Source organism: Musca autumnalis, unplaced genomic scaffold (genome assembly GCF_047663935.1).
Source record: "Musca autumnalis isolate F117 unplaced genomic scaffold, ASM4766393v1 scaffold_1, whole genome shotgun sequence".
NCBI classification, from domain to species: Eukaryota; Metazoa; Arthropoda; class Insecta; order Diptera; family Muscidae; genus Musca; species Musca autumnalis.
The window spans coordinates 330,307,637-330,451,815 of record NW_027411644.1 but is presented as its reverse complement, the minus strand read 5'-3'; the positions used below and the strand labels follow the sequence as shown (position 1 = coordinate 330,451,815).

The 144,179-nt window shown below is 34.3% G+C and overlaps 8 protein-coding genes across 12 annotated transcripts; 4 read left to right on the top strand and 4 right to left on the bottom strand.

Annotated features, from left to right (window-relative positions):
• The first annotated feature begins 7,179 nt into the window (after positions 1–7,179).
• Positions 7,180–53,931, top strand: Ets96B. The gene is made up of 7 exons (XM_073964409.1): positions 7,180–7,324; positions 32,533–33,037; positions 33,175–33,348; positions 39,453–39,534; positions 39,742–39,788; positions 52,614–53,229; positions 53,289–53,931. The coding sequence occupies exons 1-7, from the start codon at positions 7,322–7,324 to the stop codon at positions 53,782–53,784; spliced, it is 1,923 nt and encodes a 640-aa protein (XP_073820510.1). The 5' UTR covers positions 7,180–7,321; the 3' UTR covers positions 53,785–53,931.
• On the bottom strand, positions 7,319–16,493 carry LOC141391536 (uncharacterized). The gene is made up of 3 exons (XM_073964410.1): positions 16,254–16,493; positions 8,147–8,845; positions 7,319–8,052 (listed from the first exon to the last, which is right to left on the bottom strand). Exons 1-3 carry the CDS (start codon positions 16,360–16,362, stop codon positions 7,454–7,456), a joined length of 1,407 nt encoding a protein of 468 aa, XP_073820511.1. The 5' UTR covers positions 16,363–16,493; the 3' UTR covers positions 7,319–7,453.
• Positions 53,932–61,231: 7,300 nt separating the features above from the next.
• Ude (Uracil-DNA degrading factor) lies at positions 61,232–66,019 on the bottom strand. Its single transcript, XM_073962865.1, has 4 exons — positions 65,744–66,019; positions 65,419–65,625; positions 65,152–65,332; positions 61,232–62,076 (listed from the first exon to the last, which is right to left on the bottom strand). The coding sequence occupies exons 2-4, from the start codon at positions 65,561–65,563 to the stop codon at positions 61,401–61,403; spliced, it is 1,002 nt and encodes a 333-aa protein (XP_073818966.1). The 5' UTR covers positions 65,564–65,625; positions 65,744–66,019; the 3' UTR covers positions 61,232–61,400.
• A 7,152-nt stretch (positions 66,020–73,171) lies between these two features.
• On the top strand, positions 73,172–77,519 carry LOC141390169 (colorectal mutant cancer protein). 2 transcript variants are annotated; one of them, XM_073962862.1, is made up of 8 exons: positions 73,172–73,808; positions 74,398–74,668; positions 74,725–74,909; positions 74,965–75,336; positions 75,403–75,713; positions 75,771–75,908; positions 75,971–76,615; positions 76,687–77,519. In XM_073962862.1, the coding sequence occupies exons 1-8, from the start codon at positions 73,500–73,502 to the stop codon at positions 76,949–76,951; spliced, it is 2,496 nt and encodes an 831-aa protein (XP_073818963.1). In that variant the 5' UTR covers positions 73,172–73,499; the 3' UTR covers positions 76,952–77,519. The 2 variants fall into 2 exon arrangements, with proteins under 2 accessions (XP_073818963.1, XP_073818964.1); XM_073962863.1 differs by having other exon boundaries at positions 73,790–74,337.
• Positions 77,429–79,975, bottom strand: BCAS2 (BCAS2 pre-mRNA processing factor). The gene is made up of 2 exons (XM_073962864.1): positions 79,817–79,975; positions 77,429–78,876 (listed from the first exon to the last, which is right to left on the bottom strand). Exons 1-2 carry the CDS (start codon positions 79,889–79,891, stop codon positions 78,136–78,138), a joined length of 816 nt encoding a protein of 271 aa, XP_073818965.1. The 5' UTR covers positions 79,892–79,975; the 3' UTR covers positions 77,429–78,135.
• A 10,102-nt stretch (positions 79,976–90,077) lies between these two features.
• On the top strand, positions 90,078–92,218 carry RpL4 (ribosomal protein L4). Its single transcript, XM_073962861.1, has 4 exons — positions 90,078–90,226; positions 90,452–90,632; positions 90,702–91,072; positions 91,443–92,218. Exons 1-4 carry the CDS (start codon positions 90,224–90,226, stop codon positions 92,097–92,099), a joined length of 1,212 nt encoding a protein of 403 aa, XP_073818962.1. The 5' UTR covers positions 90,078–90,223; the 3' UTR covers positions 92,100–92,218.
• A 3,651-nt stretch (positions 92,219–95,869) lies between these two features.
• Positions 95,870–133,345, top strand: mino (glycerol-3-phosphate acyltransferase mino). Of its 4 annotated transcripts, XM_073962858.1 has the most exons (7): positions 95,870–97,267; positions 116,415–116,541; positions 130,321–130,485; positions 130,550–131,401; positions 131,473–132,255; positions 132,313–132,646; positions 132,716–133,345. In XM_073962858.1, exons 1-7 carry the CDS (start codon positions 97,155–97,157, stop codon positions 132,910–132,912), a joined length of 2,571 nt encoding a protein of 856 aa, XP_073818959.1. In that variant the 5' UTR covers positions 95,870–97,154; the 3' UTR covers positions 132,913–133,345. The 4 variants fall into 4 exon arrangements, with proteins under 4 accessions (XP_073818959.1, XP_073818957.1, XP_073818961.1 ...); XM_073962856.1 differs by having other exon boundaries at positions 95,886–97,267; positions 131,473–132,646; XM_073962860.1 differs by lacking the exons at positions 95,870–97,267; positions 116,415–116,541 and adding an exon at positions 129,819–130,147.
• A 1,112-nt stretch (positions 133,346–134,457) lies between these two features.
• NSD (Nuclear receptor binding SET domain protein) lies at positions 134,458–140,649 on the bottom strand. The gene is made up of 6 exons (XM_073962855.1): positions 140,178–140,649; positions 138,486–140,115; positions 136,548–138,406; positions 135,825–136,486; positions 135,633–135,758; positions 134,458–135,569 (listed from the first exon to the last, which is right to left on the bottom strand). Exons 1-6 carry the CDS (start codon positions 140,407–140,409, stop codon positions 135,255–135,257), a joined length of 4,824 nt encoding a protein of 1,607 aa, XP_073818956.1. The 5' UTR covers positions 140,410–140,649; the 3' UTR covers positions 134,458–135,254.
• Positions 140,650–144,179: the final 3,530 nt, after the last annotated feature.

Below are 144,179 nucleotides of genomic sequence, written 5' to 3'. Positions count from 1 at the left end.
TGAGTTTAAGATCAAAATTGTCTATATTTTAGTTGACAGTAGTGAATTCAATAGATTTTATGAGATTTGATGGCTGTTTGAAAACAAAAGTTCTCTTGGAGGTAGCCTAAAAACAGGTGATTGTCCTTGCAGCGATTTTTTCATAAATTGAGCACTTATTGGGTAACTCAATGGATTTTGTAGACAGAACATTAGTGATTAGAGTTTTTTGATGCTCTACCTGTTATCTCGAACAATATATAGTGATCGGTATCCCGGAAATTCGTGTATTTTGATCCTTGAGCCAAGTTAAAGCTGGTTTCCATAAACTCTTTACGTAAGGATCGGTTAAAAAAGCGTATGTATAAGGCATTAATTTCTCGATCATGTGATGTTTTGAGGTCCTTAGCATCTTAACTGCACGCAGAATTCATTATATGGTTATTTTTTGAATAATTGGATGATTGACACATATGAGACATTTTTCAAAACGCTTTGTTGAGAAGGAAACTTTAAAGACAAACTTTTGAAGTTTGCCTAAGATTATATTTATTAGATTTCGCATCGTATAATAAACAGTTTTCTAATGAAACTAACCTAAATGAAGTATTTTTGAGTGAAAAACGTAAGTTTATGTTGAAAAATATATTACGGCGTATACCAACCATAGTGCAATCCCAGCCTGCCTATTACTAAATGGTTCAAAGTACATTTCAACCGTTCACGTTTTAAACATTTTTTGAATAGAAGCGAAATTGATTGCATACACAAGGTTAGCATCCTAAGGACTTCCAAATATTATTTGGTTGGGGAATAAATTCCTTATAGATACGCTTTTTTGGCCGATCCTTACCTTAAGGCCTAATGTAAACTGTCTTAAACTTGAATCAAGGATCAAAATACACAAATGTATGGGATACCAATCATTATATATTGTTAGATATAACATCCATAGCATCAAACAAATCTAATCGTTAAAGCTTTTGTCTACAAAATCCACTGAGTTGCCCAATAAGTGCTCAATTTATGGAAAAAATTTCTGCAAGGACAATCGCCGGTTTTTGGCTACCTCCAAAGGACTTTTGTTTTCAAACAACAATCAAATCTCATAAAATATATTGGATTTATTACTGTTAACTAAAATATTGACAATTGTGATCCTGAACTCAACTAAAACTATTTTTATCGTCCTTTTTCTTCCACACTCCTATTTTTTTGAACAAAAACTTTAAACAAGATTTATAATGTTGGTATAAACAGTAAATAATTTAAAGCGTATTGCCACATTTTTGTTGATGAATTAAATGTTGGGATGTCAACAATGTTAAACAAATTTAAAATAAACCAAAATGGGTAAGTTTAACCATATTTTTTGACAATTTTCTTTTTTTGTATGGGCGCTCCTATTATTTTGAACGCAACTGTAAGTTCACGTTTTGGTATCGCCCCATACAAAGTGACGATTGACGCGACGACGTTTTAAGGAATTTCGAAGGTATTAATTAGTCTACCGAATTCGTTGTAATTTGGTGTTTTGTATTTCCAGATGATAAAAAACACTTCTACAAAAAATTGTTTATATGGAACGGCACGTCGCGATTTCCGGTATTTTGAGGGTTTCAGCTAAATTTTTGTCACCATGGGTCAACGTTTTGGTATGGTCCCATAAAACGGTAGAACCGATTTCAAGATTCTTAGTTTCTTTCTACATTTGCGGGCTAGATTGGATATCCTTTGGCATTTATGGTTCCTCGTGATTAAAAATTTTCCATCAAAAATTGTGGACAGTTGCCCACATTGTGGTGTAGCACCCACATAACGGTACCGCCTGTTTTTAGCTGACCGAATTATCTAAAATTGGGTATTGGGGTTCCCAGTGCATAAAAACTCCATAAAATTGTACAATTTTCCATATAACTTTAGAAATTTCCAAAAATTTAACATCGGAATTAAGTGTGAATTTTGCATTTTTTTAGTTTCACAAAAAATTTTCCACGTGTGGGACTGGACTATGTGAAATGGTACTGAATTGGTCGCGGGGGTACTTCGGTAATTTTTATAGTGAAATGGTACTGAAAAAAGTACTATTGTACTGAATTTTCCATCCCTGGTGCGAGTGCCAAAAATCTGTCGCTGATATTTTTCTGAGAGCGCAATTTATAAGGGGAATACGCAGTAGCCACATAAGAGAACAGTTACTCCAAAATCCAACGGCATCTTTTTCAGAAATTGTACAAAAATCAACAGCCTTGGAAGCAGCCAAACTTGACAACACCGCAATCTCTCATAATACCAGTACTTCATCTAACGTGAATCAAATACAAAAGGCAAAGTCAAAGAACGAAAACTTCGAGCAGAGCAGAGGCAGAGCAAGCAGCCGCAGTTACAAAAACAGAGCAACAAAAACTAAAGTAAATTACAGAGAGTTAGGTCTGGATGGGTTATGTCTTCGATGCGGCAAATCAAATCATATTGCGAAGGAGTGTAAAATAAATAAAAGAAAATTGAAATGTTTTGCCTGTGGGAAGATTGGCCATGTAAAATCAGTATGCATTAAAGAAAAGATGAATCAAAACAAAAACGAAAATTCTGCCAATACCTTGGACAATTTTGAAACAAGTGGTTACGGCATAAATAAAATTTTTAATGTTTACAATTCGTCTGCATCAAATGCAGATGCACAAAAATTTTATTTTTCAGTTTTGATTGAAGGTGAAACACAACAATTTGAAGTGGATTCAGGTGCAGGCATGGTTTAATAAGAAAGGTTAGCCAAAGCTTTATGTCAATTTAATTTTTTTCATTCGAGTATGCCTGAAACTTCAAAGCAATATAACCAAACTGTGTATGTGTGTGTGGTGTTTGAATAATATGCCAAACAATTTTAAAAACAATCGAATTCAATGATTTTTAAAATTGTTTTTAGACCATTTGTATGGAAGAAATTGGTGAGATTTGCATTGAAACAATCAGTTTATCATATTCACAACTCGATTATGTGGAGAAAACTTAACTCTTCTTTCATTTTTCGCGTTTTTTATAAAATGCTCAAAAAATGGATTGTAAACAAACCCACTTGTTGCTTTTATTTTGAAGTTTTAGGAATTCAAGAACAACAAGGGTTCTATAGATTTTTTTCATTTAAATCTACCTCTTTACTTATACCATGGGTGCAGGGTTCACGTTAATTCCCAAATGCGACTTCGATAAATTGAAAATACAATCAAGATTAAAATCAACAAACATCGCTTTTCGAACGTACACAGGAGATGTATTCAAGCCATTAGGTGTTGTGGATGTCGAAGTTCAATTCAACAAAAAGTCAAGAGAACAAATGTACGTAGTATCATCTAACCATTCAGCATTACTAGGACGCGTATGGATACGTCATCTAGGAATAAATCTAAACGACCTTGACAACACGGTAAGCGAATTGGATCAAGGTAAGGTGTGTGCAATAAATTCAATCCAGCAAATAATGCAGAAGTACCCTAAGATTTTCGAAGAAAAAATAGGATGTATTCCAGGTTTCATGTGCAATCTCAAATTAAAAGACGGTGCCAAACCAGTATTTGTTAGGGAAAGACAAGTGCCATTTTCCTTGCGTGGTAAAGTAGAAGAAGAGCTTAATCACTTAGAAAGAGATGGAGTCATTACGAAGATCAATACCAGCGATTGGGGTTCTCCTCTTGTGGTAGTACAAAAACCAGATGGTAACGTGAGACTTTGCGTAGATTATAAAATTGGTGTAAACCAGCAACTTCAATCAGCTCACTACCCAATTCGACGTATAGATGAAATTTTTAATAGCTTAAAGAACGCAAAGTATTTTTGCAAAATCGATTTATATAAAGCATATCTCCACGTTCAAGTCGACGATTGCAGTAAAGAAATACAAACGATTTCTACTCATCGTGGTACATATAGAATGAACCGTTTATCTTTTGGAATCAAAACAGCACCCAGTGAGTTCAACAGAATTTTAGACCAAATACTCCAAGGTCTCGAAGGTACCATATCGTACTTTGACGATATTGTGGTATGTGGTGTCTCGAAGGATGAATGTTTACAAAGGTTAGATAAATGCTTTGAAAGATTGAACCAGTACAATCTTCATGTGAACAAGCGCAAGTGCGAATATTTTAAAGAGCAAATTACTTACCTAGGCTACGTTATAAGCCATAATAAAATTTCAAAGTGCCACAGGAAAACAAAAGCCATTGCAGAGCTTCCACAACCAAAAGATGCGGAAAGTGTCAAACGTTTTCTAGGAATGATTACGTATTACTCTAAATTCATTCCAAACGTGTCAACTCTAACTTATCCATTACGTGAGCTATTACAAAAGCACAAAAAATTTGTATGGTCAACTGAATGTCAACGCGCATTTACAAAATTGAAAAACGAAATTCTGTCTGATCGAGTTCTCAGGCCCTATGACGAAACACTGCCAATAACTGTCGCTTGCGATGCTAGCCCTACTGGCATTGCTGCAGTCCTGTCAAATGTGGAAAACGGAGAGGAAAGGCCAGTAGCATTCATATCTCGTGCACTAACTAAAGCAGAACAAAACTACAGCCAATTAGACAGAGAGGCATTGGCCATTATTTTTGCAGTTGACAAACTTTTCATGTATTTGTACGGAAGAAAGTTCACTTTAATAACAGATAACAGACCGTTATCAAGGATTCTACATCAATCATCAAAAATACCAGCCATGACCTCAGCAAGATTATTAAGATATGCATCATTTTTACAGGGGTTCGATTACAATGTCAAACATCGCAGTGCAGAAGACAACGTTAACGCCGATTGTTTATCAAGAGCACCAATATCGGAAACATCGGATTGCCCACATTTTCTCGAAGATGAAATACACATAGTTCAAGAGCAGATTGTCAACGAAATATCAATAAATTCAAATACAGCAACAAACGGTCTCGCCGAAAGATATGTTCAAATATTAAAACACAAACTCAAGGCCATGGAAAACGATTCAACACCTTTATGGGAAAAAGTACAAGAGATTTTATGGCGTTATCGAGCAACTCCATTAGCCAGGGGAGACACACCGGCAAAATTATATTTAAATCGAGAGATTAGAACGAAATTAGATGCCATTCGACCAAGTAAGCCAGAGAAGACGTCACCACCTTCATTAATAGTTCGTCAAATTAACATTGGTGATAGAGTACAAGTGCATTGGTGCGAGAGAGGTAAAACTATTTGGAAGTTTGGTGTCATCACTGCAAAGTGGGGTAATCTACATTACGAAGTATTACTTGATACTGGTTACAAGCTGAAGAGACATATCAATCAAATTCGAAGATCTGATGTTCCAAAACCTGATCGAGACAATAATCCAAAACATGAACCGCAAAAAGTCCGTAAACCACTCCGTCAAGAAATTTGGATCGAAACATCAATCAATGAACCACCAGAGCAAATGCGACCATCTACACCACCAGTTCAATGTCAACCAACCAACAACAGCAGCACAACTATAAGAAGATCTAGTAGAGCTAGAAAACCGCCTGCATATTTTTCGGATCATGTTCGTTATTAAGCCTGGGAGAGTGTAGTGTCGTCACAATTCTTTATTGTCATCACTATTAATAAATTCAAATATGGCAACATTGTACAACATTATCTATTGTTTATCCATCATTATCCATTAATGCTTTTTCCATATTCATCACTTTTGTACGTATGTAGTTCACTTTAAGAATTCAATAAAGAGTTATCGTTTGTCTATTGAAGTAAAGACATAACAAAATGGGATTTCGGATTCAACGTATTTGGGTGATACGGACTCAGAGAGCGTTGTTGTGTTAGGTAGGTGAATATTTTTTGTACGTCACGACTTAAATTAGGTATAGCTGTTAATGACAAATACTGCTTCTGCTTCTATTTGGTGTATTAAAGACATGTAAAATGCTAATCAAGAAGACCAGCAAAGCTTTCAATCAGCTTTGTCGGTAACTCAAAAAATGATTTAGAGAATCGCACTACAGATATATCTATGTAACTTAAGAAAGGTATGATGTTGTTGTTTTTTTTTTCAATACACAGTCATTTGTCCGAAAGTATATATATATAGGAGCATATGTTCCTTATATCCACCGTGGCGCAATCGTATGCACACCCGCCTTGCACGCTGAATGCCCTTTTTCGATTGCCTGGCCAGGCAATAACAAATTTTCATTAAAATCTTGACAACATTTTCTGAGTATTTCAGACATGTAAAACTTGTAGAGAAGTGCTGTGCCGTTCGGACGTTCAGCGATAAACAGTAGGTCCCCATATCATTGAGGTAATTTGAATCGGAATCATTCTGGTATGTTTGTGGAACAGTTGTTATTTGGTCTGTTCCAAAACTGAAAGAATCTACCAATTTTTACTATTTTTCTCGATAACATGAAGGAGAAATTGTTATCGTAGTAAAAATTAGTAGCTTCTTGCAGGTTTTGGAACAAAGCAATTATTATACTTGTACTTTACACAACAATTTTTGTTATCGTTCAAAATATTTATGCAATATTTACTTTTTAAATTCCTATTATTTATTTGGCAATGGCACAGAGTCAATCACTTTGAATAGAGACAAAAAAACTGTTAACTAACCTATTTTTTAACGGAAACGGATATCCGTAGACTTTGCACCGAACAAAATATAATTGACCTTGAATAAGAGGCAATACATCAGACTTTAAATATTTCCGTTTAGCCAATGCAAGAAGCAACACCAATCACAGTTTGCATTTATTGTTAGTCACACATACACACACAGTCCTCCATACATAGCTTGCTTCCAATATTTATTTCCATTCCATCAACTGTGTAAATTAAATTAGATTTTGGGTAAATAAATTCTATGGGATTTGGAATTGTGGTAGACATGACTGAAACTCAAGATATGCATCATAATAACAACAATATACATATATACAACATACCGTGTATGTACATACGTATGTTCGCTGTTTGTATATAAACATTCTAAAGCATCCTTAACTCTATATGTTTGAATTGGCATCCTTGCCCCCGCACACCCAAACAATTTACTTTGTAAACCAGCCAATCAGGAAATCGGATTGTCGCATCTCTATCCCGTACATGCGCAATTGGTACTTGCCACATAAAAACGGAAACGCCCCTTAAGGTATGCAATAAATCTTATCAATCTTCATTTTTGAATTCAGTTGCGGCGCGCATTTTCGACACTTCGGTTTCCAGTACATATCGGCAATTAATGTGTTTTTGAATTAAACATAAAGAAAATCATAATTAAGTTCATAATTGAAAATTAATGTGAAAAGCAAAAAACAAATATTGAATAAAAATGGTACGGTGTAAAGAGTTTATTTCGCTTCAATAAATAATTATTTCTTATATTTGGTTTTAATAATTTACTTATATCTCGAGAAAAAATATACAAAACGAATATTTATAATAACAGAAATAGCAACCTAATTTAACCATAACTTATCGTATAACCCATGTTTTCCATAAGAGTCTCTTTAATGGCCGGTTGTAGCGCCCTTTGCATATAAGTGGTCAATAGACTGCGAACTCCCATCGAGAATAACTTTTCCAATTCATCTCGCAACGCATCATTGACATCTTCACGATCACCATATAGATTGGTGCCACCATTACCATTATTGCTGTTGGAAAATATATCGGCAAATGCTCTGGCATCCGGTTGGAGCAAATCTTGAACATTGTCGTCTGATAACCTTAAAATGTCATCGTCAAAATTGATTTCATCGTTTAGGCGATCGGAAGACATGTAACGGCCTTGACGGCGTCTATTGTAGGTGCTGCGCTTTCTACGAAATTGCTTGCGATAAAAATTATCACCATTGGGGTCGAGAAGTTCCTGCGAATTGGCATCAGTCCACTCCAAGTCTTCATCGCGCATATTTGGTGGTATATAACCCTCACTTCTAATATCGAAAATAACATCGGGTGTCAACTGTGATGTCTGTGGTCGATGGCCCTGAGTTGGTTCTTCATTTACAAAACTGTAGCGGCGTTTTGAATTTTGCCGTAATTTTATACCTGTTGGTCCTGTAATTTAGAATTATGTAATTTTAGATAATTTGAGGATATAAACATAGGTGTTGTCATAGGTTTTGAATAGGGATAGCAGAAAACAACATACCTTGACAACCATGTGCAAATACAGATATAAATCCTGGTTCTGCAAAATGTGAATCTGTTCTCACCGAGGCTGCCCCAATACGGCGCGATTCTTCACCACTAACCTTTTCAAATCCAATCGGCACAGTATGAAATTCAATGCCAGCGTGTCTTAGACGCAATATCATATTGCATTTTCCACCTGTTGGCTGCAGTACAATTCGTCCGCTCAGAGTCAAATCGGGAAATATCAAACGTGTATCCAAGGTTGAGTTTTCCGAAATAAATTTACACTTATCGATTTCTACCCATCTTGCACTTGTATCCGGAGGCAATCGAACGCGCAAATCCTCAACCTCTACTCGCGACACTTGCAATTTATGAGGCTGTCGTTGAGTTTGATATTTTTGATATACCTGGGATGGTGGTGAATTCTGGTACGTTGATAGGGCAGCATCAAAATCTAATCTTGAATTTGGTCCGTAATTTCGATTAATATTTTTGGCATAGTAGCCACGGTCCGGTGATGGATGGTAGAAATCGTCATCGATATTTTCATCAGCCTGGCCATAAAGGGAATGATACAAAGCATACGGCGATTGCAATGGAGTGTATGAACGAGCAGACTTTGTTTGGAAACTTCGACGTCTCATGTGCTCTAAAGCGTTTTCCAACCGATTTGAACATCTTTGAGTGTTTCGATACGGCTGTGACAAAACCACTGCAAATATTAAGGAAATCTTTAAAAGTTAATATTTTTGAAAATACATATAAATCATAATATGTATATGTTTGATACATATGCAGGTGTAATCTTTTTGAGATATACTCTCGAAATGTGAAAGATTCGTCTGGCCAAGACGGCGAAAGAAATTTTAGGGTCAATTATGTGCAGGAGGAAAGTAAGTTAATCGTCTGCATTATCGTTATAATGCGATATCTACTAGTTTCCAATACATGTGTTCTTGTTTTAAATCTGTCAAACCAACTACGTCTAGATTCGATGCCTTGTAAAGGTTCATTTCATGCTGATTGACTTTCATTAAAACATCATTAAATCTTTTAACACCTATGTTGGGACTATTATGGAACAATCGTCAAGAAGTATGGAATTCGGTTTTCGAACACAGTTATGTGTATACTCTGTTCGAAACCCGAAATGCACACTTCTTGAGGATTGTTCCACAATAGCCCCAATAAAACTCAAATAAATGTTGGCAAAAAAGATATGGACTATATAGTTGTTCCGAGATGTGGCTTTGAACTAAATTTAATTGTAATACTGGTGAAATTTAGTTTAGAAGGCGACGGAATGAATGACTGATATATTCCATCTTCCAACTTGATATAAGTTCTGAGAAATGGATCTATAGCAAGTTATCCAGAAAATAAGTTATTTTAGTTGGTCGTAGTAGAATTTTTTAGAGCTTTCGGGAAGTACATACGAAACAAAAACTATCCTCAAACAGTGCTTAATCTGGGCTTAAAGGAAAATTTTATGGAGTATTCAAAGAATATTACGATGTGTTAAGTATGCACTAGAGTTGTGTAGTTCCGAAACGATCTAGTTTCAAGGAACTATTTCGAATAAGGAACTATTAGAACTATATTCTAGAGCTGGCAAAAAATCGATGACATTATCGATAATATCGATTATTATTTAAAAATTCAATATCGATAGATAGTTTTTCCTATCGATATTATCGGAATAAAAACCCCTAACCTGAAATCCATTGAAATAAATAGAAATTTCGCTGCTTTTCGGTTATGTGTGTGTAAGAAAGTAAGTCCGTAGTCACACGTACACACTTTTCGGTAAAATAAAATGTATTTTTTTTTTACATTTTTTATAAAATAAAAAGAGTTGCTTATTCTCCTTATTCTCCATTTTCATCCCCAAATTAATGGCGATGACAACTTAACTATAATATCGATAGCAATCGATATTTTAAAACATTTTATCGAAAATATCTAATGTTGGGAATATCGATGGTTTGCCAGCTCTACTATATTCAGCTCTTGCTTTTAAATAGTTCCTTTAGTTTTTATAGTTATCTTTGTTCATCTCGTTCCTTTAATTTATCACCTACGTCGATCTTTTTTCGTTGCATTAATTTTTTTATGGTACAACTTGGATTTGGGTGAACGGATAGACCTGGAAACCTGAAACTTGGAATTAAGGTTACTGTTGGAGTGTATGATTAATGAAGTTTTGGATATTTGTACTTATGTGTACGAAAAGTGCCAAATGGTACTAAATTTAGTTCAGTTTGGATTATTAAATCTGAAATTTGGAATTAATATTACTATCGAAGTGTAAGATTAAGATAGTTTTGGAAAATCTTGCTTATGGGCACGTAAAGTACTAAATGGTACTAAATTCGGATTTGGCTGATATCCTGAAATTCGTACTTGTGGGTACGAAAAGTACTAAATTTCGTACAATATGGATTTGGGTGAACGAATAGAGCTGGAATCTTGAAATTTGGAATTAAGATTACTGTGGGAGTGTAGGATTAAATGAGTTGTGAAAATTCGTACTTATGATTACGGAAAGTACTAAATATGGTACAATTTGGATGTGGGTGAATGGATTGAGCTGGAATCCTGAAATTTGGAATTAAGATTACTGTTGGAGTGTAGGATTGAGGTGGTTTTGGAAAATCGTACTTATGGGTACGAAGAGTACTAAATGGTACTAAGTTTGGTACAATTTGGTATTTGATGAACGGATACAGCTGGAATCCTGAGATTTGGAATAACGATTACTGTTATTGTTTTGTATTAATGTCAGTGTAGGGTTGAGATATATGGTTGTCGAAATACGTACCATAAGTATACGAAAATTACTAAATGGTACATAATTTGTTGTTGGGTTTAGGGACAGAGCTGGAATCTGTATTTTTTGTGTCTGTATTGGTTTGTAACGTTGGTACATGGACGTGTTTTAAGAAATACGTACCATAAATTTACAGTACAAAAGAGTTTAAAGTACAAAAGCTGTCTAAATATTGTATCGGGTGTAGGTGAGCTGGAATTCTAAAATATGTTCTTAGAGCCACTGTTGGTATGTGGGGTTACTAAATGGTACAGAATTTGGTATAATTTGTTATTGTGTAAAGGGTTAGAAGGAATTTTTTGAAATTTTAGGATTAGGTTTCGGAAATTCGAATTTTTGTATTCATATGTATATTTGGGTTTGAGGGAACTTCTAGAGCAGGAAATGAGAATCGCGTTTGGTATAAATGGTTGATATAAGAATGTAATTTTTTAAGGTTTTACACAGGTTTACGAAAAGTACTAAATTTGGTATCATTTTGTTATTGCATAAATGAAAATATAGGGATTTCTTTTACTATTTGTTGTAGTCAAGCTTAATCTCATATTTGTTGTTTTCAAATTTAAAAAACAACAAGGATTTTTTTTTTTTTTTTTTGAAATGCGTACAAATTCTGAAATTTGTTATGGGGGTCGTCAAGGCGTTCAGAAATAAGGCCCCATGAAATAACACCCTAAATTGAAAATGAGATAGGTCCTAAACAGGTATATGGAATCATTTAGCTGTTGGGGTCAATTTGTCTTCACAACAAGTAAATCGAAAATTTGAAAATCAAATTGGGGTCTTATTGCATTTTTCATTGAGGCCTTTTTGGACATGTTTAGGGCCCAAATGCTATCCAGTGTTTAACAGAAAAAATAAATTGTGGTGAATATTCGAAAGTTATTATGGAGAAAACGAACAAAAACAAGTAAAAAAGTATCAGTCGGCTTTGTCGACAGAGATATACCCTCAGCCTTTGTGGTGTGAAACACTTTTTCCAAAAAAAAACATATCTACATATTTGGAGGGTTTTCAGAATTGTGGGCGTATGAAATTGCCGACAAAAATATGGATTTGTCTAAAGTTTTGCGGGGAGATACCTGAAGGAATGGACCGACATAGTCCATTTTAGAATGGATCTTATTTTGGGAGTCATCCCTCTTGATAGATATCTCGCCCAATGGTTATTTCAGTAGGTCGCCATATTATTTAGAACTTTTGGAACATTATATCTGGAAACATGTACATACATGTCTTCGACAAACATAACATCGCTGTAAACTGGGCCACTAAAAAAACCTTACAAATTTCCAAAGGATCCTCGAACAGACTCTTAACCACATAAAAATGTTGAACAATGTTTGTGTTGCACACAATGCAATAATATCTGAATTTGTCAGTAGCAGTTCGGAGAAAATTTACCGGACTACGGTATTCGACAAAGACATTTCGTATATGGAGTATATTAATTATTTAAATTGAAAAAAAAATCGGGAAATTTCTATTTGTTTGCATTTTATAGCATAAATATTTTTGTAAAAAATCGAGCAATTTTTTATTCAAAATTATTGTAGCCTGCGGCGTTTTTCGGTATTATAAAATTATTTGCTATTTTTTAGAAAAAACCTTGTATTTAGTAAAACTGTAAAAATATTTTTGTAAAAAATCGCGCGATTCGGTTTTATAAAAGAATTTGCATTTTTTTTAGAAAATCTTTGTATTTTATAAAATTGTGAAAATATTTTTATACCCTCAGCCTTTAGGCTAAGGAGGGTATTTACACTTTGATACGACCAAAAATGTGCCTCATCGAAATAACGGTTTTAGACCCCAAGTATGTTTGTACGATATCCGTTTCAGACAATGTTGAGTAGATCTAGCAATGTCCGTCCGTCTGTCTGTCTGGCTGGCTGGTGCGCACGATAACTCTCGAACGGATCAATCGATTCGGTTCAAATTTTGGGTATCGAAATATTTTGTCCAGATTCGATTTAAGTTCGAAGATGGGCCATATAGGTCCACTCCTTCAGGTACCTCCCCCACAAATGTTCAAAAATTGTCGCAAAACTTGTGCGCACGATAACTCTTGTAGGGAATAACCGATTTGGTCCATACTTTGCACATCGTGTAATTTCTACCAAACTTAGATGAGGTTCCAATATGGACTCAATCGGTCCACTCCTTCGGGTACCTCCCACACAAAATTTCGGAAAAGTTCAGTTTAGGACCTGGTCTCGAATCGCTTTGATTTTTGTTTACGCAAGTTGTACTCGCTGTCCTCTATACGACGCTGTAAGTTTCATTAGGGGCAAGTCCATACTTCCTGAGAAAATGGGCCTGAAAGTTACAAAAAACACTATGACTCTCTATACCCTATAACTCTCGAACGGATCTCGAAAATTTGGCTTTCGTAATATTTTGTCCAAACTTAGTTCAAGTTCAAAGATGGATTATATCGGTCCACTCCTTCCGGTACCTCCCCCACAAAAGTTCGAAAATGTTCGGAATATTTGTGAGTACGATAACCCTTGAAGGGAGTAACCGATTTGGTCCATACTTTGCATATTATGAAATTTCTACCAGACTTAGATGAGGTTCCAATATGACTTAATCGGTAAACTCCTTTGAGTACCACCCACACAAAATTTCGGAAAAGTTCAGTTTAGGACCTGCTCTCGAATCGCTTTGATTTTTGTTTTAGCAACTTGTATTCACGGGCCCTCATACAGCGGTACAAGTTTTATCGGGGGCAAGTCCATACTTCCTGAGAAAGTAGCATGAAAGATGCAAAAAGCCCCTATAACACCGTGTGTAGTGGATGGAGCGCAAGATAACTCTCGAAGGGATCTGCCGATTCGGTCCAAAATTTGTCCTTCGTAATATTTTGTCCAAATATTGTTTAAATTCGAAGATAAGCCATATCGGTCCACTCCTTCAGGTACCTCCCCCACAAAACTTCAAAAATGTTCGGAAAAATTGTGCGCACGATAAATCTTGAAGGGAGTGACCGATGTAATCCATACTTTACACATCCTAATATATATACCAGATCAGATCGAATATGTACTATATTTGTCTACTCCTTCTCCAAAATTTCGGATAAGTTCACTTTAAGACCTGCTCTCGAATCACTTTGATTTTTGTTGAAGCGATTTGCATTCGCTACCTCCATTACGACGGTACAAGTTTTTTCAGGGGCAAGTCCATATTTCTTAGGAAAACAGCCCGAAAGGTGTAAAAAATTCCTATGTCACCATATGTGGCGGTCGGAGAGCACGAAACCTCTCGAACTGTTCAACAAATTTGGTCTAACATTTGGTTTTCGTCATATTATATGCAAACATAGTTACTTTAACTTACCGGTCCACTACTTCCTGTACTTCTCCCCAATATTTAAAAAATGTCACTAAAATGCTAGGACGATATCACATGAATGGTGCAACCAATTTGGTCCAAACTTTGGATCTCCTAATATTTTGTCAAAATTTAGTTTAACTTCTAAAATGGCCGATATCGGTCCTCCCTAGGGGTAACTTCCCCACAAACGTTCAACATTTGTGTCTTAGTGCAGTTAATTCCTAATCCACATTTTTGTCGGCAAGTTCAAATCTCCAAAAAGGGTCAAAACATTCTGAAGAGACCTTAAATTCATTTGCTCTGTCCGTAGGTGAGAGTTTCACTTCACATTGGCTGAGGGTATATATCTGTCGGCAAAGCCGACTGACACTTTTTTACTTGTTTTTGTTGATTTATTAAAGTATTTGCAATTTTTTAGAAAAACTTTGTATTTACTAAAACTTTGAACATATTTTTGTAAGAAATCTCGCCATCTTTGATTGTAAATGTGTATGTATTGAGCAATAATTCCAGACCAGACACTAGGTTGACTTCAAAAATACTATCTGAAAATTTGTAATAATGGTTGTATAAATAGAAGTTATCAAAATCAGCCTTTGTCTTCTAGCCATTCACATCCGATATGTCTGATGAGCTGAGTTAAATCACCAGCGAAATGATCGTAGCATATTGGTTGGGTGTGTGCGACTTCGCTAGAATTCACTTTTTCAATACAAACTCCTTAGGTTATGTTAGCTCGATTAAAATTCAATTAATTAAAAACTTTCATAAATAATGACCTTCATCCTAATAAGACAACAATAAATACAAAATATTTCCCCCTACGGCGCTTTTCGGTTTTATAAAATTATTTGCAATTTTTTAGAAAAACCTTTAAAAAAACTGAAGTTGTGAAAATAATTTCGCCTGCGACGCTTTCGATTTAAAAAAAAAAATATTTGCATATTTTTACAAAAACTTTGTATTTTCCACAATTTTGTAATATATATTTTTCTTCTGGTACTCTCCAAATCAATTCAAACAGAATTAGAAAGGAGAGTAGAAGTAGTTTCAATATGTTAAAATTATAAAAAATATATCCATCAATTAGATACACCCCAAATTTGTTGCTTCATTTACACCCCAAATTTAAGTGAATAAATATTTTGGGGGGTTAATAGATAGTTTGCGGCCTAATTGTATTTTCGGTGTTTGGGTGATATTGCATTTTCCAAATGCACCCCGATTTCAAAAATGCATTTTGGCCCCAATGACATTTTGGGGCATAAATGTAATATTTTTTGGGGCCAAATGTCTTAGTTTGGGGCCTTTTTGTATTGGGTCAATTTTTAAAATTAAACAAAAAACACCCCATTTTCATTTCCGTTTGGGGGTGTTATTCCATGGGACTGAAATGGTATTGGAAATACCCACTATAAGGCTACGAAAAGTAATAAATGTCCACATAATTTGATTAAAATTGGTTAGGAATTGGTTGTACTTTCATTAATGTGTAGAGTATAATATAGTCGGCGCGGCCGAATTTGAGTCTTTCTTCACTAGTTTTCATTGTTATATGCGGGAGATTATAATTTTTGCAGTAAATGTTGTGATTTTTTTATGAGGTATAAACTATGATTGCTTTAATCTTCTTTCAAAAACACCTTAACATCAGTTATTAGAAGCCAATTTTTGGGCATAGAAATAAACCCGGATTTAGGATAATTCACAAACACATGGGACAGTTTTTTTGTGATTAATATTAATACGTAGTTTGTAGTTTTAAATTGGAACACAACATCTTTTTGAAGATTTTTTTCACGAAAACATTTATATTATTTAGCACAAATCAATATTAATAATTGGTTTATCCTCGTTTGTTAAATTTTCTCGAAGATTCCATTAGGTTAGATGGTATTCACAAGTATTTTTTTCGATTTTAATATTTTGCATCAATTTATGTATTTATTACCTTCAAACAAAACAAAGATTAAAATAACAAGTTTCGATTTGGATTTAAAATAGGAAGTGTGGAATTTTATTCGCCGAAATAGCCTCAATTCTTTTATTGGAATAAACATTTTCTAAACCACAACTTTAAAAATGAATTCAGGTCGTTTTGGCAAAAATACAGTTATAAAATGTTCACAACGGTAACGGCGAGAGCAAAGATTCGAAGTGAACTAACTTCGACAGCAACTGCAATGAAAATGTTGGGTGAGATGGTCGGTACAACACATAACGCTCACCACCGACACCAAATAAAAAAAGAAGAAGCCCAACACCACAAAAGTGGATCATCACCCAGCGATCATCAGTTTCAGTCATTCGCATAGACGCTCAGTTCGCACAACATGAACGATTTCTTTTCTTTGAATTGGTTGGTGGTTTTGGAGGGTGCCCATTTGTCTGCCACATAGCATGTAGATGTTGCTACTAAGATCGCTCACACATACATACATGCCGGGGAACTATAAAAATTTACAATGCAAACATGTGGAGCGGTATTACTTGCGGCTTTTCCGAAAGCAGGTGAACCCTACCATTCAGTGTCAATTTAACATAGATTTGTCGTCATCTCGACATCAGTGAAAGTGTTTTCCATACATGAACGGCATACAGGTACATATCGTCAGCATAAATGCCAAAAGTCGTAACTAATAAAATAATAATTGTACAGAAGAAGCAAAAACGTTATAAAATGAAGAACTGTTTTATGGATTATTAATCTTATGAAGGAGAGTATATAGGATACTATCATTCATATACGAATGGGAGTAAATAATGAAACGAAAATCGCGGAAACGCTTGTTTTTGTGATCCGTCATTACAACAAAATCTGCAATGTTATTCCATTTTCCGAAATGCCTTTTCTTGAATAGGATCGTTATTTTTTAACGTAAAAGATTGATATTTTGCAAGAGCATGTATTTTAGTCTTATGTATTTGATTCAATCAAAAAACTAATTTTGAATAGTTTTGGAGATACGACTTCGGGCATTTATGATGACGCTGTGTTTCTGTGTAAAACAAAACATTGTTGTTTTTCTTTATTTTGGAGTAATTATTCCTCCATCCTCTGTGTGAAAATTAAGAAGACACATTCGTAACTTACCTACCCAACAATTCATCCAACCATTCATTCATCCATCCATCCATCCACCTATCGCAGCTATAAACAACATTTATAATTAGTTTTATGTACTCTCTCATTTTGTGAAAGAAGTGATGAATTTTGTAATCCATGCGAATATGGAAATAAAATACAAGTTTACAAACTGTTCATACTTTATAAGTCATTTAGTTAGTCGTGCACTCTACAGCGAGTATACAATGGTTTAGCGATTTCAGAATTAAAGGACAAATCTATTTACTTAGCAAGTAAATTATTATTATTATTGCGGTTTCCAAGCAAAATTGTGAAAACCTAAAAACCCTAAAAATATGGACTTTAATCGCGATTTATTAAAAATGCCCTCCGCATAGCGGTTCAGGAATCTTTTTCCCTTGCCAAAACCCCAATTTTTTGTCGTCACCGATTGTTAATTTCTATATGGGATTCGATAGTAAACATATTGAAACTAAGGAAACCAAAAAATTAGGTCAAAATATTGGAAGGTGTGGGCGTGGCGTGCTCCTAAAGACGACCATTTTTTCGTAATTTTTGGAAAATTCGTCATTTTTGCAAATTTCTGGAGATAGAAATTTCTCGTAAACTATAACAGATATTGTGTTCATTGTTTTTTTGTTAGGTAGGTAGGATTGGTGTCTTTAAGAACAATTTCAATAAATTACCGTAGCGTTTACATGAGGTGAGCTATTTTATTTTTCCTCAGGTGCTAAATTTTAGTGACATTTAATTTAGTGAAATGATGCCCGAGAGTGTTCTCTTTAAGCCCATCTATACATTTATACGCGTCCAGTTCCGTCCGTTTAACACATTTTTAAATTTTTTGAAATTACATGGGTAAAAATGTCACGGTGTGCCTTAACCAAATTTAAATGGAAGGTGCTTACACCTGGGAAGTTTTTGCAGATTCTGAAACTACAATGCTCATAGATGAGAAATATCAAGAAAGGAAAAAAATCGCCGCAAGGACTTTCAAATAAATCGCAATTTAAGTGCACATTTTTAGGGGTTCTTTAGGTTTTCAAGATTTTTCTTGGAAACCGCTAGTCCTATGTAAATGGGCTTCAAGAAAATTTTGTACCTGTGAACATTTTTCACAAGATTGACCTTTATATTTTCGTAGGTTTTACCGTTTTTGAGATATAGAAGTTCACATTGAGACAATGCATCGCTTACTTATAAAACAATATCATGCTCAGTGCACCTTAACTAACTTTTGATGAAAATCGCTTACACACGGGAAGATTTCGCGGATTCTGAAAAAGCAATGTTCATAGATAAGTAATTAAAAAAAAAAAACAGAAAAAATCGCCGGAGGGCTTTTAAATAAATCGCGATCAAAATTCACAATTTTTGGGTTTTTTTAGTTTTTCACGATTTTGCTTGGAAACCGCAAGTCGTATCGAAATGGGTCTAAAGAAAATGTTGTAGCTGTGAAAATTCTCGACAAGACAGACTTTTAGGTTTTTTCGTAGGTTTTACCATTTTTGAGATATAGAGGTTCAGTTCAAATTTTTAGGTTTTTATCTTAAGTCTTCAAGATTTTGCTTGAAACCCGCAAGTCATATCAAAATGGGACTAAAGAAAATGTTGAAGCTGTGAAAATTCTCTACAAAATTGGATGATTTATTTTTTCCTAAGTTGTACCATTTTCAAAATATATAAGTTTAATTTGGGAAATTGCAGTAATGACATTGTTTTATAGGGAGGCGATACAGTCAGTGCATTGTCTCAATTTGAACTTCCATATCTCAAAAACGGTAAGACCTACAAAAATATCATAAAGGCCATTTTTGTGGAAAATTTTCACAGCTACAACATTTGCTTTAGGCCCTTTTATATAGGACTCGCAGTTTCCAAGCAAAATGGTGAAAACCTAAAGAACCCCTAAAAATGTGAACTTAAATCGCGATTTATTTGAAAATCCTCCGTCGATTTTTTTGTTTCTTGATATTTCTCATCTATGAGCATTGTAGTTTCACAATCTGTAAAAACTTCCCAGCACCTTCCATTTAAAATACATAAGTTAAGGCGCACCGTGATGTGTGTTTTTTCCATACCGTTTCCCACACAAATTATAGCAAATTGACATTTTTTTAATATATGAGGTTTTATAAGAGTTATATATAGTTTTATAGTTTTATGAAAACCCATGGAGTAATTTTGATAGCCTCCACCATAATATGGAGGGTATATTAAAATTGCCGTTCCGTTTGTAACTCATTGAAATAATCATTTGCGACCGCAACAGAAAGAACACTAATAATTCAATATTAGCTCAGAGTATTAAATGGTGGACGGTATAAAAAGTTTGGTCCGGCCGAACTTAAAACTTTTACAATTTTTTTTGAAAAAAATATTAAACAAAATTTTATTGGTGGTTGACTTTTTATTAAATAGTTGAAACATATCGACACCTCCAAATAATAGTATGCTAAGTCTGAAAAGTGAGTTTTGCAGGAGAAGCTCTCAAAGTTTATAGTTTTCTTTGACCTTCACTACAATTCTCAGTAAACATTTGTTTATAACTTCTGTTTGGATTGACCGATCATTACCAAAATTTGACAGAATTTAAGTTAAAGGACGTAAAATGTAAAAATGTAAAGAACTTGAAAACATGCTAAGTCGACTTAGCATACTATTGTTTGGAGGCGTCGATATGAAAAACTCAAAAACACTCATATTTTTAAGCAAAATATAAAAAAACTAACATTTTTAACTTTTAGACCGAATTCAAATGTTTGTTTAATGTTTTAATGCATCGGAAAGCCGATTGTGTTATCTGTCGAACAAAAAAAAAAAAAAAAAATATGAAAAAGTTACAGAGTTTTGACCAGGTAAAAACGATTCTGAACCATATGCGATTTTGTTTTTTATACCCTCAGCATTTATGCTAACGAGGGTATATAAACTTTCATACGGGCAAAATGTGCCTCATCGAAATAATGGTTTTTGACCCCAAGTATAGTTGGACGAAATGTGTTGCAAACTGTTTGGAGTCGATTTAGCCATGTCCGTCTTTCTGTCTAGCTGCACCAGCACACCGCACGATAACTGTCGAACGAAGCAACCGAACCATTCGTAATATTTTGTCCAAACTTAGTTTAAGTTCGAAGATGGGCCGATATGGCCACTCCTCCCCAACAAAAGTTCAAAATTTGTCGCTGAAATTGTGCGCACAATAACTCTCGAAGGACATAACTTCGGGAATCGTAATATTTCTACAAGACATAGATCAAGTTCGAATATGGATCGGTCCACCCCCACACAAAATTTCGGAAAAAAAATTCAGTTTAAGACCTCCTCTCGAATAATTTTGATTTTTGTTGTAACAACTTGTATTCGCTGTTCCCATTACGATGGTGCAAGTTTTTTTACGGGCAAGTCCTTGCTTCCTGAGAAATGGTCTGAAAACTGTCAAAACCCGCTATGGCACCATGTGTTGTAGATGCAGCGCGCGATATCTCTCGAACATCGAATCGGTTTATTTGTTCGTGCCATAGCGAGTTTTGACAGTTTTCAGACCATTTCTCAGGAAGCAAGGACTTGCCCGTAAAAAACTTGCACCATCGTAATGGGAACAGCGAATACAAGTTGTTACAACAAAAATCGTAATATTTTGCCCAAAGTTAAATCAACCTTTAAGATGGGCCTTATCAATCCGCTCCATTGGGTACCTCCCCCACATAGTTCAAAATGTTTCGATAACTCTCGAAGGCAGTAACCGATTTGGTCCATACTTTGGACATCGTAATATTTCTACGAGACATAGAACAGGTTAGAATATGGACTATATGTAAACTCCATCGGATAGAAGAACTCCATGGTGTAAGAAAGAAGGTGATACAATAATAGCAACCTATGTCTTCATTTGCTGTCAAAACATATTTTTAATCAAAAATAAATAACAAATATTTCGCTTCTATAAAAAATATATGTGTAAAACATCTTTGTTTAAGCTTCGCGAATAATATTTTAACGTTTTCTTCTAACGTTTGTGGATATTTCGCGCAAAAAAAAAAATTGACAGCAAATGAAGACTACAACCTAACGTCAACTATTGGATCACCTTGTTAAATTCGCCTTGGAAGAACTCGATGAGGAGGGTTGTCATATCTACTAAAAGAGTACCAGGCCATATTAACAATGAACGAGAACACTTAGGTTCATAACAGGGGACTAAAATTGGTTTATTTAACTGAAATTGGATTAAGGAATAAGGACATTCCCTTTAACAAACCATAATATGACCAAAAGTACAAACTCGCTTAGAAATCAATATGTAAGGTATTGTCAGTTTATACTGATATTGTAATAGACCTCAAATTTTAACTATTTACAGCTACTTCTCTACGTTTTTTTTAACTACGTAACTTAGAAAAATATGCCACAGTATTACTTCAGAGTACACGAAATTTCTCCAAAAGGTCGTAATAAGCATTTCTGAAAATTTTCGAAATCTGTACCTCACGCTTTCCCAAGGAATATTAGTCTCCAAATATGATTTTTTCTACAGTCCCATAAAACATTCTTATCTTTTAATCAATTTTAGGCACTGGTTAGGTACCTAGGTGGTCTCGTTTACTGTAATATGGCCTGCTACTTTTTAGACGATATGGCAACCCTCTTTATATTTTTTGTAATTGATGGCATCACGTGTGAACTAAAAAACTCATAAAAACGTCTTAGTTTTCAGATATTCTCGGCTTGAGACCTATAGGACATTGTTTACATGCAATATGATCTGGTACCTCCTTGGTCCACATGGTAACCCCCTTAGTGGGGCTATTCTATGCCTAATATTGGTTATATTTGTTAGTAGTTTATCCTTATTAAGAATAAAATACATAAATGTCATGATTTTTAGGCATTTACCGAAAACATGCGGAATTTGGAGCCTTCTCTACATTTTGAAAATATTTACTTGACACCTTGCATTACATGTTAATTATAAGCTAATGTTATTATTATTTAATTTTTTGTATATACACTCAAACTGGTCTTAAACAAGTCAACCAACTAATTTTTGCAAAAAACCCGCATTTTGTTACTTTTCACTAATTCATGCATGAAAAGTGTTCGTTTTATGAGTTTGAAAACAATTACTTGACTAACTGTATATTGTTGCTTCAACCATATATTTTGTGTCAGATACAAAGTATATTGTTGAATCAAAAATAAGTATTTTAAATATTTAAAACAACATATATTGTATGATTGGTCCTACAATATCTCTTCTCTGTGTGTGCCAAAATCATGACGAACTGAAAATACCTTCCCGCTTGGTAGTGAGATTTCATCTTAGTATGTTATTTGCTTTTAATTAAAAACTGATTGCGTACTTTTGGCAAAGACTTTGAAAAATCCAATGCATTACATCTTTTCTTCTTTTTTCCTTCCCGATTCCACATTGCCTCTGCTAAGCTACAAAACCCGTGCCATTACTTCACGCTCTGCTGCCCAACTGTCTGAAGATAGTGCGTTTCGTTTCGTGCGAGGCATACAACACCGATTTATATATACAACAATTCTTCGTATATGTAAGTGTGTGCGAAAATTACTAAATATGGTTAAAAAATTTAACATTTTGGAAAACAATTTGTTGCAAATTGACATTCTGCAATTGTGATGTGTCTCAGTTGTGTCATTGCAATTCAACCACCAACCAACCACCCAGCCACTCCATCTCCTCCCAGCGACAAAATAAAATTTTCGCTTGATAATGACGACGTTTAGATAATTTGTTTAACCCAAATGAATGAGGCAATTTTCCCCAAGTTACAACATCTAAACGTTGGAAAATTGCTATTACACCACAAAACAAACTTAGCAGTTCACCGTATCCCAAATGTGAAAAAGGTTAGAGTTTTCTCACAACAAGAAATTCTTCTAAATTTGTTTCAATTCATGAATTTCTCGAATTTTCTTTACCAGCCTCTACAACAATAACTGATGGCGGAATGACTTTAAAAAAACGTTGCCTTTCTTTTGCAAGCAAACTTCAATTAAGGGCATGTGTGCGCCTCTGCAAAGCGATTAAGAGCGCCAAGAGTGCCAAAAACCCAGAAATGTGGTACCTTGTTTTTCACTAATAAAATGAATGCATATGTATATATATACATATATACATTTGTATATTTTTATGTAGTTATACATCACTATAAATTTGTATAAGAAACATGCATGACAAGTGTAACTTAGACAAAAGTGGATCTTCCGACGCTTGGCTTACTACAGTCATTTCTTTACATTTAATTTATTTAGGCGATTTTCTTTTCGGCATTTTGGGGGAAATTTCACATTTTACCTAAACTTGTAAAAGGGGTTATTAAAAATTTTAACACATGTCGTATAGTCGGTTTCTAATATCTATAGAATATACACACGGAGTAGTTGATGTTACTTTTGGTCCCAGCGATATTATTATAAGGACATTTTTCGTTTACTATTTGGATTAAGTGAATTTTGATATAGTTAAAGAAATAATTCTACATAGTCATAATTAGTTTAGAAAAATAGTGTTACAAAGACTGAAATTGATAATTTTTCTCCATTGTACATTGATAATGTTACTCCATTACCGTATTAATACAATATTCCATTACAGTTTGGAATCCAGGATTTCGTGGGCGTGCTCTATTTTATTTTCTTACTTCGATTCAGATTTTTTTGTTTTTATGGCAAACAGCATGGTATCTGTTTTCTCGTCAAGCCAGAATTAAAAAAAAAAACAGTAAGGAAAGGATCAAAGTCGGGCGGGCCGACTATATGATACCCCACACCACAATAAATATGTAAAATATACTCGTATGTATATGGGAGCAATATCCAAATGTATACCGAGTTCACTATATTTTGGCACCCGTCAGACATTCCGAATTATATTGAAATCGAAAAGATATAGCGTTTTGATTCTAAAAATAACCACATTTGTTGATACCCAAGTAAAGATTTTGCGACAGTTTGAAGAGATTGGGCTATTCTTTGCCACTGCGCTTCCACATTATAGGGACAAGGAGTGCCGACTTCCAACATGTGGGCCAGTTGAGCGGAGAAAGCTTATGCTATGCGTTGTGTTTGCAACTTTTCGACATCCAGCTTCTGTCTTGTGTTAAGGTAGAATTAGACGTGACATCAAGGGTAGGCATTGTGACTCACAAAAGAGCCCATGTGCTCTAAGTGAGCGTAAATTTGTTATCGCTCACAGCCTGTGTAGATGCTAACACGTTGTGAACAACAACAAATTTGCGCTCATTGAGAGCACAAGAGAGACCCAAAAATTTTCTCTGCCTCACTCTGCGTGACATAGCCATAATGCCATAACCATAGAAAACCAAAACCCAATTGGTTTCTTATGGTTATGGCTATGGCTTTATGCTATGTCACTACTAATCGAATACATTGTTTTCCATAGGTTTAGTTCAATCAGCTGATTGATATGGCGTTATGGTTATCTCATGTCTAATTCTACCTTTAGATCCCACTTTTGACTCAACATTAATGCGGGTGCGTACCTGTGCTGCTACAAATAAATGGTCGCAGTATTTAATACGATAAATACGTGACTCATTGAAATAATGGTTTTATACCACACATATTTTTGCGAGGAAATCAGTGTCAAATAATTTGGTACTGACAATAACTCTCGACCAAATAAACTGATTTGTGTCTCATAATATTTCTTCCATACATAGATAATGTTTGAACATGGACTATATAGGTCTCATTCGGGTACCTCCCACACAAAATGTAACCTTTTTCGCACAAGTTCAGTTTAAGGACACATCTCGAATCATTTTGAAATTTTTTACCTCAGGTTGCCCTCGCAACCGCTGTTAAAAGCGCATACTTTTTTCCGGGCAAAAGCTCTAAAAACCGTGCCGTCGCCTACTAAAATCACTGATGAATACGATTACTTAGAATTTGAGTATCCGATTTGGCAGCAAAAATGTCTACCAAGCGTATATCAATTTCCAGGAAGGTCCATATCGGACAACATCTTCGGATACGTTCCTCACAGAAGTTCAGAATTTTTGCTTAGGTACAGTTGTGGTTTCGTTTACAGTGACATAATGTGTTTCATGGGCAAGTCCCAGATATCAGACGGAACGGTCAAATATCTCTAAAAAATAATACGGTGACAAACTTAATGAGCTGCTGGTCACGATAACCCAAAGAAGTCCAAACTTTGCACATCGTAATACTTCTCTCAAATGAACATCAAGTTCCAAGAAGGTCTACATATATCGGACAACACCTTCGGGTACCTCCCTAACAAAAGTTCAAAACTTTTTTTTTGCTTGGGGAACACAATATTTCCTGAGATATGAGTGTCCAAATTGGGTGCCACCGTGGTTGTTGTACGCACAGTGTGTACATGATTAGACAGAAACTCGTTTTATCACAAAATAAAACGAATTAGGCCCAGAAAATTTTGCATATTTAGCATATCGTGCATATTTTTACATATTTTACATATTTGCATAAAATGAGCATATGCAAAACCATATGCAAAAATATATACAAGGATTTGTGGTCTAAAAATCCCACCGAAATGGCGCCCATAGAACGGTTCCTCCGGATTTCTGGTAGTTTGAAGGTTGTGGCCTCAATATCCCTCCGAAATGGCTGAAATTTGGTTTTAAGTCTTCCTTGGGGGTATAAAACTTTCCACCTGGAATGTTTCGGTGTAGATCCACGTCTTCATATAGCCCCCATAGTACAGTACCTCCCGATTTCCGGTATTTTGAAGGTTGTGGCCTCAATATCCCACCAAAATGACTACAATTTGCATACATTTTGCAAAATGTTTGCATATGCAAACATTTATGCATTTTGCATAATTTTGCATATGTCATATGTTTTGATTGCAATTGAACTAGAAGCCAAAAATAGGTCCAGTCCCAAAATTTGACATGAATCGGACCAAAAATAGGGGTTGCATAAAATTCCGCTGTCTACTCATTACCAAATAAAGGGTTTTATATTATTTTTGGTAGTCGTAATTACTTACACACCCATTAAAGTTTAAATGTTTATATATTCAAGTATTCTGCTCTTATTATAGGAACATATTTAATTATTTTATCTTCACCAACAATTCTGGTGTTTTAAGGGAATATCGCAGAGCAATTCTATCGATGTTGCAAGCAATAATTCCTCATTGTAGTTCTGCCGACACAATAGCAAAATATCCTTTCAGGCGATTTATGTGTTTGTATTGACTACAATCAACCACACAATTAAATTGACATAATTAAAAGTATATGTGACACTTGCAGCTACTTAGCCCAATGTATCTTATATTTCGAAGTAAAAGACCACCAACCCTTGCAATTGAAACCCAATTGTTTCCAAACTCCATTACTTAATTGTCAACTTATACTTCGCACACACTTATAAGTAAATGTACACACATATGTATGTATGTACTACCAAGTAGAACACATGCAGCGACATAGCTATTGAAAAAGAAAGTGTGAATGAGCCAATGGACAACTTATTTCAAACGCTTTACTAGTTCCAAGTGTAACATATCTGTTGACCTCTTCGCTGTGTGCCTTTAGCAGGTATTGTATTGTTTTTGTATCGCTTCAAAAGAAAAACAAATAACAATGGGAAAAGCTGTTAAACTAATTACACCTTACTTGCTTGCCAAACTAACAGAATTTTCCAGTTTATCCAGCTGAGGCGAAACTTTAAGTACAATGAAACTATATCCAAGCATTGTCATTATTGTTGAGTTCAAGTGAAGCTCACTCACAGATTTTGCACACCAGGCAATCTCCTCAACCTGTTACAGTAATGATCGGGTGTGGAGTGTTCGCATTAATTAGCCACAGACTAATATAGTGACCAAAAATATCCGTCCACTGATGAAATGGAAACATTTCAGAAACACACATCCAAATTAATTTGAAAACAACGTGTTAAAATATTATGGCCAAATCTGGAGCAGAAATGCTGTTTAAATTGTTTTGTGTAGATTACTACCTTGTTGTATTTTTGATTTCTAAAAGATTCAAATCGTCTTTTACAAATAGACATTAAATTTTGTGCCGTACAAGGGTTGTTTTATTCTAAAAGGTAGCTATTCCGCAACTTCCTCATTACAAAGTTATTACGAAGACATCCTGTTATGAATTGATTTGTTTCCTTTCAAATATTTTTCAAATGCGTTACCGTAAACTGAATTGCGGGTTTTGTCTTTGATGGCGTATCGACTGGAATGGTAATATCTGTGTATGCTAGACTAGACTAATCGGAATTAGAAAAAAAATACAAATGCGAAGTAAATAAAAAATATATTAAGGAAAACGACCTTGTTTTAAACAAATGCCTATTTTTAACCCGAATTCAAGTCGCAATTAAAACAAGAAAAAAGAGAAAAGCGCTTCTCGAGCACTTTGCATTCACATTATATTTCATGCAATTACACCAATATATAAAAATTATTAATTTAGTTTAATAATTGAATGTATTTAGATATTTATAGAAGGAAATATAACACCTTTGAAATATTTCTTTGGAAATAAAATAGGTTAAAAAACTCAACAAGTAAAAAATATCAGTAAGCTTTGCCGAAACATACGAGTATATAATAAAAAGCATAAATTTTGAAGACAGTTGCGGGTAGGAACGTGGACAGAGGGTCTAAGACCTTATTAACTCAGTCTACACCTTCAATCGGAATCCCCTTTTCTCACGAGCAAGCAAAAATAGTTTATCTCTCCAATCACACAATTTAACTCATTGAAAAACCATGCACTCACACAATGACACCAGTGTTTGCTGAAATGTTTGTTGTTGTTGTATAAAACAACAAAACCAATGTTAACAAATGTTTTTTTATTTTTTGGTAAAATAACATATGTTTCACACTATTCCATTTTCACATGTAATTCGAAGAATTTCAGTTATAAATCGAAACATTTCACTTGTAATTTGAGAATTCTAATTGAAATTCGAATTTTTTCATTTGTAATCTGAATTTTTTCATTTGTAATTTGAATTATTTAATTTGTAATTCAAATTTTTTCCATTTGTAATTTTTTTCCTTCGAAAATCGATTTATTACATTTGTAATTTGAATTATTGTATTTGAAATTCGAAATATTCCATTTGTAATTCGAAAACCCAAATATAGAACCAATGCAACCAAAAATTGTGTATTTTTTGTTTCGAATTCCAAATGGAATAATTCGAATTGCAAATGTAGTAATTCGAATTTCAAATGTATCAAATGGAAAAATTCGAATTAAAGATGAAAAAATTTAAATTACAAATGGGATTCTCAAATTACAAATGAAATAATTCGAAATTCAATTGTAATTCTCAAATTACAAGTGAAATGTTTCGAATTTCAAATGAAATATTCAAATTACAAGTGAAATTGTTCGAATTACATGTGAACATGTTGTAGTATAAAGGAAAAACTGTATTGACAAAATTTAAAAAATTAAGAAGAAATAGTACTTATTCGAATCCCACTACCAAATAGGACTTAAAATAGTTGTAATTAATCGTAGTTTAATACAAAAAAAAACAACAACAAATAAGAAAATCGAAGAGTACAAACAAACATTGATAAAATTTGATTTTAAATAATACATCGCAAAAATTGCATACAAGCCCACTGTGTAAAAATTTTTAGATAGCTGAGAAAAAAATACAAAAAATATTTGTTATATTTGGACCAATATTAAAGAAGTTATGATTTTTTTTTCAGGGCGAGATATCTCTGGAACCATTAGTCAAAAAAAAAATCTGAAAATATACTGAAATGTTTTGCTGAAGAGCAACATCAGCACAGCAAAAAAAAATTAAAATCAAAAACCACTTTTTGGAAAATTTTCCGATTTCACTCAGAAATCCCCAAATATATTTTTGATCATTCTGGTGTCGATCAAGGCGGACATGTTGTAATCACTCTAGCTTTCACAATAATTTAGCCAGAACTATAGACAAATGAAAGAATAGACAGAGAAATTGTAGTGTGCTTGTTTTTTGTAGGGGTAGTCCTTACACTCAATATACTCTGTGTTCACTCAATTGCATTTTGCTTTAAGGTAAATTGCAAGATTTTTTTATTTGAGGATGTAGGTCCGGCCAATATTACCCACATATTGTGTTCTACCATCATAAATAGTTTCAAAATGCATAGTTATTGTCATTTTAAAAATTGAGTATCTCGTCAACTGACTCAATGAGAGAATTTGACTGAGAGGATTTCTCTGCCTATAAATTCATTAGTCTATGCCCAGAACGCTATATTTTTGCATCTGAGTATCTTTTCCCATAGGCAGTTCAAGTTCGAAGATGGGCTATATCGGACCAATATCAGTATTTTGAAGATTTTGCAAATTTTTGACCTAACTACATTTGACGTTGAAGGTTCCCAAATAAAGTTTACTCCAGATTTTCGATATTTTGAGAACGAAATTTTTGACCAAACTACCTGCAATTTAACGTTTTTAAGATTCCGAGTGATCACAAAACATATCCACCAAAAATTCCCAACGTGGATCCATTGTTTGTTATAGCCCCCATACCTCCTGATTTTCTGAATTTTGAAGATTTAAGCTACAATTTTTGACCGAACTACTTTAACCAGGCACTTGAGGTTCCCAGTGATCATAACACATCTCCATAAAAAATTTTCATCATAGTTCCATATAACGGTACCTATATGGGGGCTGTAACGATTTTCGATTTTGGTAACATTTTATTACGAACTACTTGTAATTTGACCAAAAATTGTCAACATAGGTGCATACTTGGGTGCCACCGTGGTGCAATGGTATGCACACCCGCCTTGCACACTGAAGGACGTAGGTTCGATTCCCCGGCCAGGCAACATCTAAACACTTTTCAACGGTGGCAAAATACCCCTCAGTAATGTTGGCCACATTTCCTGAGTATTTCAGCCATGTAAAACTTCTCTACAAAAGTGGTGTCTTAGACACGCCGTTCGGACTCGGCGATAAACTGTAAGGGGTGCACTCATTGATATGAGAGAAGTCTCCCTTGTCTCGCCTTGGATGTATGTATGTGAAACAATTATATTATATGTATATACATAGGTGTATACTTTGGTATAACCCCATATAACGGAACCTCCTGATTTTCGGTATTTTGAGGTTTTTAGCTGCATTTTTGTCCAAAGTAGCTGTAATTTAGCATTGGAGGTTCCCAGTGGTCACAAAACTTCTCCAACAAAAATTGTCAATGCAGGTCCACGTTTTGGTATCCCCCATTCTATTTTAGGTTTTTTTATTTTTTTATCTACATCTTCGGGCAAGATTGGCATTAGAAATTGTGGAAATTTACATTGTGGTATATCCCCAACTATACTTACTTTTTTTCCTTTTTTTAAGTTTATAGCTGATCGAATTAACAAAATTTAGGGGTTCCCAGTGGGAAAAAATCTTCACCTAAAATTGTGGATATTGGTACTTTCGTAACAGATCCTCAAACAGCGCTCAGGCAAATTTTCAAACTTTTGTAAGGGATGTACGCGAAGGTGTTGGACGACATAGACCTACTTGGAACTTGATGTACGTTTGAGTTGACCCCTTGATGTAATTGCAAGGTAACCGCCTAAGCCCACAAAAACTTCTCACTGAAGAGAAGACCAATGTTAGTCACTCCTTTCGATTATCGTGGTCACCACAATATTTTTAAAGCTTTTGGACCATTATGTCTGGAAGCATGGACTTGCTCACAAAACACAATTATGTTGGAGTACAATTATTGTGGTGTACCTTCAAAACGATTATTGAGCAACACAATCAATGGAACATTTTGAACTTTTGAACATACGTTTGGAAGAACTTTTACAGCGTGCAAAGTTTCGGTCATTTTAGTTGGAGCCGGCAGGTGGTGTTAGCATTTTTGGGACATTATCTCAGGAAGTATGCACTTGCTCCCGAGAAAAATGGAATTGCAAAAAATTTCAAAACATTACAGGACATAAATAAGTAAATAAATTCACTTTGGCAGTTTTGTTGAGATGTGTGTTTACTTTTTATTTTTAAAGTAAGCCCAGCTTAATCACAGATTTGTTGTTTTCAAATTTTAAAAGCAACAAGTTTTTTAAAGTGTGTGTAGTTAAAATTGATTTACTTTAGGGAAGGACAGAGAATACTAATTTCGTTAAATGCCACTTGGACTCATCAGTTCTCTTAGTTCTTCACATTGAAGCAAAGAACTCTGCCCCAATTTTATGACGACTCGAGCTCAAGAATAAATGTGACCGACGAATTCGTTTAAATCCGAATTCACCAGAAACATTCAAAAACTCTCGTAACCGCATATGTAAACCAAATTAACTACTCCCACTGTTATGCGTCTCCACAATGCAGAGAATCATCATAACTATGTTGATGCTTTGTCGAAAATAACAACAAACAAATCGTCCACCGTGCTGTTTTATATTTGGTTTGCATATGCGGCTACGAGAGTTTTTGAATGTTTCTGTTTTTAGACCAATTTCGTTGATCTGTTGAAGAATTATTGTGCGTTACAGGCGGACAAACGGACATGGCTAAATCGACTCAAAATTGTCTGATGAACTAGATCAAATTAGCTGTTAAACTCGCAAGTAAACCTCCCTTAAACAATTTTCAATTTAGTAATTTTTTTTGGTATAACCCAACATATCTTCTGATTTCATGTCTTCAGATTACTATGTCTTGTGAGCGTTGAAAAGTAGACTCCAACTAAAAAAGTATTTTCTTGTCAACAAAAAGGTGCATTATTTCATATGTGTATATTTTATTAAGTTCGTCTGGAAACTATGTGGTACTCAAAAAATAGTAAAACCCTTAATATTTATATTCTTCAAGGTTCTTTTTTATAAGTATTTCTATGTTTTGTTCGACCTTTTGAATTGTAATAAAAACCAAGATAATTGAGCTTGAGGTCAATGTTTATATTTTTATTTATTTCCAATATTTCGAGATTCCTTGAGGAATCCCTGAAGATGAGATTCAAGGAATCTCGAAATATTGGAAATAAATAAAAATATAAACATTGACCTCAAGCTCAATTATCTTGGTTTTTATTGGTTCTTTTTTATATTAAATTAAATTCATTTTTCATTTTTTTATAACCACATTAGACCGATTACGTCAATACGTCTAGTGCCAGTGGTAGCAACGGCAGTAATACCAGCCACAACAACAACAATAATCATTTGGTTTTGGAAAGTCTGCACATCAACCGGCATCACATTGACAATATTAACCCCATCGACAGCAACAACAACAACAATTCCTATTCATCTTCTCCACCGACTAACCATCATTCCACGGCTAATGTCACAACGCAAAGTGATGTCTCCACAGCATCCGCCGCAGCAACAACAATTCATAAAACATCTCATTGCATCGGTAGTCATGGTCGTGGTGGTGGCAACAGTCCCACAATCCTTGAAAAAAAGAAATGCATTGAACTACAATCCGCCGCCAGTGGCAGTAGCAGCAATCACAACAACAATAACAACAATTTATTGGATACAAGCGCCGACATAGATAAAGGTCACTGTTGTATGACAACACCCCTGACCAGCAGCATATCATCAACTGTGTCTTCGTCAGCCATCGTTACAGCATTACCAAGTGCAGGTATAGTGACGTATTTTTAAATATATGTATTTAGGTGTATTTAGGTTAATATGTATATGTATTTGATTTGACTGCCTTTTCTAAGCTCGTTGTTTTTGTTGTTGTTTTGTTCTCACTTTTAAATGCAACTATTTTAGATATTACCCGAGAGCAATGGTATGTTCATCATACACCGGCACATCCCCAACACCAACTGCCGGAAGAGTTTGTTATGTATGCCCCAACATTGCCCACCAGTAGTTCCGCCTCGTCCATTGGTAAATTTGGCATTGAAAGTTCAACGGAAACATATTTGAATTCACGATATAACGGTAAGTTATTTGGGAATTTTATTAGAAGTTGATGCAATAATGGAATAAATGCAACAATGCAATACATCATATTTAGTAAACCTGCATTTTGTTTTAAAATAATACTATTGTTGTGATATATCCAATATTATGCCTGTTCCAGAACTACAAGAATCTACTATTTTTCACTATTTTTTCGATGTCATAATGGGCAAAATGTTATCGTAGTTAAAATTAATAGCTTTATGCGGCTTCTGAAATAGACATAAATTCTATAACAAGAAAACCAAAAAGCCCCACATTTGTATTACAAACTAGCAGACCCCGGTCCGAGTTGTTGGCCCGTCGTAGTGAGTTTTAATATCAACTTTTTATGGATGCTTGGCAATTCAAAAATAGGTATTTTCTATCTCACTTCTTCGGTCCACTGTCAAACCGAGGATGATTTTAAATTTATCAACTGATTTTGTCTGAAACCTATCTTCGGCAATTGATGCTCTTTAGGATTTATTATCGCCCAAGTCCCCTGCATTTATCCTAACGCGATCTAATTTTAAAACTTAAAAAGGGTTAAATACGGTTATGTTTTAGTTTTTCATGGCTGATGGACTGTTGAACCTTACCATTTAAGGAAATTTGAAAATATTTCGTTTTTCTTGATCGGGGGCTCAACCAGCGTTGTCTCGAAAATTAATTTTCCAGCCGATCACTCATAAGTTTAGCAAATATAACGATTATAAAACAATAGGCCCCCGAAATTTGGCATTTGGACATTCCTAAGCATTTTCTAAAAATTGCATGAAATTAGGTTCAGTAGCTTTGGAAAAATAATGTGTTGAAAAGAGTGGGCGTGGTCATTGGTTTTCAAGATATAACATATTTAAAAAAGTGGACGTGGTCCGGTATTTTGCCTCCAAATATGTACCTAGGGTACACACAACCCCATTACCTCCCAAAATTTATGCTGAATCCGATATAATTATAAGTTTGGATTGTAAAAGAAAGGCGTCCGAAATTCATATAATATACATAATATTGAACTTTTGCTGCAAATTTGATGGAAATCGGTTCAGTAGTATTGGATATATAAAGTCATGTTCATATTAAAGCCTTTTGCAAGGTTAACCTTCTCACACAAGTACTTTGAGGGCACATGAATGAAAAATATCAACTTTGGTTCATATCGGTTCAGGTTTGACTATAGCTTCCATATATAATTTCGCCAATGTCACTCAATTACGAGTAATTACGTCACATTCTCCTAATTTAATCAATATTTCGCATACATTGCGTGTTTAGTGCATCGAATGCATGAAATCGGCCGGAAATTTATATCCAAATCTAAACCGCTTTTTTGTCAAAATCGGTGAAACTGAAAAAGTGCTTAAGAAAACATCCCACGTTAAATTTGAAGACTATTTTTCAAAAAATTATAGCAAAATTGGTGGAAGATATACAGTTAGTCAACTTAATTATTGCAAAACCAAAATTATTACAAAATTTTAAATAAAACATCATTTTATTGGTATAAATAAATATCATTATTAATATTTTTGTTAAACATACAATTCTTACACATGTTTATTAATATAATAAAATAAAAAATAGCTAAATTTCACTAAACATTTTCTTAAAATTAACAAAAGTGAGCACTGTCAACTAAAGAATTGCAAAATTCACAACTTTTCAGTCTTTCACGGTATTTTTCGAAAAGTTGGTTCTAATATTTCGTATGCCCATATTTGGCATATAAAACGGTTTGTAAACATATCTGAATTTAATAAATAAATTTCGGAATGTTAGTGGGCGACCAATTCATATTAGCTTGATGTTGTCATTTACAGATAAATCAACATATGTATATTTACAAAAAGCCCAACATTATTGAAAGAATTTCTTGTAGTAATTCCTAATTAAACTTAACTAAATTTTTAAAAATTCATCGTTTGCAATTATATAGTTGACTAACTGTATATGGAGGCTATATTCAAATCTGTACCGATTTTTTTTTTCAGAAATCAAATCAAAATCGGTAAAACTGAACAGAGTTGTGAGGAAACATCCCGTGTTAAGTTTGAAGTGTACTCATGAAAAATTGAGCGATTTATAGCAAAATCGGGGAAAGATATATATGGGGGATATATCCAAATAAATATGGCAAAGGGGAGTATCCCGCCACCTTCGAAATTCAAGAAAATATGCATCATATTTTAGCAAAATCGGTTTAGTAGTTTTGTAGATATAACATATTTTAAAAAGAGGGGTGGTCAAGTCTTTGGGTCCTAAAAACGTAGGTAAGGTCGGTGACACAACAACAATTTTCTCGCAAATTAATTTCCAAAACCGATACACTCGTAGTTATTGTAAATATGGCATTTTTAAAAAATAGTGCATAGGGGAAGTACACCGCCCCCTCCGGAATTAAATTGTCGCCGGGGGCCATCCCTGTACGTTCCCTGACAATTTCATGATAATCAGTTCAGTAGTTTTTGTAGAAAATATTAAAATTGAAAAAAGTGGGCGTGGTCAAATTTTTTTTCCATAAAAAATTAGGTTCAGTTATGACGAACATTTCAAGAAAAGAAAAAGTAAAAAAGTATCAATCGGCTTTGCCGACAGAGATATACCCTCAGTCTGTGTATACTGAAACATTTTTTTCCCAAAAAACTTATGTATTTAGGGGGTTTTTAAAATTTTGGGCGATGAACCGACAAAAATGTTGCTTAGGATTAAAAATCAAAAGTTTTGCAGAGGTGATACTTAAAGGAATGGATTATGGAAGTGGATCTCCAGCCACTACATATGGTGCCATAAGAGGTTTTTACACCTTTCGGGCTGTTCTCTCATTAAGTATGGACTTGCCTCTGAAACAAATTTTACCATCTTAATTGAGGCAGCGAATGCAAGTTGTTTCAATAAAAATCAAAGTGATTCGATAGCAGGTCTTAAAGTGAACTTATCCGAAATTTTGTGTGAGAGGTACCGGATGGAGTGGACAAATATAGTCCATATATGAACCTGATATATATCTGGTACATATATTAGGATGTGAAAAGTATGAACCAAATCGGCCACTCCCTTCAAGAGATTTTTCCGAACATTTTTAAACTTTTGTGGGGGAGGTACCAGAAGGAGTGGACCGATATGTCTTATCTTCGAACTTAAACTAAGTTTGGACGAAATATTACTAAGGCCAAATTTTGGACCGAATCGGCAGATCAGTTTGAGAGTTATCTTGGTCTTCAACCACTACACACGGTGTCATAGGGGTTTTTTTGCAACTTTCAGGCTATTTTCTCATGAAGTATGGACTTGCCCCTGATGAAACTTGTATCGTCGTATGGGGGGGCAGTGAATACAAGTTGCTACAACAAAATTCAAAGCGATTCGAGCTTATCCGAAAATTTGTGTGGGAGGTACCCGAAGGAGTGGACCAATTGAGTCCATATTGGAACCTCATCTATCTCTGGTAGAGGTTTCACGATATGCAACGTATGGACCAAATCGGTTATTCCCTTCAAGAGTTATCGTACGTAAAAATTTTCAGAACATTTTCAAACTTTTGTGGGGGAGGTACCGGATGGAGTGGACCGATATAACCCATCTTCGAACTTAACTAAGTTTGGACAAAATATTACGAAAGCCAAATTTTGAACCGAATCGGTTGCTCCGTTCGAGAGTTATCGTGTCCACCAGCCAGACAGACGGACGGACATGGCTAAATCAACTCCAAATTGTCTGAACTACATTGTCCTTGCATCTACGAAGCGTGTCATTGTTGTTGTCAGTGTTGGTTGAGGTAACACTGGGTTTTTGGAAATTCGTTCTGAAATAGTACGAAAAGAACTATAAGGTACTAAATGTTGTATCATGCTATATAACCAATGGGTAAAGCTAGATATCCGCAAATGGGAAAACAAGAAACCAGATTAATCATGTTGTGATAGACGGAAGAAACTCGTCCTAGATCGATTCGAGAAGTGAACATAGATTCAAACCATTTTTTTTCATCCAATGTACGCCCTCGTCTTAATATTGCGGCGAACGTAAGATCTAACATAGGACGGAAGCTGGATTCGAGATGCTGGAAACACAACAGATAGCAGAAGCCTACTGCGCTCAACTGACCTACATGCCGGAAGACGGCACTTGCCCCGATAATGTGGAGGCGCAGTGGTAAAAAATAGCCCACTCACTTCAAACTGCCGCAAAATCTATACTTGGGTACCAAAATCCACAACCTAAAAATCTTTGGTACGATCTGGAGTGTTGTAAGGCTGCATTCATGCTTTCAGTAGCAACACGAAGAGCGAAGGGAAATTATCTGGAGAAAAGGTGAAGCGTATATTTAAGACAAAAAAGGAAAAATCAAGACAAACGGAATGAAGTCCGAACATTTCCTAGAGTGTACCACACCAGACTGAAGGGTATGGTGCAGGCACATTCTACTGCAAAGATGCTGAATGGAATCTAGTAACTGATACAGATAGCGTACTGAGTATCTGTAAGGAGCATTTCATGAATCTCTTAGTAGCGACTATTTGCGGCGATGATGATACCCTAAAACCAATCGCATACGAATGAATGTCTACCACTTAGCCAAAGCGAGGTTATTACCGTAATTAATCGGCTGAAAAACAATATAGCAGCAGGAACTGATGGGCTGCCCGCCGAACTGTTCAAGACGTGGCGAAATGCTGATAAGGTATCAGTTAATTAGCAAAATTTGGCACGAAGAAAGCATACCCAACGATTGCACCTCAGCTATTTTTGCAACTATGCCCCGTACACAAGAAAGGAGACAAGACGGTGACAATAACAGAGACATAAGTCTCCTACCCTTCGGATACAAAGTGCTGTACTGTGTGAACGTCTAAAACATATGGTCAATAAAATAATTGGGTCATACCAATACGGTTTTAAACCTGGAAAATCAACAATTGCCCAAATCTTCACACTGCACCGGATACTAGAATACGACAGACAGATCGACACATATCACCTGTTCGTTGGCTATAAGGCTGCCTTTGATAGTCCAATTAGAGCAAAGGTGTTCCAAGCCTTGCAGGATGGCATTGGCTGCCACAAGATCAGCAGTTAAAATAGAAAACGAACTTCTCCGAGCCTTTTAACACAAAACGAGGTTTCATACGAGGTGATAGCGTATTGTGTAACCTGTTTATATACGGCCAGAGATAAAAATAATACTTTTATACAATAAAGATATGACATAGACATATGTAATATGTAGGTCGATCAACGCAAGCCGTAGCAGCCACATTTTCAAAAATTGAAAAGGATTCTACCAAAGTGGGTCTGGCAGTCAACAACGTTAAGACGAAGTTTATGGACTGTGGATGTTGATAACTACAATTTTGAGTTAGTAAATTATTTTATTTACCTTGGCACTGTCATTAATAAAATCAACAACATCAGTTTTGAAATAATTTTTGTATAATTTGTTCAAAAAAAATAATTTTTATATAATTTTTTTTCAAATAAACTCTTCACCTCCACATTGATGCGTGTATCTGCTTCCCAAAAACAACAAAAAAAATTAAAATAAAATAAATATGTACTTGATCTGTTTGTCTGTCTTATAATTTCATTACAACACGAACACGTGCAGATGATACGCACCCCATTGTTCGCAGACCGACGACCATGCCTTGCGGGCTTATTGACTTTTTCCATAAACTGACTTTGAAGACTTTTTTATGTTTTGAATTCATACAAATATTTACATTGATTGTTATTGCTCTTGTTTAGCAATCCTTAATATGGGAAACTCCTTCCAAAACATTCCAACCCTGTAAGGACAATGAAAAATGTTCTTCAAATTTGTGGAGAAAAAATTTTCTACAACAATAAAAAACATCTATGGATGGTTTAGGAAATCGTGTCTCCTGCCGAGTGTTAATATGAGTTCTATTTTTTCGTTTCTTTGATATTTAACGTATTATTATTATTATTTTGTTGATAACAATCAACAACCGCACAACAACAATTATGCAGAGTATGTTTAAGAAAAGTCAACTTCTTTTAGTTGTTGTGTTTTTTTCTTTTCGTACATTGAGAAGCACAAAACATGAAACGCAACTTCATTTATTTCCTTTCTATTGCAGTGAATGTCAAAGGAGTGCGACATGAAAGAACCTCATCTTTTTTCGACATTCCAGCTGTGACGCACCCATACCCATGTTACAGGTAAGTTAATGGAAACTCCTGCAAAACGATTTTATTTATTATGAAACAACAGACAGACATCAGTCTCATTGATACAAACATTGATTCGACTAACATCGAAGATATGATACAATTTTCTACCAACTGAAAGTTAAAGTTTAAAGCCATATTTTGTTTTCCTTCTTCTTGTACGTCTTTTTCCACACGACCTCCACTGTTTGGTTATAGATTTCCATCATCACCACCTGCGGGGATTTTAAAGAAAAGCGATGAAGGTAAGATTTTAAGTCGATTAAACTAAGAGGAATTCCCACAAAAGATTTTCAGGTCACGAGCTATGCCAACAACAGCTGAACAATATAAGCCAAATGAACAATTATTATTGCTGAAATTCATTTGTTTTAATTTATTCAAAATGTATAGTGGGATATGGATGGAGAACAAACAAACAGAAAAAACTCGCGGCATTACGCGTTTCACTTTACCATCGACGGGTGCCCGCCAATTGTAAAAACATTATGCGGTTCATCAACGACAAACCAATAACTCAATTTGTTTTTATTACATTTTCTCAATATAAACAAATTGGGAGTAAGAAAATGTATTCAGCTTCAAAAATATTACAAGCAGCTTCATTTCAGCTTCGCAGCTAATCCAATTGACAGTCAGGTTACAGTATTGCTATTGGGTGGAGTAAAATTGTTTAGCGTTACCTTTTTTCTGTAATAATCAAAAGCTAAAATAATTTGTACTTCTTTTGAAATGACTGATATCAAAATTCCGGAGCAATATCATGTTGTTAGCTATCTGATTGTCAAATCAAATGATATCAATGCCTGAATCAACAAATGATAATATTCAAGAAAAATTAAATTTTCATGAACTGTCTTTGATTTTAAAATAACAATTGAGGATTTTTGCATACATTCCATGCACATTTTAATATTTCTTCGAAAGTAAAAAATCAAAATGAAGCATTATCTAGTAATGGAACTCAAGTTAATATTTTAATTATGCTTGTGCTATACCGGATCACTAGGTTATACTACCTGCTAAACCAGTGCAATATGGAGTCTTTTAGTATTTATTTCAAAAGGTTATAGTTTTGGGTTGTTTTGGCGCTGCACGCCTCAATTATAATTATTCATTGTAGCAATAAATATAACAGGAAGTCCTAGGTTGACTTAAATGACATCGATAGTTCAAAAGTTGAAAATTATCTATACACAATAATATTTCGTTATTTTATAAACCTTTCTGGGCTTTTCTCCTTACTCTTCTGCAGATACAGTGTCGACCAAGACTTAAACACACCCTCAGTACATTTTTTTAAAATGATAAGTTGTATTTTAGTTGTATCTTTATTATTAAAAAAACACAAACTTATGGATTTCAGAATTTTATAAAAAAGAAAACTAAAATTCAAAAAACATTTTAAGTGACAAATATAAGTGAACAAAACTAAAGCACCCCCCAATTTAAGGTACAGACAACTAGTGAAGTCAATATTTTCATCTATGGACAGTTCGATTGCAGGCTACACGTGCAAGTACCTATGCTTCAGATCCATACATAAGTATGGGTAGTATCAGTGTCAGCCAAAAAGGCTTTGCTTTCAAACTGTTTACTTAGATCAAAGTAGCATCTATTGGCCAATACCCAGCAAAATTTATTTGAAGTTGTTCCTTGTGAAGTAGTGATTGAATAGCTTTTTTTGAAGCAGTCCACGCAGAGTCATGAAAAATGCAGTCCGTTCTTCACATTTTGACAATGTCCGATTTGAATCCATTTCATAAATTTTTCACATTTTAGAAATTTCAAAATTTTGCAAAAAAAAACTTAAAAAGACAAAGAACTTAATTAGTTTCTTGTTAATTATAATAACAGCAATATGTTTGCATCCATAAAAAGTAATTTGTATACAAAAAATAATAAAAGTGATTTCGAACTACATCTTTGTTTGTAGCCAAGGAAGTAGTTGAATCATATGTTGTTGTGATTTATTCACTACAAAGAACTAATGCAAAATGTGTGCTTAAGAAGTAAATTAGACAGTATCCTCACTGCACCATGCCCTTGTAACAATCATGACTTCTTTCACGAAAAAAGATGTAGTCCGGAATCACTTGCACTCATGATTTAACTACTTCTTTGGCTACAAACATTTTGCTGGGTAGTATTCTTCTCTTTATTTCAAAACTGATGTTGTTGATTTCATTTTTGGCGGTGCCGATTCATTTTCAATTTTCCCAAAGGTCGCTGTTACGGCTCGCGTTGATCGACCTATTATGTGTATGTCATCTGCACATCTGAAAGTAACATTATTTTTTATTGTATATAGTGCTACTTTTATCTCGGATCGTATATACATTCGCGTATCGTATGACCTTTCTCAGTAGGATACACGATAGACTTTCACCATGTCTGAAACCTCGTTTTGTGTTAAAAGGCTCGGAGAGGTAATAAACTATTTTAAATGCTGAACTTTTGCCATCCAATGTCCTCCTGCATAATCGTATTAGTTTTGGGAGGATGTCACCCCCAGACCATTGGTATAATGGGCTGTCGAACGAAAAACGGATCTTCTCTAGTGAATACTTGGTCAATTGTTAATTTACCAAGTCTACAACCGCATTGGTATGACCTGATTATTTTATTGACTATAGGTTTTACTTTAACATGTCTCTATATTTGGCACAAACAAATATCTTATGTACGAGACATATTAAGCTGAGGTTACAGTCGTTCCAAATTTCTTGAACAGTTCGGCGGGCAACCCATCAGCTCCTGCTGTTCTATTGTTTTTTTAGCCGATTAATTGCTGTCATGAGCTCGCTTTGGCTAGGTGGTAGAAATTCAACGTCTTCATCGCGCCTCATATTCAATGCTAAGAGCGTAGTGAAATGCTCCTTCCATATCCGCAGTACCCTGCACACTGGTCGAAACCATTGATCTAGCGGCGCGAAAGTCAAAAAATCAAAGTACAAAACTGCGAAATGTTTTCCATTGTATCGATTACAGACACTCTGCTGACTAAAATTTTGTTTTTACTTTTTTGTTGTTGTAAATATTCACTCGGTTATTCACTGTCAAGTGCAAGAAATTTCGATGCATCAGCTTATAACAAAATTGTTGCTAAAAACCTAATTTCATATTTGTTTAATTGTTAAATAAATTCGTAATAAAACTAAACAAAGTTTATTTTTTATTGATAGGGGAGGGTGTAAGCTAAATTAAAAAAAAGGTTTGGGGCCTGAAGTTTCATATCAATTTTCAAAATTTATTATTTTTTTATGTTTTTAGTGCAACATACTTTTGTTGAATGGAGCGTAACTATACAAGGGTTCTCTAAGGTCCAGTCCAATTTATTTTTTACTAGTTCATTTGGACTTCCTAGATTCCGAATAACCACAATTTAGATGCAAATCTTGCTGATAAATGGTCTTGAAAAATAGCTTAAATCCTCAAAATATCATAACGTGGACCTATGTTCACAATTTTTGGTGGAGAAGATGTATAACCAACGAGAACCTCCTATGCCAAAATTCAGCTTATTTGGTCTGAAAATGTAGACAAAATCCTAACAATACCGAATATTGGGAGGTACAGTTATATGGGGACAATATCGACAATATCACTGGGAACCCCAAATACCAAATTACACCTAATTTGGCCGGAAAATGTAGCTTTAAACCCCCAAAATACTGCAAATCGGGAGGTACCTTAAAAGGGGTCTATACTCAAACGTGAACCTATGTCCACAATTTTTGGTGGAAAGATTTAGTGATCACTAGAAACCTTAAGTACCAAATTACAACTAATTTTGAAGGAAAGGTTGGCTTAAATCCTGGAAATACCGGATATCAGGAGGTACCGTTATATGGGGGATATACCAAAATATTAGCCGATTTGGTTCATATTTAGCCCATTATTACCCACGGACACAGACTGAGTTTGTGCAAAATTTGAGAAAGATATCTCCATTCGTTTCCAAGTTATTAATTTCGCGCCGCTAGACCAGTGATTTCGACCACAGTGCGCTGTCTGTATCAGTTACGAGATTCTCTTCATCATCTTTGCAGGAGAATATACACTCTGGAAAAATGTACGTACTTCATTCTGAACATCTCGGATTTCTCACGCTCACGTTTTTCTTGCTCTTACTTCTTTCTCATGAAAATATGCTTCTATCTCTCCTCTTCTCTCCTCTTCCTTGACGCCTTACGACACTCCTGACTGTACCAGGGAGTTTTTACGTGTTAGTTTTTGGCACACAAATATAGTTTTTGCGGCAGTTTGAAGAGAGTGGTCTATTCTTTGCCGCTGTGCTTCCACATTATCAGGACAAGGAGTGCTCTCTTCCAGCATGTTGTGTTTGCAACTTCTCGACATCCAGCTTACGTCTTGTGTTAGAGCACACTTTTTGAGACGACTTCTACAAGGAAATGAAGCGATAAGATGTTCGCTCCTCGAATCGATTGGACAACTATTACACAAGATTATCAATCTGTTTTTTTTTTGTTTTTTTTTTTTTTTTTTTTTTTGTAAAATAACAATTATGTATATCACACTGGTAAAGGCAAAATGTTATTGACAAATTTAAAAAAAATAGAAAAAATTGTAATTATTCGAATCCCATTACCAAATATGACTTAACATTTTTGTAATTAATTGCAGTTTTATGCCGGGCATACACTATGGGCATGCAGGACAGCATTTGTAATAGTATTAGTAAATTTTGAAGTTTTTGTCAATGTATTTGGGAGTAGTTTTGGCAGGATTGAAATCAAAATAGTTTTGAGTTTGTAAATGAACCCCTTTCAATCCGATGAATTTTGTTTATTTTCCAAGTAACCAACAAATAATTTTTGAAAACATTTAATATTATTTGTGAGGAAATTAAAAATTTGGAAAACTTCAACCCAAAATCGAGTTCTGGAGGAAAATTCATCATTTTTGCAATATGGATTGAAGGAATGCCACACACTATTCAATCACACACTTACACAAGGGTTCATCGGTTGCTGTCCTGCATGCCCATAGTGTATGCCCCCTACTACACAAAACATATTAATATTAACTTGCGAAAATTTCACCCAAGCCCATTTTTTCTATTTTTTCTTTTTGGGTCAATATTATTAAAGAAGTTATAAGTATAATTCCACATTTTCAACCGCGACATCTCTGGAATCTTTAGTCGAAAAAAATCTGAAAATATACTAAAATGTTATGTTGAGGAGCAGCATCAAAACAGCAAAAAAAAAATAAAGGAAATCAAAAAACCACTTTTTGCAAACGTGTCCGACTTCACTCTGAAATACCCAAATATACCTTTTTGAAATCATCCATCCATTCGCAAACAACAACCCTTTCGTTGCAAACTAAATTTCAACAGACGTTTATCAAACTGATACACAATAATTTGTTTTTATTTTTCACACAATCTGTAATAATCTGCTTAATATTAAAAACAACAATAACAATCCACATACATGGAGAGGGAGAGAGTCCTTAAAGCTAAATGGCCATCATCAGATTCATGTGCACCCTTCCCCCTTTTGCCAAATAAAGCCATTTAACAACAATGAGGATTAATTAAATATAAATGTATTTCGTATTCCCACTACAACAACAGCAACAACAAAGCCTTTTAAATACACTTGTTTATTGTTGTTGTTCACTCTGTAACATTTAACATTGCGTTTTGTATGGGTATATGGAACGAACGTTTAAGGACTCCGCGAAGCGATGTTACTGCAAACTGTGCTAGTAAAATCGGGCAAAGTCGCAACAAAATATCCTCGTTCTTCATGATTGCATCTTGAAAATGATATGTAGAGAATGTTGGTATGTGCGCTTCCACCAGTAGTGGCAAATAACGTTTTTGATACTCCTTCTTTCGATTCACTCGCTTCTATTTAAATATTCAACAGATACCTGCATAATCTATGAGCAAGTGTCGGCGTAGCATGGGTAAATGCACGATAGCACAGTGAAGATATTTGATATTCAGTGCTTTTGAGTGTGTGTGTGTGTGAAGCAGGACTTGTGCTTTTATAAACCCCAAAAAAGGGAAAGGGACAACAACAACAAAACACTAATAATAACAACATCAAATATCAAGATAGCAGAACGAATCCATCATCCATTCTGGTTGGTGTGAGTTTTAAGCAAAACATCTTTGTGCAGGGAGGGGTGGCAAGCCAAACCTATAACCTAATGGAGTTGAAAATAAGGTTAAAATGTTGCGTAAACATTCCCATAGGATCATCAAATATTTGCTACAAGAAGGAAAAAAATCATTCCCAAAAGTAGAATGAGTAAAAGTAATAAAAGAAGAAGATGATATTTTTGGGAAAACATTGCTGTACTACAAACAAAAGTAGAAAATCCAGATAGTATAAAGTGGGAAGTACAAAATTGATCTGACTTCAGTGAAAGGACTATGTCCACAATACTTTATTAAATACCAATATTTTTCAATTTACAGAACTATAGCGGGCTAAGGCCCGTCCTTGCATCTTGTCGTTAAAGTTCATTTTTACTTACTCTAAGAAAAGTAAAAAAACTAACTGTAAAGGTAAGGTCACATTAGGCAAGTATTTACTCCAGCGACCGGCATTGTGCGCTTACTGAGATCAAGTGAGTGTTAATAATACATTGAATTTATGCTAACTTGCTCTCATTATGCGCACATTGCCGGTCGCTGGAGCAAATATTTGCCTAATGTAACTCTACCTTTATATTTTGTAAAAATCGGGCAATATCAAGCAAAAACCAGTAAGGAAAGGGTCATAGTCCGGCGGGGCGGACTATATGATACCCTACACCACTGTGAAAATGTAAAATATATATAGGAGATATATATATATCAATTTGAACTTATTTCTATATAATATGGTACGATTATTACTAGATAAAATATATTCATACATTCCAAATTTCATCAAAATTGGACAGATATAGGGTGTTTGGTACAGCAAATACGTGAAATCGGGCGAAAATATATATGGGAGCTATATCCAAATCTGAACCGATTTCGATATTATTTGGCACACTTATTTCTAGGTCGAGTTCAGTCACACATTCCAAATTTCATCAAAATCGGACGTATATGCGTGTTTGGTGCAGAAAATACGTCAAATCACCCGAATATATATATATAGGGGAGCTATATCCAAATCTGAACCGATTTCGATGTAATTTGGCACATTTATTTTTAGACCGAATTCCGCCAGACATTCCATATCTCATCGAAATCAAACATATATAGCGTGTTTGGTGCAGCATATACCTGGAATCGGGAGAAAATATATATGGGAGCTATATCCAAATCTGAACCGATGTTGATAAAATTTGGCATACTTATTTCTAGATCGAATTCAGTCACTCATCCCAAAGTTCATCAAAATCGGACCTATATAGCGTGTTTGGTTCAGTAAATAATCCAAATCTGAATCGATTTCGATATTATTTGGCACACTTATTTCTAGACCGAGTTCTGTCACAAATTCCAAACTTCATAAAAATCGGACGTATATAGCGTGTTTGGTGACGCAAATATGTACGTCAAATCGGTCAAAAATATATATGGGAGCTATATCCAAATCTTAACCGATTTCGATGTAATTTGGCACATTTATTTTCAGACCGAATTCAATCACATATTCCAAATTTCATCAAAATCGGACGTATCGTTTCATTCTCACAACCAAAACAAAACCACAAACTTTCAATGTAAAAAGATGAAAACTGTACGATTGCTGAAATGTACTTCGGCTATGCTTTGCCGAGTTGTTTCATTCACCACCGAAAAGAATTTTTGGCAAACATTTACTGTGCGAAATGATCAACGACACACTCAGATACACACACATTTGATTGCTTAACAACCCAGCAAACCAATCGTACCGACATCGTAACGAAATCGGAACAAAATTCGTACGCTACGTCCGATGTCGGATCCGAAATCGCAACGATATCTTAACAATAGTTGTATGAAGTGGTTCACATAATTTCGGAACGAAATGTCGGAGCGACATCGGATCGATTTCGGTCCGATTTCGTAACGAAAACTGAAGAAAATCCTGGGGAAATTCGGAAAGGAAATTTCTTTCCGACATTCGCTCCGAAATCGGAACGAAATCGATACAAAATCTGAACTATTTCCACTCCGAAAAATCGTTTAGAAATCAGAACGAAATATGAACGATGTTCAGACATCCGACATTTGGTTTGCTGGGAACCCTCCTATCACTAACATCAACATACTGAACATATTACGGTTGATGTGGTTGATGTTTTAAACCACCAAACGAATCATTCATTCATTGAATCATTCATGTGTTTTGAACTTTTTCGTTTTCTATCTGTTGTTGTGGAATTGAGAACTTTTCGCTATTCGTTTTGTTCGCACTCACGAATGTAAACAAAACAAAACTAAACACCGAGTTCGGTCAACATGGGTTATGTTTCGTTTGGTATTGTTTCTATGGAAAACACGAAACGAAACGATTGGAAATGTTATTTAAAGTTTTTTATGTACGCTGTCCAAATCTGAACCGATTTGCACCAAAAGCAGCGTTCATTTCAGCTGAATCTGACAAAAAATGCGACCTGAACGTTGCGAAAAAAATACATGGACATACGCTGTGGTGATGCTGTTATGTTTCTGACCTAATCCTAAATGGGTTTTTCATAAAAAATTTAATGGAGTCAGTTGCCAAGCCGTCTAATTTGGAAAAACATACCCGCTAGTTAGATGAACTAATCCAGTATCGAAAACTAGTCGATTCTCAAAGGTACAGAAACTAGATCGACTTTAGGACCCTCACAGTGCAATCAACTCTAAATTTGTATATGGGGATGTCCTCAGAAGTAACCAATTAACTCTCTATATGCATTAACCGTAGGTAGATGCCAATGAACTAGTTCCAAATTGGCAATTAAGCTGAAAACACATTCAACATTTGTTTAAAGTTTTGTGTTAGGCGTTGAGAAAAAAAAACAACAACAGGGCGACGCCGACACCAAAGTCAAGCGTTGCACAGAGGGGAAACATAGGCCTAAAGTTGCTCAAAACTCAAAATATGAAAATCGTTTATTATGAAAAAAATTTTGATAAACGGCAACCAGACTCTTTTCTACATTTGCTATAACCATCCTCGACTTTGTAAGATTAACCAATTCAATGCAGCAGTCGATTGAACTCAGCAATACTGAAAACAAAAAGTAAATTTTCGAAAACTAAGAAATTAGGTGAACATTAAAATGACATTATTTTCGCGAAAATTTATATTTTTCAAGATTTATTGTTTTGTACAGTCTCCGAACAAGATTAGCATTTAAAATTTTCAGATTGATTTTACATCTTTGCTCTTTAATAATGGTGATACATATCCTCTTTATGAACATTTTTTTATGATAATTTTTAAGATTACTACAATTTCAATAGTGAAAAAGTCTATTTCCCCGTCGTTTCCCGACCATAGTTTCTTCTAATGTTTTATGCGCTTGAGTCTCAAATATCAGATTCAATCATAAAAAATTGCGCATATTTGTGCCATTCCGAAAAAATCTAATTTTTCTCAACTAAATTATGAAATATTTTTATATGGAATTGCAAGGTTTACTCACACTAAATTTTGTTCCGCCTTATAACCGGAACTCTTATTTATCATACTAAACCAACACCTATCAAATATGTGTGCATTATTCAGAAACATTCACGGCTTTTCTCATGTGAATTGAGAAAAATTTAATTTAAGCATGGTATAAATAGAAAGGTATAACAGAGCTCACATCTGATTTCAATTTTTTTTCTGAGTGTGACCGACTTTTGTCAATGTGAAGTTTATATTTTGTGTGTGTATGTGTTTGTTTTGAAAAATATTAAAAATGTTTTCAAAATAGATTCAAAATGAATTGCAATGAAATCGTTAATTACAGAGCCGTAGTAAAATATATTTATCAAACTTAATTTAAAAATAAGTTTTTGGCCGTGTTTCGATGTATATGTGAAAACAAATATTTATGATTCATTCATTTTCGCGCTGTTTTAACGAATTGGATAAAATGACAAAAAATATCAAACAAACAAAGGCAACCTGTTGCATATGCCAGTATAACAATTCTGACAGGAAGCGGGCATACGTGTAGGGTTGAATTTCTATCGTTTTTTCGAACCTGTTCTACCTTCCTTATTGTACCATGAATTTAAGTAAGTTTCAAAAAATAAAATTTGGAATGAAATATGTATGTATATGGTAAATTTCAAATTTCCTTTACAATTACATAGAAAAAAAATTAAAAACTTTTTTGGCGAGCACATCCGCCATTTTTGGTACATGGGTTACGAAAAAAATCGTGGTTTCAAATCTGTTCGCGTTCACAAAATTTGATGCTGCACTCAAAAGTTATATGCGGCTTTACTCTCTTGTAAAGAAAAAATATTTAAAAATTCCTATTGTGCTGTAATAAGAACATCTATATATGAATCGTTAGCAGCATTTGATATCTATCCGTAGATGCTAAAATATTTGCTAAATTTATTTTTATTTTCGCGGAAAATCAAAAAATATTGAAGAAATCTTGGAATAAATTTTATTTATTCTAAATCAGAGGCCAAAAAATCTCTAAAAAAGGAATTTAAAAATACGTAAAGAATCTAGACAACGCGTAAAAAAATGTGAGACCAAAATTATAAAGATCGCGCTTATAACTTGCATATTACAGCAACAACAAAGAACGGAAACTTATTGTTGGAAATTATTTCAAAAATATATTTTTGGTTAAATACGAAAAATTTGAAAAATAAATGTTGGTAGTTATTCCATTATTTCGCTAAATTTTCATCCAAATCCTGAAGTATTTTGCTTAAACTTCTACGAAAAAAGTAATTAGTCATCGTGAAAGTATATTTGCTTTCTGTGATAAGCAATAGAAATAAGAAGTAGAGAGTAATATTGAAATTACAATCAAAGAAAAAACACAAAAGTTAAGAAGCGTGTAATTCGCGAATCCGTTTAAATCATTTGAGGTGCATGTGCTTTTCGGATACAGGGAGTCCATGTCTATCAATATGCATGGATTTTCCCATGTTTCATTCAGCGGCCAAAGTGTGCCATCAGTTGCATCTTACTATTCAAAAAACATTCAAGTGGGCAAAAATTGCGCGATGTGCATATGATTATAAGGTGCATCCGATTTCAATGGCCGCCTATTAAAAATACGTCAATATAAATGATTTTAGACAGATTCGTCAAGAACTGCGGATGTGCCACCACATTCTATTTTGGGATAAATAGGGATATTACTCCCGAATCTTTGCAATTTGTGACACCTCTTTTTGGCAAATATTATAATCGCGTATAAAGGATTACATTTATGTAAAAATAATCAAAGAAAATCGCGGTTCAATTCGCGGAATTGTCAAAATATATTTTTGCAGAATTTCCTACTTTCAAGGTATATATATCCGGCGTTTTAGTGGATGGATTCGAACGCGAAAGGTCTTATTAGATCCGGCACGTAAAAAAACTAAAATCACGCGGGGTTCAGGGGTACCTGTACGGCAGTTGTAAATTTTAAAGCAAAAAAATAGGTTTTTTCAGAAAATTTACGCACCAAATTTTGGCCTTTGGGCTCCTATTTCTAGGAAGCTGTAGGGAGCACACTCATGAGATATACATCGAACGACGTGGAATCGCGAGTTCAACAATCCTGTAACTAGTTTGAAAATATTATCCAGTTGCACCATATAATTATAAGAAAAATTCGAAAAACACTGAAATCAAAACTTCAAAATGTCAGCATCGATTTTAGTGGGATGTAGTGTATATATCGAAAAGTCATGCACTAGAACCATGTTTCCCAATGGGTATTCTTTAGTTCCTTCTTTGAGCATAGGTTTGAATTTTGCGTGGATTGGCCAGAAATCAAGAAAGAACACAAAAAAACTTGATTACTTCAACACATTTTTCCCATTTTTTTATATTACCACCAACGCAGCTTCCACGAAAATTAATTGTTATGGTCCATGTTATGAGATCTTGGCTAAAACACTTCAATTAATATAAATGTATCCATATTTTATAAAATATATCAACAGTTCGCGACTTATTAAATTGTGAACATCAACTTCAACGATTGTAAAACTTTTTTGAATATTACCATATGTATATGGGACTATATACATCTGAACCGATTTGTTTGAAAATTGTCTCAATGTTTTTTTAGGCTAGTTCAGGTTGCATATGTCAAATTTCAGTGATTTTGGTGCATTTTTATCTCATATCAGATGCGAATATATATGGAAGCTGCATCCAAATCTGGACCGATTTTCATTATTTTCTATAGGATTAATCCTTGTACAGAAGATATGCTTTGTGCAAAATTGTATATCAATCCGACTATAAATGAGCTTTCTAGGGCTTTTGATCAACTTTTAACACAAATTTCCCCTCTGTGCGTTGATCTGTTTGCCGGCATATATTTTAAATGAATTTGTTCATGCCGAACAGTGTAAAAACGGCCAAAACGACACAAAACATTACCCAAACGTTGGATGTGTTTTCAGCTTTATATACCACTATGTTCTATCACTGATCTCTTCTGTTGTTGTTTGCAACAATTTTTGTTTTTATTTTAGATCTAATATTTGCAACTGATAGTGTTTTTACATATTACCGGATTCAATAAACCCAGCTTATACGTCAAATAAATCCTCATGAAGAAGTTTAACCCGGCAAAAAGCTATGATGCAAACGGCGTTCAACGCCCTTTTGTTTACTTGGGGATAAAAAAATTTCAAAAGATCTCCTTTGCATTACTTAAGGTCTCTGTACAACTCCTCCGTTGTGTGTTCAGAAGAAAATTTGACATCACTTACACTTTTTCATGTGGCGCGGCACGCAACTGAACCATTGTTCCAAGGTCTTTAGGGATTGCAACAATTGGAATTCATTGCTAGCGAGTTAATTCCGTTAATTAGCATATCCAAAATTAAAATAAACATGTATTAATTAGTGTACCTGTAAATTTCGTAAATTATCCGAACCAAAATTAAATTAACTTAAAAATATTCTTCTATCTTATTGCAGAAAATTCATATTGTAATAATTCTGTCGTTTCGTCATCCCTACAATTTGGTCAACACTTTCACAATTCTTCTAAAGCAGAACATCCTGATTCAACGACTACCTCGCATCTAAGCAATCATCACACTCCCAATCCACATCATCATCCTCACCATCACACTTTTAATCCACACCATCATCCTCATCATTTGAGTCCCCATCATTCGTCTGCATTCAAATTTAGCCATTCCGGTGTATTGAGTTCGACATCACCGCCTAGTGTATATCACCACCACCATCATCATCACCAGTACAATGGACAGAATTCATCGTCGACGTACGGTTTGAGGACATCATCGGATATCACATCTCTGACATTGACTCCGGTGTCTACGACATCGGAGGTGGATATTAAATATGAGAATCCCTATAATACGGCAATATCCTCCACCTACACACTGAGATCGGGAAATTGTGTAGATTCATCTACAGGGGTTTCATCGACGGACTCTGATTTCAAATTGGAAAGTTTATATGCGGCCAATAATGGCATAACCACCAGTCACACCGTAAGCCAACGAAGAGGTTCTCTGCAGCTGTGGCAATTTCTGGTTGCTCTTCTGGATGAGCCCACCACCAAGTAAGTTTGAATCACCTTCTTGCAAATCACTTTTTATATAAATTATACTAACCTATTAGCTCCAGTTGTATTGCTTGGACGGGGCGTGGCATGGAATTTAAACTGATCGAACCGGAAGAGGTTGCCCGTCGCTGGGGCATACAGAAGAATCGTCCGGCCATGAACTATGACAAATTGTCACGGAGCCTACGTTACTACTATGAGAAGGGCATCATGCAAAAGGTCAATGGTGAGCGCTATGTTTACCGGTTCGTATGTGATCCTGAAGCTTTATTCAACATGGCATATGGGCATTTAAGTGCCGGTTCCAATGCAACAGGCGGTGCAGGAACCAAAATGGATTCACACCAGCAACAACATCTCCATCAGACTCATGGTCATTTGTTGCCACCGCTAGGAAAAAACAACTTAGAGACGGGATTATTGTTGAGAGGAGATTCCAATGGACAAAATGCATTAGATGATGACACGACAAATCGCGAAAGGGCTTCCATTAACCATGTGTCCATGACTCCAAATAAACACCATGAACAAATGTATTATGGTAAATTTTAAATAAATAACAAGTATACACACACGTGCAAACGTATTTATATACATATGTATGTATACCTTTAAATAATTAACGCAGTGTTAAGGATATGTGGAAAATGAGAAAAACTACTACATTGTTAAATTCTTAATAAAATAAACAAAGAAAACATTTTTATGTGTATTTTTGCTTACCTGGGAATTCAATGTGGTTAAGAATATTGCTATGAAAACTTTCGGCTAATACTAATACTAATGTAATATGTCAACCACATAATAATAATGTTTTCCACAACGGGATTTCTATTATTTTTGGGGACCACAGTGAGTATGATTGTTATTAAAATCCTTCTAATCAATAACACTGTGTGTAATTTTTTGAGTCATGTTTTATTAACCATATTCTGATTCCACAGTGTGATAGAACGCCAAAAATGAGAAGACACGTGTCTCGCCGTTTTTCCCTATCTCATCAACTTTCGCTGTTATAGGCCTCCAAAGGTTTGAGGCTTTGATGTAAAAAGGGTCATTTAGTCATGACTATATCTTCCAAACCGTTAGGAAATTTGAATTTATCTCAGAGGCAAAGTTGTAGCTCTTGTCTTAAAGAACAAAAATTGTGAACACATATAACCCATCAAACTTCATCTGCAAGGTCAAAATCGCCTTGGTCAAATTTCTTTTAAAATTTTTCTTAAGTTTTGTTAACAGCTATCAAACCGATCAAATTTGAAGCAACAACCAGCTACAAAAATGTACCCCAGATCTCAATAAACATCTTTCTAGAACATACGAACTCTGTAGAAACGGATCTTAATGGTCAAAATAGCAAAACAATTTAGATTTTTATCCTCTTTTCTCGGCTTCTGCTCCATAGATACTAAACCGTTCAAAATTCAAAAAAACAATCAACCACAATATTGTAGCAAAGGTATCAATAAACAACTTTCTGGAACATAGGAAATGTCTATGATCGGTTCTTAATGGTAAAAATAGAAAAAATCGTATGAAAATGTCAAATTTGTATACTTTTTTCTCCGACTCTGGTCCAAAGATACGCAACCGCCCAAAAATTAAGGATACCGTCAACTACAAAAATGTACCTTAGATTTCAGTAAACAACTTTCTAGAACATATGAAGATTCTAGGAACAATTATTCAAGCTCAAAATTCAATTATTTTAGATCATTCTTTCCTGTTCGGGTCCGTAAATAACAAACCTTTCAAATTTCCTTGAGTTTTTAACAGTTTGTTATTTCCAAACCTGAGCAGGGGGAATGTTAACAAAATTTAATTGTTCGTGAATTTCAGCCCTAAGAATCATTCCAAGAATCTGCATATGTTCTAAAAAGTTGTTTATTGGAATCTTAGGTACATTTTTGTGGTTGACGGTGTACTTAATTTTTGGGCGGTTGTGTATTTTTGGACCAGAGTCGGAGAAAAAGTATAAAAATTGGATATTTTCAAAAGATTTTTGCTATTTTTACCATTAAGAACCGTTCATAGACATTTTGCATATTCCAGAAAATTGTTTATTGATGCCTTTGCTACGTTATTGTGGTTGATTGTTGTCTTGAATTTTGAATGGTTTAATATCTACGGAGCAGAATCCTAGAAAAGAGGATAAAAATCGCAATTGTTTTGCTATTTTGATAATTAAGATCCATTTCTACAGAGTTCCTATATTCTAGAAAGATGTTTATTGAGATCTGAGGTACATTTTTGTAGTTGGTTGTTTGCTTCAAATTTGATCGATTTGAAAGCTGTATAACAAAATTTGAGAAAAAATTTTAATAAAAAATTGACCATGGCGATTTTGACCTTGCAGATGAAGCTTGATGGATTATATGTGTTCACAATATTTGTTCTTTAAGACAAGAGCTACAACTTTGCCTCCGAGATAAATTCAAATTTCCTAACGGATTGGAAGATATAGTCCTGACTAAATGACCCTTTCTACATCAAAGCCTTAAATCTTTGGAGGCATATAACCGCGAAAGTTGATGAGATAGGGAAAAACGGCGAGACACGTGTCTTCTCATTTTTGATGTTCTATCACACTGCGGTGTCAGAATATGGTTAATAATTTTCGTGTTGCACAGTGTAACAATCATACGAACTGGAGATGCACTGTTAACAAATAAACAAGTGAAAAAGCTTTACGTTCGGCCGGGCCGAATTTTTTATACCCTCTACCATGTCAAATTATAGCTAATTTGGTCTGAAAATGTAGCTAAAACGTTAAAATACATCTTTGAACTTGATCTAAGTTCAGACCAATGACAGATGTGTAAAAAATTTCAGCGCTCGTTAATTTTGAAAATTGCAAAATTAAAAAATGTGCTGAAAACACCAAAATTGTGAGCAAAAATAGAAAACATGAATAAAAAAATATAATTGGGAACTCCAAATGCCAAGTTACAGCCAATTCGGAATAAAAATGATGACAAAATCCTCACAACACCTGAAATCGGGTGGAAACGCCGCTATATGGGGGCTATACCAAAACCTGGACCTATGTCCACACTTTTTGGTGGGGAAATGTCTGCACCATTGGGAATACCAAATGCCAAATTATAGCTAATTCGGGCTAAAAATGAAGATAAAATTCTCAAAATACCTGAAATCGGGTGCAACCGCTATATGGGGGCTATAGGAAAAAATGGACCCATATTGGTTTTGGTTTCATATTCATGTATTGTCATCCAAATCTGAAGGGATAAAAATATTACAGAAAACCAACAATTTAAACATAGAAAATTGCATAAAATTAGACAAAAATGTTCACAGTGGGCTTGGATGCAATAAATTAAAATAAATTTTTATCAAAGATTGCGCTCTGCGATTTTCTTGATGTTTTGTTGTATTAAACTACTATTAATTACAAAAAATTTAACAGCCAGTTTGTAACGTGACAATACTATCACGTACATACATAGTACAACAACACAATACCGGCTACCACCCAATACACTGAAGACATACTGAACAGCCATTCAATAGGCAGCAGCCACTACATTACATCTGTCTGCCTGTTGGGTATTAACATGTAACGCAACGGAGAATTCAATACCAGTGCAATCTCGCCGTTACCATTTTGACGCGCACTGCGAATAATTGTCATTCACTCTGCACTTCAGCCCACTAAAGTATTCCAGAATTGCTTGAGACGGGCGAGCTTACTACTGCAGGGAGTTTGCTACACGGGCTGGAACAAAAGGTTGCTCTAAGTCCGCCAACTTACGCCTCGGTGCCCAGTGTTGGGAATTATTTTGGAAGCTACCACATTAAGTTGTGGTGGTTGATGCATTTCACAGGGCCTTCGGGTCAGCAGTTCCACAGGGCTTTCGGGTCAACTGTTCCGTAGTTAGAAACCAGTAGCGCATGGTAGAAATTAGACTAACTAGACTAATACCCGAAGCCGTCGTGTCCCCGGGCATCAGCAACCGAACCCATCGTGTCCCCGAGCAATCTGCAGCCGAACACCGAGTTCAGCGTCTTCCCGATCATCTACAGTCGAACACCCAATACATCGTCATCCCGATCATCTGTAGCCGAACACCGAATTCATCTTCTTTCCGATCATCTCTAGCCGAACACCGAATTCATCTTCTTTCCGATCATCTGTAGCCGAACACCGAATTCATCGTCTTCCCGATCATCTGTAGCCGAACACCGAATTCATCGTCTTCCCGATCATCTACAGCCGAACACCGAATACATCGTCATCCCGATAATCTACAGCCGAACACCCAATACATCGTCATCCCGATCATCCGTAGCCGAACACCGAATTCATCTTCTTCCCGATCATCTGTAGCCGAACACCGAATTCATCGTCTTCCCGATCATCTGTAGCCGAACACCGAATTCATCGTCTTCCCGATCATCTACAGCCGAACACCGAATACATCGTCATCCCGATCATCTACAGCCGAACACCGAATACATCGTCTTCCCGATCATCTGTAGCCGAACACCGAATTCATCGTCTTCCCGATCATCTACAGCCGAACACCGAATACATCGTCATCCCGATCATCTGTAGCCGAACAACGAATTCATCGTCTTCCCGATCATCTATAGCCGAACACCGAATTCATCGTCTTCCCGATCATCTATAGCCGAACACCGAATTCATCGTCTTCCCGATCATCTATAGCCGAACACCGAATTCATCGTCTTCTCGATCATCTGTAGCCGAACACCGAATTCATCGTCTTCCCGATCATCTGTAGCCGAACACCGAATTCATCGTCTTCCCGATCATCTGTAGCCGAACACCGAATTCATCGTCTTCCCGATCATCTGTAGCCGAACACCGAATTCATCGTCTTCCCGATCATCTACAGCCGAACACCGAATACATCGTCATCCCGATCATCTGTAGCCGAACACTGAATTCATCATCTTCCCGATCATCTGTAGCCGAACACCGAATTCATCGTCTTCCCGATCATCTACAGCCGAACACCAAACACAAACAACACCGTTTCCCTCGTAGAAGAAGCCGGTAACTCAACACGAGCTCCTCAGCTGCCAAATCCCAGCGAGTCTGCATAATCCAACGCCAACTATTAATTTAAATATATACCCATTGAATTCATTCTTATCGCATTTGAACACAAGTAGATTGTAAATTAGTATTTATTCAATAAATCCCCGATTTAGCCCCCAGGAAAGGGAGAATACTAGTCTTCTCATTTCGTAAGGTTTAGTGGGCCCTTATGGAGACCCTGGACGCGACTGAGCTTACCCCAGCCGACGACAAAACCACGTTACAAGTTTTTGTAAAAAAATATTTTTCAATATTTCGTACTCAATCGAATCCGTTTAAAATTTGGTTTTTATAAAAAACTGAAGAGCATTCGTTTGATTCCGCTTTGTATATCAGTGTTTCCATTATGATAATTTTTAAAAATTTTTGAATTGTTCTCATTGAAAAATACGTTCCTTGTGATAATCCCCAACCAATATTAAATACATGGTCTGTTCCAGTACTGCAAGAATCTACTAATTTTTACTATTTCTTTCGATATCATAAAGGAAAAATTGTTATCGTAGTAAAAATTAGTAGCTTCTTGCAGGTTCTGGAACAGGCATACAGTATATCGAAATGTCCGGATTACCGAGTAGTTATGAAAAACACACAATTATGAGTTTAAATTATAAATAATTCAAAATGTAATCTATATAAATATTTTATTTAACATAAACGAAGTCGTATATAAATACAAATTTGAAAAAAAATAGACTGTAATAGCTTAGACAGACGGCAGCGTTTATTTGCATTAACTGCCTTAATTCAAATTAATTCGTGCATTATCCACATTCTTAATACACAAAATCAAACTGAATTTAAAGGCATTTAGGTATTTCAATATGGCAATACCGTAGAAGAAAGCCCATATTCATGTAGGAGAGAGAGCATAGTCATCATGCTCTGAGACACGAGGAAAACAAAAAAATACAGTGCAAACAACAACAAAACAGCAATCAGCTGTTTCGTAAATGCATAAACTGTCGTCTGTCAGGCTAAAATTAAATGCACATCTTAATGCAAATTAACGCTGCCGTCTGTCTAGGGTATATGTTAAGATTTTGATTAGTTTTAGTCTGATAACTGACTTCTATGCACCTTTACCCAATGACATCATCAGAATCAATTATTTCTATTTCTCAATAAGGTGTAAGTCTTCCTTTTGATGGATAATTGTGGCGTAATTTGCAGGAACAATTTAACACCGTGTGACCGTGGTATAATGGTAAGTTCTGCCTCCTTGCACACTTTATACCTGGGTTCGATTTATTTAAAATTCCCTTTGCGCGTTTTCTGTTTGTTTTTGTTGTTGTTTTGTTCTTTTTTATTTTTGCCTTATTAAGCCGAAGGTCATTTTATAGTGATATTTGAATTTATTCTCTTTCGAGTTAAGCTGTTATAAGATACTTTGAGAAATTAGGAGTTCACCGAAGTCCCTCACATCCACGGATGATTAAGTCCGATCATCATTTTGATTTTAGCTTTTTAAGCCAAATCATATTCAGCATTTTATGTTTTCAAAAACCACACTTCGCTCGCAGCTTCAAAAATAAGGTTAATTTTGGGCCACCACGAATAAATTTTGCATAAAATTATTTTTTTATCAATAAAAAACCAAATTACCATTTGTAGAAATAACTCAATATTGAGGAAAATGTATGAGTGTCCGGATTATTGAGGTAAACGAATTGCCGTGTGTCCGGATTACCGAGTCTACAGTGTAATATTTGTAGTGTTTGGATTACCGCGTTATGCGTATTAACGAGTATCCGGGTTATCGAGAATATACAGTATACAGAAAAATATTGAAAACAATTTTCAAATAATGTCAAAATACATTTAGGAAAAATGATGATATTTGGCCCGTATGGCGTATTAATTCCTAAATAAAATATCAAAACAAATGTTAATATTTTTTGTAAAGTTACATATGATTCACACTGATATAAAGGAAAAACATTCTTGACTAATTTTAAAAAAAATTGGAAAAAATTTGTAATTATTCGAATCCCACTACCAAATATGACTTAAATTTTTTTAAGTAATCTTAAACTACGATTAATAATACAAAAAAAAAAACAAGAAAATCGAAGATTACAATTACTGATAAAAATCTATTTATAATATTAAATAGCGATTATTGCGTCTAAGCTCACTGTGCAAAATGTTTTTTAAAAGCCAATAAACGTTATGGATCAATATTAAAAAAGTAATGAGTATTTCTTATAATATAGTTTTTTAGAATTCGTCTTTTTTAAGGTGCGATATAACTTTTGGTCAAACAAAATCTCATTGCCCACTGTTAAACATTTTGTTTCTTCAAATATTGAAGCAACAAAATATGGACTTTAGCTGAAATAAATACACAACAAAATCTGAAAATATACTGAAATGTATTACTGAGGAGCAGCAGAATTCAACACAGCAAAAAATAAATTAAATCAAAAATCACGTTTTGCTAAAGAATCCGTTTTCACTCAGAAATAGCCGTATGTATTTTTAAACCTTAACAAAAAGCAATCGACTTCCACTTTAATCCTCTCAATGATATATGCAAACAGTAAAGATTAACCCACTGGGTTTAATAGATCCAGCGGGATAATCTTCATAAGTGCAAATAAGCTATTACTGGTCTCAACTGGAGTTGGGCAATTGAATTCAATGGACACCGATCGTTTGTATGAACAAACTGTGTATACTTAATATCACACGTTAGTTTGTATGTCGTTCCTCATACGTTTTTGAACTAGGACAGGGAACTAGATCGTTCAATTGCCCAACTCTAGTTTTAACTCTTTTGCTTTTTGTATCCAATTTATCTCACAAAACTTTGGATTTTGGAAAAATACATCATTTGATAGATATTAAATCGAATTGTCAGCTTAAATGGCGCGTTTTACTAAACCCCGCTTAATAAAAACTTCCCGAAAATTGTGCCACAAAATATAACACATTTATTATATAGGATTACAAAAAATAAAAGTAATAGTTAAGAAACTGAAAAAAACACACTTAAATCTACATATTTTTGATAGGACACACATCCTTATGATTAAGTACTATATATGTATGTATAATTATCTAGAATGACACGACTACTTTATGAGGTCTTGGCTTTTTTGGCTGGAGATTCGCCATTTTCTTCCTTGTCTTCTTTCATATGTTCATCTTTTCCGCTTTCGGTTTCATCATCGGTATTGCTACCACTGCTGCTACTGCTTGCTGACTCATCTTCGCATTTGCGTTTTTCGGCCTTCTTGGGACTGTCGGTTTTCAATGTGGCTACATAACTTTTTACCTTGTCCGGTTGAGGACTATATGCCCAATGGATCAACTGCATATGGAGATCACTTGGTTTGCCATTATCATCGAACAGTTTAGCTTCTTCTTCCTTAATTTTAGCCAACAGTTTGGCAATATTTCTGTTACGTATAATATCCCACGAAGTACTGCCGTCTTCCTCGGGGAACATGGTACGTAAATGTTTGTAATTGCCTTTGGCTTTGGGACCACCATAGGCCTTGAGAAATTCAGCTTGCAACTTATCATCTGGTTGGGGTAATTTCGCAATCACATCATAGGCGAAATAGGCGCGATTGTTTTTAATGAGATTTTCGGTTTCGAATTTTTCGAGGAAATCTTCCAAAATTTTAACACCCTCTTTGATCGATTGAATTTTCTCTTCATTTTTGGTACCAGAAAGAACACGTTTGGAGCTACCAATGAGACCTTTAACGGCAAGCTTTTGATATTCAGGATCACGATCTTCCAAAATTCTACAAATAAAAAGAAGAAAAAGGTTACATGTACATATATTTAAAGTTTATGTATTAAACAATAGGTATGTTCGTTTACTCAATAATGTGTACAAATGTGTACAAGTCCAGTAACTTCTTGTAATCGACTAATGTCTTTTGCATGGTACTGTAGAGTAAACGAACAACATTCAGTAACAATTTGTACAAATTGTAAGTAAACGAACGCACCAAATGTCTTAACAATGAATATGCTACCACGTATGCGTATGAGTTATAAATACTTTAATAAATTAATATAAATCATACTATAAAGGTTAAATAGACTTAAAATTTGAAAGTTTTTGAAGAAGGCAAAATACGCTAGATAAGCAAATATTCCAAAAAGCATACTTTATCGAAGCTTTTCATACCCCCATTATCACAAGTCTTCATTTGTTATTGATTGGATTCGAACTGATTTATAGCGTTCCGGTTAACTTAAGGTATTTACCTAATTAACTGCGTATTGTGTCAGCGTTAAAAAAAAACACACAAAAACAAAATGCATGTACACACAATTAATTAGGTAAAGACATAAAGTAGTGATAAATTTCAAGGAGGAAGATCATCTTAGCATTAGCTTGAACATTATATCTTAAATTCCTCCGTATTGGTTTATTTTGCGATTTCAAACCCATCAAATAGTGAAAGAAATTATATACTAATGGACCATAGAGTAATTTTGTATACATACATATGTACATAGAAATATGTAATTATTTTAGAAGTTTTATTTTATTTTAGTGAAAACAAAAAACATTGAAGACAGCAAATTGTGAAATATGTATATAACTAATCATTCATCGTAATAAGCATATGTACAATGTACATACATACATACGTATTTCACAAAAGTTGTTCATTGTAGGAAGTGATTAAGATATGTATTAAATATTACATTCGTATAGATTTTAGATGAACACTCCACTCCGTTGACATCATCGACATGCATAACTCTAACTTTGAACATGTTTTCATTCACTTTCAATTTATAATCACATTGTTTCCAAAACTAAATGGAATTAGTAATAATAGGCACACACACACGCACTAAGTATAATATTCAAATGGCCAAGATAAATGAGCCGTTTTTTGTGTAAAAAATATTCAAATATTAAATGTAAAACATTTAGGTACGGCATTTAAGGCAATTAATATTCTATGAGAGTAATATTTCAGTCACTGGCTTATTTCAAATCTCACTGATGACGTATAACAACCATAAAGGTATTTGGATGTTTTGAACATTCGGATATTATTTGGTATACATACGGAATATACATACATGCCTATACACATATATGTATGAAAATTCAATAAAATGTGCTATTTATTAGTTCATAAATGTGTTTGACTCAATGTTTATTTATATTGACACAGTCAGTGTACATATGTGTAATGAGTGTTTGTAAGGGGGGAACATAAGAAAAACCGGCAAATTTTGTTGATGATAGTGTGTTCGATTTTTTGTTTTGTATATAACAATACCACACTTGTATACATACGTACATACATATGTACATCGTTTATTATTATTACACTGTACGGATATATTAGAATTTATCTCGGAATCTTTGGAATTCATATAACAGGCAATTTATAGGTCAAATTGCTCCAATACCAATGATTTGAAATTTAATTAATTAATTTGAAATAAAAATTCACAAAGAATATATAGGTAGATATTCATAGGTAAATACAAACAAAATTCGTGTGAAATTTTCAAAAGACAAATTCAAAACAATGGCTAGAGCGGCTTTTACATCTAACATGTTTTATAAAACGTACGTCATTTGAAATGTCAATTCAATTGAATATCCGTCAAATAATCGAAACCCCTGTTTTAAACGCAAGTGTAAAATGCGTTTAACTAAATGTTATCGTTTTTAAAACTCCGTTGTTTGTAAATTTAGTGGAACAACTAATGGGTACATGCTTTGTTTTTATTTCAAAACAATATGTATGCATGTGCACATGTATCTAGAAAATAAAATAAATTACCAAGTGACATCATTTCAAACATCGACCTTCGCGCTGTTAAATCTTTTTTTCTTTTGCTTTATAGGTACATATTTGAATCGAAATAGAAATGGAAACGCATAACAAAAGGAATCAGATAGGTAAATTGAATGCGATACATGCTTGGAAACCATATGCTTGACAAAGTGGAAAATTATTGTACATATCTACGAGTAGTATGTGCGTATATTGACACCCCACTAGCCACACGCAGAGAAAAAAATATGTTTGATCCAACAATATTCCAAGAGCAAAATATGTATTGTTAACATATTGTTGGATTCCTCATGTAGTATTTTAAATCCAAAAATAGTTTGTGTCAACTGAACAATATTTCTCTCTTTTCTTCGAAAATTTGTTTCTCTTCTCTCGCTATTCGATGTCGTGTTGAAAAAACAATTTTGGTGAGTTGTGGTGTGTTTGTATGACATGCTGCCTTTACCTTTGTTTTTGTGTGTATGTACTTGTGAGACTCTTGTTTTTATTTGTTTCTGTTTTGTTTCATTCTTCTTTCCTTTTCATGTTTGTTATGGTGTTTAATTATTCCTTATGTTGTGGTGGGTTCTTGTGGCCTTTTGTTTGTCTTTGTTGTCAGCCAATGCAGCAAACCATGTATTGTGTTCATCAATGATTGCAATATTATACGCGACATTTATATCCAAGTTATGCGAAAAGTGTATATGAGAAGTATATGCACTCAAATCAAAAATTTCTGGGCTGGTTTTCTGTATTGACAATACTTTTTGTAAACAAAATTAGATTATGATAGTTCCTACAATCGGTATTGTTAACGATTTTAACAATATTGCGGAAATTTGAAAGTTGTTTTTGTTTTCTATGTTTGGAACAAAAGATGGTATTTTTGGATTTGGATTACAATGTTTGAACAAAACAAATACATTTTTGGAACCAAAACATATATTTTTGTTCCAACAAAAGCGAAAAATATTTTTTCTGTGCGTGCATACATTAAGACTTGACACTAATGATTCCCTCATAAAAAATGAACAAAAATACCCTCCAACGGCTACTTACTTTAAGGTTTTTTCTGCTGCCTCTTTGTCCTTGAAACCTAAACCTGGAACGGTTTCTACTTTATCGTCAGTTGTAGTTTTGGCATTTTTATTTGCTGCATCGCCACCGTTTTCGGCTAACCACTTCTCAAACACTTCAATAGCATCATTGATATTTTTAACTTTATCTTCGGCTTTGGTCACTAGAAATTAAACAACGACGAGAGGAAAAAAAACAAAACAATTAGTACAACACTCTTATGGATTTCTACGGCATTGATAATCTTACTTGAGAGTACACGTTTCGCTCTGCCCAATAGACCACGTACTGTTAATTTACGATATTGCATGTCATGGCTTTCCAACAGGACCAAAGTCTCCTCGGCCTTTTCCTTATTTTTAAATCCAAATTTTGAATCTTCTTTATCAGCCATTTTAATATAGATTTATTCTAGTTTGCACTTTACGTCTTTCAACACGCACGGCTAAACCTCAACTGAATAGAAAAAATTCAAACAAATTCGTAAGTTCTTAAAATATTTTGAATCGTTCGGTCTGTGGTATAGATATAGCTAGCTCTCTATTTCCCATACTCGCATTATGCACATACTTACAAACATATTAACAAGTAATACTTTGTTAGTGTAGTTATAAGTTCCTAGCTGCTAGCTGTTGTTAGTAAACAAGACCTGCTCTCCCCTTGTGTCTAACGACAAGAGCGTGAATGGATAACACGTTTGATTGGAGCACAACGAGAATATTTATTTAATAAAGCTCCCACATTTAAAAATGATGTCATTATGCTCTACTCTGATACTCGAGAGACACCATTCACATTACCACATACATCATAGCACGACACATCTTCGCTCACAAAAGTTGACTGTGCTAAAGGTTTTTTAAGATAGAACGCGTTTATAACGGCCATTGTATGCAACTATACGTTTACAGTGGAGCCCAGTTCACAAACAGCCCAGCTGTTGGTACGAACTGCGACATTTGATTTTTTTTTAATAATATCTCTAAATTTAATAAAAGATAATAAAAAATTAAGTTTCATTGTTTTATTTATAAATTTACTTAAAACTAGAAAATAATTTGTCGCTTAGCCTCAATAAGTACAAAACGCTTGCCGTTTCATTTTGCCACCATTTTTAATTTAAATACATGCGTTTTATTTGAGGGATTCCATCATGTGGAAGAATATACTTATTGAGGCTAAGCGACAAATTATTTTCTAGTTTTAAGTGCATTTATAAATCAAACACCGAAACTTAATTTTTTAATTATTTTTTATTTTTAACTTTTTAGTAAACAAATTGTTTGACCACTGAGTAGTCCATAACCAAATTACAGTCAATTTAGGTCGAAAATATAGATATAAACTTTAAATTGGCTGAAATCGGGTTGTATCGTTATATGGGGGCAGCACCAAAATCTGACAATTTTTTGTGGGGAAGTTTCCGTACAATTGGGAACTCCAAATGCCAAGTTACAGCCAATTCGGACTAAATATGAAGAAAAAATACTCAAACACCTTAAATCGTGTGGTACCGCTATATGGGGGCTATAGAAAACAATGGACCCATATTGGTGTTGGTTTCATGTATTGTGATCCAAATCTGAAAATTGCGCTAAGTTTCAGTTCGATTGGTCAACTACAACTGTGTTAAAAAAGAGTTACTAGATTTGAATTAAATCGGGTGGTACCGCTATATAGGGACCAGGGTTTCGGAGTCGGAGTCTACGAGTCGGAGTCGAGCAATTTTGCTGGAGTCGTAGTCTGAGTCGAAAAAAATATACTAGAAGTATTAAATAATACTAAATATTGAAGCACTGGTATTGGGCGAATCGATAAATGAAATTTGTTATGAGGATAACTGTTGAGATTGGATCAGAATGTTTATTTAAATCCGCCTTTAAATGTATGAAAGGTTTCTACATGTAATACCATTGACATTAGGTGAACAAGTAGAGCTAAAACTGTAACATTTGAGCTAAGATCCTGGATTTTAAAAATTGTATTGAAAAATGTACTATTGTTTCCAGGTTAACACGAATTCAGTTTCTAAATAATGTACAGAAATCAAAAAGTCAAACGTACCTTTTCAACAAAATTGTTTTTATCTTTGTTGTCTATTCTAAAAGCTGTTCTACACGGTATGTTTTTTACATATTTGTGCATACCAACTGTCACTTTTTACAAAACTGAATTTTGTACACATGGTGTGAACCATACAGAAATTTCAATGGATGAAGGTGTTATGTGCATACATATGTATATTTTTCAAATAGAACGCGCTCTATTCTCGTATGTACAACCAAAGGTAAACAGCTGTTTTGTTTGTACGCGGAATAAATAAAGAAAACAACAGAAAACGAATGAAAAATAAAATTTTGCCGTGCAGAAGGAATCACATATGGGCGAAAAAAAGTGACAGTTGCTATGCATGAATATGTAAAAAACATACCGTGTAGAAACCCCATTAACGTTATAGTAAGTTCATTTGAAAAGGTAGATCTATGCGGCTTGTGTTTTACAAAAAGGCTTTTACATCCTGAGAAAAAAAAAACCTAAAATAAGATGTCTCAAAAAGTAACTGTTATATAGGGTAACATCTTCTGAACAATGGTTTTCTACATTTTGATATCACAAATTCCAAAATTCGGTTGGAAAATTTGGATAAAATGTTCAAAATACCCATACCGTTCTAATAAAACATGGACTGGAATTTAAGATGTGGGCCGCTGTTGAAGTGTAGAGGTCTTTTTTTGAAATTCGAACAATACGTATACGAGCAGTACTTGAAAGAAATTAAATATCAATTGAAATAGGTATTAGTACATCAAAATGTTCAGTGTTCTCCATATTAAATATTGTTTGTTTGTATGTTATTCCTTTTCCGCTTACGAAGTAGCGGGCATTTTGCTAGTTTAATAGTAAAACTCGTAAAAGAGAGAACTGTAAAAAATGTTTTCTCACACAAACGTTTCTTGAAATAGTTCGGGAACGGAAAAATGGAAAATACGTCAAAGAAAAGTGGAACAAATGTCAAAGTCGGCGTATCAGCCAATCAGACGCCGGCTACCATGTTACTATTTTTTACACGCTCAAATTTGTCGAGTAAAAACTTTTTAAAAAGAACGCCATTCAGCGGCATTTTTTGTTTAAAGAGAATTGAACATTTTACAACTTTTTTGTGTACGGGAACGGTTTTTCGGGTAAAATGTGTAAAAGTCGTTAAAGTTGTAAGAACTTTTTAGTTCTGGAACAAAGCTAATGTAACAAGTTAAATAAAACGAGTTTTGGCCTTTAATAGCTCATTTAGACTACCCATAAATCCTCGACTGGATTTAATAAATCCAGTACAAATCTCATTGCATTTAGATATACATTTTGGAGGATTTAAATGGCAGTCAGCTGATTTTTGTTCATAGCACAATTACCAAGGTAGATGCATCAGCCCATCTGATCGAATTTAAAACGTCAAAAGAATTTTTTGTAAATTGTATTCGTCTCAAAAAACATACGTCAAATTACAAATTTATTGTTTAATACTGAAAATGTTAGCACATTATGCTACTAATTTATCTTTTAGACATCATAAATATTAGTCTTGGTTGACTAAAATCAACTTTGTACATCAAAAAAAATTAATTGTTCCGCCTTGTTTACAATTTTTTATATTTTAAATAATTTTTAGTGTAGCAATTCACCAATGCATCTACCTTGTTTCTTGTGCCAGCTTGCAACTTTTTGTATTTTCTAGCAACATGTTGCAAAAAACAGAGTTGTAAACGAGGATTTATGCCAGATTTAAAACAAACCCACTCAATAGGAGGATTTATTTTTGTATGGGAAATCTGGTAGATTTTGGCAGGATTTAGCAAATAAAATCTGATAATGAGCTAAATCAGGCTAATGAAGTCATATCTAAATGGGCTATAATAGCCCATTTAGATATGACTTCATTATAGCTCATTTAGACTAGCCATAAATCCTCGACTGGATTTAATAAATCCAGTACAAATCTCATTGCATTTAGATATACATTTTGGAGGATTTAAATGGCAGTCAGCTGATTTTTGTTCATAGCACAATTACCAAGGTAGATGCATCAGCCCATCTGATCGAATTTGAAACGTCAAAAGAATTTTTTGTAAATTGAATTCGTCTCAAAAAACACACGTCAAATTACAAATTTATTATTTAATACTGAAAATGTTAGCACATTATGCTACTAATGCTAACTAAAGAGCAAATAAAGAATTATTTTATCGCAGTTTGTCCATCTAAAATAAATAAAGAATTATTTTATCGTTTAGACATCATAAATATTAGTCTTGGTTGACTAAAATCAACTTTGTACATCAAAAAAAATTAATTGTTCCGCCTTGTTTACAATTTTTTATATTTTAGTGTAGCAATTCACCAATGCATCTACCTTGTTTCTTGTGCCAGCTTGCAACTTTTTGTATTTTCTAGCAACATGTAGCAAAAAACAGAGTTGTAAACGAGGATTTATGCCAGATTTAAAACAAATCCACTCAATAGGAGGATTTATTTTTGTATGTGAAATCTGGTAGATTTTGGCAGGATTTAGCAAATAAAATCTGATAATGAGCTAAATCAGGCTAATAAAGTCATATCTAAATGGGCTATAATAGCCCATTTAGATATGACTTCATTATAGCTCATTTAGACTAGCTATAAATCCTCGACTGGATTTAATAAATCCAGTACAAATCTCATTGCATTTAGATATACATTTTGGAGGATTTAAATGGCAGTCAGCTGATTTTTGTTCATATCACAATTACCAAGGTAGATGCATCAGCCCATCTGTACGAATTTGAAACGTTAAATGAATTTTTTGTAAATTGAATTCGTCTCAAAAAACACACGTCAAATTACAAATTTATTATTTAATACTGAAAATTTTAGCACATTAGCTGTGTCTTTTTACGTGATCATTTGTAATAATTATTACTAATGTTGCAGATTTTGACAGTTGTATAGAGGAAAAGTTGCTGAAAAAAATGTTTCAGCAACATTTAGTAAGTAAAAAGACACCCCTATTATGCTACTAATGCTAACTAAAGAGCAAATAAAGAATTATTTTATCGCAACATGTTGCAAAAAACAGAGTTGTATACGAGCGCATTATCAGGTTTTGTTTGCTAAATCCAGCCAAAATCTACCAGATTTCCCATACAAAAATAAATCCTCCTATTGAGTGGATTTGTTTTAAAACTGGCATAAATCCTCGTACACAACTCTGTTTTTTGCAACATGTTGCTAGAAAATACAAAAAGTTGCAAGCTGGCACAATAAACAAGGTAGATGCATCGGTGAGTTGCTACACTAAAAATAATTTAAAATGTAAAAATTTGTAAACAAGGCGGAAAAATTAGATTTTAATCAACCAAGACTAATATTTATGATGTCTAAACGATAAAATAATTCGTTTATTTATTTTAGATGGGCAAACTGCGATAAAATAATTCTTTATTTGCTCTTTAGTTAGCATTAGTAGCATAAAGCGTTAACATTTTCAGTATTAAACAATAAATTTCTAATTTGACGTATGTTTTTGAGACAAATTTTTACATATTAAATTATTTTTAGTGTAGCAATTCACCGATGCATCTACCTTGCTTCAAAGACATAAGCTGTGTTCCTTTACTTACCTGAGGTTACCATTTTTACCATTTGTTGCCATTTTTAACCTGCAAAGCGTTCCTTAACCCCGAAAAGTTGCAAAACTGCAAGCAATTTTTAAGAGAGTGAGAGGGGAGAGAGAGCGAAAATGGCTTTCTCTTCTACCACAGGCTACCAGCAACATTTCTGCAGGTAAAAAATGGCAGAACTGATTTTTCGACTTTTGTTTGACGATTATTTCACAATGAAAAAGAATGGACGAAAAACAGAAGAAAAAGTCGAACGCTGACAAAACTAAATTAAAAACTGTGAAATAAAACAGCTATCGGCACCAATACAAACGCATTGTTTGCGGCCTCACGCATACGAGTCTCTCTCGCTCTCCCCACAAACAGCGTGTGCGTTAATGCATTGCTAAAATTAAAAATCATTGAAACAACCGACAACAGAACCTTCTTCATTGACTTCCGAACCAAGACTGAGTGGTGGTTGTTCTGTTGTTATTCTCATCAAGGGCACGTGTGCCCCTTTTTGCCGGATGATGAAATAAAAGACGAAAATTGATTTTTTATGTTTCTTTTTGACATTGCTGCCAGATCTACCATTTTTCCGTTCCTTTACTTTTCTGGTAAAAATGTTTACGAGAGAGCAATTTTGAGCGATTTTGACACTTTTCTCTTTTACCACGGTTACCATTAAAAAGTAAAGGAACAAAGCTATAAATACAACAAGATAAGACATTTTTTTGCTATCATTCTTCAGTGAATGGCTTTTGAATTTAACATAATAGCTGTGTCTTTTTACGTGATAATTAGTAATAATTATTACTAATGTTGCAAATTTTGACAGTTGTACAATGGAAAAATTGTTGAAAAAAATGTTTCAGCAACATTTAGTAAGTAAAAAGACACACCAAATGTTATATTACGATATGGTGATATAACATTTTTTCTTTTATACATTTTTACGTATTTAACCGAATTTACCGATCCAATTGACATAGAATTATTCTTGAATAGATCCTTGAATTCATAAATTTCGTTTCTGATACCATTACATGAAATGTTCCTCCTTGGTTACGATTTTGAATTAACTGCAACCTGTTAAGGGTAATGTTTCTATACAAAGTTTCGTAAACATTTTTTTGTTGCATGCATTTTGTCTAGTCTTAGTTGTATTTATGTCTTTGCTTGCTTTTTGTGCCAGCTTGCAACTTTTAGTATTTTCTAGCAACATTTTGCAAAAACAGACTTGTATACCAGGGGCTCAATTCCAGTTCTATGAAAATTTGAAATTAAAACTTTTATAAAGGAAATAAATGTCAAATGATAAAAAAAATATAAAGAAAACGTTTTTCATTTCAAATTTTCATAGAACAAGAATCCAGCACCAGGATTTATGCCAGATTTAAAACAAATCCACTCAATAGGAGGATTTATTTTTGTATGGGAAATCTGGAAGATTTTGGCTGGATTTAGCAAAACCATATAATGGGCTAAGTCCGGCTAATGCAGTCATATATAAATGGGCTATAAACACATCCAAAGTTTGAGTAAAGTTTTGTGTCATTTCTGATACAAAATAAAGAAAAACTGAAATTCGGCATTTACAAAAAACAGTTTGTCTTCAAATACAACTCTGATTTACTACACATACATACATTTGTCGGCTGTCTTCCACCTGTCCATCATTTTTTCACAGACAGTCGGTTTAACAAATTTTTGACATTTTTGTAAAAATAGGCGATATAATAATTGAAATGTGTTGAAAATAAAAGAACGTTAACAAAACAAAATATGTGAAGGGAAAACAAAAAGAAATCGACGGTTTTCATTCATAATTTTACAACTGTTTTTGCAGTTGTCTGGACGCCTACTTCACACAGGCTAGTTTTGGGTTTTTGACAATCAATACATGTACTCAACTGTCCTGTCATGTGTAAAAGCAGGGTTCTACTGATAGCAACAGTGTTGTCAACTTTTATTTGAACTTTTCATTCTGCATTTTAATTTCACCGATATTTGTCGTTATCTCAAAAAATGAGTAGAGAATCGCACACGTGCTATTTGTAGATCTTTACGACTACTTTTTTTGGTCGCTAACTTACTGAAAAATATCGTTAATTACCGAATTTATAAGCATTTTAGTTTTACCGACTTTTGTCGGTAATTCAAAAAATGTGTTAGAGAATCGCACTACTGACCTACAGCGAACTCAAATTGAAATACATATGTACATGTATTTTCAAATTAAAATACATGTATTTTGTTTTTTTTTACGCACACGCAAAGTTATAGGTTTTGCCCTCATATTGATCTATAGATCCATCTGGGCTCCGTTATGTTTCGATTTATGAATCACTTTTTTTCCCTTCCTAGATACATTTTACTATGTTTCTCTCTATCTCTCTATAGATCCCGCAGTTGTTGAATACACAATTCAATTTATTGAAGCACAAATAAAATAATATTATTAAAACACAATACATTAAACATTATCATTATGTATCAGCTACATAACCCAAGGAAAGCCAGAATATGATTTGAACATGTGAAGTGGACACGACACGACTCTGAACGTGAACGTTCAGACAGAAGAAAAACTAGTAAAGGAATTGAAAAACAAAGAAAGAAAAGTAAACAAATTAAAGCCGCCTAAGTTGTCATTGGACGAAAGAGTATCACGTTTAAGTTGGGGCAAACTTGAAGATGTCCAACGATGTTCATTTAGCCAAAGTGAGTAAAATCCACAAAAATGTCGCGACAAAAGGAGCACTCACTAAAAGCAACTTCCGCCTGAATAGCAAAGGAGGAGGCGAAGTTATTGATATACGCCCTTCTAAATCTAATGATGATTATTTGTTTGGCAGCATAAGTCCAAGGGGCGGCGGTTGTTTCACAATGGCACAACATTTTTCTGGAGGGGACCTATTGGATTCCCCAGACCACACACAGCGTGACACAACCGAAAGTGATAACAATATAAGTTCCTGTTCAACGTTGGACATTGTTAATAAGGTATGTCGAGGGAGAAACAAACACCAATAGGCCACAAACCATTACAAACCATTTATTTGGAGGTCATCATTTCAATTAGTTCTTTGGTAGGGACGGTTGGGGGCTATATGTTGCAATTTTCTGTGCGCAGCTGCGTGCCGAAACGCATTACAATAACATAAACCACCAGACAAACAGCAGCTGTAGTAGGTGCAAGCGAGTTGAGGAGCGAAGATGACGTTGAGATTATTGCGAAATGTTTCCATGTATTGGCACATTCGAACAACTTTTGAAATATAATAGAACGAAAGACGAGAAAATTTAAAAGAAATTTCCACTACGACGTAATCACTTTGTAGCAATGTTCCTATATTCTATAGCTAGTCCATAAATAAGAAAAATGATCTCAGAACAGCTGTTAAGGAGGAGTGTTAGTTGCATGTGTTGTTCGGAACAAAAACGACAGGAGTCAATGCTAAAGCGACAGGAAATACGCCGTAGTTGGGAATATACTTTAGTGTCACAACCAATGCCTTTGAGACCCATTAATGTCAGAAAGAAGTAATGCACTTTCGTGGACAATGTACTCATTGATTATTCAATATTTCAGGTGGAAAATCTTTCCCTCCAACAACTGGAGACAAAAGTCCGTGAACTTACTCAGCTACTGCGTCAGACGGAGGAACAAAAGTTGGCCATCCAGCAACAACTGGAAGAATGCAAAGCCGAAAAGGAAGTATGTCTACGAAGACTGGAAGTTGTTAGTGCAGCTCATGAGTGCCGCATTACAGAAATGCACTGTGTTATTGCCGAGCTTAGTAAGAAACTACGCAACAAACAAGAATCTACCATATTGGAAGAGCAGGAACCCGAAGGCAGTGGTAAGTCAATGCAAACATCATTCCAATATTTCTTTAACCTTTATGATTAATTTTAGAAATCAGTTATCAAGAGGGGTCTGTTTACAATTCTGAACTAAATCTAACAAATCCCGATGCAGAATGTCAAACAGATCCACTGGAAGAAGCAGAATACTCACATGCAGAAGTCGACCACAATTTGTGTAGTGAGGTTACCGATGATATCAAAATTTCTGATATTAATTATAAGGCGCAGGTTGAGGTAGGAGTGGATCTATTGCAGTGTGTAAATAAGAGTGAACGATTATTATTTTCAGGCTTTGCAAGAGGAGATTCTGCACTTGAAGGCTCAGGTTGCATTATTACAATCGGAAGTAAATGCCAACTGCACAGCTGGTGTTGTTGTCGGTTCTGCTGTGGAAGAACCTCCTAGTATTGAGCACTTTGGTGCCGATGTTGCAACCCAAAGCCTAGACTCTCCTTCACTCCAATTAACGCACAAGGACGTTGATGATCAGGTGCTTAACGACTTAAATAACACATCGACCCTGACGGCTGTCGAAGATACCTATGTTACTAGTCCACACAAAACCCCAGCGATACCTAAAATGGCTGAACGAGTTCGTTTGAAATGTGCAAGCAAAACCGAAATTGACAATGTAACAGCAATGGATCTGAGAAATATGGAGGTAAAATTATACACCTAAATACAAATTTGCAATTTTCTATAATCCTCAAATATATCTATTGTTTAGATAAAAAATGCCAACATTGTTGAGCATTTAGTTTCTGACTTGAAGCAAAACAATAGCAGCCTAATGGAGTCGTTTATCGAACCCTCTCAGCTGGACAATGAATTGCAGCGTCTTCAACGCAAAGTAGAACACCTGAAAGTTCAGAACACAGTACTCTCACTGACTTTAGACGAATCCAAGGAACATTGCGAACGTCTATATTTGTTGTGTGGCAAATACGAGTCGAATGCGATTGCTTTACAGGTTGCCTTAAATTGCAGTGATCGCGCTATAGAAGCATACGATGTTATGCTGGCATTATTGGAAAGCAAGTAAGAAGTAAAGCGAGAATGTTAATCTGTAGTTATATACATCTATTTTCGTTTTAGATTGGGACTTATCAAGGAAAAATCCACAGCTGCGGAAGAAAGTCGAAAGGCTGTAGAATCTGTAGCCAGGCATTTGTTGGATCGCTTAGAAAGCGAGAAAAATATATGTGAAAATAGTTTAGGCCCTTGGCAAAATAGGTAAAACGGATGTTTTTATCACGGATAACGCCTTTGCTAAAAGCTTATCGTTTTATTTATAGTTTTAGTATACCCGATAAAGTGTCTTCTAAACCATGGACATCGGAGGATGACAACCGCTTACGTTATCACGTATCAAAACTTAAGGGTCGACGTGCTACTGTTCAAAATACTATTGTACAGCTAGAGTCACCATTCAGCGACTCGTTTGAGAAGTCACGTTTGGCTTTGGAAAACAAAAAGGAATTGAGTGGCAACAAAGAAAAATCCACAGCATTAGATCTAGAAATGGCCGTGTTGATGCAGGAGTTATTGAATCTTCGCGAAGAAAACATTGCTTTAAAAATGAAAGCAGAACAGGCAGAACGAGACAAGCAATATGCTAATGACCGAATAGAAGTTTTACATGAAGCCCTCAGTAACTTCAAACAATTGCAGCTGCAATTTAACTCCGATTCAACAACGGAATTGTTTAACCATCAACACCACCAACGACAGTGTCATTTGGAGCAACAACGAACATCCTACTCAGAGGCCGAACATGCTGCCCTAACCGAACAGCAATTGATCGAAGCACTTGGCCGAGAAACCGAACTAAAGGGACGCATACAGTGTCTAATTGCTTCGGTGACAGAAACACAAAAAATGTCTGACGAAAAATATGAACATCTGCATACAAGCGTAAGGGAATTACAAAAAACCAATCAGTAAGTACACATTCGCGTGGAAAGAAGCATTTCAATCTATCTTAATTGGTCTATTTGTCTCTTGTCTACAGGAGTCTCACACAAATAATTGAACAGAACAAACGCAAATACCAAACTCGAATACGTCGGTTGGAACAAAAGATCATGGACATTACATTGGAAATGGGCCGACAGCAACAGTTGGCCAACGAGGTTCCTCAAGTAGCATTCAGTGCAAATAAATACAAGTACAGACAGCATGTAAATCCTCATGGTAATTCAATTGTAACCCCACCACCCTCATCTTCATCAGGTCAACTAAGACATGCGGATAATGTCCCTGAAACCACATTGTAGTAAAAGGGACACGCCACGTTTTTCCTTCTCTATGTGCATATCTAACTTTTATGCCCGCCCGTCTATAACTCCATAGATATATTTTGTGTTTCCATCCCCATACATACACCCACAAGGTATTCTATTGGACGTTTCTAATAGTGTTTCCTGCTAACCTAGTATACATTTAAATTCTTCCCGTTTGTCTTTTGTTACTGAACATAAAATATTGGATAAATATGTAGAAAATCTACAGAAAACAAGCATAAACTATCACACACACATATGTGCCATTCGTTATTAAATTAAGCTTTGTAAAAATACGTCACAACAGCAGCATTACTAAGAAAATACTTTTTATTTGTTTAAATTATATTTCCAGAAGTGGAAAATATTACAATAATACACTTATTACAACAAGTACATACAAACATACTTACTTACCTTAATAGCAATGTTAGCCATTTAGCAAGATATGTTAAATGTAAACAATGAATATTTAATACAATGATGATTATGTCGAAAAGTGCAGCTTCTATTTGCTTTTTTGTAAAAAATATATATACATAAATATATAATACATAACGAATTGTTGTTGTATTTATTATTTCACAATTTCGCGGTTGGGAAATTTTTTTGTATGCCGGTAAAAAACAATCACATATCGAATTGTATATGTAGCTTCGTTTAAAAATTAGTTAGCTGGAATAGAAAAATGTATAGACAAATTCCACAAAATTCATAACCATTCATGATAAGGAACGTCAACTCCCCGTGAGTTTTGCCTTTCTGCAGTGTTAACATAAGGGAGAGCGTGAGAAATCTCATGGGGAGTTGGCATTTGTAATTGGGCTGATCGTTATTATGAGCTGAGATGCAATGCGAATTGAACAGGAGGAAGGAGGTATTTGACACTTCGTATTCGAACAGGTGGTGTGACAGGAATTATATCATTTCCCATTATGACCACTTGTAACTTTATTTCTAAACTGATTAATGCCATACGGAAACAATGTAGAACTTAGACATACCAATTTCATTCCAAGCCAAACTCATTCTCACATTATTAATTCTGTATCTCTGCGATATTGATAGGATGCTTATGAGATTTAAAGACATTTACAAGCAACAGACGTTTCGGAAGTCAGCCCTTATATCCAACCATTTTGACTCAACTTTAACTTTTTTTATAAAAAACTTTTATTTTATTCTTCTTTTTCTTCAGTTGATTTCATTTCAACATCATAATCGTCTTGTGTTTCATTTACAGATTCACTTTCATTAGTCTTTGTATATTCTTCTCTGGTTATTTCAGGGGATGCCGCTTTGTCATCCAGATGTTCTGCAATCTGTTGTTTGTCGGGAGTGTTGTCTGCCCCTTCATCGACTTCCTTCTCTGCGATACGTTTCCGCAATTCATGAATTTGTTTCTCTAGTTCGACACATTGTTGTTCAATTTCATAATTTTTCGAGACCAACAATACCCAACTGGCTTCTAGTTGTCTTAATTTCTCCCCAGCTTTTGTTTGGGCTTGCTTTCTTTGCCAGTTGACGTCCTGAATCTCTTTTTTCAATTCCTGCAACTGAACCTGTGCTTTAGCTTGCATGGCCACAAAAACTTCCAAATATGCCTTCCAAGCTTCAATTCCGTAATCAAGCATCAACTCCAAATTCATGGCCCGAACCCATTGATGTTCCAATTGAGCTTTTGAATTGTCTATAGACTCTTCCCATGCTGATACCTCAGACAAACGACTTCCTGAGGGTGGCGGAAGTTCATAACGTTTCATACTCAATTGTTCCATTGGTATGCGGTTTTGTATACGTTCAAATTCCTGCGCCATTAGTTTCGTTTCAAATGTTAATGTGGACAATGCAGGCAGGTGCTCCAAATAGTTTTTAGTAGGCCTATATCGGCGACATTCTTCTTCGACCATTGCGAGAGCCTGAAAAAATTCACAATTTAAAAAAGGAATCAAAGGCTGTAGTCGGGACGGGGCCGACCATGTGATACCCTACACCACTACTCATGTGCATAAGCTTTTCACTGGTAAACATTTCTTTTAGGGAATATAATCCGACTACCACCAAACATAATATGCCTCTTCCCATAAGCAACCAAACTTTCGTGACCATCCGATCAAAATTGCGACCTGTAGCGTGATTGCAAAAAATGGAAGAATTGGATGCATTACCGACTATTGTGGTATCTCCCGCCAACCTACTTTACACCAATGTAAAGGTAATATTTTCTTCTTCCATTGACAGGCTTTGCCGTTGGAATACCCCTACTAGAAGCCGATATATTCACAAAGAATAAAACATTGAATTTGTCTCCACATGACTTTTTCCCCATTCCGACCCCCAAATATTATCCGACTACCACCAAAATCAATAGGTTTCTTCCTCTGTTTGGCTCCATCAACCCCCAAAATTATTACTGGCTTTTGCGATATTTCGGTTGTTTGCACATTTACTCCAACATACTTCGCATTAATATAAAGGAGATATTTTCTTCTTCCATTGACCGGCTTTCATTACTCCTACCAGAAGCGGAGATAACCGCATAAGAAAAAAAAACTTTGACTCTTCTCCACATAAGCTTTTTGCTTATTCCGACTCCTGAATATTATCCGACCATCAGCAAACTTAATAGCCTTCTTCCTCCCAAAAATCCGTGACGATCCGATCAAAATTGCGACCTGTAGCGTGATTACAATGTTTAGATGGACAGACGGACGGACGGCACATATAGCCAGATCGACTCAGCTCGTCGAGACATTCATTTTTGTATATATTATTTCGGTGCGTTACAAACTTTTTACCCTCCCCACATATTGGTGTAGGGTAAAAATATTTTATTTAATTTATTATCATATTGCTTACCGATTCTCGAACGCCAGGATCATCATATCCTTGATCAATGTAAGGCAACGCATCAACAATAACTTCCCCAGCCATTTTTCGAAACGGTCTTGTTGTTTTGTTTAATTATTTACTTTTTCACGTTTTTGTTTTGAAGAGCCCAACAAATATAAAAACGTTCCGCGGATGGCGGACTGGCAACTAGGCGTTTACGCCAGACAGTTTGTATTCAAATACAACTCTGATTTACTAACACAAGCTCTGTTCCTTTGCGTGCAATAATCTTCAAGTTTTACCACTTTTTCATATGGGACCATCTTACAACTTTTACTACTTTTGCCGGTTTTACCATTTTCAAAAATAAAGGAACAGACCAATACATACATTTATCGTCTGTCTTTCAGCCCCAGCAAAAAATTTTGGAAGTTGTGCAATTGGAGTTATGGTTTCACAACATCTTTCGATGTAGTCCAACAGAGTTATGACAAATGCACTCCGTAAGTCGATGGTCAGACTAGCAAGGTTTCTTGAAACCAATTTCGTTACAGTTTCTTTTCAAGTTTCGTTAGTGTCCACACACGTTAACGTGAAATTTAAGATTTTTTGGAGCAACTGGAGTTTAGCCGCTCATCCCAATTTTTTTTTTTTACTTTACAGTTTTTTTTTTTAATTGGCCGGCCTTCGGCCGGCGATTTAAGACTTTCTCCTATGGACAGGAGCAAATCTAGGGCAAGGGAACACAATTTTTTTCTAATTTAAAAATTTTCTCTCATTAAGTGGCTTTTTACAAGGGAATTTTTGGAACTTCAAATGCCCATATCTCGGGAAGTATATACTTCCCAAAAAAATTATGTGTACATTCGTGATCAGGGAAGTGAAATCTACTTGTAAAAAAATGTCATCAAAATCGGAGCTGAGCGGCTAAACTCCAGTTAAGCCGATTTTTTCGTATCCCTTTATTTTACTATTCGCATTTGTTGTGAATTGGATGCATTACCGACTATTGTGGTATCTCCCGCCAACCTACTTTACACCAATGTAAAGGTAATATTTTCTTCTTCCATTGACAGGCTTTGCCGTTGGAATACCCCTACTAGAAGCCGATATATTCACAAAGAATAAAACATTGAATTTGTCTCCACATGACTTTTTCCCCATTCCGACCCCCAAATATTATCCGACTACCACCAAAATCAATAGGTTTCTTCCTCTGTTTGGCTCCATCAACCCCCAAAATTATTACTGGCTTTTGCGATATTTCGGTTGTTTGCACATTTACTCCAACATACTTCGCATTAATATAAAGGAGATATTTTCTTCTTCCATTGACCGGCTTTCATTACTCCTACCAGAAGCGGAGATAACCGCATAAGAAAAAAAACTTTGACTCTTCTCCACATAAGCTTTTTGCTTATTCCGACTCCTGAATATTATCCGACCATCAGCAAACTTAATAGCCTTCTTCCTCCCAAAAATCCGTGACGATCCGATCAAAATTGCGACCTGTAGCGTGATTACAATGTTTAGATGGACAGACGGACGGACGGCACATATAGCCAGATCGACTCAGCTCGTCGAGACATTCATTTTTGTATATATTATTTCGGTGTGTTACAAACTTTTTACCCTCCCCACATATTGGTGTAGGGTAAAAATATTTTATTTAATTTATTATCATATTGCTTACCGATTCTCGAACGCCAGGATCATCATATCCTTGATCAATGTAAGGCAACGCATCAACAATAACTTCCCCAGCCATTTTTCGAAACGGTCTTGTTGTTTTGTTTAATTATTTACTTTTTCACGTTTTTGTTTTGAAGAGCCCAACAAATATAAAAACGTTCCGCGGATGGCGGACTGGCAACTAGGCGTTTACGCCAGACAGTTTGTATTCAAATACAACTCTGATTTACTAACACAAGCTCTGTTCCTTTGCGTGCAATAATCTTCAAGTTTTACCACTTTTTCATATGGGACCATCTTACAACTTTTACTACTTTTGCCGGTTTTACCATTTTCAAAAATAAAGGAACAGACCAATACATACATTTATCGTCTGTCTTTCAGCCCCAGCAAAAAATTTTGGAAGTTGTGCAATTGGAGTTATGGTTTCACAACATCTTTCGATGTAGTCCAACAGAGTTATGACAAATGCACTCCGTAAGTCGATGGTCAGACTAGCAAGGTTTCTTGAAACCAATTTCGTTACAGTTTCTTTTCAAGTTTCGTTAGTGTCCACACACGTTAACGTGAAATTTAAGATTTTTTGGAGCAACTGGAGTTTAGCCGCTCATCCCAATTTTTTTTTTTTTACTTTACAGTTTTTTTTTTAATTGGCCGGCCTTCGGCCGGCGATTTAAGACTTTCTCCTATGGACAGGAGCAAATCTAGGGCAAGGGAACACAATTTTTTTCTAATTTAAAAATTTTCTCTCATTAAGTGGCTTTTTACAAGGGAATTTTTGGAACTTCAAATGCCCATATCTCGGGAAGTATATACTTCCCAAAAAATTATGTGTACATTCGTGATCAGGGAAGTGAAATCTACTTGTAAAAAAAATGTCATCAAAATCGGAGCTGAGCGGCTAAACTCCAGTTAAGCCGATTTTTTCGTATCCCTTTATTTTACTATTCGCATTTGTTGTGTTTCTCATACCAAAAAACAAAGCAAACATATATAAATAAACTAAACAACAACACAAAATAATTAACATTAATAATTAAATTAATAGTAATAGCTAAATCTAGTCTATTTCATTAATACGGCGTTTAGATTATAGTTTTTTGCAGGGTTAACCTTCTTTATGAGGATTTATTTGAAGTATACACAATGGAAATGACATTTGAAACCCTGACCCATTGGGTTAACCCGGTTATATGTAAACGGCCTATAATAAAATGTTTTTGTTAAATCTTTTTATGCTTGTTTCGTTGTTAACGTTGGCTTGAGAAAATCACAATGAAAGAAAATGGAAGAAAAAATCTTGCAACGAACAACAAGAAGAGGCAACACAACAAACACAGAAAACCATGTACATGGGTTTCACTACTTCATACCCCTCGCCTATAAACTTGACGTCGCCATGTTGAAATCGTGCTAGTCTGACCATCGACTAACATACATTTTATAAACACTTGCTGTAGAGATCCCTACAGAAAAAACAGTTGGTTGATCCCTACACATTTATTCAAAAGACAAAGAAGAGTGTATACATTTCGGAGAGTTTGTTATAAAATAAAGAAATAAAAACTAAAGTTGCGAACATTTTTGCTGTTATTCACGAGACGGAAATTGTTAATGGAGTGAAGTGCAGTTGGAGTCCATGTCGAAAGCTGAACTAGTGATGGGAAGTCAACATAAAAAACTAGATTTGTTCCAAAACCTTTAGTATGATGAAGCAAAATCAGATGCGCTTGGATTAATTGGAGAACGGAGAAAGTGAACTAAAATGTGATTGAATTTAATGGAAACTTTTTTAATTTGTGTTTAATAAAGTTCTTTGTATTCTTGTTTTACACAAATAATAAATGGATTTTATTTATTCTGGGATATTTCGCAATAGCTTGCATTTTTACTGCATCTTTGGATTGATTAAAAACACAATCCGAAGGGTGCCTTTAAATTCAATCCAAAAGACTACATAAAAAGTTTTGATTTGGATCGAAAACGGAGTGCATCCTAGCTGTGTGCTGTGGAAGCAAAATGGAGTGCATCCTAGCTGCGCGCTCTCTTGTAAATTTCATAAGTGAATTCATAGGAAAAGATGTACTCCAGCGGCAATTGTACTGTACACTTGTAGTGATTCAACTGCATCCGCGGATGCAAACTTTTTGCTGGGATAAATTTTGTTCTATGTATGTACATATGTTTTAAATATAATCAGTGTGTTTAGACATTATCCCCAAAAATTGTTGGCTGAAGTTCATATATGCAAAATCGGTTCACTATTTTCATCCTACAGGTGTAACGAAAGGAGAGTTTCAATGTGTCTTATAGTAAGTTCAGATTTACGAAATCTGAACGTGGGTTTATGTTCTGTTTAATACATCGCTTGACGTTTTGTGTAGCTAAAAAGAACAACCACATAGGACTGGTTTCGTGATGCCAACCACAGCATCACTTGAGACGAAACTGCTGTTCTTATAACTCTTCCTTATAGGTACTTTACACGATATGTTTTTCACATATGAGTTGTCACTTTGCATATACATTTTGTATGGGAGAAGTGACAACTCATATGCAAAAAACATATCGTGTAAAGTACCTATTAGCAAGAGGGGCCTACTAGGGATATTTTGAACAAATCTGCTGCGTCTTAACCAAAAAACACGACTGAGGTTCCATAATGGGGTTTCTACACGGTATGTTTTTTACATATTCATGCATAGCAACTGTCACTGTTTTTCGCCCATATGTGATTCCTTCTGCACTGCAAAATTTTATTTTTCATTCATTTTCTGTTGTTTTCTTTATTTATTCCGCGTACAAACAAAACAGCTGTTTACCTTTGGTTGTACAGACGAGAATAGAGCGCGTTCTATTCGAAAAATATACATATGTATGCACATAACACCTTCATGCATTGAAATTTCTGTATGGTTCACACCATGTGTACATGGTAGAACAAATACAAGGTAAAGTTAATACTACAACAAATACAACTCGAACAACAACCACAAAGGAATTTGTTTTTGTTTGTAAACCTTAGTGTCAACGTAAATGTAAACAAAACAAGGAAATGTCTATAAAATATTGGAATTTAAAAAACTAATAATTTTTCACATTTGATTGAATATTTTGGAAAACATGAATGAAAACTCGTTAGATTTTCAATTTGAATGTTTCCATATCATTCCACTAAATGCATAATTTCTCGCAGAAAGTAGAATACTTGCAAAAATGTTTCGGGTCGCTGGTAATTCATTGAAAAAAGAGAAGATGTTTCAATAATTTGCTTTTGAAAACAAAAAAGCACATGTTTATTAGGGCTTTATTCTTTTCAAGTTTAACAAAATACCACACATATTAACAAATATTGTACCGCCTCTATAAGCGGTGTTTTAGTGTGCGGCATGTCGTTCAGACCTGGAGGAGGTTACATGTCAATGATATGAAACCGTCTTTATGGGAAATAGTTTTTTTTTCTGATGAATAAATTTGTTCTTCAAAAATATATATCCCTAATATACATCGAACATAGAAATAAATACATAAAATGTCGAATGGAATTTGACACTAACACTACAACCCAGTTCAGTCAGCTGGGTATTGCTGCTACCTTTTCTTGTTCTACCATGCCATGTGTACAAAATTCAGATTTGTAAAAAGTGACAGTTGGTATGCAGAAATATGTAAAAAACATACCATGTAGAACAGCTTTAATAGAAGTTTAACCATACTCTGCAATTATCTTATTCCGTACAATTCACAGTGCATCCAATATATTGAGATTTCATTCATAATGTTTTCCATCAGATCCTTGTCTGCAATGAGATATTTTTAAGTGTATAAATACCCACTTGACAATAAAAAAATATATCATTGACCAGTATCCGCCAATGCCTGACACATCATTTTACACGGCCTTTTGTTCTCTTACACCATCCTTACCATGGTGTAAGAAAGAAGGTGATACAATAATAGCAACCTATGTCTTCATTTGCTGTCAAAACATATTTTTAATCAAAAATAAATAACAAATATTTCGCTTCTATAAAAATATCTGTGTACAACATCTTTGTTTAAGCTTCGCGAATAATATTTTAACGTTTTCTTCTAACCTTTGTGGATATTTCGCGCAAAAAAAAATTTGACAGCAAATGAAGACTACAACCTAACGTCAACGTCCCACTTTACATTAGGCGAGTTTACTTGCGGCAATTGTCAGTTTGATGGAGGGAGAGGTGAGGTATATGGTAACCCTTTGCCTCTCAACCCCCTCTCTCACCCACAAACTGACAATTGCCGCAAGTAAACTCGTCTAATGTAAATTGGGACAACTATTGGATCACCTTGTTAAATTCGCCTTGATCCTTACACATTGCTAAACTATGTCAGTGTTTAGACACACAAATTTCTCGGGAAAGTAAATTCAGCTTTAAAGGCCTGCGTACATAAGGCCTTTAGGCTATAGGGGGTAGGAGAGTATTGAGGAGCTCTTTCCTCCTCGCTCTCTCCCAAAGAACTCAATTTACTTTCCCGAGAAATTTGTGTGTCTAAACACAGACTATTCGAAAACTGCATCCTGTGGATCTATTTATTCGAAGTTCGCACGTACATATTACTCGTGAAGTCTATAACTTCAAAAATATGTGTTTAATGTTTGTTTATCAGAAAGTAAAAAATATAAATATTAATTGACAATTAACGAAAAGAACAACTTCATAAACTTCATATTGTATTTGACACTAGTATTACGGGTGAACAACCTAATCAGCTGGGACTTGCTTTTACCTGTATTATTGTACCTTTGTAGGTAATATACAGAACAGCTGATGTCATACATGTGAAAAGCAGATGGTCTGATGACGGCCTTAAGCCCTCGGCACATACGGTCCGTTTAGTGACACGTTGGGACACGCGTTGTCCCAAAACAGTTAAATTATGTTTAACTTTAATGCGTCAGCCATATTGTTGTTTTTCAAAAAACTTGGCTTCACATACACTTTTTTCATGTGGTTGTTGTAACGCAACGCACAACGCACCGTATGTGCCGAGCGCTTTAGGGAGCGCTTTATTCGGCTTTGAATTTTCGTATGCAGTTGAGAAATAAATTGTTGGGAGAAAACAATTTTACCAAAAAATAAACATAAATGTGAGTTTGATTGAAGTTTTTAACAAAATAAATTGTGTTTGTTGCTTAATTTTATTTTGTAGCATACGAAATTTTATGCTAGTGTGAAAGCAGAAACTAAAAGTGGTATGGAGTGGCAGCTCATATGTCATTGATAGATAGTGTAAACACCCCTTTAGCATAGAACTCGATCTAGAGATGCACAATTTCATGAAATTATTTCAATATATGCTTTGTTCCAGAACCTGCAAGAACCTACAAATGTGTGCTACGATAAAAATTTTTTCTTTATGTTATCGAAAAAAAATAGTAAAAATTAGTAGACTCTTGCAGTTCTGGAATAGACCAATATTCTAATTCAAATGAATTAGGTAGTACTTGGCCTTTAATATTTTAAGGGGTGTTTACACTAGTCATCAATGTCATACGACCTGAAATTATCTATCGTTATATAGTCGCTAATGTGTGCAATACTGGGTATTTTCCTTACGCATTTACTTTTACCGTTCACACCAGCAAAAATGCAGTGAAATTATGGAATGTTTTTATTTTGTGTCATATGACATTGATGGCTAATGTAAATACACCTTTACATGAAACTGAGCGTGCAAAATCGGCGTATTTCATTGCGTTTCTACCTTTACCGACGAAAAAAGGAGTCGTTAAGTCTACCGATATGGAAGAATTTTCATATTTTAAACAAAAATGTCAATGAAAATCACATTTTTAAGAAATGACATTGGAATATATTTTTTATAGGTTCGTCTCGCGTTGAAAACAACAACCTTGAAAATTTTGTACAGCTGAAAACGCATTCAATGTTTGAGTAAAGTTTTGTGTCATTTTTGGTAGAAGAATATAGAATAATTCAAACTTGGCAGCACTTTGTCTTTTATTCATCTACCAGAAATGATACAAAACTTTACTCAAACGTTGGCTAGTTTGTTCTTGAAGAAGTTCTTGACCGTATGTACACATTAGGTTAAAACACAATGAACTTTGTCGCTTACTTAATGCTCAATTGCATCTAAAAAAAGAGAGGGGACGAGCTCCTTATTAAAATGCGATCTTGTGCTTCTTTATACTTTTACATAAATTGGTGTTTGAAAAAGCATGAATTTTTCCTTGTAGTTGAACTTTAAATTCCCAACCTATTTCGATTTCGTCTAGGCTATTCTTTATTCTTTTACCAGAAATGAAGCTACGCAAGAAATATCCATCGTGTTTCTACCCTAAAGGTGTGCACAGAATGAAATACGCCGCTTTTTTCACGCTCAATTTGATGTAAAACATTAAGCCTTTACCTAATTAACTGCGTGTTGCGTGTGCGTTCAAAAATACAAAAACAAAATACATGTATTTCTAATTGACAACAAAAACAAATACATGTATTTTGTTTTTGTATTTTTGAACGCACACGCAACACGCAGTTGATTAGGTAAAGGCTTTAAAGGCCAAGTACTATCTAATTCAAATGCTGCTTAATTCATTTGAATTAGGTAGTACTTTCATTGTGTTTCTACCTTAAAGGCGCGCCACATACGGTTCGTTGTGCATCCACAACCACATTAAAAATTTGTAAGTAATGCCAAGTTTGTTTATGAAGTTTTCATGTGGTTGTTATAACGCGAGGCTCAACGGACCCTATGTGCCGCGGCCTTAGACCATCTACTTTTTCACATGTATGTTGTCACTTTGGGTATACTAATATACAGAACAGCTGATGCCATACATGTGAAAAAACAGATGGTCTGATGGCGGCCTTAACAGCTTGTTTTTGTAAAAATGCTTGCCTGATACACGAATCATTCCTAATAAAACGTATTCGGCTTAAAGCAGAATTAAGGTGTGAACAGAAGTAGTACTTGGCCTTTAATCTTTGACAATAAACTGAGCGTGAAAAAGTGGCGTATTTCATTCTGTTCACACCTTTACACTTTTATTCATTTACCAGACATGACGCCCAACTTTACTGAAACGTAGGATGTGTTTACGGCTTAAAACTTTTTTGAATAATTTATAAAAAAAACTTGATAAATGAATTAAGTAACAAGGTTTAACCACATAATCGAAATGAGAATATTATTAAATGTTTGTTCCAATACAAAGCTGAAGAATTTCTTCCATAACACATAGATTGTTTTGTAGTTTTGGGAACACTCGAAAGACAAACAAAAAAATAAACTGACAATGATTAACACAACTTTTCTAATTAAAACGCCTGTTAGATTAGATACTTATAATATGTTTAAGTGCACTATCCCGATTTATTTTACAGACATTAGGTATGTTCGTTTAATCAACAATTTGTACACATTTGTAAAAGTCCAGTAACTTCCTGTGATCGACTAAAGGTAGAAACACAATGAAATACCCCACTTTTTTCACGCTCAGTTTCGTGTAATGTCCAATTTACATTAGCAATTTTTTCGTCATTTAGAGCTGTTTCGTCATTTATTTGCTAAAACAGGCAACATTTTGCGTCATTTACCATACAAAAATAAATGACGATAGCTGCGTCATTTATTCTAAACAACGCACGAAAACACTATACTATTATATGCAACCCAGCTTTTTCGCCATAAACTACCAAAAAATGCAACTGTTTTACGATGTCTTTGTTTGTTTGTGTGTGTTGTAGAAAAACAAAAATACTCAAACGATGACAAAAGTGAAAATAAATGTTTAAAAAACTTGCGAAAATTATGTTTTTTTTTTTGTTTTTATAATGAATTTAAGTTATTTGATACACATTTGTGTTGTGAAATTCCTATTTCTCTGAATAAATATATTGTGTGCGTGTGTTTGTGTTATTGTATAAGTGTGTATGTGCGATTCTGTGAGTAAGCAAATGACGCAAACAAAACAGATGTAAATACACTTCATTTGATTCTAGGATTTCGTAAAACGAAATCATTTAATGTGCATATGTAAATTGGACTTAAAGGATTAAAGGCCAAGTACTACCTAATTCAAATGCTATCGAATTCATTTAATATAGGTAGTACTTGGTATTTAATCTTTTACGTGAAACTGAACGTAAAAAAGCGGCGTATTTCATTGTGTTTCTACCTTAAGGTATTTTGCATTGTACTGTAGAGTAAAAGAACAACATCCAGTAAAAATTCGTACAAATTTTGAGTAAACGAACACACATTGTATGAAAATGACAACTTAAATCGACTGGATTTGCTAAATCCACCATAGTCTAAACATACTAACAGTCTAAATGGGCTATAAACAATATTTCCTGTATTTTTCTGTAAAACTGGTCATCAGAGAGCAATTTTGACAGTTCGCTCTTTTGCCATTAAAAAAATAAAGAAACAGACCTATTGTATGTTTAATACTACGAATAAGCGTGAATGAGAAATACAAAGAATAAAATGATTGTTCCGCCTGTTGTCAAAAACTCGAACTAATTTTTTAGTCTTTGCAACACTGCTTTCGTCCAGTTTCAACTCTACACGTCAGCCATGTTTTACCTTCGTCAAATTGTTTCGTTATTTCAGTTTCTTTCCTCTTCTTTTTTTCTTCCTTTTTCTTTTCGGTCTTCTATTGGTTAATGGAGGACGTTTCTGCGGCTGCAGAATAAAATATTTTCGTAATTTTGGGAAAAATTGCCAAGAAAAATGGTAAGGAGTGTGCAGAAAAGAAAGAGAAATCGCGGCATTTGTGAATATAATGAAATTATGTGAAAATTCGTAAAAATAATTGTGTAAAAACAGATCGAAACTTTGAGGTGTTGTCACACGTGTTTTTCTGTTTCTCGGGCTGCTCATGACACCAAAGTGAATTGTGAAATACGTGAAAAAAATTCTTAATTTGAATGTGTTTGTATTGTTTTCGTGTAATTGCAGAGTTTAGCCAACGCAAGACCTCTGGTCTCCGTATATTCGGAAAAAAATGAACAAATTAAGGAAAAGAGCATTTGCTTGCCAGCAGTGTTCAAGGCACCCATTCGCCCCGATGTCGTCAACGATATCCACCAATTGATGCGTCGTAACAAGCGCCAACCTTATGCTGTCAGCGAACAAGCCGGTAAGTAATTGAGTTGGAACGGAGATGAATGGGTTGTTATTTATATTGAATCTGTGTTGCTCGTTACAGGTCACCAAACCTCTGCTGAATCATGGGGTACTGGTCGTGCTGTTGCCCGTATTCCCCGTGTCCGTGGTGGTGGTACTCACCGCTCTGGTCAAGGTGCTTTCGGTAACATGTGCCGTGGTGGTCGCATGTTCGCCCCTACCAAGACTTTCCGCCGTTGGCACCGTAAGGTCAATGTAAACCAACGCCGCTACGCTTTGGTCTCTGCTATCGCTGCCTCTGGCGTCCCAGCCCTTGTTCAATCTAAGGGTCACATCATTGATGGCGTCTCGGAATTCCCTTTGGTCGTTTCTGATGAAGTGCAAAAGTTGCAAAAGACCAAGCAAGCTGTTGTCTTCCTCAGACGCATGAAGATCTGGGCTGACATCCAAAAGGTAAGAAATTAACATATTAATCATAGCTTTTGTTATTGTAATATAATCATTACAACAAATTGTTGTTTACAATTGAACGACGTAAACCACCATGATTGCACATTTAAATGGCTTGTTATGTATACAAAAATTAATCATTGCGCAGTTACTGCTTTTTGGGTAATTTTTATTGTTTTGAATTTTATGCAAAAAGCATTCAAGTCCTGGGTAGCTGCTAGATAAATCTTGGTTTCGGTAGGCGTTCCGTTATAAAGTGTTCAATACTTTCTAACGGGGTAACTTAAGCCAACAAATTAAACACTCAATACTACTTCTATACAATTCCTTTATTGGCAATGACTTATTCATTTTGAAATTAACTATTTTGTAGGTGTACAAATCCCAACGCTTCCGTGCTGGCCGTGGTACCATGCGCGACCGTCGCCGCATTGCCCGTCGTGGACCCCTCATCGTTTACTACAAGGATGAAGGTTTGCGTCGTGCCTTCCGCAACATCCCCGGTATTGAAACCATGAGTGTTGACAAGATGAACTTGTTGAAGTTGGCTCCTGGTGGCCATGTTGGTCGTTTCGTCATCTGGACCGAATCTGCTTTCGCTCGCCTTAACGAGCTCTTCGGTACCTGGAAATCTGGTTCCACCTTGAAGAAGGGTTACAACCTTCCTCAACCCAAGATGGCCAACACCGATTTGTCGCGCCTTTTGAAATCTGAAGAAATCCGCAAGGTGCTCCGCGACCCACGCAAGAAGGTCTTCCGTCGTGTCCGTCGTCTTAATCCATTGTCCAATGTTCGTCAACTCATTAAGTTGAATCCCTATGCTGAAGTTCTCCGCCGCCGCGCCGCTTTGGCTGCTGAAAAGCGTACCATTGCCAAGGCTGTCGCCAAGGCCAAGAAAAACAACGTTGAGTTGGCTAAGAACCACTTTGCCGTTGTTGCCACCAAAGCTGCTGCCAACCGCGCTAAAATGCTACAGAAGGCCTTTGAAGCTAGAAAGAAGAAAGCCGCTGCTGCCCCCAAGAAGAAGTAAACTTTTAAAAAGTTTATAAGCGGAATGTGAGGCGTGTTTTTACTATATTCTTTTAAAGCTACAAATGTATGAATTTTTTTCATAATATAAAAAATATATAAAACCAACTTAAAATTTAAGTTTATTTTTAATAAATTGTTTTAACAATTGTTTTCCTAAAGAAAGATACGTTAGATAAAAAGGGGGATGCTAAAATCAAAAAGAATCCAAAAGAATAGGATTTAAGTCATATGTACAAATCATACGATTCTAATTTATTGAAAAAAAAAATTAAAATCTTTTGGTAAAAAATTTAAAAATGGGTTGCTCAAAATGAGCGAAATAAATAATGCAAGACTTTTCATAGTTTGTCAAAATGGAGAGAATATAAGGGAGTTTTAAAACTAGTTTTTTCATTGTCTGAGAAAAATATATTTGCAACCAAATTTGTGCAAGAAACGATTTGTTAAAAAATGGAGCAAGATGGGTATATTGGCTGAAATTGACATTTTTTCTACAGAAGTTTGATTATTGCATTTTTGGCGAAAATAGCCTGCCTTCGTTCGGGATAGAAGCTTGGCAGAATTTGTTCTGAGACACACTTCAAGCACTCAAGCATTTTGTTCACCCCATTTACTTCTATTTATTGCAAATTTCTTGGGGCTAAAATTCATTATGGTTTTTAAAAAGAAGAGTACAGCCTAGTACGTTCATAAAATACTCGAAAAATAAACGTAAATGGGGTGAACAAAATGCTTGAGAGGTGAAGTGTGTCTCAGAACATAGCCGATAGATTTTGAAATTTTTCAGTTGCATTCTAATGCACTGTTCTTCGAAAATGTGCAGCTGAATGCTATTTAAATGAGCAACAATGACGTTTTAGTCTCAGTATCTTTCCACTATGGACAGATCATAAATGTTTATCAAAATTATTTTTTTGCCTATATCAGTGGAAATATTGACTGCCCACACCTGAAATATATTGGGGTATGTGATGGAAAACGATTCGACTCGTTTTGCCATAAATCGAAATCGTATATCTCTAATTTTTGTGAATATTTTAATGAAATTGAAAATGGATTTTAAAAATATTATTCAAATAAGGGGCTTTTGCTAAGCAAAACTATATATTTCATCAACGGCACTCCGATTATATACCATTTCGATTCGGTTTTCATCACATACCCGATTGGCGTAATCAGCATTTGGCATGCTGTAGAAAAAAATTTCAAATTTCTGACTACATCCATACATCTTATGCAAAAAAGTACAAGGAATCTAACTGTTGATATTTATGGAAAGGTGTGTTATTTGGGAACAAGTCTAGTTTAGGGCGGGCTCGATTACAATCGAAGATTTTTTCCTTCATGATTTGTATTATGTCTTCCAGTTAGGAAGATTAGTAGTAGCTTAGAACATAACATTGCCTATTCGCTGGCGAGGATTTGATTTGATTTAGAACGTTGTTTGCGTTTTTTTATTGGAGTAGGTGTTGCAATTTTTGTAAAAAGTCTGACTTAATCTGTTTAAATAATTAAAAAAAATGAATTTATTAGTGGAGAAAATTTGGCGTTGTTCGCTAATAAGTAAGGCAGAGAAGACTATAGTTTCAAACCTCGCCATGGGATCTCATCAGTTCTGTTATGGTTCAATGTTTAATAAAGTCTATAGGATAGATATCTGAAATGTATATCAGAACTTATCAATACTTGTAGATGAAGTCTGGAAAAGTGAAATGTATTCTGTTATTGCTAATTGTTTTCATTATGGAAGATTAGTAGAGATTAGTTAACACGTTCGCGGACACCCAATTTTTTCAGAAGTTAGTTTTTTTGTATTTATTAAATAATTATTAGTCCTATTACAATTTTTTATCTATTATCTTATGGATATTGATAAAATTAATAGTACTACGTACTTTGATCGCAAAAACGTAGGATTGTATAGAAGTAAATGACAAAAAATTGACTTTGCAAATGAATGCTATAGCATTCACGTCCGCGAACGTGTTAATGGTCTTTTGAACGATTCCTCACAACAGGTCAATGATATGAATGAATTTGTCATTGATTAGAATGTTTTCACATTTGCCATGTGTGCTGACGATGGAATAATGTTAGAAGTTTAAGATGAAGGCAATGCCAAATAAACAAATTGAGAATCCTACCGAATCCAAATAAAAATCTCTTGTAGTGATCAATTTTGTGGGTCCCTAGACCAATGGTGGGCAAATTGCGAGAGACTCATGTATTTTTTCACTTTTGTGTATGAGGCCGAGCATTTCTGCCCAACGGTGCCCTAGACCCTGTTCATAGGCGATTTTGAATATAGTTTAAATTCAAAACATGTATACGCCCCATACAATATTAATATTTGTAGTACATATAGACATGTCCTTAACGCAACAAACGAATGTGCATATGAATGTACCTACATATAAATAATAACTGAAGATGTATGCGAAAAGTTCGCAAAAAAGTTCTGAATTCAGAAGTAATTTTCCATCAGAAATCAACAATAACATCCAAACACCAACGAATTATAGGTACAATATTATTGTTGTAACATAAGAGACGAAGAATATAGTATAATGAGAATGGCCGTATATGTGTATTACGAGAGTATTTGTTTTTGTGATAACAGAGAACCAAATCACAAAAGTGGCACATTTTCCATCGACGAAATAAACATGATTTAAAATAAGCACCTTCTTAGTAGGTAGGTATTTCGACAGCGTTTAATTGTTATCAGAACATTTATCAACATTTAGGAAGAACGAGAGTTCGAGTTCATTGTGATTTGTTATTGCTTTGTATACAAGTTAAAAAGAAGCTCTATTCAAAGGTCTCTTCATTGCTGTGCTGTGCAGAAAACGATCAATGTAAACACAAAATAAGTTTGGAGTGTTGAAGTCGAATTGTGCATACCTTATACATAATTGAATACTAGTAAGTTTACATTTACGAAATCCACTCGATTTCAACTGTCAATTCTATTGATTAAACGTCTAATGAAATCCAATTGATTTCAGATGAGTTTTCATTTGACGTATATGCAAAGGAATGGACAGTTGAAATCGTTTGTGTTTTTGTATCGGGATAAATATGTTCATGAAAAAAGCATAACATACAGTTAGACAATAGGCCTGTTCGATAACTTCGCAAGTAAAAAGAATTTGCAAGTACTTGCAACAACTTCTCATTTCTCTTTTATTGAACAAGTTTATTATCGAACAGCATTTTGTAAAAGTTTGTACAAATTTCGTCCTTTGATTTGGCTTCTCCCCGTTTATTTATAATGGGGCAACAATCACATCAAACTACTTCAACGACTTTTTATGGAATAATAATCTTATGAGGGCGAGTTGTTGGGATATTATCAATCATATACGAATGGGAGTAAGTAATGAAAGCAAAACCGCGGATCCTACATTACAACAAAATCTGCAATATTATCCCATTTTCCGATAGGATAGGATCGTTATTTTTAACGTAGAAGCTTGAAATTTTGGAGGAGCATGTATTTTAGTTTTATGTATTAGATTCAATCAGTAAATGAATTTTGATTTTTTGGAGATACGACTTTGGGCATTTATGGTGACGATATAAATATGTATATGTAAATGTAGCATTGTATCGAAGAGGTCCTAGTTTCCTAGTTACAACAACAATCATCCCATTCCGATAATAGCTACAGAATTTTGCCCGGCTGTTTGTAGGGTATATCACATGACATTTGGAGAGCAGAGAGTAAAGAGATTATTGAAAAACCACAATATATGGAATGACAGAAAAGTAAACTATACTGCACAGTTACTCTTTGTATCGCGATCTCTTCTGTTGAGGCCCGACTATAATTGAATCACAGGCGTAACACTCTGTGCGCAACAACAATAAATGATTTTTTTTGCAAGAACAATAACAAATAACAACAACGGACTGTCGGGAAAAAATCTAATTGAAAATTAATTAATAAACGACCGTCCTTTGGCAGTAGCACGCATATTAAATGTAAAGCTCTAACTGAACGGCCAAGATCTCCTAAATAAGTTCCAAAAAATTAAATACGCGTTTTTTCAACAACAAAACATACGTGGTTTTTATACACATTACCATTAACAATACAATTATGTGTCGTAAATAAAAATCGGAAATCAGGAAAGAAAAGAAAAATTAAAACATAGAATAGTGCAATAAAAAACATTCCAATTGAAGTTGGTATCTTTATCGGAAAACAGTAGCCGAGTGAAATTCAATTTCTTCATAAAGACGTTTTGTGGGCACAAGTTAATAATTAATAAGAAAACAAATTGAAAATTACATAAAATTTGTTTTTAATTTTGCAAAAAAGTAAATCAAAGGCAATACAAAATAACATCCAAAGAAAAAACATTACAAAGTCAGAATGCACATAAATATATAGCAAAACAAACAAGAAAAGAAAACTAACTAAAAAACGAAAACCGATCATACGATTTTGATTTTGTCTTGGGTTTTCTCCGTACAAAGTAATAGTATTGTCGAAATAACATCGTACATGCGGCAGCTAGCATCTGATCAACAAAAATCGAATCAAACGGACAGAATCATACAGAGATACTATTCCCAACAGATTTCTCTGATGATAAGAGCGAATCGCGTGTTAGCAGCATGTCGTTTCAACTGATAATACAATATTATTAAGAAGTCATTCCTGGCCTTTTAAATAGATAGTGATTCGAGACAATAATTTGCAAATTTTACCATAACATTTGCGCTCTTTTATTAAATTGTAAAATTTTCCACAAAGACGCACGAATAGAACAAAAAATCTGAGCCAAAGCAATAATGCGTTTCTTGATGGTACAAAGTCGAAATCTTTAAATTTATTGTGGCATCAACACCGATATTCAGAGACCGCCAACAGCAATACAATACTCAGCGACTCAGCGGCAATTGCAATAACCGAAAATTGCATTTTACGCCAGATCTCTTTAGCTGTCATTCATATTTGCCGACATAAAACCGGTATACAATTCCTTGTCGTTGATTTTATACTCCTGCTGATCGTTATCCTTGCCACACAAATTATTTCATTATGCTTACATCTGCGATTGGTTTCCTGCAGGGAGCAATTGAATTCTCTTTGCTTGGATGTGTTGAGGCGGCTTCTGTGGCGTTAATAGTTTATTATATTTATGCCAAAACCAGGTAAGGTATACGAGAGTAAGAGTATTATATTTCTTAGTACGTACAATAAGCAAATACACATGTATGTATGTATGGAAATACCCAGTTGTTCAAGAAATAGCAATTGCCTACTTTAACATAGTTATGTAACTAGTTACTCATTGATCCTAGTTACTTTACAACCAAAAATGGCACACAAAATAGCCTATGGCCTGCTTTTGTCACTGGAAATTGGCTTCCTTGCCTACCATGCCAATTCACTAGTTACTGGTAATGCGGAGTGTAATATATTGACTACTTTATAGACTACCGATGGATAGTGTAATCAACAATGTTTCTCTCTTGTAATCTCTTTTCAAAATTATTATTTCTCTTTTTGAAAACAAAATAGAAAAAATGTCAATTTAATTTAATTTTTTTCTGAATTTATAAAAGACGTATTTTGATGCATTGATGTGCAAACATTTTTTGTTAAATGAAGATACAACAAACGTGAAGAACAAAAGAATATTTTGTAAGTATCGATATTTTTGGGACAATAGATTTTTTTATTATCTCATTACATTTTGTACATTTTATTTCAGGTACTTCTGATTTATCTGAAGGACACTTGAGATGAACATTCCCAGGACCAAATATACAGTTCTAGTTCATGGATTCACACACAAGTTTCAATAACAAGAATCAAAAGATTAACATTAAATTGTCCTTTGTGATATATGTATGTATATACACATCATGTAATTAAATAAAGCGTGGTTAGCATATATACAGATTAACTGTTATAATTATATTTTTTAAACTGATACACGTTAAGCATTTACCCATTTAGCTGATCAAAACATACTAGTGATTTTGGCTATCATTTCTAACTATCGATTTAACTGGTTACTGGTAATGCAATGAAGGGACAATTGAGTTTCCCAAGACTATCCAATTACCTGGTTACTGGTAATGCAATGAAGGGACAATTGACTTTCCAATACTATCGAATTGCCTGGTTACTGGTAATGCAGTGAGGGGGCAATAGACGCCTTCCTATGACATCCCCATGTTAAATTCACCAGTCTATAACATTGCGAGTAGATTGGGCGGTAACTAGGGGTGTTTACCAGTAGCCAGCAAAATTGCTAGTTATTCCCTAGTTACCCGAACAACTGGGTACGTATGTACAGTTGACATAGTCCACCTAATACAAACTACATACATATCATGTATTTAAAATTATTTAAATTAAACGTTTCAAACATACATGTAGGTAGTTCCCAAATACAAATTGGGATCTGGATGAAACATCAAGTATGAAAACTACCTATATTAGCATAAGGATTTAGAAATGCGAGTCTGGACATGTTTATTCTTATTCATTACAAATATCCACAAAAGATCATTATAATTCAATTGTAAAACCCATTACATTAGAATTTGGACGACCTCCTGAAATAAAGGAATATGTACTTAATGTAACTAATTTCTCTTCTTTGTAACAAAACCAATAGGCCACAATGCAATATTATATTTACTTAAACTCCTCTGGAACTTAGCCTTATCATATGGCCTGTTTCAATAAGATTCAAACTTGTTCTATTTTAGAGTATTTTCAAAACGTATTTATGTTTTTCCTGAGAATTTTTTTAGAACGACCCCATTATTCAATTTTTTTGATATTACATTAAGTCTGTCTGGTTACTTTCCCAGCAAGAACTTTCTTTAGAGCATGGATAGGCAATGTGCGCTTACTGAGAGCAAGTGAGCATACATTTCAATGCATTTTACATTGAAGTTTTCGCTCACTTGCTCTCAGTAAGCGCACATTGTCTATCCATGCTTTAGAGAGAAAGGGATTTTTATTCTCTTTTGCTAGAAAATTGTAAAAAGTAAACAGACACCTTCCCAGCAAAAACCAGCGAGCAATCAGCTGTCTTGCCAAAACAAAACAATTTGTCCGCCAATATTTTTATTAAAAATAAAAAAGAAAATGAAACAAAAAAGTATTTTTCCACTTTACAAATTTGTTCTCCATAAAACAATATATGCCAAGTTTACACTTGCGCTCCAAAATCCACTGGATTTCACGAAATCCTGAAATACACCCCGGTGTTTATACTTATATTTTGTTGATTTCAAACATATCACAATGATCAAGGTAGATGCATATGCGCAGCTGATCGAACATGAATTTTCAAAGCAAGTTGTTGTAATATGAATTAATCATCAAAAATGTACGACAATATAGAAATTTACAACTTTATTTGGAAAATTATCGTAAAATTATCTATATATCTTATTAATTGTGTATAGAACCAACAAATAAAAAATAAATAATGATTTTATCGTTGAGACATCATAATAATAAATTTTGGTAGATAAAAGTTGTGCTCAGAACCTGCAAAATATTAGTACTTGCAGTAGTTTTCCTGTTTAGTGCTAAAAATGCGTTCCCGTACTCCGAAATCCAGCAAGCCTAGCACTTCTCTTTAAACAAAAATAGCGCCGAATAACACCCTCTTCTCCTGTTTTCTAGCATACAACTTTGGCCTAGTAAAAACTAGCAGCAAGCATGTTCATATGTTAATTGGTATCTAATATTATAGCTGATACGTTGATTTTGACATTTCTGCTGGAGTTTTTGCAATTTCCGTCATTTTTCCGTTCCCGTCTTTTTTAAGAAATTTGTATGGGGAAGCAATTTTTGACAATTCGTCCTATTTTCTAATATTATCTAATATTACCATTAAAAAAGTACGGGAACACAATGAAAAATAGCATTGTAACAAAGTAATTTAATATTTTTATCACTTTGTTTACAAATTTTGATACTAACATTTTTTTGCAGCAATTCGCACATCTACCTTGTTTATTGTGATACGTGAAAAGTGTTGCAACTTTTGGTACTTTTTTAGGCAAAAGCAAGGTTGTATATCATGTGTACTGTGATTTCGATGTTGATTTCGCTGAAATCACGAAATGAGATGATTTCATTTTTGTATGGGAAATCATGATAAATTTTGCTTGATTCCGCACGAAATCACGAAACGACTTCGAAATCACGAAACGACGCCGAATGTAAACCAAGCATAAGCTGTGTCTGGTTACCCTAAAATTTGTAACAATTTGTACCAATTGTTGCTGGAAGTCGTCTGTTAACACAAAAAACCAGCAAAAGAGAGCGATTCGAGAGAGACATTTTGACAGCTCTTTCACTGAGAGCTTGCAAATTCTTGCTGGACAAATTTCTTCTAGCAAGCACTTGCAAGCTCTTCTTCTTCCTGAAAACAATCAATCAGCCGTTTTTAGTTTTTTGTTGATTTATGTTTGTGAACATGGTACAACAATTCTTAGGTAGGCCACAGCTAACAGCTGATTACAATTTTTTTTTGTTATGGCTTAAGGGTTGTTTACACCATCTATCAATGTCGTATGAGATGTCAAATTTTCTACCTGCGAATGTTGTACACATAGTGTGAGCACTATGAAAATTTTCATCTATCAAAATGATTTGGCAACTCATATGTAAATTTTTCATTTAGGGAGCGCTCTATTTGATACGCATTCTCGTATGTAAACATAAATTTATCAGCTGTTTTCTGGCATTCCCAAAAAAAAAAATTGAAAAACAAAATCTTTTAAAAAAGAAAATGGAAAGTTATGTATATTTAAATATATAAAAAAAGTAAATAAAGGGTGTTTATAATGTTATTTTCAGATCGATTGGTCGAAAGGAGCAGTGTTGGAAATTATTGCTTTGTGGCAAAACATAAATGCCTCTATAACCCCAAAAACCTATTCCACCACAACAAACATGCTAGATATTCATTTTCCTTCAACCAAAATTAAAAATTTGCGCAAATTTGTAACTCAACCATAAATGTAAACAATGACAAAAACAGCTGTTTTTATATTTATAGGTTATGTCATACGAAAATAACACTTGTAGGTATGAACGCACAAATTGAAAGTTGTATGGATGACGTCAATTTTGACAAACATAGAGAATGTCGAATGGGTGAAAGAAATGACAGCTCATATGACATTGATAGATGGTGTAAACAGCCCTTTAATCTGTCAAAACCGTGTTGACATGCAGAGTTAATATTTATTATTAATCAAAAAATTCAACTCTGTTTTGTTTTCATTTCAACATTTCGTTCTTCTTCTTCTTTGTATACTCATCCATTATCATTCATCAAAACAATTTTGACGTTTTAAGCCATAGCGACAGGGTTGTATTTTTTTGGCGATTCTCATACCTGGCCTACCTATGAATTATTGTACCATGTTTGTGAACATTAAAAACAATTTTATTGTGGAAATAACATAGTCTAATTGTATTGTTTTATGGAGAACAAATTTGTAAAGTGGAAAAATACTTTTTTGTTTCATTTTCTTTTTTATTTTTAATAAAATACAACGTGTTTGCTTCCTTTGTTGGCGGACAAATTGTTCTGTTTTGGCAAGTCTGTTTTGGCTGATTGCTTGCTGGTTTTTGCTGGAAAGGTGTCTGTTTACAATTTTCTAGCAAAAGAGAATAAAAACCCCTTACTGTCTGAGAAAGTTCTTGCTGGACAATTCTTGCTGGGAAAGTAACCAGACAGACTTATAATTAGACTACGTTATTTCCATAATAAAATTGTTTTTAATTTTCACAAACATAAATCAACAAAAAACTAAAAACAGATGATTGACTGTTTTCAGGAAGGCGAAGAATTGCTAGAAGACATTTGTCCAGCAAGAATTTGCAAACTCTCAGTGAAAGAACTGTCAAAATGTCTCTCTCGAATCGCTCTCTTTTGCTGGTTTTTTGTGTTAACAGACGACTTCCAGCAACAATTGGTACAAGTTGTTACAAATTTTAGGGTAACCAGACAGACCTATTTTCTATAACAACAATGTTGTTTTTGTAAAGTTGTTGTACCTAATTCATGCATTTACCTTATATTAATTTGCCTTGGTTTGTTTGATTTAAACAAAGACATAAAGTAATAAAGACCTGACAAAATGCATGCAACAAAAAAATGTTTACGAAACTTTGTATAGAAACATTACCCTTAACAGGTTGCAGTTAATTCAAAATCGCAACCAAGGAGGAACATTTCATGTAATGGTATCAGAAACGAAATTTATGAATTCAAGGATCTATTCAAGAATAATTCTATGTCAAATGGATCGGTAAATTCGGCTAAATACGTAAAAATGTATAAAAGAATAAAATGTTATATCCCCATATCGTGATATAACATTATGTTAAATTCAAAAGCCATTCACTGAAGAATGATAGCAAACAAAATGTCTTATCTTGTTGTATTTATGTCTTTGATTTAAAGCACCAATCAAAGACATAGAACTGTAAAGATTGGACATAGTGCATAATGCAGTTCAATTTTACTATTAAACCATAGAGGGTATTTGTGTATAACAGACAACAAAAAGAACATGACGGCAACAAAAACAAGTATAACATATGGCCTGTTCCCGTACTTTATAAAGTGGTAAAAGTCGTAAAAGTTGTAAAAGTCGTAAACGATTTTCATATAAATTTTGTGTACGGGAACGCAAAATGTGTAAAAGTGGTAAAAATTTTAAAAACTTTTTAGTTCTGGAACAGAGCTATAATGTTATGTCACCATATTGGAACATAACATTATGTTAGACCTCCAGCGCCATCTCCCGATGTATAGTAGCAATGTAAATGTCCCAGCTTGTTATATTTTATGTCTTTGCACCAATGAATCAAATAATAGGTCTGTCTGCTTACCCTAAAATTTGTAACAACTTGTACCAAAGTTGATTTTAATCAACCAAGACCAAATAATTAGTTTATTTATTTTAGATGGGCAAACTGCGATAAAATAATTCTTTATTTGCTCTCTAGTTAGCATTAGTAGCATAATGTGCTAACATTTTCAGTATTAAACAATAAATTGGTAATTTGACGTATGCTTTTTGAGATGAATTCAATTTACAAAAAATTCTTTTGACGTTTCAAATTCGATCAGATGGGCTGATGCATCTACCTTGGTAATTGTGCTATGAACAAAAATCAGCTGACTGCCATTTAAATCCTCCAAAATGTATATCTAAATGCAATGAGATTTGTACTGGATTTATTAAATCCAGTCGAGGATTTATGGCTAGTCTAAATGAGCTATAAAACGTCAAAAAACTAGGAATTCGCCATGAAAAATCAAAACAAAAAACCATGGTACAATTACAAAGGTAGATGCATCGGCGAATTGCTACACGCTCAAATTTGTCGAGTAAAAAGTTTTTAAAGAGAGCGTCATTCAGCGCCATTTTTGTTTAAAGAGAAGTGAACATTTTACAACTTTTTTGTGTACGGGAACGGGTTTTCGGGTGAAATGTGTAAAAGTCGTAAAAATTGTAAAAACTTTTTAGTTCTGGAACAAAGCTTACTTTTGTATGGAACTCGATCTATGAACGCCAAAATAATGGGAAAGTTTCGTATGAAACTCTAAAGCCACACGCTGAAACTTTCATACGAAACTTTCCCATTATTTTGGCGTTCTTAGGTCGAGTTCCCCAATACAGTAATTTCATAAAATTACTTTAATATGGAACTCGATCTATGAACGCCAAAATAATGGGAAAGTTTCATATGAAAGTTTCAGCGTGTGGCTTTAGAGAAAGCTTCAGCGTGTAACATAAGAGTTAGGGATACGCAGTGAAATGCTATAATCGGTTTTTCGATCATTCGGTTTTTGTGAAAAACTTAAAACTCGATTTTCGGTTAGTCGACTATTTGAGAGTGTTCAAAAAGTCGACTTTCGATTAATCGTTAACCACCGAAAACCGATTCTAATCGACCATTTTCTTTGATGCGATCCGTGATGGTTATAGCTTTGTTCCTTTACTTTCTTAATGGTAAGGGTGGTAAAACAGAAAAGTGTCAAAATTGCTCTCTCATGAACATTTTTACCAGAAAAGTAAAGGAACGAAAAAAATGGTAGATCTGGCAGCAATGTCAAAAAGAAACATAAAAAATCAATTTTCGTTTTTTATTTCACAGTTTTTAATTTAGTTTTGTCAGCGTTCGACTTTTTCTTCTGTTTTTCGTCCATTTTCTTTTTCATTGTGAAATAATCGTCAAACAAAAGTCGAAAAATCAGTTCTGCCATTTTTTACCTGTAGAAATTTTGCTGGTAGAAGAGAAAGCCATTTTCGCTCTCTCTCCACTCTCACTCTCTTAAAAATTGCTTCCAGTTTTGCCACTTTTTGGGGTTAAGGAACGCTTTGCAGGTTAAAAATGGTAACAAATGGTAAAAATGGTAACCTCAGGTAAGTAAAGGAACACAGCTTATGAGAACGACGTTATTCAAATGCTGGTATGAACATGGCATTATTGTTATTATAATAATTGGTCTGTTCCAGTACTGCAAGAGTCTACTAATTTTTAAGTACAGTACACATTGTCAGTTTTGAATGTCGATTTTTTGCAATTATCGATAACTATCCAACCGTCCAGCAACCACAAAATATTTTGTGGTTGCATGATGAGTGACAAAAATGAACGGCCACACTAGCAAGCAACAACAAAGCTGTCATTCAAAACTGACAATGTGTACCCAGCTTTACTATTTTTTCGATAACATAAAGGTAAAAATGTTATCGTAGTAAAAAATAGTAGTTTCTTGCAGGTTCTGGAACAGAGCAAACATGTAATTGAGATAATAATTAAAATGCGTTGAAAACAGAATAACATGAATGGTAAAAGTTGTAAAAGTCGTAAACGATTTTCATATAAATTTTGTGTACGGGAACGCAAAATGTGTAAAAGTGGTAAAAATTGTAAAAACTTTTTAGTTCTGGAACAGAGCTGAACAGTAACAAAATATGTGAACGGAAAACACAAAGAAATTAATAATTTTCATTCATAATTTTATAACCGTTTTTGCAGTTTTCGGGACGGCTACGTTACACAGCCAAGTTTTGCGTTTTTGACAATCAATACATGAACTCAAGCGTCCTGTGTCAATGCAGGGTAAGAACTTGCAAGTATTTGCAGGAAAGTTTTGAACTCAACTGTCCTGTCATATGTCAACACAGGGTAAGAACTTGCAAGTATTTACAGGAGAAATTTCTTCTTGCAAGTTACCAGACAGACCTAATACCAGCTTTTCTAAAACACAAACATTGCATTTTTCTAATTAAGAAAAAATGCTGACACATTTTCTAAGTATTTTGGCTGTGAACAAAATCTTCAATATTTTTCGCCTAAGTACAGTTAAGGATCTGTTCGAAAATTTGGTTGAAACTGTGCACATCGTAATATTTGTTCTAAACATTGGTTAATTCAAAGATGGACTTTATCGTTCCACACCTTTATGTACATTCTCATTTTCTCTTTTATAGTACGGTTACTTTAGAATTTTTAGATACATTAGAGTTAACCCACTACATGAGGATTTATTTGACGTTTGCACTATGGAATTGCCATTTGAAACCCAAACCCAGTGGGTAAATCCGGTTAAGTGTAACCGGGGTATTCATAGATACAGATGAAGGACATTGTAGGGATCATTTTGATTTTGTTGCTGGATTTGCCAATGAAAAAGCTCTAACGATCATAATACGAGAGCATAGTAGTTAACATTGTAAATTTCATACAAATTTCATGCATTCTTTGGTGGTGTTTTTATTTTGATGCTTTGGAAACTTTAGGAGCGGGTTTGTAGAATAATGTTGTACAATTCTGATTGAGTTAAGGTACACAAATTATATCAGACCTTACTACAAGATAATTCCAAGGCTTCTACATGTAATTTGCCCCTTGGAATGTGTGAAACCTATAAACTTTATCATAAAAATCAGGAATTTATAAAAATCAGGAATTCGTACATTTTGGGAAGTTCAGGAGCATATAGTGTCCACAAGGACAACTTCAAAATGTTCTAGGATCTCAAAACTATCAGTCCCATTGTATTTTTATAAAGTTTTATAAACTCAAAAACTCAAAGAAATTTGCAAAGGTCTACTTTAACGAGTATAAGCGAAATCTGACCTGAAATAACGGCAATTAATCCACAAACATGTTTCTATTTTTGCCTAAAAGATATCCTGGACAACCGAGACATTCGCTAAAGCAAGAAAGTGTAACATTTGTATTCTTTATTCCATACATTTTACGGTAATATCCATATTTCATTAGGGTGTATGTACACTTTTTCCCTATTAATATTTTAATTTTTATAGAATTTACCGATATTCGTACTATGGAATATATTTTTGTTATATTTAATGTTGTTTATTGAGGATATGAAATAGAACCCTAAAACTCGAGATTTATAGGGTGTATGTAGACTTTCTTGATTGACTGTACATACATATGTCGTAAAAACGACAGATGTTTTCTTATTTGCTTTAATACCCCGTTTATATATAACCGGATTTAACAAACCAACTGGGTTTTAAATGTCAATTCCATTGCTTATATTTCAAACAAATCCTCATAAAGAAGGTTAACCCTGCAAAAAGCTCTAATATAAACAGCATATTAGATTTTATATTACATTAATTTAGAAGAGCATGACTACTGAATGATGCACTCCATTAGCACTGCATTTTAACTAATCCCTTGGCACTGCATTTTAACTATCACTTTCGAATCGTAATTTAACGAACCCTTTAGGGTAAAATAGGATGCAATCCAATTTGCATCCAAAGCACGTGTTTTGATGCAGTGCTTTGGGTGGAGTTAAAAGGCGCTCTTCGGAATGTGATTTTATGCAGTTCAAGGATGCAATAAAAATGCAAGCCATTGCAAAAAAAAAAAGAATTTATTTGTGTAAAACAAAAATATTACAAACTTTCTTACATTAACACAAATTATGAAATTTCTTCATTAAATTCAATCGCAACTGAGTCTGTTTCGTCCGCTCTCCATTTAATCCAAGCTGAAATGTTTTTGCTTCATCTGCTAAAGTGTTTGTTATATTGTCTCCCCATCACCAGTTGAAATTTCGATAAGTACTCCAACAGTACTACCATGGTACAATAATTCTTAGGTAGGCCACAGCTAACAGCTGATTACAATTTTTTTTTGTTATGGCTTAATCTGTCAAAACCGTGTTGACATGCAGAGTTGATATTTATTATTGATCAAAAAATTCAACTCTGTTTTGTTTTCATTTCAAGATTTCGTTCTTCTTCTTCTTTGTTTACTCATCCGTTATCATTCATCAAAACAATTTTGACGTTTTACGCCATAGCGACAGGGTTGTATTTTTTGGCGATTCTCATACCTGGCCTACCTATGAATTATTGTACCATGAGCACTACATTAGGACATTTTCTTCTCGTGAGTTACCGTAACACTATGTTTACATTTACGAAATCCACTCGATTTCAACTGTCAATTCCATTGCTCAAACGTCAAATGAAATCCAGTCGATTTCAGATGAGTTTTCATTTGACGTATTAGGCAAAGAAATTGACAGTTGAAATCGAGTGGATTTCGTAAATGTAAACATAGTATTAAAATGTTCCCAACTTTTGGTTGTATTTTTTATTTTATATAAAAACTTTAGAAATTGATGCACACTGTTTCTACCTTTGGAAAAATTCTGTATTCGTAGGTATCTACAAATAAGGTCTGTACGATAACTCAAAAGTTTGTACAAATTTGTGCAAACTTTTACAAAATTCTGTTCGATAACAAACTTGTTCAGTAGAAGAGAAATGAGAGCACTTGCAAGTAGTTGCAAGAACTTGCAAATACTTTTTACTTGCGAAGTTATCGAACAGGCCTATTGGCTTGCTTGTTATGGGTTCTTTACACGATATGTAAGCTCTGTTCCAGAACTAATTTTTACCACTTTTACACATTTTGCGTTCCCGTAAACAAAATTTATATGAAAATCGTTTATGACTTTTACAACTTTTACCACTTTATAATGTACGGGAACAGGCCAGTATTTTACATATCGTGTATCGTGCTTGTAAAATGTATCGAACGGAGTGCCTTTATCACGACTCCGATTGAATTCCTTCCAGATGCTGTTAAAATGTGAGGAATGGATGTAATTCGTTGGATCGCATACGAATGCGGTTAAAATGTAGGCATTAAAACATGCCGTGAAAGAACTAGTCTACATTTACATTTCTGGGTAGGAATTTATTACAGAAAAAGCCCATATTTACATTAGGCGATTTTTCTTGCGGCAATTGTCAGATTGTAGGTGAGAGAGGGTGTTGAGAGGCAAAGGGTTACCAAATGTCGCACCCCTCTCTCCATCAAACTGACAATTGCCGCAAGGAAAATTGCCTAATGTAAATAAGGACAAAGTTTTTGAAATACCTTTTTACCACTTACACAAATGCAATTTAATTTTATTCACAAATCCACTTGTCGTTTTTAATGCCAATCGAATCAGTTAATAAATATTTAATTTTAGTTGTTTTTGGATAAAGTGTCCGCCCTATTTTACAACTTTACTTTAATACTTTAATTAATTCTTTATAAAAGTATAAATATTTAACAGGGAGCAATGCACTTGAAAGACTTGTACTTTTGAAATGGAAAGAGCACTTTGCGAAATAATAGCGAAGTCTTAATTTGCATATACAGATGCATATGCGGACATTGTGTGAGGCAATTGTATACAATTTATAGGTCATGCTTCTAGTTGGGGTAGGCAAACTGAGTTATGTGTCTCAACTTAAGATGTTTTGTTAAAAATTAGTTTTTTCTTGCTTTTATTGTGTATTATAAATTTAGCCATAAAGGATTATACTAGAAATTTAATTTTATATTGTTTGTCAATTCGATCGATTAAGAGGTACTAAGCATTTTTTAATAGAATTATAATCCCCTGTCGTTTACGGTTTATATTTACAATCAAGTACAAAGTTTACACAAACACAAAAGATTAGAAAATAATTAACAAGGGAAAGATTGTAAAATTCATATAGAAATAATTAACAACGAAAGAAATGAACATACATTTTCGAGTTTTGCAAAGATAACCAATACATATACATATATGTATGCAAGTAAGAATACAATTATACGAAGGAAATAATTGATTAAGAAAGTGTTAATTATTGGTCTGTTCCATAACTGCAAGCATCTACTAACTTTTACAATTTTTTTCGATAACATAAAGCAAAAATTTTTATCGTAGTAAAATTTATTAGCTTCTTGCAGGTTCTGGAACAGAGCATATATTGAAATTTTAGTTTGCTTAGTCCATAGCTCTGTTCCAGAACTAAAAAGTTTTTACAATTTTTACCACTTTTACACATTTTGCGTTCCCGTACACAAAATTCATATGAAAATCGTTTACGACTTTTACAACTTCTACGACTTTTGCCACTTTTTAAAGTACGGGAACAGGCCACATATTTACACTAAAAAGTTTTTAAAATTTTTACTACTTTTACACATTTTGCGTTCCCGTACACAAAATTTATATGAAAATCGTTTACGACTTTTATAACTTTTACGACTTTTACCACTTTATAAAGTACGGGAACAGGCCAAATGTTTGCTATTAGGGCAAAGACTATTTAATATCGGCCAACCGATATAAAATGTAAAGGGGAACTTGCTTCGAATTTAACTATGCAGTTCTTTATACTTTTTCCAAAAGTGACTTAGCAAGAATGCCAGCCGGTCATTAAGTCATCTTCCCACTCCCAAATGTAATATTTATGAGCCCATGTAGTTTTGAATTTAAAATGTTTCTTCATTTTTGTGCGAGAAACATTTTTCCTATAGATTCCCGTTTTCTTTTCTGCATGTAGAAAAGTAAACGTTTAATTTTCAAAATGTTTACAGGTGTGTTAAGTCCAAAACGGCACAATGAATCAGCCCATTTAATCTGATTTGCCGATTAAGAATGTTCGACCACTCATTTCCAGGGAATCAATATGTGGCTATTTAAAGGCGAAGATTAAATAAATTGGACGATATGAATAAAACCAGGTTAAGTTAACTGATTACGGTCGCTGTTGGTTGTTGAAGGGCTAATGACACAAGCTCAAAAATGCATTATCGCCCTGAAATTTAAATTGATTTGATTTGACTAACAAATAAACAACGAAATTGCACTGTTGTCTTTGTTATGCCGATATGCGATATGTTCGACTATGTATTGTAGATAATAGATCAGTAAAGTCCAACGAATAAATACGTAGATGTAAACTTTTACGACGATTAATTGAAAAAAAAAAACGTTAATTAATTTTGTCATTTTTATTCCATTTTTTGTGAAAATCAAATGAACAAGCCGTGTATATATTATCAGAAAAAAAGTATATTTTTATTATAATTACAATAATATGTTCATGCATTTTGGAACTCAATTTGTTCATGCAATGACGCATGAATTAGAAGATTACATATAATATTGCAAGATGGATAGAAATAAATAAGGGTTTGTCAACTGTAGAGTTTTATTGTTATTTTTTCGAAGTAAATAAACAACAAACCACCCTATTTTTAGTAAATATTGGTCTGTTCCTTTACTTTAAAAAATGGTAACAGTGGCAAAAAATGGTAAAAGTGGTGAACTGGTTTCATATAAATTGTATGCTTGTTAAAGTAAAGGAACGCTTTGCAGGTTAAAAATGGTAAGAAATGGTAACCTCAGGCAGGTAAAGGAACAGAGCTTATGTTTAATTTTTCACACGCCATAAGTGCCAATTAATCATGCCCAGAATTACTAGGCGTTTACACCAGACAGTTTGTCTTCAAATGCAACTCTGATTTACTAACACATACATACATTTGCCTTTTGTCTCCCAGCTATCCATCATTTTTTCACAGTCAGCCGGGTTAACAAATCTTTGACATTTTTGTAAAAAAGAAGTGATATGATAATTGAAATGTGTTGAAAACAAAAGAACATGAACAAAAACAAAATATGTGAACGGAAAACATGAAGAAATCGATGATTTTCATTCATAATTTTACAACTGTTTTTGCAGTTGTCTGGATGCCTACGTCACAGAGGCAAGTTTTGGGTTTTTGACAATCAGTACATGAAGTCAACTGTCCTGTCTTTTGTAAACGCAGGGTTAGACATTACACGAAAGAATCTTTAATAGCTAGGGTCGTTCTTATATATTAACTTTAAAGTTCATTTTTGTTATCCCTTACTTTAAGAAAAGTTTCATGCCATATGCTGAAACTTGCCCTAAAAAATTTCCCATTTTATATGAGTTCTTGGACCAAGTTACCCACTACAGCAATTTAATAAAATTATTATAGTATATAACTCTATATAAGAACGAATAAAACAAGTATTCTTCAAGTATATTCAAATCTTATTGGTTGACTTTAATTTGCGGCCAAATTTTCCTTGGTTTTGGTGAAGGGGCTAGGGTCCTTTCTTATATCTTGTCATATAAGTCCATTTTTGTTATCCCTTACTTTAAGAGAAGTAAGGAATAAAGTTCGCATTACCAATGATTTGTTATTATATCTTCCATTTAAACTAAGTCCCGGTCCACACTAGCGTGAATGTCATTAAAAAACTTTATGAAATTAGGTGTTCTTAAATCGAATTCCCCACTACAGCAATTTTATGATTTATTTTTACAAGAGACGCATAATATCATATCAAAATTTCAATGAAATTACTGTAGTGTGGCCCGGGACTAAGTGTTATATTTTGTAAAACATTTTGGATAAATGTGTATGTGAAACTAATTTTCGACAGTTTGATCTTTCGACATTTTTACCATTAAAATTACTGGAACAAAGCTAATATAATGGAATAATAATGCACAGATTACTAATACCCCATTTATACTATGCTTGGCTTAGCAAATCCACTTGATTTAAGTTGTCATTTTCATACAATTGGTCTGTTCCTTTGCACAGAGCTAATTTATGTCAAATAAATCGAAATAATGCACTTTATCATCGTATAAGTGCATAGTGTAAACCAAGTTTTATGCATTATCATTTAAATTCAATTACAGTTTTTACTTGTAGTTGGGTACTAAACAACGTTCAACAGAAAAAAAAAACATAGAAAATAGAGACATTTACATTTCATTCTAATTTAATATAACCCAGCAAAAAAGTTTGGAAGTAGTGCAATGCAGAGTTATGATTTCAATACATCTTTTGATGTAGTCCACACGGAGTTATGAAAAATGCACTCCGCTCGATACATTTTAGAAGCACTCGCTTATAGATCCCTAGCCAAGCAAGCCAATTTTTTGATCCCTGCAGTCGCAGTTTTTTTTCTGACCACAAGAAACAGTGCCTAAAATTATAAGAATTTGTTTAAAAAATAAATAAATACAAACTGAAGACACGAACATTGGTGTAATTCACGAGACGCAAATTATTTTTGAAGTGGAGTTAGAGTTTTTTTGGAAATCTGAACTGGAGTTGGAGGAAAAATGAAAAAACATTTGGATGATGAAACAATATCAGTTGCGGTGTCACAAAAAGCAGAGCAGAGGAAGTAAACTCAGTTATGATCAAATTTAATGGAGAGCTTTTATAATTTGTATTAGTGTAATAAAGTTAATATTCTTGTTTGCACGAATATGTAATGTATATTATTTATTTTGAGATATTTGGAATGGCTTGCATTTTATAGCATCTTTAGACTGCGTTTAAATTCAATCCAAAACACTACATCAAAGGCTGTGATTTGGATCGAAAATGGAGTGCATCCTAGCTGTGTGCCGTGGAAGCAAAATGGAGTGCAAATTCATAAAATGCATAGGTGAATTCATAGGAAAAGATGTACTCCAGCGGCAATTGTTCTAGTGGTTTAACTGCATCCGCGGATGCAAACTTTTTGCTGGGAAATTTTACAAGAAAATTTATTTTACCATGCATTACATGTTATATCTTGGCGCAATACGTAATTCTTATCGAAATTCCTGAGTATTTAGGACATACAACCAGTGTTGCCGAATTTGATGATTTTTTGGCCCAAAATTGAAAAATGTCGATTTTATGCTTGGTTTACATTTACGAAATCCACTCGATTTCAACTGTCAAATTCATAGGTTAAATGTCAAATGAAATCCAGATGAGATTTCATTTGACGTTTGAGCTATGGAATTGACAGTTTAAATCGAGTGGATTTCGTAAATGTAAACTTAGCATTATGGTCCAAAACGACGATTTTTCACGTAAGCCAAAATTGCATGAAATAAAAGACGTTAACTATATTTTGACCAAAATATCACTAAAGACTTTAATGAAAACAATGTTGCAAATTGATTTTATCAGCTTTTATAGCAATTTCCAGACGAATTGGCTATATTTAGGCACATATCTGGAACACAAGTATTCTTACACTTTTTGCCACAGATGAAAATTTTCGAAATTCTTTTTTAAATAAATTAACAAAATACTTTTTGAAATTATATCTAGTCCTCTTTAAGCGGTCTCTTAGTTCTGAAAGTCAATTTTTATTGATTTCAGGCTGCCCAACAACCAAAATATACATGTTCCGACAAACATTGACGGTCACACTGCCAAGCAATAGCTCATAGCTCATTTAGGCTAGTCATAAATCCTCAACTGGATTTAATAAATCCAGTACAAATCTCATTGCATTTAGATATACCTTTGGAGGATTTAAATGACAGTCAGCTGATTTTTTTCATAGCACAATTACCGAGGTAGATGCATCAGCTCATCTGATCGTATTTGAAACGTCAACGTAAGTTGTTGTAAATTGAATTCGTCTCAAAAACATACGGCTAATTACAAATTTATTGTTTAATATTGAAAATATTAGCACATTATGCTACTAATGCTAGCTAAAGAATTATGTTATCGTTAAGACATCGTAAATATTAGTCTTGGGTGATTAAAATAAACTTTGCATTTCAAAGCAAATTTAATTTTTTCGCCTTGTTTACAAATTTTGATATTTTAAATTATTTTTGTTGTAGCAATTCACTGTTATTTCTTTTGTCAGCTTGCATGATGTAATTATAAGGTGGCGTAAAACGGCCAGCTGATTGGTTTCAATCTATCAAATATTTTGTTATTGTGAATAAATTGTATGAAAACGTAAACAAACATTTTGACATATTGAAGAATTTTCGGCCAAAATAGAGTTGTTGTTGTGCTACTTACGTGACCTGTTAAATAGATCTTGTCAGCTTGCAACTTTTTGTATTTTCTAGCAACATACAGTATGCAAAGTTCATATTCGTACACCCCTAAAAAATGAATAAAATCGTTATTAATTCCATATTGTATGTGCAAATATGAAATAATTGATGGGAATTACCATAACGAAGAAAGATTTAAGAATAACAAAACAAATTTTGAATTTATTCCGTCATTTAGGTATAGATGGCGCCTGGTGGGTGGCAAAGTTCGTATTCGTACAGCTATAAGCAATATATATTTTTAAGGATTTTCAAAGCAAAACACCGCAGAATTTTGTTCTTTTCTTCTTTTGGATTGCCTCTGCTATAGAAATATGTACAAATAACGGTAATTTTATTAAAAATTTTGCATGAATAAAAAGTAGGACGAATATTTGAAATAATTAAGAAAAATGTGCTAGATATGATTAAATATTGCAATTTATTTCCGAATTTTGGACTAAAATAGCTAATAGCAGTCCTTCTGTACCAATATTCGAGTTCTAATATGAAAATAAATGTTGTCAGCGTTTGGAAATGCAAAGAAACGTAATCCGAGCTTAGGTAAAGTAAACACATTTTTGGTTTTTACTTGGTGAAAATCGCACGTTTAGTTTTATATTTGACATTAAATGTATTGAAGTTTTAGAATACGGTTTCGAACATCATTTTATGTCAAGACATATCGGAAATTACGAGGAATAATAATTTTTTAAGGATGAAAATTTCCACGAAAATTATGCATTTCTTCAAAAGGTTACCCCACGTGCTTTCCTGGACAATTTACTTCATTCTTTTGACATTTTTGCACTCATTTTGGATCCTTCGGTAAAGAAATATAATTTTCAAGAAGTAAAAACCATTATTTTCCCAATTTTGGCAGCCATAGCCCTCGTTCATAGTAAGCGTAGAATTTCAGTCGTACGCGGACAGTATGAAAACTTTTACAGTTTCATTTTTCTTCATAATTTCTCACAGTTTTTGACATAAAATGATTTTCGAAACCGTATTCTAAAACTTCATTACATTTAATGTCAAATATAAAACGAAACTTGCGATTTTCGCCAAGTAAAAACCAAAAATGTGTTTTCTTTACCTAAGCCCGGATTACGTGTCTTTGCATTTCCAAACGCTGACAACATTTATTTTCATATTATACCTCGAATATTGTTACAGAATGACTGCTATTAGCTATTTTCGTCCAAAAATCGGGAAAAAGTTGCAATAGTTAATCATATCTAGCACATTTTTCTTAATTATTTCAAATATTCGTCCGACTTTTTATTCATGCAAAATTTTTAATAAAATTACCGTTATTTTTACATATTTCTATAGCAGAGGCATTCTAAAAGAAGAAAAGAACAAAAATGTGCGGTATTTTCCTTTGAAAATCCTTAAAAACTCCAAATATATAGTGTTTATAGGTGTACGAATACGAACTTTGCCACCCAGACAGGCGCCATCTATACCTAAATGCCGGAATAAATTAAAAATTTGTTTTGTTATTCTTAAATCTTTCTTCGTTATGGTAATTCCTATCAATTATTTCATATTTGCACATAAAATATGGAATTAATAACGATTTTATTCATTTTTTAGGGGTGTACGAATATGAACTTTGCATACTGTATGTTGCAAAAAACAGAGTTGTATACGAGGATTTATGCCGGATTTTAAACGAATCCACTTAATACGAGGATTTATTTTTGTATGGCAAATCTGGTAGATTTAGGCCGGATTTAGCAAATAAAACCTGATAGTGGGCTAAATCCGGCTAATGATGTCATATCTGAATGGCGTATTACATTTTATTCTAATTTAACTTAAATTTTACAAGAAAATGTATGTGGAATGTGTCTAAAATAATAAAAATAAACACAATACATTTGTACCATGCATTTCACACTACAATTGTTTATGGTCTATGATAAAATTTTTTTGAAAATGAGCGAGATGCAATAGAAACAAAAGAAAAATGAACTCTTTCGTAACCTCACCTGTTTAATTTTACTTTCAAATAACTACAAATGCCTTCGTTTTTTATCCTTTTGTTGTTTTTCTTTCATTGTAGAGCTCCATCAATTATTGCCAGTTTATTTCCCAATCTTCACCTAAAAATTAATTACCGATCGCAATTGTTGAAATTCAACAACATGGGCAACGAATTTCTTCTGACAATTCGAAATAGCGCCAAAACAGTAAGTATTTTTATGTATGTATATATGTAGATACAATATAATAATTGAGTCTAGGTGTTTTATTAAATGCATCATGGAAGGTAAATAAAATTTTGTTTGTATTAGTCCCGGGCCACACTAAGAGTAATTTCACTGAAATTTTGAAATGAAAGTAAAAGAAAATGTAAAATAAAACGGTCTGTTTGTTTCATACGAATATTGCAACAAAGCAAAATTGCAGAACACATGAAACCGTGTACACTAGTTTCTTGAATTTTGCATTTTTTCTCAAAAAATGCAAAGTTTAATTTTAAAATTTCATTGAAATTACTCTAGTGTGGCCCGGGACTTAATGAGCAAAATCCATTATCATCCGAAACACATTTTTTATTTTAAAAGCCGTTCTTATTTTGTATATTTAAAGGCCATTTTTTTATCCCTTAGTCGATGGTCAGACTAGCACGATTGGCGACTTCAAGTTTATAGGCGAGGGGTATGAAGTAGTGAAACCCATATACATAGTTTTCTGTGTTTGTTGTGTTGTCTCCTCTTGCTATTCGTTGCAAGTTTTTTTTCTTCCATTTTTATTTTCTCAAGCAAACGTTAACAACAAAACAAGCATAAAACGATTTAATAAAAACATTTAATTATTGAAATAGTAAAAATTTAACTATTTATATTAATTTAATTATTAATGTTAATTATTTTGTGTTGTTTTTTAGTATATTTATGTTTTGTTTTTATTGGTATGAGAAACACAACAAACGCGAATGGTAAAATAAAGAGGACACGCAAAAATCTTAAATTTCACGTTAACGTGTGAGGACACTAACGAAACTTGAAAAGAAACTTTAAAGAAATTGGTTTCAAGAAACCTTGCTAGTCTGACAATCGACTTATGGGAGAACAAGCTTGGCATCACTTAAGGCCTGGGTACATAAGCTGCTTTGCCTGGTTGCCTTGCTTTCCTGCTTCATTTTTGACATAATAAAAATAAAAGAATAAAGAATTGGGTTGCCCTTTTCTTTTTTATTCTTTTATCAGAAGCAAGCAAGGCAACCAGGCAAGGCAGCTTATGTACGCAGGCCTTTACACATTTCATGTGGTTGTAGCTTTCAACGCGCAACGCGCCTCACTACGGACCGTATGTATTTGACCCATAATGGGTACTTTACACGATATGTTTTTTACATATGGGTTGTCACTTTTTATATATAAAAGTATATGCAAAGTGACAATACATATGCAAAATAACACATCGTGTAAAGAAACCATTATGGGCCAAATACATAAGGCCTCTGCACATACGGCGCGTTTAGCGTTGCGTTACAACAACCACATGAAAACTTCAAGTACAAACTTGGCATCACTTACACATTTTTCATTTTGTTGTTTTCAACGCGCAACGCGTAACACAACGGACCGTTTGTTTTTTGAACGATTTCAGAATCACATTTGAATTAGGTCGAACTTGGTCTTTAGTCATTTACCAGATATTAAGCAAGTATGCCATGCTTCTTATGTGTCAAGGCCTTTATTTATGCATAGACAAAGATTTAAATACATAAAGATTGGAAAACTCAATTGTTAACATTTGTCAATAGATGGAGTTAAGCTCTGTTGTTACGATATCATAACAACCAAGGCTAATAAGCCCAGCTGATTATTATGTTTGATGTCAAAAACATTATTGTGATTTAAAATACAAAGAAACTAAAATCACAATAATGTAAAATCTATTATGTTTCTTGTCAAATGTTGTTAACAGTACTCTGAATGTCCGACCTTCTGTAGGCCTTGATAACAACACTCTCAAGGCCTACAGAAGGTCGGCCATTCAAAGTTCTGTTAACAACATTTGACAACAAACATAATAGATTGTTAATTATTGTGACTTTATTTCCTTTGTATTTTTGTCACAATAATGTATTTGACAGTAGAGTTGTACAATCTAGTTTATTCGAAAGATCTAGTTCAATAGTTAATCTCTTTTAACTGAACTAGTTCAGTAGTCTAGTTCACTAGTTCAATCATTCGGATCCGAATCGATCACTGGCTCTTAATCGTTCGCTTGATGAAAGCACATACATACACCAAATAGGAACAAACATTAGAATAGTATAATTAAACTACAAAAATATTACATTTAGATATTTTTCAAAGACATAAATACAACTAAGACTAGACAAAATGCATGCAACAAAAAAAATGTTTACGAAACTTTGTATAGAAACATTACCCTTAACAGGTTGCAGTTAATTCAAAATCGCAACCAAGGAGGAACATTTCATGTAATGGTATCAGAAACGAAATCTATGAATTCAAGGATCTATTCAAGAATAATTCTGTGTCAATTGGATCGGTAAACTCGGTTAAATAAGTAAAAATGTATAAAAGAAAAAAATGTTATATCAGCATATCGTAATATAACATTATGTTAAATTCAAAAGCCATTCATTGAAGAATGATAGCAAAAAAATGTCTTATCTTGTTGTATTTATGTCTTTGTATTTTTATTCCGCTCATAAAGAAATATTAAGTTTAGAAAAAAACGTCCTTAGTCTGCATTTAGACACACAAATTTCTCGGGAAAGTAAATTGAGTTTTTTGGGAGAGAGCGGAGAGGAAAGAGCTCCTCAATACTATTTCCCACCCCTATTGCCTAAAAACTGAATTTACTTTCCAGAGAAATTTGTGTGTCTAAACACGGACTTAGGAAAAAATTGTGTGGTGGTAATCAAATCTTATATTGTGTATAGCTCTGTTCCTTTACGTTCAAGAATCTTCAAGTTTTACCACTTTTTACTCCGAAAGCGTTCCTTTACTTCAGACACAATGCAATTCATATGGGAACATTTTACAACTTTTACTACCTTTGCCGGTTTTACCATTTTCTAAAGTAAAGGAACAGCCATATGTTTGTAGAAATTACTACTGCGAAAAAAGCTTTGTTTGTATGTTTCTTTTTATTTTTTCCTTTTTTCTATCCAAAACAGGGCGCATTGATTAGGTAATGGATTTGATACTATATGTATTGGGATATGTTATGTCAAAAATGTTCTTTATGTAGAATTTACTTTTATTATAATGGGGGTTGACACTTCACATTGATCCAAAACATAAACAAAACTCTTTACAATACGAAGGCATCACTTAGCACAGAAGACGGCGTTATTTTATGTATTTGTGAACGACATGTTGAACTAGATTGTGAATTGTTCGTTCGTTGATCATACGGTCACCGTCTGATCTTATTCTAGTTTTTTCTTTTTTTTTTATCTTATTCTAGTTTTTTTTTTCTTCGTGGATCTTTCGGTCTGCGCTAGTGTTGGGCAATCTCGTTCATTGAGCGGATCGATCTTTTTCATTCCGTTCACCAAAAAGATCCGGGTCGTTTCGTTCGTTCGTTGGCTCTTTTTCGTTCAACAATACATTTGAATGTATTATTTTCTTTTGAAGTCGTTCGTTCTCTGCTGCATATGACTCCGTCGTTCTTTTCACTGAATCGTTCTTTTGATAATGTTCGGTCACGAATGCTGCTTGCGCTAATAACTTTGACTGCAAAACCAATGCTGCTAATTTTGTAAGCAGCAATGACTCGTTCATCGGGGATCTTAATCAATGGTGGGCAAATTGCGAGAGACTCATGTATTTTTTACACTTTTTTGTATGAGGCCGAGCATTTCTGCCCAACAGTGATCTAAATGAACGATATAAAAGAATGAGCTGGATACGGATCCGTTCGTTCTTTTCACGGAATCGTTCATTTGAGCCGGTTCGTTCATGAACGACGCAACTCTAGTCTGCGCTCAGTGAACTATTGAACTATAATGAACTATATCGACTGATCTGTTCATACGCTCTTTTCAATGAATCCTTCAATTGAACTAGTTCGTTCATGAACTATACAACTCTATTTGACAGCAAACTAAAGCTTCGTTCCCGTACTTTTTAATTGTAAAACTCGTAAAAGAGAGAACTGCAAAAAAATTGTTCTCACACACACACGTTTTGTGTGTGTGGAAAATACGTCAAAAAACTGGAACAAATGCCAAAGTCGGGGTATCAGCCAATCAGACGCAGGCAACCATGTTACTATTTTCTTAAGCCCTCGGCACATACGGTCCGTTTAGTGACACGTTGGGACACCCGTTGTCCCAAAAAAGTTAAATTATGTTTAACTTTAATGCGTCAGCCACATTGTTGTTTTTAAAAAACTTGGCATCACTTACACTTTTTTCATGTGGTTGTTGTACCGCGACGCTCAGCGCATCGTATGTGCCGAGCGCTTTACTCGCCCAAATTTGTCGTGTAAAAAGTTTTTAAAGAGAGCGCCATTCAGCGCCATTTTTGTTTAAAGAGAAGTGAACATTTTACATCTTTTTTGTGTACGGGAACGCTTTTTCGAGTAAAATGTGTAAAAGTCGTAAAAATTGTAAAAACTTTTTAGTTCTGGAACACAGCTTAAATAGTCAGGGCTAACTAGTTTGGGCTGAGTGTCCGACTGAATAGACTGTGAACAGTCTGTTATGTGGGGTACACACGATCAGTTTTGACTGTCAGTTTTGCTCAAATAATCGGTTGCTTGCCAGGGTGGCCGCTAATTTTTGTCAGTCATCAGGCAACCACAAAATATTTTGTGGTTGCTGGACAGTTTGACATGTACCGATATTTCCGAAAAATCTACAGTCAAAACTGATCGTGTGTATCCCGCTTAAAGGACAACGCAGGCGGATTTGCAAAGATGCTCTGGCATTCCTTTATAATTTGACATTTGGGGAAGCAAGCAAAGCAAGCGACGATTGATTCTGTTCTGGCCTTTGGTCCAACTTTTTGCTTTCCTACAATTTGTATAAGCCGAATTGCGCTTTAATGGGTTTTTATCATAAACATACCCCTGTTGTTGGTAAAATGTTTATATATTTTTGCTCTGTTCCAGAACCTGCAAGAAGCTACCATTTTTTACTACGATAACATTTTTTCCTTTATGTTATCGAAAAATATACAGCCTGTTTCTCTATGTCGAAAGAAGAATGTGTGCGAAAGAAACACGTCCAAACTCGTGTGTGTTTTTCAAATTAGTTTTTTTGTTTTCATGGCAGAACTACCAGGTATGTGGTATCACACCAGCTGATCGAATATGAAAAGTCAAATCCCTTTATAAAAAAATATTTTTGTTGTAATTTCCCCAACAGCATAAAGAAAGTTTCGACATAACATAAGCTCTGTTCCAGAACTAAATAGTTTTTACAATTTTTACCACTTTTACACATTTTGCGTTCCCGTACACAACATTTATATGAATATCGTTTACGACTTTTACAACTTTTACCACTTTATAAAGTACGGGAACAGGCCAATATTCAAAATTTTACGATGCCACTACCTGGGTAATTGTGCCATGTTTGTTTTGAAGTCCCGGGCCACACTACAGTAATTTCACTGAAATTTTGATATGAAATTATGCGTCTCTAGATCGACGTCCATAGTAGAGTAAAATGATAAAACTGTTGTAGTGGGGAATTCGATTTAAGAACACCTAATTTCATGAAATTTTTTAATGAAATTCACGCTAGTGTGGACCGGGACGAAGCAAAAAAAAAGGTAAAATTATTTCGAAAACTAAAGTTCGGGCGTGTTTCATTCGCACACATTCTTCTTTCGACATACAGAAACTGGCTGATAGTAAAAATTAGTAGATTCTTGCAGTTCTGGAACAGAGCATTTGTTTCATAAACATTTGTGCATCTTTTCCAGTCTTTACAGCTCTATGTCTTTGGCATACACTAGACCATGGCACAATAATACAGGTAAGTCCCGGGCCACACTAGAATAATTTCACTGAAATTTTAAAATGAAATTATGAGTCTCTAGATTGAGTTCCATAGTAGAGTAAAATCATGAAATTGCTGTAATGGGGAATTCGGCCTAAGAACACCTAATTTCATGAAATTTTTTAATGAAATTTACTCTAGTGTGGACCGGGACTAAGCGGCAAAAACAGCCGATCTTCATACCAGTTGTCAAAATGCATTATTGTGAATAAAATCACATACAAAATGTAAACAAGCAATTTACAGTAATGCATTATTGTGAGCAAATTTAACGTTTTGTATGATTTGATGTAACACCTTATTCTACCATGGACTAGGCTGAGTGAGAATTGGGTCGGTTGGATGTGCACACAATTTTTTAAATGGCAATAACTATACATTTTTAAGCTACTTATTCTGTATAAGACAGTATTTTGGTATTATTTGGCCGGATCTCCATCCTCATATAAAAATATTCAACAAAATATTGAAATTTACCCCCAAAAATTGTATTTAAAATATGTAATTGAGTGAAAACACTGCGTAGATATGCAAGAGTGACACCTAGAGGAAAAAATCACACTACAATTTCACTGTCTATACATTTATTAGTACATGATTAATTAATACAATTTTACATCTCTAATTATTACTGTGATATTTACACATAAATTTTATCATTCAATGTATTTTTATCGACTAGCTTTAAAAGCATTCTTTATCATTTTCTAAAAAGACAATTTTTGTTTTTGTTATTTTGTTTTAAGTCTATTTATTATTGACAGACGTCAATGCTCTGTCAGCTAAAGTTAGGCCGGGAGCAAGCCCTTTCACTCTTACATTTATGTTTTCATGTATACAAGGTGTGTTCGTTTACTCAACAATTTGTACAAATTTGTACAAGTCCAGTAACTTCTTGTAATCGACTAAGGTCTTTTGCATTGTACTGTAGAGTAAACGAACAACATCCAGTAACAATTTGTACAAATTTTGAGTAAACGAACACACATACATATACCACATAATACTGTTGCAATTTAGCATATCACTTTCAATGTGTTAGAATAAGAAATAAATAGTTCTAACTAATGGGTACTTCACACGATATGTTATTTTACATATGTAGCTCTGTTCTTTTGCGTGCAAGAATCTTCAAGTTTTACCACTTTTTACTCGAAAAGCGTTCCTTTACTTCAGACACCATACAATCCATATGGTAGCAGTTTACAAGTTTTACCACTTTTCATGGTAGAATGATAAAAGGTAGTCGCATCTGTCAAATTTATATAAATACAACCCTGTATGTCTGTACGGGAGCGTGTCACATACAGAAGAACAACAATACGGCATGACATTTCACAACAAAAACAAAATATAGTTTGTTTATATTTTGAAATACATACATATATGTATGTAAAAAAACCTTTAAGGGTTGTTTACACCATCTATCAATGTCGTATGAGATGTCAAATTTTCTACCTGCGAATGTTGTACACATAGTGTGACCACTATGAAAATTTTCATCTATCAAAATGATTTGGCAACTCATATGTAAATTTTTCATTTAGGGGGCGCTCTATTTGATACGGCATTCTTGTATGTAAACATAAATTTATCAGCTGTTTTCTGGCATTCTCAAAAAAAGAAAAACAAAATCCAAGGTACATTTATAGAAGGTAGAAGTGACAATCAGCTGTATTCTTACTTTTTTTGTAAATTTAGTTTTCAAAATGTAATAGGGTCTACTCATGAAATTTGAAACTTCGAAATTTGCCTCCATAAAATACTGTTTTTCTTCCTAAACTTGTAGTAAAAATGACCTACCACAGTTCTGAATGCTTTATATTTACATTGTCATTCAAATTTGTTCTATTTTGGCGGATTTTCACAATGTATTTATGTTTTTCCTGAGGAAATTTTTGGAACGACCCTATTATTCAATATTTTCTTTGACAATTAATTTCCAATACCAACAATGTTGTTTTTGTAAATTTGTTAGTTGTTGTAATTCATGCACATACCTTCTATAAATTTACCTTGACAAAATCTTTTAAAAAAGAAAATGGAAAGTTATGTATATTTAAATATTTAGAAAAGTAAACAAATAGTGTTTATAATGTAATTTTCAGATCGATTGGTCGAAAGAAGCAGTCTTGGAAATGATTGCTTTGTGGCAAAAACATAAATGCCTCTATAAACCCAAAAACCTATTCTACCACAACAAACATGCTAGATATTCATTTTCCTTTAACCAAAATTAAAATTTGCGCAAATTTGCAACTCAACAATAAATGTAAACAATGACAAAAACAGCTGTTTTTATATTTATAGGTTATGTCATACGAAAATAACACTTGTAGGTATAAACGCAAAAATTGAAAGTTGTATGGATGACGTCAATTTTGACAAACATAGAGAATGTCGAATGGGTGAAAGAAATGACAGCTCATATGACATTGATAGATGGTGTAAACAGCCCTTTATACGTACTTTTTGTGAAAATAAAAAAAGAAAAAACCAAAACAAATCATTGTTTTGTATTTTTGAAGCTGGCGCGTCATCGGATATGGAGACCAAGTGCTGAAAGATGGGCTATGAACACTTAGAATGAAAGACACAAACTGATTTCCTGGTGCAAAATATGTTCTATGTTGGCATGTGGAACATAGAACGGGAATTATATGAAGACAAGAGCCGAATACTTCGCTTTCCTTAAAATACTGCAAATAGTCCCCATCAAAATCTCTTGAAGAAATCCTGTTTGGCTCTCCTCAAGAAATCTTTAGCAAATTACGTTCGTTATCCTTTATGGCTCGTCAATTTGTTAGTTTTAGTCAAGTACATCTTTGTTTTTTTCGTACCTACTGTAAATATTAACGTTAATTATATTGAACACCAAAACACCATAGTTTTTATATCCTTTTTGGGACGTGTAAGTACGATAATTATTGTCATAATTTTTATATCCTAAAAATCTTTAAAGAAAATCTATTTTTGGGCCCTTTCAACCTCCAGGAATATACGTTTATTATGCATATTGGTCCTCCTTTTGAACTTTAAGCAAACGAAGGTACTATAAACACATACATACAGTTAGGCAAGAAAAGTATTGCAAAAACCAACATTGTAGAAAATTTCATATTAATTGTTCGTTTATGGCAACAAATTATGTAAAAACTATACGGTTTTTTGTGCAAATCTCTTTGTATAGATCCTTACAACAATATTCCATCAAAATATGCAAAGGTTATTTGCGATTTATAACAAATACGGTCAAAAATAAGAATTAACTACTACTTGGGGGGTGACAATAAAAGTATTGCAACGGGAAAATCAGTACTATAAAACTACAAAATTTTTGCAAATTTTTGCGGTCATTATGCATTTTTATGACTTTTGCGGCTAATAATAGACTAACAGTATTGAATGTAATAAAGTTCAGTGATAAAAAATGCGGTCATGGAGGGTCTTCAGGCAGGTAAAAAACGCATGGGACCATATTAACAATAAACAATGACGAATCGGCCACAGGCAAGTATGCCAAGAATGAATATTTGACTCAATATGTATTGTAGGATAATGGAACAATGCAAAACAGTCCGATTTTGGCTTTGAGAACATCGAAATACCTTTGGAAAGTATATGGAAAAAATTGACACCAGTGCAGTATTTTGAAACGACCTACGACAGAGCACTATTTCGTCTCTAAATGGTATTGATATGATTTAATTTTTACTAAGTGGATAGATATTATCCTCTGCTATCATAAAAAGAATCCAAAAATTGCGCCAAATTCAATAAAACCCATCAAATATGGAAATTAAACCGCTACTGGAGAAGCTTGAATACCGAATATTTGGGTACTATATTCTTTACCATGGAAAATAGTATGCGAAATTGGGTTCACGGATATAATAATGATTGGGAAGACATCCCCACTGACATCATTAAGAAATTTGTATAAGCATTAGTCTGAAAGTCAGAAAAATCGATCCCGAAAGCTCAAACAAAGTCAACTACTACCATTCCAAAGACCAGATAATGATATGTTAATCTTATTTGTGTAAATTGCCGATGTAATATAACAACACAAAACTCTTAAATACATCGGGCCAACATCCTGATATCAACCCTCATAAAATTATTGGGTCCAATTTAACAAAAAACTCCAAAAGCGTCCTCCAACGAAGGATCAAGATTTACTAAAAATTGGGGAACCAGTATCCTTAGAGTGGAACATACCGAGCCTTAATTTTTGGTTTAACTAAGCTCATTAATGCTCTAATGAATGTCCAAAGTGGATAGACAACTCATTAAGGAACATACCTTTGGCAATTCTCGAAGAAACCATCGATTTGATCATTTTTGCAATACTTTTATTGTCACCCCCAAGTAGTAGTTAATTCTTATTTTTTACCGTATTTGTTATAAATCGCAAATAACCTTTGCATATTTTGACGGAATATTGTTGTAAGGACCTATAGCAAGATATTTGCACAAAAACCCGTATAGTTTTTACATAATTTGTCGCCATAAACGAACAATTAATATGAAATTTTCTGCAATTCTGGTTTTTGCAATACATTTCTTGCCTAACTGTATGTACCTATGTTTGGACGAAATCGGTTTCAGAAAATTTGGAATCGGTTTAGACGTGTATGTCCTTCCGCCTGTCTTTCTGGAACGCGCGGGAACCTAATGTTTTCACCAAGCTTAGTTTAAATTCGTAGATCGGTCCACTCCTTCCGGTACCTTCCCCAGAAAAGTTTAAACATTTTCGCTAAAATGGTTTGCACAATTAATCTCGATGAGAGCAGCCGATTTGGTCTATGCTTTGCACATCGTAATATTTATTCCATACGTAGATAAGGATCCAATATGGCCTATATCGGTCCATTCCTTGGGGTACCTCCCACACAATATTTCAAAATTATTCTCAAATGTGCCGGTGAAGGACATGCGTCGGATTGTTTTGAAATCTTTACAGCAGGTAGTCCTCGTGGCTTATATTACGGTGTACAATGAGTAGATTGATCCATTTGGTCCAAAGTTTACACATCGTAATACGGCTTTCATACTTACTTCAAATTTGAAAGTACAAACTTTTTTCCTGTTCTCGGATAAAATTCTAAAGTTTATTTATCATAGTTTTTGAAGTTCTTACTACAATAGTATTACATTCTGTTTGGGAAGTACATTCTCCTCGAGATGATAGTTGCAAAAAAACTACACATATAAACCAGAATTATCTCTCTTTATCCATTGGAATAACCTTGGCAGGAACGCTAATAACTATCGAGCGGAATAACCGATATTTCTTCCAAACTTGGTTTTTATTCGAAGATGGTCCAAGTAAGTCCATGTTTTGGTTTAGCTCCCCATAAACGCTCACTCCGGATTTTAGGTATTTTGAAGATTTTAGCCACATCAGAACTAGGTTTACTTCTTTTATTTGTGTCACAGACTGAGCAAAGCCGACAACAAGCACTTCCGCTCGTCGCTAATAAATTTTTCGCTCCTTGGAACATTTATAAATTAAACAATTCCGTCACAATTCTATTTGTTATATGAATATAAGCTATTTTTCAATTATTGAACTATTCGATTTCAATTTGATGTATATATGTATTTTATAATGACAAATGTCGTTTTGTATGTGTTTGTGTACAATGTTTACCATGTCAAACAACATCAGTTTGACAATGAATGTACTTCAAATTCAAAACATGAAAAAAAATTATATCAGCTGTTAGCATGAAATTACCTTTCTTGTTATACCATGACCACTTTTGCCGGTTTTACTATTTTCAAAAGTAAAGGAACACGACATGTGTTGTCACTTTGGGTATACATTAGAGATGTATAGTTCATGAACGAACTAGTTCAATTGAACGATTCATTGAAAAGAGCGTATGAACTAGATCAGTCGATATAGTTCATTATAGTTCAATGTTTGGTTTACATTCGGCGTCTTTTCGTGATTTCGAAGGCGTTTCGTGATTTCGCGCGGAATCAAACAAAAATTATCATGATTTCGCATACAAAAATGAAATCATCTCATTTCGTGATTTCAGCGAAATCAACATCGAAATCACAGTACACATGATATACAACCCTGTTTGTGACTGAAAAAGTACCAAAAGTTGCAACACTTTTCACGTACCACAATAAACAAGGTAGATGGTCAATTGCTGCAACAAAAAATGTTAGAATCAAAATTTGTAAACAATGTGAAAAAATATTAGATTACTTTGTTACAATGCTATTTTTCATTGCGTTCTCGTACTTTTATAATGGTAAAAAAGAGCGAAATGTCTAAAATTGCTTCCCCATACAAATTTCTTAAAAAATAAGGGAACGAAAAAATGACGGAAATTGCAAAAACTGCAGCAAATCAACGTATCAGCTATCTTATTTAGATGGTAATGAACATGTTGCTAGTTTCTACTATGCCAAAATTGTATGGCAGAAAACAGGAGAATAGGGTGTTATTCGGCGCTATTTTTATTTAAAGAGAATTGTAAGTCTTGCTAGACTTCGGAGTACGGGAACGGGTTCTATACACAATTAATACGATATATAGACAATTTTACGATAATTTTCGAAATAAAGTTGTAAAGTTCTATATTGTCGTATATTTTTGATGACTAATTCAATTTGCAACAAATTGTTTTGAAAATTCATGTTCGATCAGCTGCGCATATGCATCTACCTTGATCATTGTGATATGTTTGAAATCAACAAAAAAATAAGTGTAAACACCGGGATGTATTTCAGGATTTCGTGAAATCCAGTGGATTTTAGAGCGCAAGTGTAAACTTGGCACAATACTTCACTGAACTATAATCAGTAGAGATGTATAGTTCATGAACGAACTAGTTCAATTGAACGATTCATTGAAAAGAGCGTATGAACTAGATCAGTTCATTATAGTTCATTATAGTTCAATACTTCACTGAACTATAATCAGTCGGTGACCGTACGATCAACGAACGATTCACAATCTAGTTCAACTTAACTTAACTTGGATCAAGGTACATGGAATAGCTGTCCGAAAATAAAGATTTCTACAAAAACATACGAGACATAACATATTACAATATGTCGAATCCATTAACTATTGAATCTTCCTTTTTGGATAGAAAAAAGGGGAAAAAAGAAACACACAATTTCTACACACACACAACATACGATTTTTTGCCAGCCACCTAAATGAATGATGTTTTTCTAAAATTAATTAATCTTTCTTTAAGAATGCAATAAAACTATGCAAATGTAATATTTTTGTTATGGAGTAGTTAAATTATATTAGTCTTTTGTTTGTTTGTATTTGGTGTATGTATGCGTTTACATCAAACGACCGATTAAGAGCCGGTGAACGATTGTGATCCGAATGATTGAACTGGACAGTGAACTATGAACTAGATTACTGACCTAGTTCAGTTTAAAGATCTGAGCTATTGAACTAGATCTTTAAAATGAACTAGATTGCACAACTCTACTTTATTGTCACCACTTCTGACAAACAGCTGATTGAGTTTGACGAAGACGTTTAAGCTTTGATACCGACTTTGGTTTATATCGGGTAAAAATGCATGTGCGCGTTGCATTGCTTCTAATTTAAAGACGCTAAACTAAATTTGTGTTAATTATTCGGTAACAAACAAATGGAGGCAAGGCAAGCCACTTTTGACTAATAATCGATCTGTGCAATTGTGTTGCGGGCAACATTTTATGCAAGTTTGTAAAGCAGCAGATATTCATTTGTCGGTAAAATGAGTGAATTTGTTATAAGAACGCGTGGATGGTTTGAGGTGGGTGCATATGTGTGTGTAAATATTGTATATTTCCACCAAATTGTAGGACATGAATTATACATGTTTTGTTTTCTTATTACATCACAAGTTCGTCCAATGTTTCTTTAATTATTGACACACTTTTTCGCCTCTCTGATTCTCTACTTATCTCCATCTCTTATGACCAACAGGAACCAAAACGTGAAAATGCACTGGCTCATGGTATTGGTACGCAGAATATGTTGGACTTGACTCCACATGCAGGGCGAAAGCCATATAACACAATATTCGATTGGGGCGTATATTTCCCCTATATTGCCCAGTCCACACGTAGTAAACAATTTTGTTATCCTCCGGTAATTATTGAACAGCATATTCCAATCAATGATTCTTGTTAAAAATGTATTTTTATTGTTATAGGTATCCAATTTAGTACAAAATGATCCTGTTCTTCAAAGAGCTATTAAACAAGCAGCCGAACAAATGCTTAAGGAGAATCAGTCAAATGCGGGGAATACCAATGAAGATCTCAATAGAAATAATGAAAGTAAAGATAGCTATCTGGAAGATACGATGTCCGATTACCAACAGATTCTTAAGAAACAGGAACGTCGAGCTATTAGCATACTCAAAGATATGCGTTCCACTCTTAACAACTTCCTGTTAGCTTTAACTTCATGGATATTGTACAAGCTCTTGCCGTGCTTTCTAAGCGGTGTGGTCACCCATACTCAGCAGATTGAAATGTTAAAAGCTGCCTCAGAGAAAGCTCCCGGCATACCACTGATATTCTTGCCATTGCATCGAAGCCATTTAGACTATATTATGGTTACCTTCATATTGTACAACAACGACATAAAAAGTCCTTTGGTAGCAGCTGGTAATAACTTGCAAATTCCTGTCTTTGGTGAACTGCTTCGCGGGCTGGGAGCTTTCTTTATAAAGCGAAAAATTGATCCTGTTGTGGGAAAGAAAGACATTCTGTATCGGGCTATTCTTCATCTGTATCTGCAACATGCTCTGAAAATGGGACACAACGTAGAATTCTTCATAGAGGGCGGCCGTACGAGAACTGGTAAACCATGTCTTCCAAAAGGTGGAATACTTTCAGTTATTGTTAATGCATTTATGGACGGAAGCATACCAGATGCTCTAATTGTTCCAGTGTCGGTTAACTATGAAAAACTTGTGGATGGAAATTTTGTGCGTGAGCAAAGAGGAGAGAAGAAAGTTCCTGAAAGTTTTGGAAAGGCGATATCAGGCATATGGAAGGTAAATACATACCAATTGCAATCATTTTTTGTTTAATTATTAAACTAACAAATTGTTCACAACATTGACAGGCCTTAAATTCAAAATATGGACTTATGCGCATCGATTTTAATGAACCGTACTCAATCAAAGAACTGGTACAATCCTACAATAAAATTGCCAAAGAGGATGGATCGATGAAGATTTATAAACCGTCAGCTCGAACTTTGCAACACAATCAGTCTACCTCATCCCTGTACGGAACTGATGTGGTATGTGAGGAACATCGCAATCTCATCGACAGTATTTCGCGACAAGTTGTTTACGATTGTGCTGTAGCTACATCTGTTATGTCCACCAATGCGTTAGCTTTCTTACTGCTCACACGTTATCGAAATGGTGCAACAGATACGGAAATTGCCAAAGGTTTAGATGAACTGCGTACAACGCTAAAGGGACGAAAAGACATTGGATTTTCAGGCGAATCTTCCCATATCATAAATTACGCTGCCGATCTGCTAGGAGAGAATCTGGTTGTTCGATCAAAGGATGAAAATGGTCACACGATTATTAGACCAAAGGGGAACGTAGAATCGTGGATTGAATTAGCCTATTACTCGAATACAATAACGCCACACTTTGCCTTGCAGTCGATAGTACTGACAACGTTCCATAAACTACTACCGACATCGGACGAAGTGAATGAAAAGCAGGAACCTGGTGTATCACGCAAGAAGGTCATAGAAATGGCTTTAGAGAATTGTGAAATATATCGGTACGAGTACATACTAAATAAGCCCACACAGGTTCTGGCAAATATGTTGGAGCTAGCATTGGATGAATTGATAATGCAAGGTTTCATTAAGACTGCACAGGTTGGTATTTTACACGGTTTTTTTTATTTGGGTATGTTAACGCATTTTTCTTTTCAGACTGATAGCCAACCAGATGCTCCTATGGAAACAATACGAATGGCTCGTGCTATAGCTTCATATATTGAGAGTAATGACTTGGATCAAGACGATGACGAAGCGAACGATTATGACAACTTAGGACAAATTGAAGAGCCAGATATATTTTTTGTTAGCGAAACGATAAAACAACAGAAAGCTATTTGTGAAGTTTTGGCGCCATTTGCTCAGACATATTATATTGTTGCCGATTCGTTATTTATATTGTATAAGAATTCAATACTCGAAAGTGAATTTATCAAATTCGTTATGAAAGAGCTACATGACAAAGTGAACAAACAGCAATGTCCCTATGGTAAGAAGTTACGCCCTCATCGTATCTACATCACTGTCATTTAATATTTGTTCTTCTTAATATTTCCAGCCGAAAGTATATCCACCGATTCAGTGCGAAACTGTTTAAAAGTTCTTGAGAAATGGTTCGTCATTGAGATAACTAACCAAAGTGGTCTGCGGCTGTTGGCCTTGCGGACACCCTACGAAACAAGTCGTGACTCTTTGAAAAGCATTGTTCAGCGAATGTCAAATATTGTGCCACAATATAATAATGGTTATTTTTAACTGATATCTTTCCGAGACAGACATTATCTATTTTAATGAACATTTTTTTGTAAAATTCATCTCGTAAAAAATGACAAAAAATTTTCTCTCATTTACACACATACTTTTTCATACTGTAAGTTATCGAGCGTTGTTTCTAAAACAAGGCACCATTTTTAGCCATTAGTTGTATATTTGTAAGCGATTAAAAATCAATCTGTAAATGCCAAAGTTACCTACACTAAAAATAATAACTTAAATCTTGGTTATTGGAGTCCATAAAACATTAATGAAACTTTGACTGAAATTTTTAATTTATTTTATATTGCATTTTGCATGCAATATATTACGTATACTATATACATACATTTATAAAACGATAATCATACAAATTTCAGATATATATTTTTGCGAAAAAACTGAAATAAATGCATACATTACATACGATATAAAATTAGTTTTTATATTACACTAGCTAATACCTCAGGTATGTATGTATGCTACAACTAAAGATGTCGTTGTTGTACTTTAATGGGCCGATTCCGTACAGCGAGGCGAGTCGTGTCGCGTTGTCAAATGCAATTTTTCGATTCCGTATGGCAATATCGCCTGACGTCGTCAAATTTTGTCGCCGAAATGTTCATTTTCCGGCGACAACAAATTAGCTGTCGCCGTACATTTTTACTAACGAATAACAATAAAATAAATAAAAAATAAAAATAACTTGTTATCGACGATTATTTTCTATCGCTGTACGTAGTGCATTTTTTAAATTTTGTCACAGAGACGATAGACGACGCGACATGACTCGCCTCGCTGTACGGAATCGGCCCATAAAACCAACAAGGTGATCTTGAACTCGAATGCCAATCACGGAGTATATTCTTTATGAATATCATCTTCCATAGCATTTTTGGCATTGCCGTTGCGATTTTCATCTGGATCGTTCAACCATCATCCGTTGTCAAAATATATTTGGTTATATGTTGCATAGGCTGACTTCATAAATGCAGCATTTGCATTGCAAATATTGACAATCTATAAAGCAAATGTTGACTTTCGAAACCTCAGTAGCTTTGTTGTCATGATACAAATCTCATGAAATAGGTGTTCTTAATCGATTTCCATATTAAAGTAATTTTATGAAGATGCATTTTCGGACATTTGCAAAGCATCTGACGATACGGAAGTCAACCAAAAAGTTTTGTTATTTGGTAATATTTGCCAAGTGATATAAGTGAATTGATAAAAAATCAAAATTACAGCGGATGTTGGTTCCAATTCCAGATGGTTCACTTCATAAATGCAACATTATGTTGTCATATAATTTCTAAGTTCAGCATGTGGGTTGGGACTACACGACACGATGCATTTGTTTAGCTGCTCAGTTGTAAAATCTTTGAGTCGGAATACAGAGGAACCAGAACCCTGATAACTAAAATAAACAAACATGTACCGACATACACAGGTACAAATTTACTATTAGAACTGTCTCGTAATATTCTATCTGTACAAAATTGTAGATAGAATATTAAAACAATAGCCAAACGAGAACAAACCCAATTCTTATATCAAAAAATATTTATTTCTGTAAAAAAAAGGGTTGGTAAATTCTATATATGACACAAAATGCGCTGTACCCATAAATCTGTTTTGCCAAGTTCTTTCTATGAGAACTTTTTAATAATGAAAGTCACACGTTAAATGTTATACTCAATAGTAATGTTAAATTAGTAAAAAAAAATGTTTCAGGTTTAAACATGCTGTAAAGCCAATTCACTTTTTAGAAAACATTTTGTGGCGCAAACACATATTTATGGGTAATGTATATTTTGCCATAGAACAAACTCACAATATAACCTTTATCATTCCTTGCAATTTTAAATACACAATAAATGTCCACTGATGTTTACAAATATATTTAAACTTAACCAATGTAAAAAAATAAATATTCATAAATGTTCAGGCGAAATGGATTATTTATAGATAGACAAAATAGCTAGTTGATGGCTTTTTCTTGGTTAAATGATATCAACTTGTGTGGTTCCTAATTCAAGCGAGTACTACATTGGACTTTGTAAAAAGTGATAACAAATCTGTGAAAAGGTATAACAAAAAATAAATGCAATCAATAAAAAATGTAGAAAGTATATATAAAAAATATGTTAAATTCAGCATAGTAGAACATCGGTAACAAGTAAATGGGGTGAATTAGAATTAACAAGACAACCATATCTTTGTATAAATATATATCTAATGTATTAGCGGTTTGAATTTACGTATAGAGGCAAAAAGTATAAATTGATATCAAATAAAATATGTATACATATAAACATTTACACGATTTCAAAATAATAGCCCGACTAAGACATTTCATCTTCGGATTTTATAGAAATATTGCTAATGGCTTCTTCTTCTTCTTCGTTCTCGGATGTGATGTTATCTTCCTTTGCACCCATCGGTTTTTTACTTAATGCTGACGTTACAGCAGCAGCTGCAGCCATTTTATTTGATTTGTGTTTGGTGGCCGCAGCACTGATTTTCAACTTTGTTATAGTTTTTCGTTTTCCTACGGCCGCCGTCTTAGTGTGCAGTCGTTTAAGCGGCTTTGATTTGGATTTCTTTTGCTTCCCTTTGGCTCCTTTCACGTTAGTATTATCGGAATTGGGAGAAGTGTTCTAAAAAGTGCAAATAATTACTTATGAGATAATGTTGAGTAAATATTTTTTTTAAATGCATACCTTGCTTTCGATTTCCTTTATTTTGCCTCCAATCTGACCAGCACAATTCTTGGAACCACAATAACATGTCTTCTTTTCATTACCCAATAAATCATCCCAATGATAGTTGAATGTTAATTCGGTATTCTGGATATATTCAAAAGGAACAAAAAATTAAAAATATTATTTTGGAAAGTAGCATTCGAGCCTCACCTCTGGTATATCTTTGATGGCAAATAATCCAACACGATTCAAAGAATTCACCGACCACTTTTGTGTCTCACAATTGGGATCACAAGAATGATTCATGAAGCGAGCCAAATTACCCTTTGGCCCAGCATCGATAATATAATCCTTTTCCACAGAGAGGAAATAGAAGTTCTCGTCACGATCCAAAGACTTTTGTGCCATACGAGCTCGAAACTCATCATCGTTTATTATTTCTCCCACGTATTCGATGACGAAACTGCCACATTTTATTGGTTCACGGGTTATAAGGCCAAATCCTCTTTCCTTCATGTAAACAACGTCCAAACGTGGCGATTTCCGTGCCTCAAACATTTGATTCTGACAACGCTCACCTGCCGGGCATACTTTCGGATTGCACTCGTGGTATAATACTCGGTTAAGACAATTGCTTTCTGGACCACATGGATTCTCTTCGTTGGGGTCACACTCGCATTTACTTACACATTCCATGTCGACGTGAAGTTTCACCGGTGGCACGGCGCGATTTGCTTTAATTCGAACATACGGCTGCGGATGCAAGCGTTCTTTGTTCTCATTCAACATGCTTTGTTCCTGTTTTTTGGCTTTGACAATTTCGTATATCCGTTTGGCTTCTTCTATACCTGCATTATAGTACTTGTCAATTGCTATAAAGAAAAACATTGCAGTAAAACAGTGACTTATGGGACGTATGTATATATGTAATACCTGCTTTCGTTCTTGGTGGCTCCGAAGTGTCACCTTCTAAATACAAATAGACTCTCCGTCTCGAAATCCACCCGTGATCATGCGTTCCAAAGAATCTGACAACGAAATCCGAAGGATTGTGGTTCTTTTTTGCTATGTTTGTAGGTATTTCAGTTGGCGGTAAGATAATTGCGGGCCACCACCTGAAATTGGTAAACTTGGCCCACACCATTTCACCATAGAGCGGCATTCGCCCCGATTCACATTCTTCACAAATGTAACCCTCATTGGGGTCTATGGGGATCTTTAGACATTGGGCGTGCACTGCCGTCGGACATGTCTCACAGCATACCACCTGGCCACCACGAACACAAATAAAACACCAATTTACATTGATAGTCATATCATGTTTGGGATTGGAGTGTCTGGGACATATTATATGGGCCGCAGTAAGTATCTGAGAACCTGCTGGAATGCAGGTGGAATCCGTGTGATAAGTGGCGGGGCATTTAACGCATTTAGTTATTTTTGAATTACTTAACTGTTGGAACTTCCCTTTGGGATCATCGGACACACATGTATGGCAGACGTGAGATGGACACCGAAAAGATTGTATTCGATTTTTAGAAATGGTTAGTTTCGATTGTGGCCAGTATTTGCAACAGGCAGGATGGAACGCCCGATCGCACTGAGCCATTGTACATTTAACTAGTGGGTCATCTAACTTGTCGGATTCCGCTAGTTTGCACACCATGCATTTTGTCGGCTCGTTGTTGTTACATTCCCTGCAAATTACTTCGATTTCAGATTCCGAAGTGATATGAGGAACAGCGCTTGATAGTTCGGGACTTGGAGCAATAGCAACTAAATCTGTTGTAGAAGAACTGTTGCTTTTGTTATCGTCCAGGTTGGAATCATTTGCCGATTTAATGGCTGGAATGACCCGTTTGTTTATCTTTTTTATCTTGCCATTTTCGGTGAAAGTTAGATGTAAGCACTCAGCATGCAACCAGCCATGACATCGCCCAGTACACCGTCTTAAGTTACCACCTGGCTTAAAACAGTACTTGCAAACAGGATCTCGACCCAAGCCCTTAAAAAGGTATTTACTGTCGAGTTCAAATATGTCATCGATAACTTCTAAGATAGGCCGATTAACCAATTTTTTAGGCTTTTCAACGTGTGCCTCTTTAAGCTGTGTTTCTCTAGGTGCCGTTGATGCCTCACTCGTCAAATCAATAGATGAACGCTGTGACATCAAAGACTTGCGCATCATTATTGTTTTCAATCGGCTGGAAAGACGTTTGACACTTCCTGCTTCAACATTTTTTGCTGCATTCGTGCTCGAATCCATATCATTACCTGATAGGTTCAGTTTGCATTGCATTTGCTGGTGGCTTAATTGCTTTAGTGCCCAAATGTTACGTACTGCTACATGCAAACTCTGATCTAAATTCTCATTAGTGTTGTCCTGCAGTACAAAATCTTTCATTATCAAATAAAATTCGTGGAAGGCTCTGCCATTGAATATGTTCAAATCATCCAAAGACTTTCTAACAGCATTCATATTATTGGAATGCGACGATTTTTCGTCGCCGTTGGAATTTTCATTAGATACACTATTTGCCATTTCCGTGTCCGTTGACAATACTCTATCGGAACTTAGTTTACGTTTTTTCACAGATAAATGTTTAATGGGAGAATAGGCTGGACTAAATGGCGATGTAGATCTCTCACGCTTGCCTGCTGCAGATGGAACAGACAAATTATGTATATTTTCAATGGAACCATAAAAACTCTCCGCATCCGAAGCATTCACATTTTTAGCCGTAGGTATGTACATGGATTTTCGACGTTGTTGCTTATTTTTCTGTGACATTCTAAAAGAAAAAAAGGTCATAGTGCAATAATAACATTCCATTAGTATAATGTATTTCTCTTTGTCCTTTGTAAACTTACTTTGATCTATCAAATATTTCGTAAAATTTTTCCAAACGCTCTTCATAGGGTACGGCAGCTACCATATTTGCCTCATTTACCGCCTCGTACCAAACCTGTACTTGGTTCTTTTTCGGCACAAACTGCTTGAACTTCGCACTTTTCGATCCAAACTTTTGGCGGCATTCGTCCAACCGTTCCTGATACTGCTCCAGAGTGGTAAATGGCATTAGATTATCCCGTTTTACCCAGTTACGACGAGCATTGTCGGCAAAAAAACGAACATGTACCATTACGTGTTGGTCACTAGAGGCATTGTTTTCTTTTGCAGTTATTGTTTTTCCGTCTGGATCTGGACAAACCATGCATGGCCAATAACAATAGTTATAGATTTGTCCCCAGAATAAATCACCAGTTGAAAAAGACACCCATGAGCCTTCATTGAGTATTGATGACCCTTTTGCACTATCCATGCTAATAGTAGATGGTGACTTGGCCGATGATCCATGAACGAATTCTGTATTACCTTCTGCCTCCTCGCCGTACGCTAAATCTCTTGTGTCATCTGTTTTATTATCCGAATTTTCTGTGATTGTTTCTTCATTCGGATGTTCAGTATTTGAGACTTTTTCAATTACATTTGTTTGTTTTATTTCAGAAACTAATGTAGATGACAAATGTTTTTCATTTGCATTCTCGTCTATTTCATTGGGTATAACCGGAGTAATGTTAATCATATCGGTCTTCGAGGTGGTGTCACAATTTTCGCCCACATCAAGATCAATATATTCTTTTTCCCTTTCCATGTTAGGAGCATTACAATTAAGCAGATTCGCTTCACTTTCTTCGTCAGACAAGTTCTCACTATCTACATCCATAATTTTATCTCTGTCCTTTTTCCGGACAATTTCTGACGTATCTGGAGATTCGACAGGACTCTCCTTTTCAGCATATTCTGCACTAATAATTTCTTTGTCAGGGTCATTCTCTTCTTTTCTCTCCAGCTCAGCTGGTGTAATATTATCATTTTTATTTTCTTTGGACAAACATGAGTTTTCAGTTTTTGTCAATTGTTCTACAATGTTGTTGTTGGTTTCTACATCTGCCGAATTTTCTATATTTTTTCCCAAAATTCCTTGACAAACCTCATAATCAGTAGTGTTTTCTTTTTCGGAAGTTTCAAAATTACTCAGATTGTTGCTTAAAAATTCTTCATCCGCAGTTGCATCTTTCCCTTGCTTTATAGAAGTTTCCTTTGATAATTTGTTTTTATCGCCACAATTATCTTCAGGAAGTTTATCATCCTCAACCATTGACCCATTTTTTCTAAGTAACTTGTCAATAGGACTGACAAATTCTTTCCTTTTATTATTCCTTCGCTCTGGCGAATCTGTAGGTTCTCTGGTTACTCTTCGCACAAAACCCAATGAAGTATCATGGGATCCAAAAATTTTTCCATTAACATCATCACCCATATCGGAAGTGTCTTTTGTCAAAGATGAGTCTGTTGCGTTGGTGCTTATGTTGTGACGCCTTCTCGTTTTTCGGCTTCTATCTTCAGTGCTGCTATCCAAATTAGATGTCGATGTAACAAAGCCGATATATTTTGGGCTAAGATTGGAATGAAGGTTTGCCAAAGGATCCTTCCTCCCTATAAAGAAATAAAAAATTAACAAAATAGGTCAAAAGCAATATACAAACAATTTTACACACTTCTTGGTGTTGATGAATTTGGAGTACTCGATAACTGTTTGTTTTCTAGAACAGTTTTAGCTTTCACATTTTCGTCTGCTTCTACTGTACTGAGATCCGATTGTTGCAATCCATCAGTGGAGGTGGTGTCCGCAATGTTTTCCTCATTTTTATCCCTTTCACTCTGGTGGCCAACTTTGTTCCGTCTTGCAGATCTTCCTATCACAACAGCATTTTCACCTTCACTTTCCATTGTATTTTATGTCACTGTTTGGTTTTCTTATGGCGTGCTTTCACATTTATTTGACCCGTTTTATTTTTAATCACTGTCGAATATGCCTTAAAAGCTTCCAAATACACAAAATAAAATACAATTTAAAAGATATTTATTTCACGATGTATGTCCAAGAATTTTTATTCTCCGCGTTCTCAACGCCACTCAATTTTTGTTTGCGCCAAAAACAAAACACCAAGCCGACAGAGGGTGGTTTACGGCGTGTAGTTCAACAAGACTTATTTAGGTAGATGCAAGGCATATTAATATAAGGTAGAAGTGACAATCAGCTGTATTCTTACTTTTTTTGTAAATGTAGTTTTCGGAATGTAATAGGGTCTACTCATGAAATCTGAAATTGGCTACCATAAAATACTATTTTTCATCCTAACCGTGTAATAAAAATTCACTATGACAGTTCTAAATGCTTTATATTTACATTTTGATTAAAATTTTTTCTATTTTAGAGGATTTTCAGAATGTATTTATGTTTTTCCTGAGAACATTTTTGGAACGACCCTATTATTCAATATTTTTTTGACAACTAATTTTCAACAACCACAATGTTGTTTTTGTAAATTTGTTAGTTGCTGTAATGCTGATGCATTTACCCAAAGTAAATTTGTATAAGGTAGCTTAAACATGACGTCGCCATGTTGAAATCGTGCTTCGAGCGTTTTCAGACGATAAGGTTTGACTGCTCAAAAACGTGGTTTCCATTTTGACTCTCATTCGTAATTTTCACATCTAGTGTTGCGTTTTTAAAGTCATTTTATACAAGCGTACTTTTTGAACAAAAAGAAGTACGGTTTTACATAAATGTACCAAAAAGGTTTATGTGTGTATTGTCACTTCTTACAACATTTAACACAAAAATGATTATTTGTTTACATTTTTATTCTTACACATTTCGCACACACACATTCTTAATATTATAAAAATATGTGAGGAAACAGTTATTACTTATACCATGATCAGATTTACATTAGGCAATTTTCCTTGACGGATTTTTTCGTCCCCTTTTATACAAACAATTTTGTTCGAACATTTTTTTATTTCAAAACATTTAAAATAATCTCAATTACGAAAACTATAAAAGAAAATAATTAAAAAATCATAACATGTTCTTGAAGTAATGTTTGTATAATATAAAATAAATAAAAAATATTTCATGAACGAATTTATCAAAAAAGTACTTTATGTACGTTTTCGTTCACTTACTTCTACATTTTGTTTCAACACTGGCACAGTTTGCGAATGAGAACCAAAACGGACAACGCGTTTTTGAGCAGTCAAACCCTATCGTCTGAAAACGCTCCTAGTCTGACCATGGACTAGGCGGTGAAACCCATGTACATGCATTTCTGTGTTTGTTGTGTTGCCTCTTCTTGTTATTCGTCGCAAGATTTCTTATTCCATTTTCTTTCATTTTTATTTTCTCAAGCTAATGTTAACAACATAACAACCATAAAAAGATTTAATAAAAACATTTAATTAATGAAATAGTGAAAATTTTACTATTAATATTAATTTAGTTATTAATGTTAATTATAGCTGCGTTCCTTTACTCACTAGGCGTTTACACCAGACAGTTTGTCTTCAAATACAACTATGATTTACTAACACATACATATATTTGTCGTTTGTCTCCCAGCTGTCCATCATTTTTTCAAAGACAGTCGGGTTAACAAATTTTTGACATTTTTGTGAAAAAGAAGTGAGATGATAATTCAAATGTGCTGAAAACAAAAGAATATGTACAAAAACATATCATATATATATATATATATAAAAAAAAAAAAAATATACTCAGTTAACAAAATAGGCATCCTGAGACTATCCCAACACCACTGTACCTTTCTAAGCCAATACTTAGAAAAGTAGAGCAAGAGAAGGGATCAGGAAGAAATAATCATTCCCTATAATTCGCTCCACAAACATGGAACAAGTATAGCACTACAACACAAAGTGAATATAAAGATAAATCTAAGCAAATTTAACAATGCAAATATGGCTCCCCAGCCCAACAAAACAAATAAAATTAAAAAAACAAAAAAATATATAATAACCCATAATTAAGTAAAAACACAACTCATAAAATCATAAGGAGTTATTCCGCAAGTACTCAAAGCACCTTGCTCTATATTCTCCTGTCAAACCATTAAAGCGTCGAAGCTCTAGCGGCAACTGATTCCATAATTATTATTATTATTATTATTATTATTATTTTTTCTATTTTCAAAATTATCGAGAGAGAGAGACCTGCCAAAACAACTTTTTGGTATACAGACTTTCAGGCAGGTATTTGATTTTTGTTTCTAAATTTGTACGCGAATTTAAAACGATGGAAAAAATGCAGCTGTAGTAAAAGAGAAGAGAAAATTTGCTATGATTGAATGTATACTAGTCGTTAAACCTTTTACTTTTCATTCACGTTTTGCAGTTTATCTAAAAATATTTGGGTTTTTAATAAATTTTCTCTCATTTGTTAGAGATGGGACATATTTTATCGTCGTTCAGAGAGTAATTTAAATTGAACAACGTACAAAAATCGTTGTTCGTTCTCAAAATTTTGTACGGGAAATGAAGTAATTATATCGTAATTTGGGGTCGAACAACGAATAGAGAGCGAATTAGCGTCAGTCTGAACAAGGCATTAGTTGGTAAACATTAGGGTTGTGAAATTCTTCTTTCGGAATTAAAATTATTGTGTGAGTGTGTATGTGTTATTGTATCCGTGTGTATGTGCGATTGTGTGCGTAAGCAAATGACGCAAAAAACAGATGTAAATACACTTCATTTGTTTCTAGGATTTTGTAAAACGAAATCATTTAAGGTTGCATATGTAAATTGGACTTAAGTCATATCTGGTAAATGACTAAAGACCAAGTTCGAACTAATTCAAATGTGATCCTGAAATCTTTTCATTAGTTCCAACTTGGTTTTTACTTTTTTTATAAGATATGACTTTAGCCAGAAAGCCATGCCTCTTATGTGTCGAGGTCTTTAAGGTAGAAACACAGTGAAGCTGAAAACACATCCAATGCTAGCTTTACATTTACGAAATCCACTCGATTTCAACTGTCAATTCCATTGCTCAAACGTCAAATGAAATCTCATCTGAAATCCATTGGATTTCACTTGACGTTTAAACAATGGAATTGACAGTTGAAATCGAGTGGATTTCGTAAATGTAAACCAAACACAACGTTTGAGTAAAGTTTTGTGTCATTACTGTTATAAAAATGAAGAAAAATTAAAACTAGGCAGCATTTTTTCTTGTATTCATCTACCAAAAATGACACAAAACTTCACTCAAACGTTGGATGTGTTTTCAGCGTGACATTTGTTGCTTGCTTCACGCTCAATTTTATGTAAATGAATAAAGGCCAGGTACTACCTAATTAAAATGCGATCCAGCATTTCTTTATTCTTTTGCACAAATTTATGGGCCAAATACATACGGTCCGTTGCGTGACGCGTTGCACGTTGAAAACAACAACCACATGAAAAATGTGTAAGTGATGCCAAGTTTGTTCTTGAAGTTTTCATGTGGTTGTTGTAACGCGACGCTCAACGCGCCGTATGTACCGAGGCCATTAGGCTTGGATAAGTGTGAATTTCGTATTGAATCATTTTGACAACTAGTATGATAATCAACTAGTGTGATAATCAGTACAACGGCAAAAACAGCTGATTATCACACTAGTGCTTGGTTTACATTTACGAAATCCACTCGATTTCGACTG

Excerpts from the sequence above, each read along its gene's own strand:
- BCAS2 (XM_073962864.1), bottom strand. The coding sequence starts at position 79,891 with ATGGCTGGGGAAGTTATTGTTGATGCGTTGCCTTACATTGATCAAGGA. Across the intron at positions 78,877-79,816 it reads ATCCTGGCGTTCGAGAATCG|GCTCTCGCAATGGTCGAAGA; the intron begins GTAAGCAATATG and ends GAATTTTTTCAG.
- Ude (XM_073962865.1), bottom strand. The coding sequence starts at position 65,563 with ATGGCTGATAAAGAAGATTCAAAATTTGGATTTAAAAATAAGGAAAAG. Across the intron at positions 65,333-65,418 it reads AGCGAAACGTGTACTCTCAA|TGACCAAAGCCGAAGATAAA; the intron begins GTAAGATTATCA and ends TTTAATTTCTAG. Across the intron at positions 62,077-65,151 it reads GCAGCAGAAAAAACCTTAAA|AATTTTGGAAGATCGTGATC; the intron begins GTAAGTAGCCGT and ends TTTTATTTGTAG.
- mino (XM_073962856.1), top strand. The coding sequence starts at position 97,155 with ATGCTTACATCTGCGATTGGTTTCCTGCAGGGAGCAATTGAATTCTCT. Across the intron at positions 130,486-130,549 it reads AACAATTTTGTTATCCTCCG|GTATCCAATTTAGTACAAAA; the intron begins GTAATTATTGAA and ends TTATTGTTATAG. Across the intron at positions 132,647-132,715 it reads CAAACAGCAATGTCCCTATG|CCGAAAGTATATCCACCGAT; the intron begins GTAAGAAGTTAC and ends TAATATTTCCAG.
- NSD (XM_073962855.1), bottom strand. The coding sequence starts at position 140,409 with ATGGAAAGTGAAGGTGAAAATGCTGTTGTGATAGGAAGATCTGCAAGA. Across the intron at positions 140,116-140,177 it reads AAATTCATCAACACCAAGAA|GGAGGAAGGATCCTTTGGCA; the intron begins GTGTGTAAAATT and ends ATTTCTTTATAG. Across the intron at positions 136,487-136,547 it reads GCCACCAAGAACGAAAGCAG|CAATTGACAAGTACTATAAT; the intron begins GTATTACATATA and ends TTTTCTTTATAG.
- RpL4 (XM_073962861.1), top strand. Across the intron at positions 90,633-90,701 it reads TGCTGTCAGCGAACAAGCCG|GTCACCAAACCTCTGCTGAA; the intron begins GTAAGTAATTGA and ends TGCTCGTTACAG. Across the intron at positions 91,073-91,442 it reads TCTGGGCTGACATCCAAAAG|GTGTACAAATCCCAACGCTT; the intron begins GTAAGAAATTAA and ends ACTATTTTGTAG.
- LOC141391536 (XM_073964410.1), bottom strand. The coding sequence starts at position 16,362 with ATGTTTATTCCAATAAAAGAATTGAGGCTATTTCGGCGAATAAAATTC. Across the intron at positions 8,846-16,253 it reads AATCTTTGTTTTGTTTGAAG|TGGTTTTGTCACAGCCGTAT; the intron begins GTAATAAATACA and ends TAATATTTGCAG. Across the intron at positions 8,053-8,146 it reads ATTTGCACATGGTTGTCAAG|GACCAACAGGTATAAAATTA; the intron begins GTATGTTGTTTT and ends TCTAAATTACAG.
- LOC141390169 (XM_073962862.1), top strand. The coding sequence starts at position 73,500 with ATGTCCAACGATGTTCATTTAGCCAAAGTGAGTAAAATCCACAAAAAT. Across the intron at positions 75,337-75,402 it reads TGGATCTGAGAAATATGGAG|ATAAAAAATGCCAACATTGT; the intron begins GTAAAATTATAC and ends TCTATTGTTTAG. Across the intron at positions 75,714-75,770 it reads CTGGCATTATTGGAAAGCAA|ATTGGGACTTATCAAGGAAA; the intron begins GTAAGAAGTAAA and ends TTTTCGTTTTAG.
- Ets96B (XM_073964409.1), top strand. Across the intron at positions 33,038-33,174 it reads TACAGCATTACCAAGTGCAG|ATATTACCCGAGAGCAATGG; the intron begins GTATAGTGACGT and ends CAACTATTTTAG. Across the intron at positions 33,349-39,452 it reads TTTGAATTCACGATATAACG|TGAATGTCAAAGGAGTGCGA; the intron begins GTAAGTTATTTG and ends TTTCTATTGCAG.